Source organism: Tinamus guttatus, unplaced genomic scaffold (assembly GCF_059628265.1).
Source record: "Tinamus guttatus ecotype Peru unplaced genomic scaffold, ASM5962826v1 Tinamus_guttatus_pri_ptg000188l, whole genome shotgun sequence".
NCBI classification, from domain to species: domain Eukaryota; kingdom Metazoa; phylum Chordata; class Aves; order Tinamiformes; family Tinamidae; genus Tinamus; species Tinamus guttatus.
In genome coordinates, this window is record NW_028288722.1 from 944,012 (window position 1) to 1,081,115 (window position 137,104).

At 50.3% G+C, this 137,104-nt stretch overlaps 7 protein-coding genes and 2 long non-coding RNA genes across 13 annotated transcripts; 4 read left to right on the plus strand and 5 right to left on the minus strand.

Annotated features, from left to right (window-relative positions):
* Positions 1-6,226: 6,226 nt before the first annotated feature.
* LOC148594913 (uncharacterized) lies at positions 6,227-8,707 on the plus strand. Its single transcript, XR_015913293.1, has 3 exons — positions 6,227-6,273; positions 6,683-6,797; positions 8,278-8,707. It is a non-coding gene; the product is annotated as an uncharacterized LOC148594913 (long non-coding RNA).
* A 2,497-nt stretch (positions 8,708-11,204) lies between these two features.
* On the minus strand, positions 11,205-20,407 carry ST6GALNAC2 (ST6 N-acetylgalactosaminide alpha-2,6-sialyltransferase 2). The gene is made up of 10 exons (XM_088523469.1): positions 20,283-20,407; positions 15,358-15,450; positions 15,187-15,244; positions 14,483-14,657; positions 13,512-13,677; positions 13,102-13,240; positions 12,850-12,953; positions 12,304-12,387; positions 11,596-11,695; positions 11,205-11,381 (listed from the first exon to the last, which is right to left on the minus strand). The coding sequence occupies exons 1-10, from the start codon at positions 20,405-20,407 to the stop codon at positions 11,214-11,216; spliced, it is 1,212 nt and encodes a 403-aa protein (XP_088379595.1). The 3' UTR covers positions 11,205-11,213.
* Positions 20,408-26,812: 6,405 nt separating this feature from the next.
* On the minus strand, positions 26,813-33,196 carry ST6GALNAC1 (ST6 N-acetylgalactosaminide alpha-2,6-sialyltransferase 1). The gene is made up of 8 exons (XM_010225050.2): positions 32,468-33,196; positions 30,688-30,856; positions 30,325-30,496; positions 29,793-29,931; positions 29,320-29,423; positions 28,695-28,784; positions 27,440-27,539; positions 26,813-27,080 (listed from the first exon to the last, which is right to left on the minus strand). Exons 1-8 carry the CDS (start codon positions 33,194-33,196, stop codon positions 26,910-26,912), a joined length of 1,674 nt encoding a protein of 557 aa, XP_010223352.2. The 3' UTR covers positions 26,813-26,909.
* Positions 33,197-52,592: 19,396 nt separating this feature from the next.
* Positions 52,593-77,454, minus strand: MXRA7 (matrix remodeling associated 7). The gene is made up of 5 exons (XM_088523460.1): positions 77,163-77,454; positions 76,999-77,099; positions 72,085-72,145; positions 68,029-68,128; positions 52,593-52,970 (listed from the first exon to the last, which is right to left on the minus strand). The coding sequence occupies exons 1-5, from the start codon at positions 77,431-77,433 to the stop codon at positions 52,856-52,858; spliced, it is 648 nt and encodes a 215-aa protein (XP_088379586.1). The 5' UTR covers positions 77,434-77,454; the 3' UTR covers positions 52,593-52,855.
* Positions 77,455-84,942: 7,488 nt separating this feature from the next.
* JMJD6 (jumonji domain containing 6, arginine demethylase and lysine hydroxylase) lies at positions 84,943-93,902 on the minus strand. Its single transcript, XM_088523417.1, has 7 exons — positions 93,767-93,902; positions 92,588-92,976; positions 89,365-89,651; positions 87,820-87,955; positions 87,574-87,712; positions 86,737-86,864; positions 84,943-85,175 (listed from the first exon to the last, which is right to left on the minus strand). The coding sequence occupies exons 1-7, from the start codon at positions 93,893-93,895 to the stop codon at positions 85,139-85,141; spliced, it is 1,245 nt and encodes a 414-aa protein (XP_088379543.1). The 5' UTR covers positions 93,896-93,902; the 3' UTR covers positions 84,943-85,138.
* A 1,453-nt stretch (positions 93,903-95,355) lies between these two features.
* METTL23 (methyltransferase 23, arginine) lies at positions 95,356-96,781 on the plus strand. The gene is made up of 3 exons (XM_010225033.2): positions 95,356-95,589; positions 95,946-96,030; positions 96,425-96,781. Exons 1-3 carry the CDS (start codon positions 95,469-95,471, stop codon positions 96,591-96,593), a joined length of 375 nt encoding a protein of 124 aa, XP_010223335.2. The 5' UTR covers positions 95,356-95,468; the 3' UTR covers positions 96,594-96,781.
* An 801-nt stretch (positions 96,782-97,582) lies between these two features.
* On the minus strand, positions 97,583-100,916 carry SRSF2 (serine and arginine rich splicing factor 2). 5 transcript variants are annotated; one of them, XM_088523421.1, is made up of 6 exons: positions 100,908-100,916; positions 100,369-100,762; positions 99,744-100,054; positions 99,292-99,395; positions 98,530-98,638; positions 97,583-98,018 (listed from the first exon to the last, which is right to left on the minus strand). In XM_088523421.1, exons 2-3 carry the CDS (start codon positions 100,728-100,730, stop codon positions 99,751-99,753), a joined length of 666 nt encoding a protein of 221 aa, XP_088379547.1. In that variant the 5' UTR covers positions 100,731-100,762; positions 100,908-100,916; the 3' UTR covers positions 97,583-98,018; positions 98,530-98,638; positions 99,292-99,395; positions 99,744-99,750. The 5 variants fall into 5 exon arrangements, with proteins under 5 accessions (XP_088379547.1, XP_088379548.1, XP_088379546.1 ...); XM_088523422.1 differs by lacking the exon at positions 99,292-99,395; XM_088523420.1 differs by having other exon boundaries at positions 98,530-99,395.
* A 255-nt stretch (positions 100,917-101,171) lies between these two features.
* On the plus strand, positions 101,172-103,042 carry LOC148594914 (uncharacterized). Its single transcript, XR_015913296.1, has 2 exons — positions 101,172-101,298; positions 102,903-103,042. It is a non-coding gene; the product is annotated as an uncharacterized LOC148594914 (long non-coding RNA).
* Positions 103,043-103,274: 232 nt separating this feature from the next.
* Positions 103,275-116,589, plus strand: MFSD11 (major facilitator superfamily domain containing 11). The gene is made up of 13 exons (XM_010224994.2): positions 103,275-103,440; positions 105,500-105,555; positions 106,605-106,712; positions 107,155-107,234; positions 107,328-107,424; positions 108,351-108,409; positions 110,305-110,446; positions 111,268-111,308; positions 112,463-112,528; positions 113,613-113,738; positions 114,126-114,300; positions 115,073-115,208; positions 116,333-116,589. Exons 1-13 carry the CDS (start codon positions 103,345-103,347, stop codon positions 116,495-116,497), a joined length of 1,347 nt encoding a protein of 448 aa, XP_010223296.2. The 5' UTR covers positions 103,275-103,344; the 3' UTR covers positions 116,498-116,589.
* The last annotated feature ends 20,515 nt before the right edge of the window (positions 116,590-137,104 follow it).

Here is a 137,104-nt window from a genome sequence, read left to right on the forward strand (position 1 = left end):
GCATCCATCTGGTTTTTATCTCGATGTAGGTTCTGCACAGGAGTCAGCTGAAGCTGGATAGCCACTTTCCCTGGTGCTATTGGAGGCAGCAGCGACTGCCTCGCTGGCACTGGACTTCAGGGAGATGGGGCATCAACCAAGCAGGTCAAGGCCCTGAAATCACTGCCCAAGCTTTGGTGGAGGGAAGGATCAGGGCTCTTCCACATCACGAGCAGCCTCAGGAGCAACCAAGAGGTAGCAGGAGGAGGACTGTCCTGCTCAGGAGCTAAGCAGGCTCAGCTGAGCTCAGTCTTGCTGCCCCAAATCACGACACTCAGCAACAGCCACGACTGGCTGCCCAAGGACCCCCCTACATCTCCACTCACACGTGCACAGAGAGGTTCAGCAGCAACACAGGCCAGGAGCAGCGGGGTCAACTTCTCAAACTGTGCAGCAGGTGTTTGAGCTTCTCCAGAAACAGCATCCTCCAAGCTCAGCTAATCACTGCAAATAAACAGCGCAGCTGGAGCAGGAACAAAATCCTGCAGATTGTAGAGCAAATACAGCTGGTCAGAGCAGAGCTCTGCAACAATGCAGGTTGCTCAGAGGGGCAAAAACCTCTCCCACCAAGGGCTGCTGAGGTGAGATATATTCATATATAGAGATATAGATACTCACACGTCTTGCAATGTGGTGTAGTCTTAGCAGCATTGGGCTGGTGGGAGACGGTGGCAACCACAGGATTGGGCAGCAGGACAGATCCTTTCCCTGGAGTGGGAATGAGCAGAAAGGGGAGCCCTGACTGCAGCAGCCAGCTGAGACCCGACGAGGGCAGCTCAGGATCGCAGCCCCTGCTCCCCACCGAGAGCCTTTTGTCCCCCTGGGTCTCCTCCTCCCGGACCAAGGTCTTGAGCTTCCTGGCTCCTCCTGAGTTCTGACCAGCCTGAACCTCAGCTCTGGGACACAAAAGCAGCGCGGGGAGCACCAGCAGACACCGAGGCCAGCAGGGGTGCCCCCGCCGTGAACCGGGATCCTACGGTGCTGGCCAGACCCCGACATCAAAGGCAGCGCCCACGCCAAGCGACAGCCTCTTGGAGGAAGATGATAGAGAAGAGATCATTAATTTGGATCCTCCCAAAACGCGTTGGCAGCTGGATCCTCCAGATACATCAAACACTGCCAAAAAAGCAAGATCTGTTTTTGTGAAGCTGAAACTGCAAACTTGTTTGTCTTTCCTCTTCCCCTCCCAACCCTGTTGTTTTAAACATTTACCGAGAACTTTATACTGTTTAAATGCTGATTCCTTCCAGGGGGACGAGGGGGAGCTGCATTTACTTTTTTGCCAGCTCCTCCAAATCAGTAGCACTTTGCACACAGGGGCACTGGTAAATCCGTGGCTCCACACGTCACTCCCAGCCCCCTGCCTCAGTTTCCCTCCCTTGGGGCCGGTGCTGCTGCGGATTCGTGTCCCTGCGGTGCCAAGGGGAGCCGGGGGAGGACGGCGCGGCTGAGCTCTCCAGCTCTGCCATCTCCCGCCCACCTCCGAGCTGACAGCTCCAGGGAGAAGGGAGAGCGCTTGGAATGTGTGGGAGGATCCACGGCTGAGGACAGACCCACCTTTATGCAGCAGCAGGAGCATCGGGTCAACAGCAAAGCGGCAGCGCGTGTGTCCGTGGTTAAACTGGAAAGAAACGCGCCGGAATCTCTCCCTTGTGGGCAGGTCTCCAAGAATTTGGGGGTTGTGTTGGGCTGATTGATCTTTATTTGCACCTGGCAGGCCCAGGGAAAGGGAGCGAGGAAGGTTTTCTAGGAGAGCTAGAGGCTTTTCCAGGATGTTTGGATTGAGCGAAAGGGCAGAGAAGTGAGTATGAGACGCATTATGGAAGCAGGATGTGGGATGGAGAAAATGTTTATACAGCCAATTGTGGGCTAATCCATGAGATGCTTTAGAGATCATAAAAGCCATCTGTAAGTGGATTCATCACATTCTGTAGGAAACTGGTGGTTTAAAACAATGCAATCCACATTCTTTGATCCGTTTGGAAGAGCTCGGAGTTGGGAGGCCGACATGAGGAGGAGGATAAGTAGATCCGTGTGTTCTGCGGGGCACAAGGATGGGTGGGAAGGACCTCCCGCGGTCCTGTGCGGGACGGGAACCTGGGGCCAAACTAAACTAACAGGAGCCAGATGCAAGGCGACCAGAAGGAAAAGCTGGATTCTCTCAGAGCACGGGCTGCCCCGCGCACATCCTTGCCACCGGAATGGGCACAGGATCACAGGGAGGCTGGGAAAAGAAACGGGACCTCCGTTCAAGAGGGATCCACTCACAGAATCGACCCCTCGAACGGTTGAAGGTTGGGAGGGTGCTGGAAGAAACATACATGATCCCTCTGTTGTTGCTCTTTCCTAGGCACCTTTCTAGGCAGTTCTTGGAGATGGGACTTGCCTGGTGGATCTCAGGCTGCAGCAGCCTTACGGGGATCTAGGCCACAGATGAGGCATGAAACCAAAACAAGGGCTCAGATTTCCCCATCTGGCCACAACGGAGAAATTTCCTCCCCTCCATCCCACCCCAGCCCCTGCCTGGGCTCCCTCGGGGCTGTGACCTGGAGATGGCTCTCAAGAGCTCTGGTTACAGACAGCACAAGGGGAAAAACAACAGCCCTTAAGCAACCGTCCTCTGTAACCTAGTCAGACCTCGGTTTACCACTTGGGACTTCCGAAAATTAGGCATTTGGCCTCTTTCCCCGGTGTAAGGGCAAGAAAAATGACCCAGCAGAACCTGAAATAACGTGTCTTTTCATCATTTAAACATGCTCTTTCGCAACAAAACTAGCAGAGACACAGTTCTTAAAAGCACCTCAAGTACCTTGGTCTGGCATAAACGATGGGAGACACAAGAGGTGAGTCAGAAACACGGCATTTGCAGCTCTCCATTTGCAGTCCTCAGCTGGCAGAAACGCTGGCGATTTGTGTTGTTCTCTGCTACAACTGCTGGACCTCAGTGCAGCTTCTGCTAATTGCTTGCAGGAATACGCTTGTTTGCTCCGTGCGTGCCTGGCATATTTCTTGTATCTAAGCTTGATAGATGAAATATGGCTTATATGACAGCGCAGACGGGTTGAATGAATCAACGGCTGGTTGGCCAAGTAATCCAGGAAAACAGAAATACTGTTTGTGATAAAAAGAAGACCTGAGAAGTTCCTCGTTAATTCTGCCGAGCTATTTTTATACCAGTTCACTCCTTTTCTGCTTACCGTGCCTTTAATCTCTCACACTGACAGAAGATGGAGAGGATCCATCTCTTTGCCCAAAGCAAGGTCAGCTCTTCTTTCCTGACAGCTGCAAATATAGCCCAGCCTGAAAGACCTTTTGCAATGGAAATCTTGTTCCTGGCTTCATCAGCTTTCCGGCGTTGACGTTTTTCCTGGCATGTTTGTGTGGCTGTGCCCCTCTCCTGAATCCCTGGGTGTGCTCTGAAGGCAGGTACTTTAATTAACCACATTCATCCATGAAGAAGCTGCATTCCTACTCCTTCTGATCAACAAGTACATATGTCTGGCCCCGGTATTTATTTATTTATTTTATGCCTGAGCTGCAACTGGAACAAGTTGCTGTGTGTTCTGTGTTCCCTTCAGCTCCTCCAAAGACTGAACTGCACACGCAGGCAGGCTGGTTTTGGGGAGAGGGTCCCTTTGACGAGCTGGGACAGCAGAGCAGCAGCTTTGCAGGCAGCCAGTCACCTCCACTGCCCTGACGTGATTTCAGCTCAATTCCCCATCACACAAACTCTGTGGAGAGCAGGTGTTGTGGCACCGGGCCCAAAAAACAGTTAAGGGGAGGAGGAGGAAGAGGGAGAAACAACTGGGTGAAGCCTGGGGGAAACAGAGCCAGCTCCTGGGCTGAAGTTACCCCTTCTGCTGTTCAGCAGTGACAAGGAGGAGAGAGGGGAACCTTTTCCTTTGGTTTTCCTTTGCCTGGCTGCAAACACCTGCACGCTCCCAGGAAGGTCAGCCCTTGATTCCACAGCCATACTGCAAAGATAAAGTTCTTGTTAGTCAGCGAACACATTTCTGCCTTTAAACAAGTGTCGATTAAGCAGAGCATTTCTGAAGCTGCCCAAAATTCAGTTTAAGCACACAGGACACACTGAAGAGCCAGAGATTTAAGTATGTGTTTTATATTAAATGGAGGCTGAAGGGTTTCTCTACTGGTGGAAGGGAAGGAAGTGCTGTTTTCAGCGTGCCTGCTCCTGCGTGGGAAGTTGTCATTTCTGTCTGCTACTGAGCTCCAAGGGGCCTTTCTTGTATTGCCTGGGATTGCTTTGAAGCAGCAGACACTGCGATTTGGGACCTCACGGCAGGGCTTTCCTTAATGCTACAGATCTTCCCCTTGGAAGTCTGGCACCTAAAATACCAGCAAGAAAGGCACCGGGGGACCGTTGTTTGTGCCCTGCTGTGCGCGGCGGAGCAGTCGAGCACCAGTCTCGCTGCCCCCTGCATCTCGGCTTCTCCTGGTGCTTCGGGCACTCGAGCAGTGCAGGGGGCTGGTGCCTGCCAGGCCCGCAGGGCAGCGGGGGACCGGCTTTTCCATGCGCTCGCAGCCCCTGGCTGCTTTCCCCAGCCATATGTCGGAGCCGGTAGGCTCAGTGGGGCAGCTCTGATTCACAGGATGCTCTGCTGCTCCAGGGCCGCTGCAGGGCAGCGTTGGGACAGGCCGAGGGGACACGCGGGGAGATCAAGCAGCCCTCAGCGAGGACAGAGCTCCTCCACTGCGGAGACCTGCAGGAATCAGTGAGGGGAAAAGGGCAGGACACTGGAAGGAGGCCTTGTCCGTGCACTGAAGCACAGGATCAGGGCCCCACTGGTGTTGGTGGGCTTCTGTCATTGACTTGTGTTTGTTTTTCTGTCCTCCTTTCCCTTCTCTGCCATGTATTTCTGTCCCTTCTCAACCCTCATCAGAGGGTTGACAAATAATCTACAGCAGAGTTCAGACTTCTTTGCAGAAGGTAACAACTGTTGGTTTTTAGCAGATTGACAGGACAACTTTGAGAAATCAGAACGGTTTGGGAACAGCTTTGCACCTGCCTGAGCTCAGCCCAAAACACATCTCTCTTCACATCCCTAGGAAGGGTCTCCACGCGCTGCTGACCTCTGCTAGACACTGCCTTGCACTGCAGCTCCGGGCACAGCCCGCGTGCGGCACATTCCTGGGACACGAATGCCCTCTAAAGGAGGGCGACTTCTCCGCACCAAACCCAGGGTGCAGGAGCCGTGAAACAGGCTGCAACACGCGGCGTGTCCAGGAGACTCGCCAGGCCCCACGCGTGGGGATGAGGAGCCCGCAGAGAGCGTGGGCACGTGTGGGGCCAGCGCTCCGCACCCAGGGCGCTTGTTCTGCCTCTAAAAGGGGCTTGGAGATGCTCATCCATGTGCTGTGACCATAAATGCAGCCAAACCACGGAGCACTTGGCTCATCCCCATCTCCTGAGCTTTCAGCTTGGGAGCTGGTTGCAGAGGGTTACTCTAATGCCCGATGGGCTTCCACCCCCAAAACTGCCCCAGAGCAAAGCCCTCGCTTCATCCAAGGCTCCTCTTCCTGCAGGCGTGAGCTCCGCACAGGGGGAAGTTGTGTTGGCAGGTTCTATTCCGAACCTCACCCTTCCTCGGGGACCGCCTGGATCGCGGGGCCGAGGCCGTCGCGGTGACGGCTCTGTGACACCGGCCGCAGGAGGAGCCGAAGCTGCCGCTGTGCAAGGTCTCTGCAGCAGCCACCGCTGGGATCCCCCGACCTGCAGCACCTCTTGCCTGGCAATCCATGGCACTATTAAAAAAAAAAAAAAAAAGCTTTTTTTCTTTTTTTTTCCCCCCCTTCTTCTCTCCCCTCTCCTCTCTAGCAGTTTTCTGTATTAAGAACCAGCTGGGCTGCCCTAGAGAGCAAGGGGGGGCGCTCAGAGGAGGGTGCCATGGCACTCCCACCCGCACTCATCCCTCTCCCGCCGCCGGGTCTGCTCCCCACAGTGGGTCGAGGCAGGACGGGGGGCGGTTCGGGGCAGGACGGGGCGGTCCGGGGCCCGGCCGGCCCGGGGCGCTTCGGGCTCCTCTCCCTCTGTTCCGCCCCCCGCCGCCATTTGCGTTTCCCCACCAAGGCAACGCGAGTGGGGAGGGGTCGGGACTACGATTCCCAGGAGCCCCCGCGCCTCTCGCGAGAGCCGCGCCGAGACTGGGCGCGCGCAGGGCTCCCCCCCCCCCTTTCCCTTGGCGCCCGCCGCGGGACGGCATGGCGGCAGCGGCGGTGAGTGCGGGCGCGCTGCCATCCGCCGCCATCCGGGGCCACGGCGGCCCCGCGGGGCGCGGGCAGGGAACTCTTTCTCAGCATCACGACCACCTCTGGGGCAGCGGCGGCGCCTCGATGCTTCCCTGCGAGGAAGGAATGTAATCCCCCCCCAACCACCACCATGGAGGCCGCGGCGCTGCGCGGAGGGGCCCCGGGCTCAGCTTGGCCCGGGCTTTGTGGGTGCAGGTGGTGCTGGGGGCCCAGGCTGCAGCCGCACCACCAGCTGAGCGAGTGATGATATGTTATCCCTGTCCGAAACCAAACTTTCCCCTGTGGAAGCACGAATCTGAGGCTCAGCACTAAGCACTCCAAGGTAAAGAGAGCAGCTTGTGGCACGACTTAACTCCATCCCCTTCCTCTGTTTCAGAGCACAGCACGTGGCCAAGCAAGGCTGAAAAAGTTTCTGGCACTCGCCTTCCTGGGAACCTGAGCTGGGCCGATGACCTCACTGGACTAACATCAGCCTTGCCAGCTGCACAATGGTGAGAAACACCATAATCTGCTGGGCATCAGCCTTGTATTTGTCCCTGCTGCTGGACTTTGGGAGCAAAATTTGTTCCATTCTGTCAGATGATACCCTCCCAGTCCCTGGAGCTCCCGGGAGCAGATATAAAAGCCCAATGACTTGATTAATGTAATTAAGCCAATCAAGGCTGCAGCTTTGTTGCAGCTGCCACCTGGGTGTTTATCCTTTTGCTGTCACGAAGCCCAGGCTGAAAGGCAGCATAGAATGAATGGGAATTCTAATGTAGCTCTTGCCCAGTAGAGCACCTGGTTGTCAGCATGGTCAAAGATGAGAAAAAAGCAGAGGGGATTAGAGGGAGGAAGGATTGGATGACACCCCATTATGGAGATACTTGACACAGCTCATTTCAGAAGTGTTCTTGTCATGGAAATTGGCCTAATGAAAGAATAATTGGTCTGTGGGTTCACCTTGCTGGGGCAATTTTAAATTTGCATCAGGTTGCTGGAGCTGGGGGGGTGCAGCTTAAGTTCACCAAAAGGGGATCCTAGAGAGGACACCCTCCTTGAATGATATGTGTCTGTCTTAAGCCTGCTCAAATGCACTTCTCTAAGTAAATCTTAGCTACTTTACTCCCACACAAATGAATTATTCTTGGTTGTAGGGTGAGTTTTGCATTAAGATGCTGCTGAGTTATGATGCCAAGGGATGTCTGCTTGGAACAGCTAAAAAGGGTCTAAACCACCAAAGTCCCAAGGCTGGTGCTTTTTTCCCTAAGTGAAGATTGGAAGAGCATCCACATTCCTTTCTTTAATTCTTGCTTTGTGCCTCAGTGCTGTTTTTATCAGAGCAGGTGGGCAAACTCTACTTGAAGGACTGCTATAGTAGTATCTAATACAACTTACACCCAAGAGAGAAACATCCTTTAAATTCTCTGGCTTGTGTCTTCTCCCAAAGAGCAAGTAGCTGCTAAGATAACCTGCAAACTGATGAGGGAATTCTTGAGTATAGGGAGCTGCTCGCTCTGCGTCTGTCGTATGCCCGAGCTCTAGGCCTGACTCATCTGTTGCTCACCAGTACCTTATCTTTGGACATTTCTGGGGAAAAATCCTAATCACTGTCATATCTGTGTCTTGACTTTATTTAACTCTGTAAAACTTGAGGAGTTTAAGTGGCAGGAGAGAAACTGAGCCAGTGATGTGCTGTTATCCCTGTCTGACAGCTCAGCTGTGAGGGAGAAATAACTGTACTGAGGCTTCAGCAATTTCTTCCCCATACAGCAAGGCTCAGTGCAGAGAGTTCAATGTGTGGTTTTACTTCTAGGTCCTCAGAGATTTGTTTTTCGGTTGCTTGCCCAAACAGTTTGCACAGTGACACCTTGGAGGGCAGGTAGGAAATGCACCCCTGATTTATAGTTGCTGAACACACATTCAGGACGCAGTAGCTGCAGGTGGTGACATGCGGATTCCTCCACGGTCAACCCTTCTTTCGTTTTACAGGATTTTCATTTGTTTGCTGAACGCCAGTGACGTTTACTGATGACCTGAACTGCAGATCTGACAACAAGGGACCTTCTTGGGAAATCAAGGCTGGTGTGTAAAAGGGGAGGGGATGATTCTGAAGCACATGTGGTCATTGCTCTGTCAATATGGATTTGTTCCAAGTGAGACAAGTCAGCGGGAAGAGCCGGTTGGTGCTCCCTGGGCTTCCCGGGAGCAAGGGAGGGGGCACAGAAGTGAAGAAACACCATGGTGACAAAGAGGAAAGTAAAAGCTATGACCCCTGGTACTAGTGAGGCATAATGTGGGGAAGAGCAAACTCTTCATGTTCAATGTGAGATCTTCTGCTGGCTGGTCCCAACATCTCCTAAGCTTCTCAGTCTTCTGAGACCTCTTGATTAAATAATAAATAAGAGGAGGTGCTTTTTAACTGACTTGCCTTTGGTCTGACACTGTCTCTTCCACTAGGGCCTGGGCTACAGCTGCCTGGAGGAAAGAGCCGTTCCTATTCTCTTCTGTTCCAGAATAAAGTGAATTATTGAAACATGTTGGGAGTTGAAATTTCTTGTTAAGAACATCTGCCCAAACAGAAGTGGTTTGGAGCAGTCAGAAGCGATTTCAGTTTGAAATGGTTGCTGGAATTCAGGCGCCTGGAAGCTCGTCCTTCATCACGCAGCCTTCTCTGAGATGGCTGAAGAGCCTTCAAACCTCAGTGCCTCCGGAGGGGAATGGGCACAGGGCTATCAGCAGTTCATGGGAGCGCTGCAAGAAGGTGCCTTTACATTGACAAAAGAAGGTATGACTAAGCTTAGGGCTAATGAAAGTGCCTGCAAGCCCAGATAAGGAGAAAGTGGGAGGCAGGAGCCATCAGATTCCTTATCTGTTGATTAAAAATAGAGGTGCTTAACTCCTGTGCCAGACTGCTCCACTGGCTGGAAAGCCTCCCTGTTTTAAATAGGCAAGGTGGGTCTGGGAGTGGAAAAGCTTCCGATTCTGCAGCCCAGCCTCTCGGCAGGTGGACCTGGACGGGGTTCCTGGCAGGCCGCGGGGCAGTGACGACATCTACAAAAGCAGGGCTGTTTGTTGCGTATGTCAGGGTGCAGCTGACAAAACCACCCACGGGCTGCGCTGGCGTTTGGGGGAACTGCCTTGTGGTGCCGTCATGGTCAGGTGAAGTGAGAACCAGGCTCATTCTTGTGGAAGACACCATGGCTGCCGAGGTGCTGCTGTGCCAGAAAGGGCCTAACTGGCAGGCTTGATGCCACTGTAAAATGTCTCTGATGGGAACAAAGGTTAATTTGAGACTCACCCGAGATGGTCTCCCACTTAGGTATAACACCCAAAGGTCTTTTGGACACACTTTAAAAGTGGCTGAATTCAGCCTGCTGCCTGGAAGAGTGAAGCTTGAAGGGCTTTTTTTGGTTAATGGCCAGGCTCTCTTATCTGCTACCATCTCAGCAGTTACCTGCTTTGCCCCAGCTGCCAGCAGTTAGCATCCAGAATGAGAACTACGGTGCTGAAACCAGCCTGGGCGAGTTGTCACAGGGGTCCTCTGGCTTGGGACAGGCTCCTTTGTCAGCGGTGACAAAGGCCTGCTGGGTGCACGAGGCTGGGACGGGCTGCGGGTTTAGCCCTGCTCCCGTCCTACGGCTGCCCCCTCAGGGCTGCCACGCTCCTGGGCACTGCAGCCTTTCCACGGGGAGAAAGGTTGACCCCCCATTCACCAAAACAACCAACGCCGGCATAAAAGAAAGCAGTTGTTCAACATTTATGCAACTATACAAAGTGGGAAAACATTTCCAATGGCTGTGTGGTGCCACCCCCAGCCACCCACGGCTGAAGCAGCATCCTGGGCTTCCGCGCGACGCAGCACTGGCAGCAGATGCCTGAGGGTTTCTAGACCTTTTTCCCTAAGATAACTTTTTTTTTCCTTTTTTTGGGAGACTGATGACAGCTTAGACTTGCACTGTGAACTGTTGCTCCCCTAATCCATCTGCTACAGGGAGAGCTGCCTTCTTAAAGCATGTGGAGGGCCTTGCATGATCCCAGTGCAAAAACTGAGGGAGTACTAGGCTCATCCTCTTTTTTCTGAAGCTCCATTTGCAATAAACCTAGGCTTACCTCATGGATATTTTCTGTTTTTTAAAGACCCTTCATTGCCTTGACCAACACCAAAATATAAAAAGGGAAGAGAGCTGCAGAGCTACATTCTTATAACTGTCACAGGAGAGGGCAGCAAAACCTCTGCAGTCTTCTGGTGATGGAGGCAGAAAGATCCTTCTGGAAAGACACACACAACAATCCAGAGGTTTGTGGCAGCTCCATGCAGTCCAAGAGAGGTGTCCTCCCAACACAGCGCCGTTCTGGTTAGTTGGACAGTTTAAGGTTCGTGCCCATCATGATCTGGCTCTGGTGAGGAGCACATGGACTGATGGATCCTGGCGTGTGATAGAAAGGGAGAGGACCAGCAGGGGGTTCTCCACACTCGTAGAAAACAGGCAGTAAATCTCCAGGAAAGGCCCCAAAAAATTAAAAAATGGGACTGTCACACCCCTGCGTCTCCAGTGTCCTCTTCCACTGTCTTCCTGGCAGCCGAGCTCAGTTCTTCCCAGGGGCTGCTGCCACCTCCCAGAGGTGCTTGTGGCCCGGGAGGTCCTGGCCACACGCTGTGGTGCTGCTTGGGGCCACATTTCAGCTGCACTAAGCCACAAAACGAGTTCCTGCAGAGCCCCGAGGAAACGTTGCAGCATTTTCCTAACCCCGCTGGCTGGCCGCTCACCACCACCACTACACGCGGCAGTAGCGTAAGTGTAGAAGAGCTGCTCCTCAGCAGCTACCCTAGTGTCCTGGAGGGCCTCAGGAAGGAGAAGGGGGTCGTCAGGAAAGGGAAGAACCACGTCGTGGCACTACTAGAGTCCCGCGGCTGCTGCCCTGCCTCACCGCTGGTAAAGCGTCATGATCCCTGCTTGATGCAGGCGCTTCCACAGCTCTGCCTCCAGCATCATGTCATGGTTGGCGTAAAACAGCAGCGGTTTCTTCTCCGGCTCATAGTAGTGGTCTGAGAACTCCTCGTAGTTGTCAGTGATGAACCCGTAGGCACTGACCTGCGGGGAGGGTGATCAAACAGATGGGCAGGGGATGGCAGTAGAGACTGGGGGTGCTAAACATGTAGGACAGCACCCAGTGAGCTCCACCAGGACCTGCTCATCCCCATCAGAAGCCCCAGAAGGGCAGGGTAACCCTCACCAAGCTCTGCCCCAGGGCAGATGGGCCACCCCCCACCAGGTGCCGGGGGCAGGTAGCCCCACGGCCTCTTACCTGGTCACAGGTGTGGAGCGCAGTGAGGAGCATGAGCGCCCCGGTGCTGGGCATGTACAGGTAGCTGTACTGGGTGTTCATGATTTCGGACCTCAAGAACCTGGCACAAAGGCGGCAGGTTAGCGAGCCCTCCCCAGCTACCACAAGGTCCCCAAGCCCTACAGCCTCAAAGCCCTTGTCCTTCCAGGGTGCATCAGGCGCTTGGAGTCCCTGGTGTCTGATTAGGTAGGAGCAGCCGCAGAAATGCAGCCTCTCATGGCGTTCGTGGCTCGTGGATTCTCCAATGCCTGCTACTAGGGTTCAGCTCATCCTCTGCGGGGTGCTAGAAGGGCACCTCCCCACTGCTCTCAGTCACCCTGACCCAGGCACATATTTTCATGAAACACAGAAAAAGATGATCCTGTTGGTCCCTACCTTTGCCCCTGTTAGACTAGGCCAACTAATTTGGGGGCAGCAAAGGCAAGGGTTAGGAGGAAGCAGCGACGATGCAGAAATGCAGTGGCACGGAGGGAATCTCTTGGCTTTTGCCACAGAGAACAGGGCAGAGGCAGTTCCAGTTGCTAGGTTGGACTGGTGATGGGGAGCAGCACCACGATCACATAGAAAAGAGAAGGGCTGGGAATCGAGTGATTTGGGTGACAAGGGGCTGAGCGGGGAGCAGCCCCTGGCAGAGCCGAGTCAAGAGGAGCCTGCAGGCCTCACTTTTACCTTGTTGTTAGGTAATGCAGGAAATCTGGATGCAGCAGCTTGAACTTCTTTGCAGATGCCTCTGGTCCAAAATACTTCTGTGGCCTGTAGCAGGCAGATGGAAAAAAAAAAAAACACAGAATTCATGTCACAGAAATCCTGAGGCCACTTGGGATTTACCCCTCAAGGCCACCAAATGTGTCAGCTGAGGGAGCCAGGCAGCATGAGAGTACTGAATGTGACTCAACATGCTCCGCTCTGAGCTTCGGTTTGTGTTGCAAAGTCTCGGAAACACCAACAGTCTCTGAGAGGGAAAAAGAGGCAGAGAAGCAGCTTTGCCCTGAACTTGCTTCCAGGTTGACAAGTCCTTTCCGCATCCCAGCTTCCTGGGTGACGGCAGTTGAGTCACACTCTTGCAGTGCCCTAACGAAGGAGCAGGGCTAGGAGGAGCACCCCATCCTGCAGGTGATCCCCATGGATCCCCAAGGTGCACGGACAGCAGCAGTCCGGAGCCACACCAGCCTCAAGGCCCAAAGATGGGTGCAGAGACACCAGGGAGATACTCACTCGTCACCCTTGTCCAAGCCCTCGGGGACCGGGCTGCCCTCAATGGCCGACTTCAGCATGACATAGTCGCGCACGTCCGAGGGGATGAAGATGTATCTCAGGTCCTGCAGCAGGGACACGGGAGCAGACACGTGGTGCTTTGGTAGGGCTGAAGTGTCCCAAGACTTGGATAAGGTTTTTGGGAGCAGGTTGTAGCCTGGGCTCAGGGGACAGCTTGGGACAACCTGACAAACCTAGGTGGGGGCATCTCACCTTGGCCTGGGGTACCTGGGTGAAGCCATACTCCTCGTAGGCAATGAGGGAGTTCTTCATGGTGTTCACTGTGAAGCCATAGAAGGACGTCTTGGTGCCAACATCTGCCTCGAAGCCTTTGATCACGGCGCCGTTGAGCCTGTGGGAGGATCCCAGGTGTCCAGGCTGTGCCCGCACTGCCCCCGTGGGCAGGATGCTCCTGGATGACGGGAGCTCATCCTGGTTATGCCGTCGCGAGATGACAGGCTCAGGAATGACGAGAAGGTTCAGCAAGGACTAAATCAACACTTGGCCCCAGCAATGAGTCATTGCCCCGAGGCCGGGAGAAGATCGTCAATTTGGGGTTTGGGTTGCTCCCAGACCCATCCTGCCTGGCCGCAGGCCCCAACCAGCCGCCAGAGCTGCCCTACCTGAACACCAGGTCGTGAGCGTCGATGTCATGGCCCTGGCGTGAGCCATTGAGGATGCCCCCGTTGCCCACCACGGCGCAGCGCACGCAGCCCCCGCGGAAGGCGGCTCTGTCGAAGAGGCGCCTGTTGGAGGAGGTGTTGAGGAGCCGGAGGGCGCTGCCGACGGCTGGAACGAAGCGGGACGGAGCCATCAGCAGAGACACGAGCGGGGGAAAAGGGATCAGCACGGGAGAGGGGCAAGCGAGCTCATTGCACGGGCAACAGGCAGGTAGGCTGGCATGGGAGGACATCTGCGGGCTGCACACAAGAAGGTCCCGCTCCTCCTTGCGCAGGGGAGGGCACCCGCGAGGTAGGATGGACAGACACCAGCTCCAAAGTGCTTTGCAGCCCTCAGAAAGGCTGGATCCTCTCTCAACAGTCACTTGACAGACCCTCCTGTATCCTGGGCTTGCCCCTCATAGTCCCCCTTTCCAAGCAAGCTCCAGACTAGGCATCTGGAGCGCTCCTGGCCAGTCCTGCGGGTGTTTCAGCCTTTTCCCGTCCTAACAATGTCTCCTTACAGCCGCTGCTGCCCCCGGCTTCCTCCCACCGCTGCCCCGCGCTTCCCTCCAGCCCTCACAATCCAAGGATTGAAGCCGGCAGGCACTGGAGCAGCACGGAGTAGGTCTGGGGTAGGAAGGGAAACAATCTCCGTCCGTGACAATGGAGCGGGTTGTCCCAGGTCCTTGGGGCCCCAGTTCATAGTCGCGCGGACACTGAGCCTTTTATGCGGGGGAAATGTCACAAGACGCAGTGAGCGGCGCCTGCAGGGTCACCCTCTCCGTGCTGCTCCCTGGCAGGCGAGCGGGAGCAGAGCAAGGGCCCCGCTTTTCTCTCCAGGGTTTCTCCACCCTGTAGTTTTGGTCCCTTCCTCTGGGTTCCCCCATCCTCGTGGGGCTGCCACCCTGCGCTGTGGCCCCCAGGTCCTGTACCTGCAGGGGACAAGCCTTGCCAGCCGTAGGGGACGTGTCGCGCCTTCAGCCGCTCCCAGGTCCCCGCGCTGAAGTGCTGGTCCCACATCAGCACAGGGGTGTCAAAGCGGAAGAGCTCCCCAAACTTGGGATCCGCCTTCGCTCGGGCTGCCACGGAACGGGGACAAGTGCTGGGCTGGAAGGAAGAGAGGACCAGGAGACATGGAAACGTTCCTCATCCATCCCGCTGGCTGCTGGGTCACTCCCTCGTGCCTCAGTTTCCCCAGGTGCAAAACGCCCTTGGTGCCCCCTAGCAGTGCCAGGAGGCTCAGGGGTTATAAAACATTTGGAGAGCACAAGGCATTTGCACAAGGAAAAGAGTTAGCACCAGCTCCGGGGTCCTTTTCATGTAAGGGACCTCCAGACATGGTTAAGGACTCCAGCATTTCCTTGCCACCCCTAGGACCAAGGTTTTCCTTTGCTTTGCACTGGCTCACTCGTATTTTCCTTGGAGTGAGGCAAAGCAGCGAGGCTCAGCCAACTCGTTATCCTAGCGAAATCCGCCATGGAAAGCACCGCAGGAGCCGGCAGGGTCGGTCCCAGCTCTGCCGCGCGGTGCAGGCGAGCGCCGGGGCCGGCCTGGCAGCCACCCGGGCAGAGACCTTGAACCGAGCGAACCCAGCGAGGAGAAGGCCGGATACGAAGAGCATTTTGCTAATTATTACCTGGGCTTTGGTGCGCTTGGGCCTCAGCAGCTCAGGGGCAGGTTTCAAGGATTTCCCTCTAGAAGCGGGAGGAAAAACATACAATGGAGGTCAAAGCTGTCCCGCAGGAACGGGGCAGGTTGGACCCCCTGCTCCTGCGGGGACCCGTGCGGCACCTTGTCCCGCACTTACCTCTCCAGGCCGCCTTCCTGGATCCAGGTGCGGCTCCGTGCCCGGCTCGGTGCCTCCGCAGGAGCCAGGAGCAGTGGCTCCGGCTGCAGCAGGCTGGAACGAGAGGGTGGCAGGGACTGAGCCCTGGCGGTGACACCGAAGTGGAGCCGCACGTGTGCAGATCCCTCAGCTTGCAAGGGCTGGAAGCGCCCGCGGTGGCTCCAGACCCTTCCTAGGGATTCCCGCTTCCAGGGGCCACCAGCCACCGCACAGACCCTGATTGCTGCAAAGCTGCTGCCAGCCCGGGGGAAGCCCAACGAGAGCCAGAGGGCCGGTGCCACAGACATTGAGAAATTCTCATGCTATTCCCTAACCCAAATAGGGAGGCATGGCTGGAACAACCTGGGAAGTCCACGAGGCCACATTTAGTTGCCTTTTTTGGGGGAAAGCAGTTGGAAACCAAGAGCTTCTGGGGATTCTTCCAGGTGCACAGCACAAGGAAGTGTTGGAAACCCAGGCCCCAGGCTGTGACCAGACTGGTGACGCTGCCGCCGAGACCAGGTGAGGAGCCTAAGCTTCCATCACACTGGAAAGCTAGGGAATATTTTGTTTAATAGTGGAATGGGAAAAGAATAACTATAGGGTTTGTCCCAGAGAGCTTCAAGCATCTGCAAGCTTCATGAAATCTGTCCTGTCATCCAGGAGCACAAGATGATGAGTCCAAGATGGACACAGGGCACAGCCACCCGAGAGATGGAGACACACGGAGTCCTGCAGGGATGAGGCTGTCCTGCATCCCGGGGCTGCCTGGGACATGTCTGATGGCTCCCACTAGTGACTTCCCATCGCTCGAAGCCCTGGCACAGGCTGCCCAGAGAGGCTGTGGAGGCTCCTTCTCTGGTGATCTTCCAACCCGCCTGGATGCCGACCTGTGCGCCATGCTCTGGGTGTCCCTGCTGGAGCAGGGGGTTGGACTAGATGGTCTGTTGAGGTCCCCTCCATCCTCAACCATTCTGGGATTTTCCCATCAGCACGCGGGGACATGGAACCAGAACCTCCGAATGACTCAGTGCTGGAAAAGCCTCATTGCCCAAGGGAGCACCAGGGGCTTGGACAACCCTGGGGATTTTTCGGACCTCCCTCCCCAGTGGTGGGTGCTCCTGCAGCAATCCCAGCGCAGAGAGGGGCTTGCGGGGAGGGCAGGGAGGTTGGAGTTCCCACCGCGGGGCGGCCAGGCTGCCCTTCACTCATCCCCGCACAGAGGAGCCCTTGGAAGCGGCGGCCAGCACGGCGGATCCGCAGGTGCTCGCGCTGAAACGCCGCATTGTGCGGGAGACAAGGACCGCGTTGTGACGGGAGGGCAGCCAGGAGCCGGGCACAGGTAGGGCAGGTGGAGAGCGGCCAGGCTCCGCCGGCCCGGAATTCCCCTGCGGGTCCCGGGAAGGGGGCAATGCTCCGAGCACCGGTGCTCGTCTCCCGCAGCAGCCCCAGCCACGGCACCCGCATTGCTCGTCCTCACGGGCCTGTAGCACTGCTGATCTGCATCCTCGTGGGCTGCAATATGCCCCTGCGAGGGGATTTCCTTTCCCTCTCTTCCCATTTTTATGTCTTTTTTTTTTTTTTTTTTTCGTGCACGAGGCAAAAAAACATTCCAGAGCTGCGACTTTCTGCAAGGCATCTAAATAAACCCAGACCTGCAGGACTGGGGGTCTCCTGCAAGCTGCTCTTTTAGCCCATTCCCTCTGGTTACAGCAACTTACAGCAGCCTGAGCGAAGCTCCCCCCATAGCGAGTTGTAGGAGCCCCACAACAGCGCTTTGCCCACGGCCACAGCACCAAACAACGTCAACCCCAGCGAGCACCAAGCCACATTTGTCACTTGATCCATCCCGGGAGCCTCCTAGCTCCAAGGCAATGTGCCCCATTCGGCAGAACTGGGATCGGGATAACCCTCCCTGCTCCTACCCCAGAGCCAGGACCACCTCCTGCAAAGGGGCCATCCGAAGCAGCGCGACAACGTGTGAATTCCGAGCGCCGAGCGCCAGTTTGGGCATGCGGGAACCTCAAGCCCGAGCATCTCCCACACCCAGAGCTCTCACCCCGGCTCCTGCCTCCTTGGGAGCTGCCTTCCAAGCAGCCTCTTCAGCTCAGCCTCCACCTGGTACCATCGACCCGGCTGGGCTCCTCCACCTCAGCACCTCCCTGCTGCCCCAGGGTGGGTTTTATCCCGAGGCTGCGTCGGGCTGAGACTCGGGCGCGTGGCGCTCTTGGCTGCAAGGAGCCTTTTGGTGGAAAAACGCGGCTAAAAGTTGGACACTGGTAGCTAAACTACTCGCTGGGCTGTTTTCCCTCCCGATCCCCCTGTGAGGCTCATTTGGTGCGATGTGAAGCTGCATCACTGTGATGTGACAGGGGAGGCGAGAGGAAAACAAGCTGAGAGAGGGGCTGAGCCTGCAGAAAAGGCTTCTCGGCCCAGAGCAGCTCCACGAGTGCCCAGAAACATCTCATGCACCCGCTTCTCCCTAAGGATCTCATGCACCGGGAAGCAGCTGGGCCCAGGGCATCCGGAATGTGGGAAAAAGCTGCTTCCCACTTGGCTCCATGTGCAGAGATGGGCGCAGGTTGGGCTGCCGTTCGACGGGTGCCGCGGCCCAGCTCGGTGCCCGCCGCTTGCTCATAGTTTGCTCTGGCAGGCGCCCGGTGCAGGATTTCAGCCGGGCTGATAACACCCGGCCGCCTGGGCAGGGGCTCGCGGCCGCCGGCGCGATGTCCCCGTTGCACCGGGTGCCCCCGCCGGTGTCCCCGCAGCGCAGCGGGCGGCCGCGCCGTCCCCGCGCCAGCCACGGCGGAGCGTCAAGCGCCGCGGCCGCCGCGCTCGGAAGATGAGCGGCCTCCCCGCGGGAAGGAGCGGCCGCGGGCAGCGGCGCCGGCACACGAAAGCGCCGAGCCTGGGCGTGTTCCCCGCTCCGGGGAGGAATTAGCAGATGTGACGTCTCCAGCACGCGGCCACCCTCCGCTTCCTGAAGATAACAGTGTTTGAGAGCGCGCACTGCGGCGCTCTATCTTGGGCAAACACTCCCGGGCCCGGCAAGCTCAGCGGCGCAAACAGGGCCGCTCGCTCGGCCCGAGGGCGCCCGGCACCCGCTGCACGGCGCCCGGCGGTGCAGGGATGTTAAGCGGCCGCTTTGGCCTGGGCATCAGTGGGTACCCCCATTCCTGAGCCCTTCCTGGCCCCGCGGGTTGCCCCGTGCAGCCCTCCCAGCTGAGACCCAGCCCCGGCACCCGCCGTAGCTGCCCCTTGCTGAGAACAAGTGTCCGGAGCAGGAGCAGGAGCAGGTTTTATCTGCGGGAAACACTGAACACCCAAGCTGCCCTTGCAGATACAGCCCCTATCAGTGGCCAAGGCAGATACGAATTAATTACCAGCTTGGGGCACACAAGCAGAAACAACAGGTTGATGCATTTGCATGTGCGGGAAGGGAGAAAGAACAACTTAGGATTAAAGTTAGGGGAGACGCGTCCCAAAGGACTCGGTGCTCAGGCGAGCTCCCTGCCGCCCTGCTCCAGGATGGGGACCTCCTGTCCCCCTTTCCCGCCGCGGGTCTGCAGGGACCAGCATCCCCGTGGCTCGGGTAGAGCCGTGGTTCTGGTGCGGAGGTAGGAGCTGTGGTTTGGATATCCCCCAGCTCCGCTTTACCCCGAGCATCACACAGAGCTGGCAACGCTGCTGGGACCGCTGCAGCCCCAGCTGGGGTGGCCAGAATGGCCCTCAGTGCTGTCCTGGGTGAGAGACCGGGGGTCTCTGCACCGGGATGGAGCAGGCAGAGACTTCCCAAGTGGACAAAGGCAGCAGCTATTCCCTGCATCCCAGGTATCCCCAGCATGTCCCAGCACACATGGCCCTGCAGGACCTGCTCCAGTCCCAGCAGTGACCTGCAGCCCCTCTGCCAGGCGCACGGGGAGCCGGGCTCAGTGCCAGCTGCCAGGACCTGCTCCAGTGGCAGTGCAGGGGTGTGGAGCACAACGTGGGGACATGGGGCACAGCGTGGGGACATGGGGCACAGCGTGGGGACATGGGGCACAGCGTGGGGACATAGGGCACAGCATGGGGACATGGGGCACAACGTGGGGACATAGGGCACAACGTGGGGACATGGGGCACAACATGGGGACATGGGGCACAGCGTGGGGACATGGAGCACAGTGTGGGGTCATGGAGCACAGCGTGGGGACAGGGTGCTCACGGCCTCCCTTGCAGGAGAGAAGGATGGTGCTGCAGGCAACCCGGGCTCCCTTGCACCCGGGAAGAGGCGCAGGGAAGTGGCAGGGAAAGACGCAGGGAAGGCAGAGGAGGAGATGCCAAGCGCTGGAGCCGGGGACACCCTGAAGCCCCTCAGGTTTGGCAAGCACTGTGGGGGCAAAATCCCCAGGTCAGCGGAGAGGGCTGGGGACCAGCAGGCCCTGCCGTGCTGCTGCTGTAATCAGCGCTGCCGCACTGGGGCAAGGGGGGGTGTCACCCCCCTGGGGTAAATCAGCCCCCCCTGAATCCAGAACCAGCCCAGCAGGGACACGCTGCTCTTACCGAGTGTCCCGGCCATTGCTGTGGGAAGCGGGGGTCAATCCCGCTGGGTGCTGGGGGTCAGTGCCAGCCCTGCCTGTCTCAGAGATGCTCTTGGTGTGCGGGCTGAGCCCGTGCCAGGACCCTGCAGCCCCTGGTCCCGCTCGTGCTCCCCAGGGCACAGCTGGGGCTGTGGGGCAGCCCGGCAGCCCCCGGGTGTGGGGACACTTTCGGGGGGCAGCACCCGCTTCCATCGCACCCCTCCAACAGGGCAGGAGCCCGGGATAACCCGCAGGAAGGCACCAGCGAGGGGACCCCAGCCGCCCTCCCCGTGCCCGGGTGCGGTGTCACTTCCCCCACTGTCCCCTGCTCCCCACGTCCCCCCTTACCTGGCCAGGAGCCTCTGCCCGGCGGGGGCCTCCACCGTGGCGTAGTAGTGGCCGTAGAGGAGCAGGGAGGAGGTGAGAGCTGCCAGGAGCAGGAGGCAGGGGCGGCTCCGGCGAGGGGACCCCATGGTGGCACCGGAAGGTCCCTCCGCGGCTCCCGAGCGTCCCCGCCGCTCCCGCCTGCACCTCGGAGCCGCCCGGGATGTTCCCGCGGAGCGGCGGGAGGGAGGGAGGGCAGCGCCGGGGGAGGAGGCACCGGGCTGACTGGTTCAGGCTTGCGGAGAGAAAAAAAGCACTTTTGAGCGGCTTTTTTTTTTTTTTTTTTTTTTTTTGGCGCCGCGCTGGGTGTTAAACATTGACTCGGCGCCGCGGGGAAACGCACTTTTTGTTGTTTTATTTTCGGGTCGCCCGCGGTCCCCCCGTCCCCCCCCGCCGCTTTTCGGAACTTTCTCTTTGAAACCCGCACGTTCTCAGCCCGCAGCACCCGCTGCTCCCCCGGCCCCGCGCGGCGACGCGGGGACCCGCGGGGTTTGGTGGCACCGAGCGGCGGGGCCGGGCGGGAAGGGGGGCTGAGAGCCCGGGACGATGGCCCGGTCCCTGCCGAGCAGGTCGCAGCCTCTGCCGGGGCCACCGGATGGAGCAAAGCGGCTTTGAGGGTGCGGGGGGAGCCCCCGTGACCCCTTCCGACGACTCCGAAGTGGCAGCATTTTGGTTTCTTGCCTCAAAACGGTGCTTCGTGAGTGATTTAGTTGCAACTAATCTAGCGGAAAAGCAACCCGGGGAGCCGAAGGGAACATGCACCCAAAGGGACTTTACATCAGGGCAAAGGGAGCCCCAAAGCCCAGCTCCAAACGGCCCCCGGCTCCATCCCCAGGCCCTGGACACCCCCTTCCCCAGATCCGCAGCAAGAAGCAAGGGGGTGTTTGTGCCCCCCCAGACAAGAGGCTGCACACGGGGGGCCCAGGGTAACCCCAGATGCACTTCTTGGCCTTCCCTTCCCAACATGTCTCATCCCTCAGGATCCAAACACTCCTGCCAGGGCTTCAATCCCTACCTGCTCAGCTCAGTTTTCAATGATGCTGACAGTTTAAAGAAAGAAAGAAAAATGGGAGAGAAAAAAAGCAAATTTGGTGTCCATTTTGCAACATCTTTTTCCCCAAAAGCCCCTCTTAGCCAAAAGTCCCTCATTTCGCTTTCAGAATTAGTATCAGACCAATAAACAAGAAGAACTGGAAGTTCCTGCGGGCTCTCAGGGCTGCGATTCAACCCCCAGGGGACAGACAGACGTGGGGACATTCAATCTCCAGCAGCACCGGGGGCAGGGGCTGCTGGCGAAGGTCGGGCAGGGAGGAGGAGGAGGGCCCTGTTCCTGTGAAAGGGACTATTAGCCCCAGAGAACGTCCAAAGTGTCACCTTTGGTGACACTTTCATGGCCCGATGACGCAAACGCTGGTGAGAGGCAGCCTTGGTCCATTTGCCCAGAGGGATGGAGGAGCCGGTTTCTTGACGTCCTTCCCATCTCTGTGTTTCCACCATGTAAGTGTTTTTTTACTCATGTTTTACAAGCAAAACTGAGACACACAGTTCTGCATCTGCTTTACTTATTTTATGCTAGGATGCATTTTGGCCCATGCCTCAAAATTAAGCGGTACTTATTTAGGGAGTTAAGTAAGTGTGAAAAACTTCTAAAACAATAGTTGCCAAATAAAGATTAGGAAAAAAAGAACACACGAATTATAATGAAAACCAACAAGCATCATTTTTAGCCTGGACTTTTTATTCCCCTAATTCCTTCTTGGAAAAAAAATGCGAGATGTCCACAGTGCTAGAGACAGTGAGAAGAAAAGAAGAACATTTCACACCACTTGGCTCTCAGCCATGGATGGGTGAAGTCTCATGGGCTTCACCACGATGAACTGTCCTGCTGGGAGAAATCCCTTTCCGAAGATCTCCCTGAGGATTTATATAGCCCAGGTTGGCCAGCAGAAGTCAGAGGTGCATTGAAGGAATTGCCAAAAACCTGCTCAGAGGAAGCTTGCTGGAGAAACCAGAGTCTGCACTTACAGCGTGTTGCTCCAGGCGGGGGGAACGCGGGACCATATGGAGGCAAGGCCGTTGCATGATGAAAAACTCATTAGCAGATGTCCCGGGAGGGGGACGCGCAGCCCCTTCCCGACGGGACCTGGGAGAGCAGCAGGGAACGCGGCTCGGCCAGCGCGCCGTGGCCATGTCCCCGTCCCGAGCACCGCGGCTGGGGCTGTGCTGCAGCCCGTCCCCGCGACGGAGCCGTGGGACATTCCCAGGACTCGGCCCGCTGCTCCAGGACTCGCAGCGCAGCCCTGGGGCTGCAGCCCTGCAGCGCTTGGTCCCTGCTGTCCCACCAGGCTGAGCCGCCCGGGCCGGGGGCAGCCCCTCAGCACCACGTCCAGCGCGTGAAGGGCTTGGGCGGCACCAGCACTGGCCACGAGCAGCCCAGGAACGGAGCAGGTGACTGTTACCCTCAGGCTGCTTTGATGTTTTCTCTCCTGTTTCCTCCCACCCCAGGCACAGCCCTGATGTCCCCACGAGGGGCTCACTCCCTCTGTGTGAGTGTCCCCAGGCTCCAAAGCTGGAATCTGAGGTACTGCCGAACTCGCCCAGTCCCAGAGGAATCAGCTCCTGCCTCCAGCCCATCCAGGCGCAGGGCACAGCCGAGTAGTGTCCCAGGATGGGGTTCAGGCATCCTGCACGCTCCAGAACAGCAGCACCCAGAGTTGCACTGCGTGCCTGGGAGAGGGAAAGGAGGCCCCAGACACCACTGCACCCTGGGGAGCTGTTTGCTTGCAGGGACCTTCTCCCTCCTGTTCTCATCCCTTATCACCTTCTCCCTCCTGTTCTCAATAGTGTCTCTGCTCTGCCTGGATTGCTCTGCTGCCACAGTGAGAAAGGAGCCTAGAGCCACACCGTGGACGCAGGAGGGGACATTCCCCCAGCGCCTCTGCGTGTGAAGGGCCGGTCCCAACCTCTCTCGCCTCTGGAGCTGGAACCAGCAGCCACGGCTCCGGAGAGCACGAGTGCGGGGGTGCCTGGTGGCGATCCCAGCCCCGTCTTGGTCACCTTCCTGCTCTGCGCCTTGGTTTCCTGCCTGGGAAAGAGGAACCGCAGTGACAAGCTGGATCTGCCGCCCCCAGGGTGGCACGTGCTGTGCTTGGAGCCGGGCGCGTGGCACGTGCAGCAACCCCCTCCCAGCGCCCCACGGCACCCGGGCTCTGCGCTCGGGTTTTGCCACCACTAAGAGGTGCCCAGGGTCCCAGGACATGTCCCCAAGGGGCCTGCAGGGACGCTGGTAACAAGATGGGTCAGGAGCAGCCCCCAGGGCACTACATCCCTGCTCCTGAGCCCAGCTAGCCCTGGGCTCCTTCCTTCTCCGAGGAGCTACGTGCCTGAGCACACACAGCTGGACACGGTGCTGCCTCCGCCAGAGGCAGGGCAGCAATCCCGCCGTGGAGAAGGAAGAAGCAGAAACCAAACAGAAGAGTCGGAGCCCTGCCAAGACCTTGGGCCCTGCAAGACCTCCTGGGTGAACGGTGGATTTCTGTCTCCCAGCCCAGCAGGGAATTTTTAAGGGTAAATAATTCCTGGGGACACCAGGGAAGAATGGGGCAGAGCTGCAGTAATAGATAAGGGGTTCTCATCAGTACCTTCCCCAAAAAGGTAGAGATCTCACTGAAGCAGAGAGCAGCAGCCTCTGCAGATGCTCATGTAGAGATGAGAGGATCCCCGGATCAGAGGTTCAACATCCTGGCTTAAACCCAGCAGGTTCCTGGAGCTCCTGGCTGGCTGTGCAGAAAGACGCTGATGGTCCATATAGCACTGGGGAGACCTTGTCTCCACGGAGCTGCTGTGTCTCTGGGCCATCTCTTGGGGTGCCAGGACCGATCCTGCCGCATGTCCCTTCACCCGTGCTGCCCTGGCGCCGTGCAGGGTGGCACGGGATGGGGCTGTCCCTTGGCACTGTGCTGCTCCACCTGGTTGTTGCCATCCTTGCTTTGCTGTAGCAACCCGCGCCACAGTGTCCTGTGCCCCCAGCCCTGGAGCAGCTCTTGGGGACAGCAAGGGTGGCTCTCACAAGGACCAAACCTCTTCTGTGCAAGCCCCCTGCACCCCAAGGAGTTCCCAGCTCCTAAACGCATCCTGCTGCTACAAACAGTGCAGGGATGAGAGCCCAGCACCAGCCTCCAGCCCTTGGCCATGCACCTGGAGCTGTCAGGGAGCCGCTGGCACAGCCAGTGCCAGAGCTGGACGGACGGAGCCAGCGCCAGTGCCTGGAAGAGAGCTGCCACCTGGTGGCACCGGGACAAGGTTGCCAGGCCGGCTCCTTGGTCCCAGGGACCCGGCTGCGGGTGTTTGGGGTGGCCAGGGACCACGGCCCGGTCACTGTCCTCAGCGCGCCGTTTCCACTGAGGGTCGACACGGGCAGGGGATTCGCCCAAAATCTGCACCCCAGCTCTTGCCAAGGAGGCCGTTTCTAACTGTCCTCCGTCCGTGGCTCTGAACTGTGCCAGGGAGGCTGCGGAACTTTCTCTACAAAGCCTCTTCATTTAGCACCAAGAACTAAAAGGCACCAAACCCGCTGCTGCGTCCACTCCGTCCTGAGAGGGCAGCCCGGACGGGAAGGGGCTCCCAGGGAGGTTTCCTTCCCCAAGATCCCGGAAGCTTCGGCCATACAGAAGAGCGGGGGAAACCACGGGTCCCGGAGCACGAGCCCGTGCACCAGGCTGCTCTTCTGGCCACCACGTTCGCCCTGCACAGTGGGGCCCAGCACCGGCCCTGTCCCGCTTCCCTCGGGAGAAGGAGACAAAAGAGGAAGAGGGGGAAGGGAAGGAGCGAAGAGCAACTCCTTGCAACTTCTCAGGAAGAGAAAAGCCCCATTCAGCGGGGAAGAATACGTGTGCGGGGCCATCCCCTAGCAACCCGCAGCAATCCGGCCCGGCCGGGCTGGCGGGCAGGAACAAAAGCTCCAGCATCGCGCTGGGAAAGGCAGGGCCCGGGGGGCACAGGACAGCAGCAACACGCGGCAGCACCCAGAGCTCCGGCGGCACCGGGACGCGGTCCTGGGCCAGCTCTGGAGGTGCTGGTGGGTCCTTGGGGACGCTACCGCCACCAGACAACACCAGGACCGAGGAAACCCCTCGCAGCCAGTGCAGGTGCACTGGGCCCAGAGGGTTAAGGGGCGGTTTGGCCCCCGTCCAGAGCCTGCCAAACCCGAGGGAGGCGCTGGGCTCGCCTGGACACTGTGAGTGTCATGGGAAAAACATCCAGCCCTCGGGGCAGCCGCCTCCAGCATCTGACACACTCAGAAAGCAGCCACCGGGCCAAGGACAGGTGTGCTGGGTATTTACCCCCTTTCTCGGGGAGGTTTAGATCCGATCTCTGTCCTGCCCTAGCAAGGTGGACAACTCGAGACATCCCAGGTGCATCCACACAAGCTGCAGAGCACCAGGAGGCCTTTCCATTAACGCCATTTCATTCCTCTCCCTCCCTTTCTTGGCTCCATCCCCCTGTACAGCAGTGTCTGAGCAACTGTTTTGGGCACAGACTAAATAACCACATCCCACAGGGCTGCGGTGAAAATCAGCTCAGCCAAAGCAGTGACATTTATTTTGTTTGCAAAACCCCATTTGTAAGGAAACACATTGCAGCCTCGCTGGCTGCAACCAGGCCTCTCGTGCTCCGTGTGACAGGGACAGGCGCTCCGGCCCACAGCAAGCACAGAGCATCCATCCCTGGCCTTGGAGAGCTCGCGGATCTCCCAGGAAAACGGTGGATGCCGAGCAAGCCAAGGCCAAGCTAAGCACCGACTTGGCACCCCTGGACTGCACCCCGGCGCTGCCGAGTCCTGCAGCGCAGAGAGCCCGCAGCGCCGGATCAGCCTGAGGAGGTTTTGCACCACAGAGAGCATTTACCTTCCCTTTTACTGAGTCGGGCTCAGCACAGCGGATCAGACCCCGGCCATCACTGTGCTCCTTCTGTATCGTCATGAAAACAATTTGGTGAGAAGCAGAATAAGATTCATCCTGTTCTAACAGCCATCTGGAAGTGTCCAGATCCTTTTTAACGGAAGGTAGTAGAGCCAGAGGGGCATCTCAGCCAAGTCATCCCCTTGGGATCCTTAACACCCATCTCTGTCCACTGGCCGCAGAGGGAGGTCGCTTAGATGAGACATCCAGCCCTGAGATGGGCACTGCTAAGGGAGAGGAGAGGAACCCAGAGCAAACAGGTTAGTCCCAGACTGAGGAGAGGAGCATCCCATGGCAGAGAGAGTAAACTTGGATGAAGATGCAGGACACTGGACCAGCTGCTACTCAGATCCATTCTGGATTCCTCCATTCCAAAACCAGAGTCAAAAACCATCCACAATGGGCCTTGCGACATAGTCAGATGGGGATGTGCCTTTGCTGACCTGCTGCATTTGTTGTCTGTTCTCCTGACCAGTGGCACTTGTAGAAATATCACAAAACAGATATTCAAAGTAACTTGGTACAGATAAAACTGCCTTGTAGTCCAGAGCTAAGCCTGGCTCTAGAAATACTCCTCCTTTTCCCCTGAAGTGTTGCTGAGATATCCCATGCAATGGCACTTGAGACACAATCAGGATCTCTGGTAGAGTTTCATGATATTCTCATCGTGGAGCTTTTTCCACACCTCCTTTTCCAGGCTGAAGTCATGGTTGATGTAGAAGATCAGACGTTTCCAATCCTTATCATAGTAGTGATCCGAGTACTTCTGGTGACCCTCCGTGATGTAGCCATAGGCACTCACCTGGGAAGGACAGAGGCCTCAGTTTGGAGAGGTACAAAGGATGGAAGGTGTTTAGCATATTACAGAACATAGTGCCCAGATGGGGGGTCCCCATAGACCAGACTGCAAATGACAACTCCAGAGGGGTTTATCTCCCCTCAAATTACCTTGTTGGAGCAAAGGCAGCTCTGAAGCTGCAGGAGGCATCGTGAGTTTAATGTGATCCATTCTGGGGTCATTTCTCTTGCCCTCAGTTAACTCCTCTGAAGCTTGCAAGAACCCCTCTGTCCTCAAGGCAGATGGTGGCTGCCCATGCTCTACCCTATTATTCTATCCCCTCTTCTGGGCAGTGCTGAGCGCAGGAACCCTCGTGTCCTCACCTTGTCACAGAGATGGAGGGCAGTAAGCAGCAGGAAGGCCCCTGTCGTGGGTCTGTAGAGCCGCCAGTAGGACTTCTTCAGACTTTGGGATTTCAAAAACCTGCAGCGGGAGAAGAAAGTGTGGAGCAGCTGCTGGGTGTGATAGTCAGAACTCGCCCCGCTGCAGCCTGTGTCACCTCTGTCCCTGCAGCAGCCTGTGGCCATGCTGCGCACTGCAGACCTGCTATTGGCAGCACAGTCACTGCACAGTCTGGGGAGAGACGCAGCACTGCAGTCACATCCAGTGCACCGAGGACACTGTGACAAACATCCACGCACGCACGAGCGTGTGCACAGGGGAGCTGTTGCAGGCTCAGTAAAGCACGAGGCCACCAGCCACACTGTAACCTGCAAGTCTACACTGAGCTCAGCTCAGCCTAAGCTCTGTGAAAGTGCTAGGTCACCCAATGGTAGTGTAAAGACGTGGCGGATTAAAGGATCTATTGCATTAAAGCCTGTTCTCGCATCTCTCCTTTGCCTTGCAGTATAGGAATGCCTTTGGAGCCCTTTGGTATATCCTTATCACTATCCATTATGCAGGGAAACAAAAAAAAAAAGATAATGCAGGAAGGCACAGAGTAGGAGCCAAAAAAAAATTGTTAGGAGCTGTGATGTTTTGCACCAGTGGTTGTTAGAAAGGTAGGATTCCAAACTAGGAGAAAATAAATAAATAAAATAATAAAAAAGGAGCCCTCTTTGCCTGGGAAAGGACCAAAGCCAGAGAGGAGATGGCAGAACACCCAGGTAAGCACGAGCCATCTGGCACTGCATTTGTCTTCTCTCAGAGAAAAGCATAACTCAGCCCTCAAGGAGACTGAAGAGCAAATGCAGCCAAACCGTGGCACAACAGGAGCTCTTCTTGCTGCAGCTCAATCATCTGTGGCCCATGCTTGCCAGATTTTTCAGTGACAGTGTCTAGAAGGCTTGCAAAAAGGATTAGAAATGCAAAGAAGAGCAGTCAGAACAAGGGAGTGGGATACCAAAGACGTGGCTATTCTCATGCTTAAGGGCACAAACAGCTTGAGTCGAGGAATGTGAGAAGAGGGGGGTGTTACAGAGCCTTCCTCCAAGGTACTGAGCTATGGAAGGTATGGAAAGCACAAAGCAAGCTGAGAAGACAAAAGCCCAGAGACATAGAGAGAAGGTGCTAGCCAGAAAAAAAAAAAAAGAAGAAATAAATAAAAAACCCCCTTAGAGCAGATAACCCCTTGCTCACCTGTTTTTCATGTATCTGAGAAAATCAGGGTGAATCACCAGGTATTTGTCCAGCTTGAAATCTTCATCAAATCTCTCTCGGGGCCTTTTCCTAAGGACAGGAATGGGGACACTCAGGACAAGCTCCTATATCTTGTCATGGCTGGAAAGCATCAGCCCTGATTCACTTGGTGGTGAGAAAGGAAACACAAATGGTGTTAAGCTATTCTGCAGCATTTCCTAGGTGATGACAAAACCCTGTGTGCATTGCAGGGGAAGAGGTAAGGAAAGAGGGGGAAGAGCAGAGGAACATCACTCAGGAACATCAGAGTATGGGCATCAGGTACAGACACCAGACCAAACAGTAGCACATGTTCCTCCCAGAGGACCACAGAGATTTCTCCAAGCACAGACTGCTACCCACCACTGAAACCAGCTACTTCTGGGGAGGTGATGTGTTGGTGAAGGTGGTGCTCAGAGCTGGGGAGCAAATGCAGCATCAAAATAAATCTGCAAGTGAGGGAGGATTTAACCTTGCTTTACCCTGTCTTACATCTCAGCAAGGCTGGATACAACATTGCAGCTGGAAGAGAGGACAGGGGAATGCTGTGCAATCAAGGGCATGAGATGGGCCCTATTTGTTTTACCCGTAGTGATTCAGGACTCCCTTCTTGGTTTCTGTGTTGAGCAGAAGAGCCTTCAGCCACTCGTAGTCTCTGGCACCCTCCAGGAAGTGAATGTATCTGACGTGCTAGGAAAACAAGCAAGGGTTAATGAACAGTATAGAAGCAATACATCCTTAAAAAACAAAAAGCAAGCGGGTATCTATGCTCACCAAATGTCTTGGACACAGATACAGAGTCCATAGCTTTTAACTATTATATATAAGCAGAATGGAGCTAACATTTGGTATGTGACTACTTTATAGAACAAAGGGCTGGGGTAGGACTCGAGCCCATTTGCTCACTCTCAAGCTAAACTGATGGAGGTTCCTTCCTAACAGGTAACACCAAGGTGTTACATTGGCCCCACGGCTCTTCATCAAGGGAAATTCAGAACTGACCACCACAAACAGCATCCCATCAAAGCTGAGCACATGTACAACATGGACCTGACTTACTTTCCCCCTTGGAATCTTGTTGAAACCCCTATGATTCAAGACCAGGAGAGAGGACACCAGGGAGTAGGCTGTGAATCCATAGAAGGAGGTTTTTGTTCCTACATCTTTTTCGTAACCCTTGATTACGGCCCCGCTCACCCTGAGAGAGGAGATCAAACAGACGAGCAGAGTTAGCAGCTGACCAGGTTAAACCCTGATGTCTGCATTTATAAAAAGACAAGCTGGGAAAAAAAAAAAAAAAAAAGCAGATTAGACTCATTTTGAGCAACTATTCTTCAGCTGTGGAAGAGTTGCTTCCCTTTGCTTTGGGATGGCTTTCAGGGCTCATCTCCAAACCCCAATAGACTCTTCTTTCCTGTTCAAGTATCTCCCAATACCATTTTGGTTTGGCTTTTTCTGTCATTTTGCCTGCTCCTGTCGTTTCGACACTTGGGAGGCAATGCAATACTGGGAAAGACAAAGTCATTCAGGCACAGTTATCCTGCTAGCTGGGTATCTTGTAAGAGTGAAAATAGTAAAGGGTCTGTCTTACCGGAAGACATAATCATGGGAGTCAATCTCCTGGCCCATCCTGGAGTTATTCAGAATTCCCCCGTTCCCCACAACGGCACAGCTGATGCACCTTGTCAGGTTGCCGCTGCTGTTGGCCAGGAGAAGCTGCTGGTGGGGGTTTGGAGGCAGCAAGGACATGACCTCCTTCACCACTGCAAAGCAAACACAGTCAAGTGGCAGCATTAAGAGCCTGGAAATAGGCATGGGAAACTGCAGTTTCCACCATGGGATCCATTTAGGCCTCCACCTGTCGGGGGGAGATGCTGCAAATCTCCAGCTACTTGCCACAGGTTTGCTGCCAGGAGTCTGGTGGCCCCATCCAAATATGCCCTGAGGTACTCACAGGAATAATTCAGCTCCATGAAGCCATAGGGAGGTGCAAAATGCTCCAGGCGGTTCCACTCGCTATCATTGAAGTATCTCCTGTCTGTGAAGATCGTGATGTTGGGCAGGAAAAGATCTCGCAGCCAGGCAGATTTGGCAGCTTTGGCCCTCACTGAGTCAGAGCAGGTCTTGAAGAACAAAAGAAAATGATGAAGCCTGATTAGCAGTAGGCTGCCAAAATTGACCAAGTGTCAGTGCGCACCCATGTGTGAGGATACGGAAGCCAGAAACTCCAGTCGTGCATCTGCCATCCTCCTCAACATCACCATGAACATGAGGCACAAGCTCAGAATCACATCAACAAACAGCTGTGAGGAAACCTCCCATGAGGAAGCCAGGGCAATTCCAGGTCTCTAAGGAATTTCTTTTCCTAAGAGAACAGGCCTGAGACACTTGCACCAAATCACTTTTACTGGTTCTAGGCCTCATTATTTGCCACAGCTCAAAACTTGCGATCAGCCTCACCCAAACATACCACACGAGGCCAGTGTCCCCTGTCAGCAACGCACCTCACAAGGACCCGGCCTCAGAGAGCTGAGCACATGCAAAAACACAGCGAGGAATGTGTGGGATCAGATGACTATCATCATCATCTTTAAAGATAAGAAAAGGCATTCAAACAACTTGCTCAAGGATAAAGAGGAAACGGGGAGACGTGCAGCTGGGATGGGAATCCAAGCCTGTTTGCACTCAGCAACTAACGTGGCCTTAGCACAGCCAGCAAGTGCCAGCCTGCATGAGCAGATAGAGAGCAGACCACCCCCCTGTGCCAGACCTGCACGTGTCCTACTCAGACAGAGTCACTAGAACTAATATAACTAACTAGCAAGGAGGTTACCCAAGACACCTTTAAGCCATGGCTGTGCAAGTGTTACTGTTTTGACAGGTCTGACCATATCATTTGAAATTCCCATCTTCACCAATACCAAAATCCTTGTCCTGTGCTGAGCAAGTCTTCAGCTGCTCCTGTTTAACAAGCAGGAACAAAGAGTGATCTGTTATCTGAAAGATTTGCTCTGCTGATGGTTCAGGACATAGCAAGAAAATCCTTGATAGCAACCCAACAATCCAGGACCATCTTAATTCAGGGGAACTCCAGATGGGTCTGACTGCCCATTAGGAGTGTCTACACTTGGTGGAAAAGGTGATTCAGCAGCACCTGGGAGAGTCTCTCATGTTTCTGTTTACAATAAGCCACAAAAGCAGTAATAAAGATACTCTCTGGTGTATTAGCTGAACTCTTCCCTCATAAAGCACACCCACATGTACCTGAGTTTTAGCCAGTATTAACAGATCTTACATCTTACAGATGGGAACAGCTTCTAGCATGCCTCCAAAGCAGGCAGGCACACATCTATTGATCACCATCTAACCCCGTTCTTTGACATTGTTTTGACTGGGCACACCTAAGAGAACTGATATTTTCTCCAGCTCCTCGAGCATTTGAACTCCGGAAAGGGCAGGTCCAGCCAATGTTCAAAGAAAAAAAACCCGCAGAAACGTGCATAATTACAACCATTCCTCACACTGGAGCATGGCAGAAGGCTGGCCAGGCCAACTGAGCTCTACTGATACAACTCTCCCTCTCTGGGTCCCAGGAGCTTCGCTTATAATGCTGGATTGGCCCCTCAGCTTGGAGATGGCCCTCCATGGCAAGGGACACACCTGTGCTGTGGACAGCAGATAAGGGAACCCACAGGGAGGTGCCTGACAAAGACCCACACATGGCCAGCACTTACCGATGACGGAGATGAGCTGTCCAGAACGTACTGGTCCTCAAAATCCCACTGCGGCTCAGATTTGAAATCAGCAGCTTTCAGTCTTTTCTTTTCTGTCACTGCAGCAGCCCGAGTCACAGATCTTAAGCCACCGCTTTTTGTTGATGCAAGAGGCTCTTTTGGTTTTGCTTTGTCTTTGGATGTGCTGTTTTCATGAGCTCCCTCCATTCCAGAGGCTACTCTCGCCACTGACTTCTCCTTGCCCCCTTCTGCTTCAGAAGCTGGTCTCATGCTCATCGTCTTCTTAGCTTGCTCCACCCCAGAGCCCGGTCCTGCCATTGACTTGTTCTTGCCTCCTTCTGCTTCAGAAGCTGGTCTCATGCTCATCACCTTCTTAGCTTCCTCCACCCCAGAGCCCGGTCCTGCCATTGACTTGTTCTTGCCTCCTTCTGCTTCAGAAGCTGGTCTCATGCTCATCGTCTTCTTAGCTTGCTCCACCCCAGAGCCTGGTCCTGCCATTGACTTGTTCTTGCCTCCTTCTGCTTCAGAGGCTGGTCTCACCATTTGCTGCTCTTTGCCCCCCTCCACTCCAGAGGCTGGTCTTGCCATCATCTTCTCCTTAGCTTCCTCCACCTGAGGGGCTGGTTTTGCAATCATCTCTTTCTTGGCTCCCTCTATCCCCCCAGGGACTGGTTTCACTAGTTTCTTCTGCTCCTCTTCTGCTTCCCAGCTTGGTGTACCCTTAGCCATATCTTGTTCAAGCCTCGTGGCATCTTTTCTCAAGGACACCTTTACAAATTTCAAGTTTCCAGCAGCAGAATAGCCCCAAGCCTTTTCCTTGGGGGTGTCCAATTGTACAACACCTGGGACAGGCTGGACAAAGTTGAACTGCCTGAATGCAATCAAAGGAAAAGCAGACACATCACACACACTTTCCACCTAGCACTAAGCTCCCTCCAGCCCATTTTGAGTGCTCTCGAGTCCCTTTCTGTGCTTTGGAGCACAGCTGCACACAGCATCCACACACACAGGATTTGCTTTGCCAGCTGCTCCTGAGCTTCTGTAGGAAAGCAACCCAGTGCCTTGCTTGAAGGACACTGCCTGAATGGGATTTTGGTTACCATTTTGCCACCAAATGGCTTCAGCTTCCCATACTCTTCCGGCTGAATCTCCCCAGTAAGGAAATCCCAGAGATCCCGCACTCACCTCCGGATTTGGCTCTTGAAATATCCACACTGTCAGTAACCAGTGCAGAGCAGCCTCCCCCAACCCCAAGCAGGTAGGGCCCAGGACAACAGAGCACAGAAAAGGAGAGGACCTTGGCCCCATGGCACCTGCACCGTGTCCCCTTCAGAGGGCTCGCAAAGAGCTGGCAGCTGAGAGAGAGGCAGCTCCATCATCAGATCCGCGTTAGGAGATCCCTTCCCAAGGGAGGTCCTGGCCATCCTGCAAGAGCCCCAGCACCCAGAGCCCAGCACCAGCACAGATCCTGACCACGGATCTTATAGTCCTGCAGAGAGAAGAGAAAAGCTTTGATCTCCGACACAGAACAAGGCACAGCCAGACCGTGTGAGGCTCAATTTCATCACTCAAGTCTGGATTGGAACTGAGGGCCGAATCTAGCCATCCAGATCTTGAGTATCTGGGGCCCCAAGGCAGCCAGGTAATTCAAAAGCACTGACCAGGCACACACGCATAGGCACTTTAAAGCTATTAAAATGCACTTTTTAGCTGAAAAAGAGAGTAAAATGCCTGCATTTTCAGCAATTACCTCTAACATGACAGCTGCCTGACTTAGAGGTGCAGCCAGGTACATGAATCTCATAAGGGGATACAGCTTCAAACACCAGAAAAGCCACCTGCAAGAAGTAGGCCGGGCTGAAATCCAGCAAAGTATCAGGGCAAAAGCATTGATTTTTTCTCCTAAACCATTCAAGCTTATCTGCAAATGGTTGGAGGGTGAAGCAGAGAAAGGAAGTAGAAAAATTTCTGCAGCTGAGCCTTTATTTACAGGAGAGCTTTTCATGACAACCCGGTATAGCTGCAAAAGCCTAATTTCACACTCACGTTTGCCCATTTCATGACTGATTTGTTTTACAGAGCTATAGATTGCTTCTGATGTGACAAATGGGTAAAAGAAAACCACCTCTGTAGATTGCAGGCTGTAGATGGCAGCTCAAGTGCAACCGAAGCTTCAGAGAGTTTCCTCATTCATTAAACCAATTAGAAAATTATCACCATAGAAAGGCTTTTAAATTATCATTTGGTAACGGATGAATACCAGACCTTCCCAACACAGTTTCTAAGGAAAAGAGTTTTGAGTAAACAATTAACAGTTCTTCATCTACCTCACCTGATCATTAGCAGCTTTCAACCAAATGTGCAGTAGCTGCTTTCTATCATGTCATGTATAAATTTGTGTTGCTAGATACTGGCAAATAAAGGGAAAATTTTATATCGCTCTAAGAGAGCATCTTAGAGCTTAAATACCTGCATGATTTCCTGTTGTGCTGTTTAAAGGCATTTAAAGATTAAAAGGCACAGAACAGCAGTAGCAGGACAGCGTGACAAACCATGGTATACACCAGGTTTTTCCTGTGTCCTCTTTCATCAGGAACAGATTCTACCTCAGCCCTATAACATTTTAAACACCGAGCTGAACATACAGAGACCAACGCGTAAAACAAAGGGCCCTTCACACCCAAAACCCTCCTGCAGCCAGACCCACATGGGAGGTACTTGCACAGGGTCCTGCTCTCCTGATTCAAAGGCAGCCAATGTAGCTCATTCCCGATAGCTCTTCACCTTTCTTACAGCTTATCGCACCCACAACACGTACCCAGGACAGGCATTCCCAGCCTGGTCCCACAGCACCAGCCCATGCAAAGTGCAGGTGAAAACGAACCCTGCGCTGCGGTTCCCTCCACACTCACTCTTGCAGCTTAATCATTTATACCAAAAAGAGCGCCCATTGATTGCCTCTGCATGACATCAGCAACTAAGTTCACTGCAGTGCAATGCTACGAGTTTTCACACAGGTGTTAGAAATCAAACTCTGGGCTCTACAAACATCAATATATCCTACCAGGTTGTTTCCAGCAGTGCAGCCCAGACTAGGGCTGAATGAGGCCCTTCAGTGACCCACCAGGGAAAGAGGAATCTTTTGCTGCGACAAACTCGGAAAACTGGTAGTATTAGAAAAGGAAAAGCTGGTTTCTTAAAGAGCTGCACAAGGAAACACTATAGAGCAGCCGACAGAAGCGAGTCTGGGACTACAGCTACAGCCTTCCAGGAGTGTGCCGCAGTGCAGACTGGTCTGCTAAAGCACAGAGATCCTCTAACTCAGGTAAGAAGTTTGTGGATACAAGTTAGTGGGTAAAAAGAGAGGAAGAGAGCGTGACCAGGGACCAGCAGGGTATCTTCCAAGGAAGCGGGTCTCTTACCTGGAAAATATTCTGTTCGAAAAGCCAAACATGGAGCCAGAATTAGCAATCAAGAGAAGGAGGAGTGTTAAAACAAGGAGCCAAGAGATGATCCTGGGGACTTTAGGGAGTCTTCTCCTGTAAAACCACATGGCGAGATGCTAGGGAGAGCCAGCGGCTCTGCTCCTGCTGCCCGGAGGTGCGGGCTCTGCGCTGCTTCCCAAAGGTGTGTCAGGAGAGTGGGCTGGTCTTCCCGCTGCATTTCCCGGTACGGATGTACACACCCTCTCCTAACGCTCCCGGGTGCTCTGCGAACGGATCCAATTTCTGAGAAAAAGACAGAATTGGCCTAAGCTCACTGCAACACAGAGTGGGCAAAGAAACTCCTTTTCCTGCTAACCAGGGAGGTTTCCTTTATCATCTTCAATGGGGTCAGTCTGGTATATGAGGAAAAAAGCCCTTTACCTCTCAAATCTGTTGTAGGCATCACTGGGAACATCTGTGCGAACTATGGGAATAGCTGTCACCACAGTCAAATAAATCAATTTTCAGATCACAGTCTATCCCCAAAAATATTCTTATTTTCTTCTGCTTGTAGTAATTGCTCATAGCCCAAATCCCCAAACAATCCCTGCCCTCAAAAGCTGACGGCTGGATACACATCCATTCTACCTAGCGATTACTTAAGATTACTTAAAAAACAGACTAGGATTTGGGTGAGGCATTATAGAATGGGGCTTGCTGTCAGACACTCCCTTCCCTTTGTAGGAAAGCTGACCTGCCTTTGGGGCAGCTGGAAAACCTTCAACGCAGCGTTTTGCTTGCTTGGAAGATGCTAGTTCCTTGCAAGCTAACACAGCAGCGCGCGCTCTCCTCCTGCTCTTCCTTCTGCGCTCTCGGACGAGCTCCCCCAGTATCGAGCTAGAACTGCTCTTTCCGTTTTGGATTCTGAACTCCTGCCCCATCGCCGAGAGGCCAGGAAATAGCAGCGATGTTAATCTGCCACTGAAACGGAGCACGGACGGATTGGAGACTAGGGCTAATGGCAGAATTTGAGAGATCAGCATCATCTTGGTGACCCCTCACCGTGCTGCCACTTGAAATCCAGTTGGTTTCAAAGTACAGCTTTTTGTTTCAAAATAAAGTCCAGTCAAAGTAAGACTTTACTGTTGGGATGTGCACGGGGATTGCTCCAGCCATACTGAGCCCCTGCTGCAGCTCCAAAGGGTTCCCTCTGCATTTGAGGGGTGTCCACATTCAGGCAGGGACTACGTTGCCTCTTCCTTGATGCGCAGCCTGTGACAATCTCCTTGCCTGACCCTAGCTGCAAAACGTGCACCTCTCCCCTCCGTGATGATGACACAACCAAATTCATCCTTTGCAAAAACTAGCAGTCTGTCTGAGGATGGATATTCACCTCGTCACCAGCAGAGGGAATATTAAGAGAAACCAACACCACAGCTAGGGAAAGGCTCCAGCCTCCCAAGGATGCAGCTTCACATGCTCTAGCAAGGGGCTCATTCAACCCATGGCGAACAGTTAAATATTAACCCTGATAGCTCAAGAGCAGATGGCCAGGCCGTGGCTCACTAGAAAGGCTGATTTTACACAACTCTTATCAGCAATTAAGCTCAGATAGAAAAAGACTTTTGTGGTGAGCAGCACAAGCTCCGGGTGTTGAATACACAGATTTCAGGCTGCTGGCTTTGCCACAGGAAATGCGGCCACAGGTTTCACAGCCACTTTAAACTAACCCACACATCAGAGCAAAGCCAAACTGCAGGGATCCCCTGTGCCGGGCCTGCTGGCAGCTCCATTCCTGCATTGCCCAGGTATCCTACAAAGTTGCTGCCTCTGGATTTAAGTGTAAGACAGCAGGAATCAGAGGGACCAGAAGAAAATCCCACAGATAGGAAAAGTCCTTGAAGAAACCCCGGGGAAGGCTGTTAACCAGGAGATAACCCCGTTCCACTCTACACCTTACTCTTCTGCAGTAGATCAAGACCAGCTGGGCAACTGCAGGTACTTAGAGGGACCAGCCATGGTCCTGCTGGGCTCCTGCACAGCCCCCTCGAGCTCCAGGCAATGTTGGATTCATGGGCTACAGCTCTGGGTGTGCAGCAGGAAAGCAACACTTCTGTGCCCTGAAGTTCACCAACTTTTTCTTCCCTTACACAAGGATTATCTAAATTAGGATAATCTGGATAATACACAGAAATTATTTGGTATTGTACAAACCTCCAGCAAGCAACATTAGCTGAAAGCAAGCTTGCTACACAAAGCATGCAGTTCTCACCTTCGTGCACGGGTGTAAGGAAACAAAACCTAAGAGGACTAGATGATCTCTAGAGGCCCCTTCCAACCTCAACCATTCTGTGATTCTGTGAACTAGAAGCGCTACCTTTTGTTTCCTTGCTGGGTTTGCTCCCAGTTTCTCCCAGGCCATTGCTGAGAACAACGTAGCAGAGAGCTTGGCAGCCCAGCTGCTTTGCTTGGACACCAGGTTCAACCACGACGTGACTCTCCTGGGAAGCAGGACTGCACTGCCACGCTCTCAGCCAAAGCTAGGGGTGACCTTGGTGACAACTGAGGAAGAACAGCCCAAGAACGGCACTGCTCCCTTGTAAACCCCTTCTAGAGTATGATCCCCGGGACAGAGAACCCTCTCAGCCCAGAGAAAGTTATTTCCATTCACCTCTGCAGACAGTGAGGTAATAAGCAAAGGCTCAACCTTCCATAGGGACCAGCAATCCCTGACAGCCACAGGCCATAATCCAGCTTCCTTTCCACAGGAGAGACTTGGCATGCTTCTCAAGAAGTCCTGCTGGCAACTCCAGGAGATGCTGCTTCTCTTGTGGTGCAAGGCTCCTTGATCAGCACAAGCAGGACGTCCAACCACCGGCGTCAGTGCTCACATCAGAAACACTTCTGTTCTTTAGCACTCTGGAAACAAGAAGCTTGTAGGAAGTTCCACCTGGGAATATTCCAGGAAGGTGGTTATCTGCTAGCACTTATACCTTTCCAGTATTCTGATTTCAAAATCCACTTATCTAGATCCTTAGCTATAGCCTAGGCAGATAACATGCAAATATAATGCTCTAATTACTGACTAAACAAACCTTATCACCACTAGATCTTATACTGTGTGTGTTGTGGGTATGGCAGCAATTTATAGGTGCTCACATTCGTCAAAGGATTGTGCATCAAATGCTATTTACTCATATGTGCCCTGTGCTTTCCATCTCCCCAGCATGGCCCTGGAAGGAGAAATGCCAAGATGTGCTGCAAGAGCAGAACTGTCCTAGGAATTGAGTTTAGGACAAACTTGAGTGTCGGCAGTGTCCACATCAGGCCAGAACTAGTCACTGATTGGCCTGTGTTATTACACAGAAGCTGCTAAGGAAATGGGAGAGTCGATCTGTTGATAGCAATGCTTGATGACACAAGAACTAAGTTAAAACCGGGAGATAAAGGATCAACTCCAACACCTTGGGAAGAGAAGCACAAGGACCACAAACTCCCAAACCCTCCCCAAAGCCCAGCAGGAAATGCAGACACATTTCTTGTTTCGCAGCCTTTCACAACTGGCAGTGAAAAACAAACCCTGCACAGATGTCAAAATCTTCTTCCTAAAGGTCTCTCTCATCCCCTTCAAACTGAGTCAGCATCAAAGATCGCTCCTCTTGACATTTGGCAGGACAACTATGCCACCTGGCATCTTTTTGGGTGAAAAGTGCTCCAGATACGCGAGCTGGAAGCCTGTCTCTTCAGCGGTGTAAATCAGTGCCTCTCCGCCGTGTCTCGGCCTCACGCTCGGCTCACGGCACCTTTCCCTTGGTGCTCAGCCAGCAGCTTCATGGGAGAAGTGCAGCCACCGGCTCCTGTGAGCAGCAAGATGAATTTAGCATTAGAAATCACATGTGTCTCTTCCATCTCCCCTCTTTTACCTGCCTCTTCTCCCCAACAGCTCTTCTCAGTTATATTTGGACACCTAAAGGCTCCCATGTTAGTTGTCCCCATCCTCTTCCCATTTGCTCGGCAGAGGCTTTTGCCATTCCCATTTATCGCCCTGGTTACACAACACCCATCCGTCTCCTATGGAGAAAATCCCCGGCAAAGTAATTGCTGGGCAGGCGAGCAGCACGCTGTGCTATTGTAGTGGAAAAGCGGGATCCGCATGGTCGGGAATCGCACGCCATCCTCTGCCGGCTCCCTGGGAGCTTCTTAGCATCCACTCAGCTGGGATTGTTCCGGGAGCCTTAGATCTCTGGGACTCGTCCCACAGGGTCTCAGCAAGGGCCTGTTTCTGATAATAACGCTGTGCAATGACACTGTGCATCCGGCGTCAGTGACATCCGACCATCCCTGCGGCTCCAAGCAGATGCTTGGCTGCGCCTGTTCTGTGCTGAAAATTCCCTTCTCTTCCTGGGCAATCCACACTGCTTCCCATTTCACAATGGATTCCCGTTTCACTGACTCACTTGCCCGACACCCTCCTTGTTCCACGTAACCCTTCCATTTGGACAGGGTTTGGATTCACATTTATCTCACGGTATTGTAACTTTGGGTAAACACCAGGCCAGTTAGCTTAAAAAAAACGAAACCCCATCAAGTAAATACACAAAATAATCAAGACCAAGAGGACACTTAAACTCCTTAGGAAAACAAGGGCTTGGGAAAATAACAATGATGTCCTTTTAACTAGCTGTGCTACTCTCTAACTGTATGCTAAAGCTCCCTGACATTCCAAGCACACAGAATAACAATTTTACCTTTATGTAATTGACCCTAAAGCACTTGCAAGTTACCTTATTTAATTTCCTTCGTTTAACACTGAAACACAATCATGGGAGGAAGAGGAATACTATTAGCTAGGTTAAAGCACCAGATAGCCTGTTCTAGGCAAAAAGACCTCTGAAATCAACAGAAGGAACAGAATAAACAGAAAAGATCAGTTAAGAAAAAATGCAATGCTTCAGCAGCTTTTGTATCCCAGCTGCGTCGTTTTGCTACTGCCAAAGTGCAAAGTGTTTCGCTGATGTTTACATTTGGGTATGACAATTCGCCACAAATACATTAAGTGCGGGGTTGCTACGCTGTTCCATGGATTAATGTTTAGGTCCTGTCCAAAATATGATTTGATTTCAGAATTAGTTTTTCTCACTGGTAACTTGCATGTGAGAAAACATGTACCATCTTTCAGTCAAACTCTTCTTTCTCTTTAAATACCTATGTACAGAACTTTATTGCTGGAATTTCATACTATTTGCTATCTAATCAATTCAGGAAAAAGCATTCCCTGCCTTGTCACAGGGTTATTCTTTGGACTCTATGCTGTCTTAAAACTATTTGTGGCCTAGGCCAATAAATTCAGATGAATCATGAGGTAGTTTTCCTTGGAGGCCACTTCCTTCCCCAAGTCACTGTTCTCTGATGTAGGCTGCATTCAGCCACCATCAGTGCATGACAAGGTCTGCCCTTAAGGCTTTAAGAAAACCTGAAGACTCCAGCTCCATTTCTGCATGAAGAAACAGGGCATGCCTTATTCAAAAAGACCTTCCACTATACGTATCTGAGGTCCAAGTTTATCTCCTGCAAATTTTCAAGTTGCACCAGAGGTCTGGAAAGTCAATAAAAATGGTATCTCAGGGCTGCCATGGACTCCAGGCCAGATAGAATAATTATGTGTGACTGAATGTATCTACCAGCTCTGCTAACCTCACCTGAAATGGCAGCATCACGCCAGGCTTGGCAATCACCAACATAAACGAGCCCTTCCTTCTGGCCAAGTGGAGCTGCAGCGATGCCAGCAATCCCCCTTTGCAATAGCAACTTGGGCTCGGTTAACCTGGGTCAATTCAGAGCAGATTCTTGGGTAAGAAGCAAACGGATCCCTTCCTCCGTGCGCTGACACATGACCTGGAGGAACGTACCTGTCACTACTGCAGGCGAGGGGATCTCAGGAGCGTGCCTTCAGTTCCAGCTGTGTCACCTCTTCCTCTAGTCTAAAAACATGAAAGTCTGTGCAAGCCCATGGGTATTTTGCAATTCTCACAAAGACAGAAACACTCCAAGGACATGAGAGAGAGATATAATACACAGCACCCACACGTCTGCTAGATTTGTTTGGAGTCAGATGGGAAAAAAAGGGCCTTGGGTCACAGCTCTGCTATCCAGCCACACGCTGGGGACAGCACTTTGCCTTAGGGTCAGTCTTGAGCACTCAGATCCTAACCCAAGTGTTTGTACACGCAGGTCCCTGTAGACATTGAAACTGTCACTTCTGCTCGCATGGGGACAAGCAGTGGATGGCTATAGCTGCAGAGGGTAGGATAAAGCCCAGCCTATTTTGACACAATTAGCAAGAAGGTTTTGTCCCAGCAGAAAGCTAAACAAGACATCAGCACCACCTAAATATGCTTTTCAGCACACACGCAAAAAACTCTGTCATTTACAAGACAGATCATTGCAGAACATCCCTGGGCAAATAGGGACCTGCCCTTTGCTAAGAAATCATTTGCCACAGAAGGCTGTAGAAAAAGGGTGCTGGAGCCGGCAGCAGAGAGCGAGTGACACTCCCACTGCTCCCCAGGATCCAACCCAGACGGGCAGCATGGAGCACAGCTCCAAAAAACCTTTGCCATGATGGAGCCTGGGATCAGTAGGCTTCCTAAGGATATGCTTTGCTGCAAAACCATTAATAAGGTGCCAGGTGCTGGTGTATCATCTTCTCTGCCCGTGCATCTCATGGCGATCCAGGGCCCCTGCTAAAAGAAGCAAAGTACAAGTTGTTGGAGACCGCCCTGAACTGTGTCTACACACAGTCTTCAAAACAGGAAATCACCTGCTAATACCACAGTTAGCAGGATCTTAGCAGTATGTGACAGTATTGTGTCCCATGCAAGGTGCAAAGTGCAGGCTCAAGAGTCAACTTTATTTTTTTAATTTCCCTGACTTCATATCACACAAATTCCTCTATGTCAACATTAGTTAGGTTCTCAGCTTGTGTACGTTCACATTTCCTTGTCTGGATTACTCTCGGAGGTGGATGCTCACCTATGAGGATGGATATAGGGGAGAAAAGAAACTGGGGTCCCTCAAAGCAGCCCTAGAGGCAGCACTAAGGTCTGCCTGAATGAGGCAGAACTGACTACAGACCTACTATTTTCATCTAGGACTAGTTGTAATAGAAGCCTTTTTGTTCATGCCAGATGTCAAAGTTCACCACTAAAATGATGATTAAAGTGCGGGCAAGGATTTCATCATTATCAGTATGGAGAAAAACTGGGTTTTATACTTCACCCTCTGATTTCCACCTGTCTTTCCATTGCCAATACACAATGTAACACCCTGTGCAATTTCCCCAACAGCTCCGTATTAAAGCAGTCCAAACAAAGTCCATAAAAGACCAGCAGCCGACAACTCCACCTGATCAAAAGGCAAGTGCATAAACATGCAGGGAGATTATTTAAGCAAAAAGAACAGAGAGAAAGTTCAGAGGTTTTCCAGAGTCTTCCTTCTGGCCATTCTGACCCCACAAAGACTACCTTTTAGAAATAACCAGAAACTCTTAACTATCCCCATTTTGCAAAGATATAGGTGCAATCTGTAGGGCAGGAGTCAAATCTGGGGACAAATCTAGGCAGTTGCTCATTCCACCTCCCTGCAAATCTGTTTCCCAGCAGTGCTGTTTTATCTATCAGTCACATTTTCAGCATGTCCTTATCCCCTCCTAAGGTCTGGTCATCCCCATTAGCTGCTGGGCTATTTCTCCTCCCAAATGAAAAAGCTCCATTTCCAAATGGTCCTTGCTGATGTTAACGGACACATTCTGCACAAAGGCAGGTCAGCTGCATGGAATTCATAGAATCATAGAATCATAGAATGCTTAGGGTTGGAAGGGACCTCTAGAGATCATCTAGTCCAACCCCCCTGCATACGCAGGGACACCTAAAGCACGTGGCACAGGACTGCATCCAAGCGGGTTTTGAAGATCTCCAGAGAAGGAGACTCCACAACCTCTCTGGGCAGCCTGTTCCAGTGCTCCGTCACCCTCACTGTTAAGAAATTTTTCCTTAAGTTCCTATGGAATTTTTGATGTTTCAGTTTCCGGCCATTTCCTCTAGTCCTATCAGTGGCCACCACTGAAAAGAGACCATCCCCGTCCTCTGCACTCCCTCCCTTGAGGTATTTATATACACTGATTAGATCCCCTCTCAGCCTTCTCTTCTCCAGGCTGAACAGGCCCAGCTCCCTCAGCCTCTCCTCATAGGGCAGATGTTCCAGGGCCCTGATCATCCTTGTAGCCCTGCGCTGGACTCTCTCCAGCAGCTCCACATCCCTCTTGTACTGTGGAGCCCAGAACTGGACACAGTACTCCAGATGCGGCCTCACCAGGGCTGAGTAGAGGGGCAGGATCACCTCCCTCGACCTGCTGGAGACGCTCTTCTTAATGCAGCCCAGGATCCCATTGGCCTTCTTGGCCACGAGGGCACACTGCTGCCTCATGGTCAACTTGTCGTCCACCATGACACCCAGGTCTTTCTCTGCAGAGCTGCTCTCCACAAGCTCGGTCCCCAGCCTGTACTGGTGTCTGGGGTTATTCCTCCCCAGGTGCAGGACCTTGCACTTGGCCTTGTTGAATTGCATGAGGTTTTTCACCGCCCAGTTGTCCAGTCTGTCCAGGTCCCTCTGGATGGCAGCACAGCCCTCTGGGGTATCGGCTACTCCTCCCAGTTTGGTATCATCAGCAAACTTGCTGAGGGAGCACTCTGTGCCTTCATCCAGGTCATTGATGAATAAATTGAACAGGACTGGACCAAGGACTGACCCCTGGGGGACCCCACTAGCCACAGGCCTCCAACTAGACTCTGCACCGCTGATCACCACTCTCTGGGCCCTGCCATCCAGCCAGTTCCTAATCCATCTCACTGTCCACTCATCTATCCCACACTTCCGGAGCTTGCCCAGGAGGATGTTATGAGGGACGGTGTCAAAAGCCTTGGTGAAGTCGAGATAGACGACATCCACCGCTCTCCCCTCGTCTATCCAGCCGGTCATTTCATCATAGAAGGCTATCAGGTTAGTCAGGCAAGATTTTCCCTTGGTGAATCCATGCTGACTACTCTTGAGCACCTTCTTGTCCTCCATGTGCTTGGAGACAACGGCCAGTATGAGCCGTTCCATCACTTTTCCGGGGACGGAGGTGAGGCTGACTGGCCTGTAGTTGCCTGGGTCCTCCTTCTTGCCTTTTTTGAAGACTGGTGTGACATTGGCCTTCTTCCAGTCTTCCGGCACCTCCCCCGTTCTCCAGGATCTTTCAAAGATGATGGAGAGCGGCTTAGCTATGGCATCTGCCAGCTCCCGCAGCACTCTGGGGTGCATCCCATCAGGGCCCATGGATTTGTGGGTATCGAGGTTCCTTAGGTGCTCTCTGACCCAATCTTCCTCTACCCAGGGCAAGTCTTCCTCTCCACCAGCTTCTTCTCTTGCCTCTAGGGCCTGGGGCTCTAAAGGGCTGCCCTTGGTAAACACCGAAGCAAAGAAGGCATTGAGCAACTCTGCTTTTTCTGTGTTATTTGTAACCAAGGTGCCCATCCCGTCCTCCAGCGGACCCACGTTTTCCCTGATCTTCCTTTTGCTGTTAATGTATTTGAAGAATTTTTTTTTGTTATTTTTAACGTCCCTTGCCAGCTTGCCTTCCAGACGTGCCTTAGCTTTCCTTGTCGCATCTCTGCACTCCCTGACTACGTTCCTGTATTTCTCCCAGGGGGCCTGTCCTTTTTTCCACATTCTGTATACCGCTGCCTTCTGCTTGAGCATTGCCACAAGCTCCCGGCTCATCCACGCAGGTCGCCTGCCCCCTCTGCCTCCCTTCCTACACACAGGGATGCACTGTTGCTGGACGTGGAGAAAGTGCCGCTTGAAAACTAACCAGCTCTCTTGGGCCCCCCTGCCTTCTAGAGCACTAGCCCATGGGATTCTACCGAGGAGGTCTCTGAAGAGGCTAAAGTTGGCCCTCCTGAAGTCCATCGTCGCAAGGCTACTTACAGCCCTTCCTCCTCCTCGTTGAATCCTGAATTCAGGAAGATAAATTCCTGAATTCAGGAAGATAAAAGGGATTTGAAAGAGATATTGTGGTTTAACAGGGAACTCCTGCCCTGAGCCCAAATAGCTCACAAGGTGAAAAACTGAGGGATAAATCTGAGGTTGTTATTCACCTTAAGTCACTCATGTCCTCCAAGTGAGACACCCTCTGCGCAGACTTCTTCCCACGCTGGCAGCAGCCAGGGGTCCCAGTGCAGGTTAGCTGCAAACCTGCACCCGTCCAGGCCGTCCCGATTAGCTCGGACAACGGCTGCGAGGAGGAGCGCGGGGACCCGTGAAAGCCCCGGCAGCTGCTCCGCGCTCAATCCCTGCCATCCCCCGGCGCTTCCCAGCCCGCGCTCCGCGTGTCCGCGGGACCTTCGGAGCACACCTGCTGCCGGGACGCTGAAGGTCTTCCTTGCTACTGGATGCCGAGGGATCTGGAAACGGGAAGAAGCTGGGAGCCACTGCTGTTGTGTGATCCTGGAAGACACCAGCAATTCGAAGTGTATTAGAAACAGGTATTGAATTGAAGAACTTCATTTGCTACAAACCACATGCTTCCGCCACTTCCTTCCCCACCCTTCCTTTCCCTTAAATCCAGCCTCTTGAGTAATTCCATCAATTATCAGCAGCCGAATAGCAATGTTCAGCCATGGGCAGAGCTTGCAAAGGACTTCGAGTCTGTGGTTCTTTTCCAGCACAAGGTTCTCACACTGCTGGCAAGCTAAAGGTTCTGCAGAGAGGCAGTGATCCAGACCTCAGCCTCGAGGCTTTCTCCATTATAAGGACTGCAATGGGTTCGAGACTTAAGAAAACAATGTAAGAGCAAGATACTATAGTAGAAAAACGTCAAATAAATTCCAAGTGTCTCCTTCCCATCTTACCTGGTGCTATGGTAGGCAAAAAAAAGCCAAACTCAAGTTCTGCCCTCTGGAAAGATGGGCTTTTTGAGGAATGCATCCTCCCTCCCTCCATGATGAAGTAAAACCACAGATTTTAAAACAAGCTTTTCTCCTAGGGACTCTTAGCTAACTTGCAGCACCTTATAGAGCCAACAGTCACTCCACAAATGAAGGAAAACTTACTCTTGGGGGACACTGGGGGAGGTTTTAAATGAGAAAAATCTGATTCTGAGCAGAAAACCTCTCAGAGATGAAAGAGACGAGGCTGAAGCTGATAAAAGCGAGAGTTTTCCCATCTGCAGTAACCACCTAAGCCTAGCCAGCCTCAGGAACGCTGGCTAATAGGCAGATCACAAGATATAGGATTCGTGACAAATCGGCTAAGGAAAAAAAGGCTGTGCACATCCCTCTTAATCCTCTCTGAGGCTGAAGAGCGTGTGAGGCGCCGGGCTGCAGCCGCAGGACCTCCCTGCTGCTCGTGCAGGACAGCAGCACCATCCAGAGGGCTCGGCGTGCAGCGCCGGGGTGACTCCCTGGCTGTGACAGCGCTGGGACAGGACAGGTCACACAGCCGTGGAACGAGACATTCCACCGCCACGTGCCGGAATGAGGCACATCTGCAGCAGCTGTCCAGATCCCGGGGGGAAAAGCTCTAACGCAGCCACCCACAAAGGCTGCTGCAAGCTGCTGTCTGTACTTGGGTGTTTAAACTTGGGAAGTTTAATTCCCATCTGTTTCTCCCTGTTACCCTCTCATTTCTCACAGCACTGCTTCAAATGTCAAAATTCCACTTTAAAATCACTTGTCTTGCCAGCCACAGGTCTCATTAAACTAGCAGCACCAGCCCAGTTGTGAACTGAATGCAAGTTAACAGGCAATGCTGCATGAGCAGAATTCCAAGCAGTACATACTAGAGATTTGGATATACAATCCAGCAAAAATAACCTCTTCCTCTCCCATCATCTCACACTTAGTTACACCCACCTACCAAAAAAAAAAAAAAAAAGAAAGAAAGAAAAAAAGAAAAAAAGAAAAAAAAAAGTTGCGGGATATAATTTTTCTCCGAGTCGAGGACAACCTCAGGGTTGCTTTTACATTACATTTGAGTAAGAAAAGGTGAGAGGTTTCAGAAGACAGGTAGGAAACAGCTCCGGTTCCTATCACCAGCTTTGGAGATGTGTGGAGGCCGCCTCAGATTCCCAGGACAGATGCTTGTTGACCATTTCTCCTCATTCTGTAGCAGCATCTCTCGGGATTTGCCTTAACACGAACAAACAGCCACGATCCCAAGTCAGCATGAAGCTACTCTCTTCATTAGGTGCCTTCTTTAAGGTAAATAAAGATAAAACAAACCATGCAGTGCTTAATCTTGGTTATTTATTGGTCTTCATACAATTTAGGAGTTAACAAGTGTGAGCGCTATACAGCATTCTCAACAGCTGAGGCTGCACCGTGACTCACTTCACACAAATATCCGTGGCCACATTCCTGACCTACTTTGGGAATTAGAGAGCACTGAAGACAGGAGCTTGTTTCCTTTAGCAAAGGAGAGCCCCGTGGAGTTTTTGGCTGGAATCTACCAATTGCATGGATTTGAGACGAAGTATATATATTGAAAGCTTAAAAAAAAATAAAGAGAGAGAAGAGAGAGAGAGATTTCCAGGTTTTGCTCTGTTCCTGTCCAAATAGGGGCCAAATTCAAATACAGGATGCCAGGGCTCCATATTTTACACTATGAGCTTACCTTGAGGAATTCTTCCCATCCGCTGCTGCTCCACAGCCCACGGTCTGGACATGCACTCCCAGATCAGTATCTTGGCTATTTCATTTGACATTCAGAGAGAACTCAGGAAAAGAAAGTTAGCATTCCTGGGACACATCAAAAGGCCTCTAAAGTCTTAGGTTTATGAGAAAAGCTTTACTCACATTATGCAAGATGACAATAAAACACAGTACTATCCACACACCATAAACACAGGGTGGTACACACCACTGCACACTTCCCACCACCTACAAATTTTGTTTTTCCCACAACTCTTTCAGAAATACAGGAAGAAAAAGCTGCAAAATTAAGGGGCTTATATAGATATTGTCCTCCTGTCATAGCAGTCTGTGATTCAAGAGCAAAAGCAGAGGGGTAAGAAAGGCAAAGCTGCCTTCTTAGAACTGGCAACGCTCCTGCCACACATTCACTCATAGCTTGGTTCTAGAAAGGCTCCCTAGAGCCACCCGTTATTGCAAGGGTCAGAAATGGCTATTTCCCTCTTCACAGATAATGATATTCTCTGAAGTGGTATTATCTGCAAAATGATTTTTGAACTTTGTACCCACCATACTTCTGGGAATAAAATCAGCCTATGGTTAAGTTCATACAGACTGGGGATTTAATTCCCTGTCAGAGCATGAGGAAATGACTATTTTTAGTACTAAGATAACGGCAAAGCTGGTCTGGAAACTCCCCCTTGTTCTCCCCTGGTGGATATTAATGAGAACTTTTACCTTGGATTCATTCTGAGAAATGTCCCAGAGGATTTTATTCAAAATATTTGAAATAGTTTGCAAAGACCACAGAACTACTCTGCATAGCACAAAAGGCAAAAAGGCAGAAAATAACAAGGCAGGAGCCAGAAAGGAGGGTTTATGGGGGGCACAGACAGCAGAAACTGCCCACGTTCTTCCTATCTGTAACTGCTCCAAACTCCTTTGAAGGACATGATGGGGAAACCCATCTCTTTGCTAGCAGATACATTTAACAAGTTCACTAGCACAATTACCCATGTGGTTGGCACAGACTACTTGACTAGCAGCAGGTCAAGCCAAATTGCAGGTAACCTAAACACTTATTTTGCATTCTATTTAAATACGTTCTATGTAATTAAGCCATCACATGGCTTCTCAATTTTACAGGCAATCTCGGAGATCAAAGTTAATTTAAAACACCTGTAGAAAAAAGTCTCCAAACCTGAAATCCCTACCAAAGCCACCCAGAGCAGCGCAGCAGGGGAACTGGGCCTTCTCCTCTCTCTATCTTCACCCTCTCTTCCAACAAAGTTCTTTCACTACTATTTTTCAGTACGATCTCTATTTTGCACTCAGGGACTGCCTGAGTTTGTACGAGGGCAGAAAACCACATTTGAGGAGAATGAATTCAAGAAGACACCCAACAAAATGGTCTTGCTCTCCGGTCCATTCAAGCCTGGAGCAGCACAGCCCAATCTATTCCCTACCTGCAGCTCAAGTACCTTAACGTTAGTTTACATGGATGAGCCCTTGTTGGGATGGGAGGAATGTGTGAAAATCAGGTGTTAGAAAAAAAAAAAAAAACACCAACATAGAGGAGCCTTCGTGCACGGCCCTTCCGAGGGCACCAGATCCCCGGCCCCGGAGGGCAGCGCGGGAAGCCCCAGCGCACCCACGGACACTCGTTCATCACGGAGCAGCTCGGCCCGCGGCCACCCCGTCTCGTGGCGACGCTCCCGCGGGGTGCGCGGGGGCCCCGCACACGCCGGGATCCCCCCCCCCCGGAGCCGCCCGCAGCGGCCCCGGTCCCGGTCCCTCGCCCGGCGCCGCGCTGGGGCCACGCGCATGCGCGCCCCACCTCGGAGGGCACCCTGCGAGCCGCGTCCCTGCCGGCGCATGCGCACTTCCTCAGCGAAGCCAGCCGCTTGCCCGGCTGCCCGGCGTACGAGGGCCAGCTAGGGACAATCCCAGCCAAGTGCGCATCTCCGTACGGGTGCTGGGCGGGGACAGGTTTTCCCGTTGCCGTGGCAGCGCCCCCCTCCCCGGTTGCGGCCTGCCGCGCCGGGCGCCACGTCCACGCGTGGCCCGAGCTCCCCCTCCCCTCCCCTCCCCTCCCCTCCTATTTCTGTCGCGGAGCAGGAACGTTTCCCCAAACCCCATTCCTGAGCCTCAGGTCTCATCCCTCCGCGTCACCCCAGCATCGCCGTGGGGCTGCGTTTGTGCCACCAGCATCCGAAGAGGAGCCGTCAGTGTCATAGAGAGGACAGGCCCCAGGAGGGGGGTTGCTGCTGTGGCAACTGCTGAAATTTCCCGTATAAATATTGATGAGCCCAGAGGGGAGAGGAAATGAGAAGCCAGCCGGCCAAGATGTCGTGTCCCCTTGCCCGCCTTTGCTACCTAGCATCATTTCTTCCTTAAATTCAGGCCCTGTAAATGAAGAGGTCACTTGCCATCCATCAGCAGCGTCTCCAGAGCAGGAGATGGAAAGGAGAGGGTTAATGCCAGCTACACTCCCATATCCTGCAGTTATCACTGCTGACATTGGCCTTCGGGTGGGAGGGAGAGGAATTCCTTCAGAAACAGCCTCTTCAGCAGAGGCCGCAGTATCAAAGAAGTAACAAACACTTTGAAAACAACCTGTAAAGTCGGCAAGACACGGGGTAAAACTCAACCACAAATAACCTTGCCCGTGCTTGCTCTCAAGGACTTTGGAAAAGAGCCTGCTCTCAGGTTCGAAGCAGGGAGAACTCCCACCCACGTATTTCCTACATGTTTTCCTCTTGCACAAATAGTTTGACAAAGAAAATTGTTGCCTGTGTACCAGCAAGCTGTTGGTCTGATGTTTTTTTTCATATCAAGAAACTCCTTTCCTCACTAAATTCCTTCATGGTAAATAGGAAGAGGTAATTTTCAGGCATTAAATGTAGATTGACTCATGATCTGGCAGTAAAGCCTGCTTCATCGCTTAATAATTATGTCTTCATTCATGTGAAAATGATTAGAAGATAAATGATATTTTAAAAGTCAAACAGCACAGTGTTTCCAATTATACTGTAATGGGAAATTGTGACCATATAATGAGATATTTGGTTTCTCAAACTCAGAAGAACTACACAACATAAAGAAAACCTAATCTTTTAAGAGATCATTCCCTGAATTTGGGTCAGAAAACTTTGCCTTCCTTTGTCAGCAGTGATATAAACCAAGAAAATCCTTCACGATACTAAAGCATTTAACAGGATTTCATAAGAGAGAGAAGTGCACCAGAAGACATTCAATGAAAATTAGGAATTCTTACTGATTTACTGTACCAAGCTGCCAAGAGAATGTCAAAACAGTTCACAATACTTGGTAAATTCACAGAGCTTTCTCAAGTACATAGTTTACTGCAGAAATGTGATGTTAGGAGAACAGGCTCCGCGTTGGACATAATCATCCTTGTAAACAGGTCAACCATGTTTTTCTGGTGTTTTTAGCAGTGTCAAAAGGCAAAGTGATGCTTCTGTTTCCAGGCTGGAGTTACCTCCTGTTTCCCCAGGATGAGCTCAGCGGGGTCAGCTGGAACTGCCTTGGATTTGTTTCAAAAAGCCCATTTGAAGCAGGGTGAAGAATCCCTTTCAAGGACATGAGAATTGCAGCTCACCTCTAATCTGAGCACTAGTGCATTGGCTTCGGCTCTTCATTTTCTCACTGCAGGACTGGCAGCTCCTCTGCCCAGAGGGTTGGGCAGCTCCATCCTTGAAGGTTTTCGAGACCCGATGGGATAAAGTCCTGAGTCGCTTGGTCTGATCTCACAGCTGACCCTGCTTGAGCATAAGGTTGGCTAGAGACCTTCTTAGGGCCCTGCTGACCAAACTACTCCGTGACTCTCTTATTTCATCCATTTTACATCTGCTGCTTTATCGGTCTTTGGTTTTCTTTAGATATCAAATTGATGAATGACTAAGGTTAGAAAGTTTATTTTTTACAAAGCATGTTGAGGGGGAAAAAAAAAAAAGCAACTTTGTATGACTGAGACATATGGCCCAGCCAGAACGAGGTAAAAATCTCTTCATGAGATGAAAGTAACTCTTCAAGGAAAACTGATAGAAAAGGAGAGAAATTATGAATCTTTAGAAACATATATCAAGGACATCATATGCATCTGCAAAACACCCTGGAATAGCAAAATAACTAATGAAATACATTTGTAACACTACACTCTCCTGCAAAATGGCCAGGATGACTTCTGGGCATAGCCAGCACTGGCTGCGAGCTTATATATCATAGAGCCTAAGCTGTTCCTTCATGTCCCCTTCAGACATCTCTCCAAATGTGTCACTTTTTTCCTTCATGAGCCTGAAGATGGCAGCCAGCTGCTCTCTCTGAACCCTGTCAAGAAGAAAAGGAGAGTAGGAATAGCCAGTCCCCACAAGCACTGGGAGCAAGAACACTGTGGTCAAATGAAACCCGCAGCCAAACAGCGTCATTTTACAAGCCCTGTCGACTGCAGGAAATCTGCTCATGTGAGAGGAGAAAAAGGGAACCTCAGGTTCTACATCTACCCCCTTCTATCTATCCAATCATCCTTGTGCTTGTCTCCACATCTCTTCTAATATGGAGATAAACTGACTGCTTTAACACCAGCTTTACAGTTCCATAGGGCTTGTCTGTGCTCGGAGTTTCAGGATAACTCCACATGTGGAATTTTTAAAGACCAACACATCCAAATTTAGCAGACTCTATAGCACAACTATATTAAGGTGGATCAGCACAGTATATTTTCATTCTGGAATAAGACTGTATGGATGCAGAGTGATTCAGGAACAGCTTTTGAATTTTAAAAGTATACCCTACCTGAAAACTAGAGGCTAGACTTCCTTCCAGTATAGATGTGCCTTTAAATCAGCCACTGGAAGATAAAATCATGTAGAGAAAACTGCTTTGATTCAAGGATTCATCTGCCAATGTCAAATATTGGCAGCCAGACAAGCAATGGGGTGATTGATGTGTGGGCCACTTTGTCCAATGGACCTTCTAATTCAGATTTTTAGCCTTTACCTGGTGATTAACCTTTCTTTTCTCCCCATAATATATGCCCAACCAATGCATTTCTTTTCCTGAACATGAAGCAGTTAATCATTTTTGTATGCCCTGCAGCACAAAGTACCTGTCACAAAGCTTTATTGGAGAGGTTATATCATTCATAGGCCAACTGATCACCGCGCAGGGATGCAGAAGGGTGGGCAGCACAGGAATGTCCTTCATTCTGAAGCACTGACTCGTCCTTAGCTCATGAAACGATGCAGCTATTTTGAGGTTAAGTGAAGGTGCACTTTGGTTTCAGTCAGGGCCGGAAGGTTTTCACTACAGGGCACCCGTATGATTGAGAATATATTGCAGCAGTTCCTACCACACTTCATAATCAACTGTCCTGTGTGAGATGAAAAGAATTAACGAGGTTGTGGTGCTCTTTGGCTATAATAAGGGAGGGAGAGTTTCTGTTACTTCAACGGCTCTCTTTTTGAGGGTTCAGCAACCCAAAACACAGATCTGAGGCAGTTCTGGCTCCTTCTGATTCTTTAGCATCTCTGGCCTCGGGATGATTCTTCCCTGGGCTGAAAATTCAGGCTCTGGCTTTTACTTCTGCATTCAGCCAAGAATCCCTCTCTCCATCACAGCCAACTTCCTGCATAGGGCTTTAATACACTGTAATTAATCCATTTAAAAGCACATCAAGAGTTAACTTAGAGCAGCATCCCTGTGAGTTCTACGTGGACAAGCTATTAGCTGTTGAAGTAACAGGGAACAGTAGAAATACCCTTAGATCAGCAAAACCAGAGCCTAATCTTTGTTTGAAAGAAGGGAGCGCTGCATCAATACATCAGAATGAACCGCACCAAGAAAATCAGGGAAGGAGAGAGTCCGGAATGAGCGGAGGAGCCTTCATGTGCTGAGCTCCAGACAAGAGGGGCTTTGCATTTTCCCCTCTCCTGGGCTCAGCCCTAGCAGGAACGATTTGTATTTTCAGCCCCATCGCAGCAAGTAAGCAGCTGTGGGGGAAAGCAAGCAAATTCCGATGGAAGAAAGCTGATTGCCAATTATTTTTTATTACAGTTAAATGCAGTTGTCATAAGGCCAAGCATATACTGCAAAAACCCTGCAGATCCTGTGAAAGCTCTGGCCACAGGCTGTCAGCTGCCTGGATTTCTCTCTTCTATGCTTCTTATTTTCACACATCAGCCTGCCCTTTCCAGACCAGAGGAAGGGAAGCACAGTCATTATCAATCAATATTTTATTTTGAACCGTCACTGGGCACCAGAGGGCACATTTCTTGTCTGGTGTGGAGAAATTCAATACACATCTTTGCTTCACACATCTGAAATCCTTCCCAGCTGGGAATGCTCCACACGGCTCCGCATCCCTCCCTCGTTATTTCACAGACATTGGCACTTCAGAAATCTCCAGTGCTTCCTTCACACCCCACCTCCAAAATCAAGATCACAGGCAGTATTGACTCTGATTTTCCTTCAAGCCAACATCAGTGCAATTTGGCTGGCCCTTGACAGAAATGACATTAAATATCATGACTGAGGTTAAAAAAAGAAATAGAAAAGAGTTGCTGCTGGTGTTAAGTATTTCTCTGTACTACACAATCTACAAGAGGGAGAGAGGAAAACAAAGATAAATGGAGAAATGAGCCTGGGAAGTAAGAGTAGGATATCAAAAACATGACACTGATTTCAAAAAGGAGCTTCTGCTATCAAAGGTGACCTTGTAAAACAACTCTGGTACTCGGAGTTTCCTTTTCCTAATGGTTTCAGATCAAACCTACCCCATTCACAAGTAAAAAATCACGCTCTCTTCCCCTAAGTGCTGCTCCGAAAATAACTTGGATTCAGGATGTCAAATAGGATTTTCCTTATTGCTGACAAAATAGATTAATTGGGGATTTTAAAAGCAGCCTAATTCTTGTTGATAGACAATGGCACTTGTCTACTTAACTCCCTTAGGCTTCTTTAGACGTTTCAGCTCAAAACTTCTACAATTACCTGACGGTTTGGGGCGGTTAGTCATAGGTAGATTAAAGATCTGCATTTCAGGAACTGCTGAACGTCCACATTCTCAGCAGCTAAAATCCTCGGCAGAGGCTCCACATTTGGGTATTTTTCTGACTTTCCCACTGTCAAACAAGACCAGGGTCCTGCTGCAATAGCGCATTGCTGCAGTTAAGGGAAAAACAACCCAGCCCATAAAAGCTGACTTTCACTGAGGGCCTGACTCTCCTCTTCAGGATGTGAAACTGCTTGTAGGGTAAAGGGGAATGAGAGCAGAATGTACCTCTAACCTAGACTCCAGATTGTCAGCACAAATCTCCCGGGGAAGAAATTACAAGCTGCTAAGGGAAGGGAGAACAAGCACAGACCGAATAAACTATTCAAAGGTTTATTGGACCAAACAAAGGCAATTTTTACAGATTCAAGCCACTAGAATTACAGTCCTTTGTATAAGAGCCACCATCAGATACAAAACAAACAAAACAAACAAAAGTAAAAAATACCCAGACAGCCATTTGGGTTGAAGAAATAGTTTGACTCGCTGCCACTAGCAGAAAATCCGGACTCAGCTATAGGCTTTGCTTGATGTACATATTGCCATGTAACTTAAACGCAATGTATATAAGGCATTCTTTGCATAGTTGGGTGCTTGGGACACAGAGTCAGCCACCAAGAAGAGACTGAGCGGCTGAACCAGTGAGGAAGATGAAGCAGAGGGTCCTGATGTGTCTAAATTCATCTGCAAACCACTGCACGGGCTAGCGGCTGTTGGCCGGGACAGCCCAGCCTCTCCTAAAGCTGAAGCCTCCTGCTGTTCTTTAGACGAGCCCTTTTTGTCACTAGTTAGCCAAGCTCAGGGGCTGGAAGGGACAACCAAGTGCAAGGTTTCAAGTATTGTCTGCATAGGAATTAAGAAGGAAAAAAAAAGTGTGGGGGGAAAAAGCAGCCTGCTGGGTTTCTGATATGTTTGAAGCTTTAGCCAAGAGGCAGTTGTCCTGCAGGGAGAGCAAGAAGCTCTGAGGGACACATCTCCACCCAGCCTGGGGTTGCTACAGTAGCGCTAAGAGGACCTCGACTCCTCTTGCCATGGGGATCCATCCTGCAGAGCAGCTGGCCCGGTCTGAAACCTGCTCTCCCTGAAGCAGGGCTGTGCCCAGCCACAGTCATCTCCCGATGCGACGGAGTTGAGGAGAGTCGCTGAGCTCTGCCTCCAGCGGACTAACCACAGGGCTAGCAAAAGAAGAGGGCTGTGGAGCAGCAAGGAGCACAGGAAGGGCTAGGGTGTCTCTTCCAGGACCCCCCCAGTCTCATCCTGAGCCACAGGGAGCCCGCGATACTGTTGCTACCTCCTCAGGTTTCTCCCACTGGGAGATGGACCATGGAAAAGTATGAATCCAGATATGAACAGTGGCCAAAATGCGGTCTCCAAAACCTCCACCACAGGCAGAACAGCTAAACTATCAGCCTCATCCACTTCTGAAGTCTTCCCTCTACCTAAAGGATCATTTATCTGCTAAAACAGCTACAGAAGCAAGGTTAGAGTCATTCCAGCTGCTATCTGCCCCCTCATGTTGATCCCACTTTGTCGCTCCACCCCTCAGAATACAACAGCGCCAGACAACGTTTGAAATCGTAGGCAGTTCCCACCCAACAATAAAGAGGAGTTTGGCCCTGGGAAGAAATGGGTTGATCATTTGGTATAAGGTTCAGGTAGGTCTGAGAGAACAGCCGTGATCACCCACCCTGCTAAAGAAACACAGATTTTGCAGCAGGGCTGTACATGGTGATGGATACAACTAATAGACTTGCTGCATATTTGGGTGTCAAATTTGGGCTCTGCTTGGGGGAAGGAGAAGGTTTGTCTCCAGTCCCCCCCCAAACACAATTCAAGTCACTGCTTGGAACCAGCCCCAGTCCGTGGAGGCACAACAGGATCTCCTCGAACTCAATACCACAGGAGTTTTGCAGAACTCAACTTCAGACCAAGAGGGGGGGGTCCCAAGTTTTGAGGGTTTATGGATTTCTCTTATGGGTGTGTTTGGTTGGTTTTGGTATTTCTCTCAAGCCTTTAAAGATGCCAAGGGATGCCTTTAGGAGGAGGCTAGGGACAACTTCATATAGTCTTCAGTTCTGCAAAGAGAAACAGGGAGAGAAGAAGAAAAATCATTTCAGTCATTTCACCCCTCAGGTTTGGTTCATTATTATTCACATAAATGAGCAGAGGAAAACTCATTGTGAGAGGGGAAGACAAGGCAGCTTCCCACATCGGGGCAGAACAAGCCACCGTTTGCCAACCTCATGCCTCTGAGGAGAACTTTTGCTTCATCAACTGCAGCAAGATAGTCTGAACCCAGACAAAGAGGTGTAAATCCTCTCACCTGGCACCAAACTGAAGTCACAGCCCCTCTGCCCCAGCAAGGAGAGCTGGGGAGACCCAGCTAATTGGCAGCCTTCAGGAGCTCCAGAGGCGGCTGCCTCTGCCCAAGAGCCTCCTTGGGCTTCCAGCCTACCTGTCTGGAGCAGTCTCCACCTCCCACCTGCGGGCAGCCAAGCCAGGACCAAGCACGGATTTCACTGCACAGTGAACCTGAACCGGCTGACCTTTCCAAATCTTCCTGCAGATATGTCTGTTCCTGTCTTTTTGCCTACTTCCCTATCTTTGGGGCTTCAATGATAAGCTCTCCCAATGTCCCAGAAAAGGAGGGTGACATGATTAAACCTATTTGATGGATGGGCACATCTAGGTGCTCCCCGAGGTTTCGCAGCATATTATTAGCACTGCCAGGGCTAAAAAAACTGCCCATCTGTTCTCAGCTTGCACGTTTCAGATGGTCTGGCTGCTCCAGCACCTTTCGTGGCCATCCAGAATCCTGCCAACAGGTAGGGCAGCTTCCTAAGGATACAGAGACCTGCATTAATGCAGAGGGAAGCCATAATACACATCACCTGAGCACTGAAAAACACATGCAGATGCACTCGGGAAGCATAATTCCCCTTGACTGCAACAGGATTCGTGGTCCCTAATACCGGAGCCCCCGTTGAAAGACACCTGCTCACGACCGGAGTCAAAGCAGACAACACAGGCACTGGGCACTGCCAGCCCTGGCGGGTTTGGGAACCTGCAATGGCCATAGCACGACGTCACGTTATGGCCTTGCTCCTTGGTTGCCACTCTGCAAAGGATCCCCCTTTCCAAGTATTCGGATCCCGGATGGGAGCCGCAAGGTGAAGCGTCACGCGGGACGGGCTTACTCGAGCAACGCCGAGGAGGCTCCGTGGCCGGCCGGTTAGGACAAAGAAAAGAAATTCTCTGGAGTGGATAATCGCTCTGCGGGATTCACGGAGCTGAGGACCGGATCATCCCGCTCAAGCCGCGCAGCCGTAATCAGATTTCATGCGTGAGAGCATAAGCTCGTTGCCACGGGGGCCCAGAAGGAGAGCTCCGCTCCAGGAGGCCGCCGCCGGAGCGGGAGGGATGCAGGATGGCAGGGAGCACACATGGGGCTCAGTTGCAGCTTGCAGCCCCTCTGTGGGGACACTCACCTCCAGGGCAAGGCCAGGAGAGCAGAGGTGACACATCTTAAACCAAGCATGAACCCCCTGGACGCCTGTCAGAGAAATAAATTCCCCATCTGCGCAACAGGGTCACTCCCCTTCTGCTCCTGGACGATGCTGTGAGGGGGATTAGACTAAAGAGCACAAGGCAGTCAATCACTAGGGACTTTGGGGCCATATAAACACCCCCAGGCTGAGAAACTCCAGCAGTGGCAAGGACACATGCTACCAGGAAGCCTGGAAGCCCTAATTATCTCAGGATGGAGGCAGAGAGCTGCAAGGCCCTGCTATCCTTGGCTTGTTCCTCCCTTCCTTCACCTTGGACTGTGAAATCAGCCTGGGCAGAGTGCTTTCTCCCTGCGGCACATGAATCAAATCAGTTCAGAATCTTCTTTGCTGGAGACCCACATCCTCTTTAGCAATGTAGAGTATACAAATATCTCTGCTCTGGCTCCAGCTGAGGCCCAAATCAGTAGCTAACATAAAATGATGTCCAGCTGACAAAACAAATGAGGAAGAGCCAGAGAACAACAACACCTGCCTTTCCTTGGAGTTACAAAGGAGACTCAGGCACTGAAGGTCTTGGAAGACCATGTTTCATCCTGGGCTATGAAGGACTGGAAAGCCAACATCTCTGTCAGAGGACTGAGAGGCAGCTGGGGGCCATAAAAGTACCTTCAGGCCCCTTTCCACTCCTAACTCAGTACCCTGAGACACCATGTCTAGGCCCTTGGATGTCATCTCTCAACTGGCAGCTGAAGACTGAGCTCCACGGAAACCTCCTTCCTGAGGATACAGCAGCACGGCGAGAAGGTGAGGACCACTGATCCGAGAAGCATGAAGGAACCGGCCTTGCAAGAACAGTCATTCAGATTGCAGTTCCTCCATCCTCTGTTTGACAGCAGTCCCTCCAGTGTGGACAGAAATGGGATGTCCCTCTGATGGCCTCAGAAGCCACCTCCTCACTCTGACTTCGCAATGGCATCGGCAGAAGGGCAGGAGCTTCCTGCCTTTGAAAGCAAAGGTGTCCCAGCAGTGACAAGTAGGACAGGCAAGTAGAATTCCCACATGTATTTGTCCCTCGCACGTGCACAATCCGTAGCAGGACATCAGGAAATCCTGTAGCTCATCCATGGACCATAGTTTTCCACAGAACTGGCACCCTCCCAGAAGATCCCAGAGTATCTTGCTCTATGGTTATGCCCTTTCAGAAACTCTTTCTTTTGGGAAGCTGATTTTCAGAAGTGCAGAGCATTCCCAACGCCCCGCCTGGCACAGGGAGCTTCTTGGGAACATCAGTTCTTGGGTCAGAAATCCAGGCAAAGATGGCAGATAGTAACTTAACTGCGGACTCTCCTCATTCCAGACAGGCTAGGATTGATCCTTGCGGATCAAGAACAGTGAGGAAAGGCTCTGGGAGCTGGGCGGACTCAGCAGAGTTGCTGAGCTGTCCTCAGGCAGCTCCCGTCCATCTCATTTCTTGCCCTTTCTTTACCCTTGGGATAGCTGCCATCTCTTCTTTGGTAGTGACCGTAATGCAGTCCTGCCCAGGATCTGTGCATTGCAGGAAGAATTTGGCAAAGGACATATTAACACTAAATTTTCCCTGTGGTCCCAAAAGTGTGGGCCATTGGCTTCAGCCCATAAGTAAAATACAGAGAGAGGACTTAAATGTAGAGGAGGAAAAGACAGAGCTTAAGAAAGAGAAGAGCAAGGACAGTGAAAGTGCCAAAGGGAGCTTTTATCAACACAAATCGAAAGTTCCTCCTGTGAGACAGGAAAGTCAAAAGGTACCTATGATTTTGGGGATATACCTATTGCTGCTCAGGAGAACTAGGAAAGTAGCCAAGATTACTAGAAGCTACATGACTTAGGAGCACAAGCCCCAACACCTTTGGTGCCTGCACCAGGATTGTGGTCCCTGAGGTCCACCCGGGCTGGGGACTGTGCCAGCCACCCGCCGAGCTGGACTTTCCCCCATGGCTTCAAAGGGGAGCGTGGCAAAAGCCCCCCACGTTTCCCAGCCATGGCAGCTACACCCACAAAAGTCACAGCACAGCCAGGAAAGTGGTTCAAGCTTTCTGCAGGCTCCACCGAGTTGAGAAGCTGCGATTTTCCCCTTCCATCCTGTGTCTGTCCCCTCAGGACACTCCTGAACATCCCCCAAACCAGACAGTGCCACGGTGGGAAGCTGTGGAGAGGCCAACGTGCACTTTTTCCTGTCCCTTGGTGCTTGCGGTCCAGCTCGCTCGCTGCCATCCACACAGAGCCTGGTGCTCTGCCCAGATTCCCTGCAGCCCCCGATGTCTCCTGGCCATGGGGAAAGGGCGAGGGAGCCAGTCCCAGGCTCCGGGAGAGGAGCACACAGAGAACGGCAAGCTGCCCACGCCGCACAGCATCAAGCAGAAGCAGATGAAGACAAAGTGCAAGCACTGGGTGAGGGAGACATAGAGAAGCAGCCACAAGCTGGGACAATTCAGGACCTGAGCCAAAAGTGAAAAACTGGGAGCTCGAAGTGGATTTGTCAGAGATTCACACCCCGCAAAGGCTACTGGGGAGCTGCAAACATTTCCCCTCTGGGAGGGCAGAGTTGCTTCCAGAGAAGGAATGGGAAGGGGCTTCCTGGCCACCCTTCCCTTGCATCTCCAAAGCAGGTATCCTTATTGCTCCGAGATTAAAGCTGCTGGGGACTCATGACTATCAGACACTCTGTAAACAGGGCCAAAGCTCAACTCCACCGACATCCCATGGGTCAGAGGACATTTTCCCTGGGGACATGGTGGAGGCCAGGCCAACGGGAAAGTCGCTCCTCACACGAGCAGGGCTTAGCACCTACGTGAGGGCAAGGAGAGCTCAGTGGGGACCCAGACACAACAGCGGCCACCAGACACTGCTCCTCCACATCCCTCCTCTGAGGGACGGGCGGTGGATGGAGCTGGTGGCAGCACTGCGTGTGGTTGGTGCTGTCCCCGCGGCTGGTGGCCGCAGTGAAGCGGTGGCCAGCCTGACCTGGAGAACCCCACGGTCCTGGTCTTTGGAGTCCTTGCTGCTACTCCTCCTCCCTTGGTCCAGGACAACTATCGTGCTGCAGAAGATGAAAAGCAAACGAATAAAAAAAAGCCCAAAGAAAGCCTAAACTTACCAGCTTCCCTCATCCAAAAGAAGCACCATGCTGGACAGGACAGGACAGGACAGCAAAGCTGCTGGGTTGTGGGTGAGCAGCAGGGAAAGAAGGAGAAAGAGACCCAGAGCCCATGCTACACACAGGGGAGAGCAAGCAAGCGAGCAAGGGGCATGTGATGACGATGCAGGGGGTGGATGAGGACAGATGCCAGTGAAGAGCTCTCCCAAAATGCAACCACCCCCAGCCCAATCCGTCCAGTTATTTTTAGAGTGCCAGCGGTGGAAGTGTTTGCAATAGGTCAAAGTCTGCCAGTGTGGTCACTAAACCCCTGCAGCTGTTTCCTGCCCTCGTGTGCTCCGGAGTCCTCAGTTCAAGCATTTTCTAGTTCAAAGCAGGATTCTCCCTGAAGTACAGCTGTGTCCCCAGTCTGAGTCGGAACGTCTGGCAGCGCAGGGAAAGGTCTCCTCTCTCTGCTTTTCCCTGGAGCCAGCTCTGGGGCACCCTGCCTTGCTGAAAATCCAGGATCAGGCCTGGGTTTATCCACATGCCTTGTAACCAAGACGCTCTTGTGAACCCAGCTGGGGAGAAACCATTTCTAAACTACAGCCAAGAAAAGAACTCGGCAGAGATCTACACACAGCCGTTTCCTTGCACAAATTCCAGTTTGCACTTGAGCCCTAGGCTTAAGTCTAACCTAGATTTAAGCAGTGTTTCCTAAGCTCATGCAAGGCTGACCAGCAGAAGAGAGGAGAGGATTGGGAGTCAGGAAGAGAATTTGCTTCCGAACTGGATCAACGGACTGTGGGAACCAAGCCCATTAGTGCAGGGATCTCTCTTCTCCCTCCGTCTCACAGAAGCTGGACTGTGGTCTGGGGTATCACCTCGTCCCTTAGTCCACTGGCTCCATCCCATGAAGGGGCCTGCAAACAGCAGAGCATCTCCAGACAATTTGATGCCATTTGCTGGACCCTGAACGGGTCTGGGAGGGCGATGGGGACCTCAGCATTGCCAGCTGCTGGGCAGGATTTTGTTCAGCTCTGGAGACAGCAGGGATTTGTTCCTCTCACAGTCACCCCACGCGGGCTCAGCAGCTTTCCTGACCTTTTCCCCTGGCTCATCCTTTCCACTCCGCTCCCAGCGCCAGTCAGGGTGTGCGAAGCCACCAGCTTTACACCCAAGCGTGCATGCAGCAAACATTACCCCCTGCCTAGTGCTGCAGCCCACGCAGGAACGAGAAGCATCTTGGCAGCTTCGTGGTGCCCAGGGAAGGTGAACGTCCAAGAAACACAGCGGAGGGCCCTTCTCTCGCTGCAGAGACTCACCCCCATCTCCTGCCCACAGGGCTCCTCCTGGCTTTCCGCCCCTACCTCTTCCTGAACCACAGAAATGAGAGAGGACAGAGAGGAGAGACCTTTCCAGAGGCTGTCACACAGCATCATCTCTCCTTTCTGCTGCCAACACACCCTGGGGAACGTGGCGAGCACAGACCGCAGGCAGCTCGACCCCTTGGCACCACCAGGGCCGAGCAAGACTCGGCCAGGACCCACTCTGCTCCACGGAAAGAAAGATCTGAAAGCAAAGGCCCGAGGGAATCACTTCTCAGTTGCTTTCTCGTTAGTAAAAGTGCAGCCTTGTTGCAGTTGCCTTGACTCGAGAAAGTCCTAATCCTTTCCCCTCCTAATTAAAACAAACAAACCACCGACCACTTTCAGATCTCGAGGGAGGCTTGAAAAGCAGCTGGCAGAGGCCGCCTCAACCCCTCCGCGCGAGCCAGGTCCTGCAGCCCCTGCAGCTCGTCCGCCCAGGCAGCGCCGCGTCGCGCGGGGCCCAGCCGCTACCGACTGCGCCCCGCGTCCGCCCACCTCCTCCGGGGCAGCCAGGACGAGCTGTGGGGCTCCCCGTCACGCTGGCCAGCCCCAGGTGCTGCTCTGCAGCTGGCAATGGATGGCCAAAAGCCCCCGGTGCCGAGCACGGGATTTGGGAGAGCTGCCGTGCTGGCTTGGCTAAAGGCTGCATCCTTCCCCTGCACTCTTCCCCTTCCTGCCCAGGCTATTTTTCTCCCCCAAGGGAGCAAACACTACGTGGTCTGTTCTAAAACTACTAGTGATCTACCAGGTGTGATCAGCTTAGCCACCACCCAAGCTGATACACTGGCCAGATACAGTTCCTGCCCTTCTCCCTGCCTGAAAGTCCCTCTATTTTTTAAGACTCAAATAACCAGAGGCAGGAAGTTGCATCACTCGGTGAAGGTCACATTCCTCCCCCTTTTAAGCCAGATTTAGCACCAGTTGGAAGCCACAAACTCTCAACAACTGGTAGCCAAGACAACCACAACGTTTGTAGTGATGTGGATTAGAGCTGAATGTCATCCTCCTGCCTGCCCACTCCTGTCTCAAGTCCTATCGACCTTCCCGGAAAAAGCAAGTAAATCAATCAGTAGCACTTCCAAAATCAGTAGTCTCCAGATTAAGAGCCACAGACTAGTGATGACAAGCACGATCAGAGGGAGCCTCCAGAGGAGCTGGAGGGCTCCCTTGAATGTTTGGGGATGTTGTTTCCAACAACTACCAACTGCTGATCCAAGGGAACACTGGAGGGCTGACAGTGCCAGGCCAGGAGCAAACACAAAGCCTGTCTCTGGGCTTAGGCTACTCCTGTCAGGAGGACTCACTCCTATCAGCTCACTCCATGGCCCCAGTTTTCCAAATCAGGGAATCGAAACGGTCTTGGCAATGTCTAACTTCAGGCAGGGGTGAGCATACAAACGTGCGAGCCCCTGTCCCCCCCGGCCTTTCGGAGTGCTCGTGGAAGGGGAGATGGAGGGGAGCAGATTCATTAATCTGTTATGAGGAGGGAGGGAGGTTGTGAAGGAGATGGGACAGGTGGGCAACGGCAGCTCAGAAACAAGCCCTCCCCCAGGAAAAGAAACCAGAAAGCAAAAGACACATTAGCAGGTGTTATCGGTGGTACCACTACTTCTAAGAAACGCCATGTCCTTACCAAAAAGATTTGCAAGAATGTTTGTGGCCGAGGACCTAAGGTACTTGCTACAGAGATGTGAGATCAGAGGTCAGCTCAATCCTGCAACATAAAGGTGGCAAACCTGGGTCACAGCAGAACGGCAACGCGGGCGGCTTGCAGGAGAGCGTGGAGATGGGGAGAGGAAGAGGAGCGCGGAGGGAGGAAGGTGCAGGACCGAGCTCAGCTCGCCCGCCGAGCATCTTACCTGGCAGCAGCCCTGCCACCTCCCACCACCTCTCCGGCCTGCAAGGAAAAGGTGCTGATGCCGTAGGAAGGGCTTAGGGAAGGGGGAATAAGGCAGCAACAAAGCGAGTCCAAAAAAAAAAAAAAATCCACAAAGCCATCTTAAAGAAACAAACAACACGAATATGGAACAGACAAGAAAATAAGGGGATAGTAGGGAAAAAAAAAAAAAAAAAGTCTGCCAATGGCCCCTAGCCATGGAAGGTTGCTGAACAGTTCAGAAGGGACCCCAAGGTCAGAGGAATCCACCTGAGGCCCTGCAGCACTCCTGGCCTGGCAGAAGCCACTGGGTAAAAGACTTAGTCTGATCCCGATCCAGGTAGATTTTTGTATCGGTGCTTAACAGGATCCAAACCCAGCAATCCCCATTGAGCCCTGCGGGTTTCTTTCCCATTTGCTCAGTTCACTGCACTGCCACCTTCCTTGAGTGAAAACACAACGAAGCTAACAGACGGGCTCAGTGTTTTCCAGCTTAGAGACTTCAGGTACAATAAAGATATAACCAAAGGCAGACAGCAAACTGGTGCTAGCAGTGAAGAATCAGCTTAGCAGCAACCGGATCCCCTCTCAGCTGCTGACCCCAGAGCTCACGGCCCTTGCAAAGCTTTGCTCCTGGCCGTGTTACAGGCAGATGAAGCCCAAGACCCCAGGTAGTTGGGAGCCTGGAAGCCGCTGCTTGACATGAAAATCATATGGGAGAAATGCCATGGGCTGCAGGACACCTCTGCTAACAGGGCAGGACATAGCAGGGCTTTTGCAGCAAGGACAGGACAGTCTGGAAGCTACCAGAGGGTGACAGGCTCATTTTCAGCTTCTTCATTCCTTCCGGATGGAGACCCTGTCCTGAAATTACTGCCTCCTTCCAAAAGGATTAGTTCAGAGGGGGAAAAGCCATGGTGAAAGTCTTCCCTCCTCAGCCTTAGCAACTGCTCCACTAGGAAGAAAATCTGTCCTGGACTCATGCATTAGTGCTGTACAACCCCTTTGGGTGAGTTCAGGATGGGCTGAAGGGGAAAGGGACTTCCTGTGCTCTGAGAAGCTCTCTTTTGGCAAGCTCTATCCTGTCCAAAATCTGCTGGTTAACAGCCACATCTCCCATGCTTTGTGCTCACAGGAATTCAGCCTCCTCCCGAGCTGCCCTTGCACGCAGCGAGCGCCGCTAGCCCAGCCTGCAACACCCGATAGCCCCGCGTGCAGCGGCCTTGGAGCAAGGCTCGCCTAGCAGGACAGCACCTGATCCAGGGGCGCGATACAATCCCTCTGCCCTCGCCCTCACCCTGCTCCACTCGAATTTCCATTCCGACTGTGGGAGACCTTGAGATCATGCGGGTTGCCGTGGTATCGCAGGCCACAAATTTCCTCAAATCACGCCAGAAGGTGGTCACCCTTGGGGACAGCATCAGGTCCCTCAGCCCTTCTGAACGGACAGCGAGGGAGGGAACAGCCCTTGCTTGCAGTTGCCCTGAGAAGCAAAGTTGTCTCTGAAGCAGGGGAGCTGGAGGCACCTCCTAGACTTGCCTTGAGTCTCTGCTGGAAAATCAGCTCCTGCAGCTCTCCCAAAAGAAAAGAGGTAGGAGCTACCCATATCTTCTAGGCAACAGCCTGGCAGAAGCCCATTTGCAGGGCAAAACCCTCCTCCATGGGGGCTGATGTCTGCGGTTCAGCATGGTTGCACGGGCTGAAGGACCTTCTGTGCACACAGCACAGGCTGCCAGGGGAAGGGGGCCCTGCACACCACAGCACTGACCACCTTTGCAGCTCATGGTGCAAGGCTAGAGTTGATTTTCCTTACATAGGCTGGGCAGTGGGAATTCCCCAGTTAGAAAGCTGGTCTTTGGTCACTGGGCAGGCACTTCCCGCAGGCAGGGTTCAAGCTCTGCAGTAAACTGCAGAGATTTCTCAGCAAATAAGTGGAAATGGATAATTTTCTTTCTTTGTCAGGTAAACGCCACAGCGCAACCTCACCATCAGCTGTGTCTGAGAAGCCAGCCCTGGGTACAGACTTCCCCATCCTTCCTGAATCGCAGGGAACTCTAAAGCTCTGCAGTCAGTCACTTTGTTTTGGTACTGCTGACCTATACATTCGTCCTTAGTTTGGAGGCCATCCACGATGTAAAGGGAGAGGAAGAGCTAAGAGGTCCTCAAAAGATGTGCTATGAGATTGAGGGAACTACATCAGCTAGGAAACTTGGTCTAAGTGTCAGAGAAGGATTTTGGACAGCTCCAGAGGAATCTAGAGCCAACATGTCTCCACCTCCTAAATTAGCATTTCTTCTATTCATTCTCACGTCTTCCTCGGTAGGAGGGGACTGGACTCAACGTGTGATGAGTTACTGAGCCAAGTCTCCAACGTAATTTATGGGGAGAGAGGTCTGAATCCCCCCAGCTGCTTCAAGAGGAGGCCAGCACGATGGTGTTGGGCAAGAAGCAACAGGAAACTCAACCTACCTTTGTTCTTCCTCGAGTTCTTCTTTGGTCATCATTGACTTGTACTGGTTTCCCCTCAGCTTTCCAGGACTGTACTTAAAGGGGAACGTCTCATTTGCAGCTGGAGAGGGAGAAAGAAAGGGAGGGGCAGAGAGGAGCAGGAGATGTGAGCCAGAGAGCACTGCAGAGCAATGGCAAACAGCAATGGACTTGCTCCCCTGAGCCCTGCTCCCGAGCACGCAGCCAGGTGCTATGTTGTCCCAGCAGCCCCAGTCCCATTTGGCTGCAGAGCCTCCTGGACCCCGAGGCCGTTGCTGGCTGGAGAGGACAGCAGGAGCCCTGGCTGCAGCTCGCACTGAAACCCCCGAGGCTGCAGAATTTTTACCGCTGTGCTGGTTGCAATGCGTGACCAGCTCTGTTTGGACACAGATACAAGTAAATCCCAAAGCACAGGAAGCATATGCTATTGCTCTGCCTGCATTCAGAGCCCTGCAGGTCCATCTTGGCTTATCAAGACATGCTAATCCTGCCCTGATTAGCTTGAAGCATTTACCGCTTTTTTCCCTGCTCCAGACCTGCGTTCCTGCTGCCTCCCCTCCTCATCCAGGGGCCCCTTCCCATGCTTTGGGCTCACAGATGGTGCTACAAGCAGAGCTGCCACGAGCTGCGCAGCCGCTGCCGGCTCCATCAGCTCTCCCTGACCTTTCCAGTCGCAGCCTTTGTCAACGCTGGTGCAGAAAGGAGGTGGCCACGCTGCAGATCCCAAGGCTGCAAACAGAGCTGAGCCAAGGCCACCTCGACAGCACCAACCACAGCTGTGCCCAAACCTCCCTCTCTGCCACCAGCTGACAGATGTTGAGAGGAATGGGTCCCTTCTCCCAGCCCGAGTGCTCTGCTCCATGTTCCCAGCCACCCCACACTTCTCAGTCTCCATCTTGTGCTAATTAGAGTGCTGAAGCTCACGGACTGAGCCAAAGCCGATCCTTTTCCAATCGGATTTTGTTTCAGCACTATTTGCTTTTAAAAATCTCTCCTCTGGTTTATCTTCCTGCAAACGGGCAGGACACAACAGGAGTGGAGGTCAACCCAAAAGGCAGCCCAGGAAGAGCGGATGCTTTGAGTCGCTGCCTTTACTGGTTATCTGTGAGCTCTTTATCTGTGCACCTTTATCTCCCAAGGACTGCAGGACTGGCTGCCTCACAACCAGCCGTCTCACATTGCTGTTTCCACATCCACACGGAAACATCTGCTGTTTCCACAGTCCCTGGGGCTGAGGACCCCAGCGGCTACTTCTGAGGTGTCCACCAAAGGCGAGCGGTACCCTGCTATCTGCATGTACCCACAAAGGAAATGCTTGAGGTGATACCTCCAGGCCCCAGCAAGACCCCAAGGGTGGGTTTTGTGTCAGAAGGGAAAGCCCCAGCTTGTATACAACCTATGGAGCCATCCTCTGTCTCAAACCACCCAAGAAGTTGCTTCTAACCCACACCACAGCTGCTGGAGGCCCACACTCACGGATGTCTTTCCTGCCTCGGTGGCACAGGCACTTAGGTGGCGGTCATGGAGAGGTGACAGGTCTTCCCTAAGGAAGACACACCACAGCCTCTGTCATTCTCCCTTTCTCACACCCAGACAGACTCAGCACCAGTTACTTCCCTTTATCATAGAATCACAGAATGCTCAAGGTTGGAAGGGACCTCTAGAGGTCACCTAGTCCAATCCCCTGCACACTCGGGGTCACCTAGAGCACCAACACACCAACAGAGGCTCCTCGCACTAGAAAATGCGGGACTCCCATCTTACCTCCATCAGATTTTCCTCCCCACACTGTCCTTAAGGGTTTCATCCCCACCCTCAATGGTCAACTGCCCCATCTGGGGGCTTCTCCAGTCCCCAGCTTCTCCAGCTCACTCATGTAGAGCTGCAGCCAAAACTTTGCAGACCTGGGGCACTCCCATGCAATCGGCACGTTGGAGCCTCATGTTGCAGACAGGGAAACCCAAGATCTGGAGGACGAGTCGCAAAGGCTGCCCGGGCAGGTCGGGGACCAGGCGTCCCTGCACTGCCAGGTCACTGCTGGAGCCGGGGGGAGTGAGTCAAGGCACAGACTGTGACCGGTGTCCAGCACGACACGATGCCCACGGGTTGCGAGCTGCTAAGCCTGGAGGTTTCACAGAAACCTGCAGATAACAACATTTCCTCCCTCCTTCTTTACATCTCCCATACTTTGCTGCTCCCGGAGAGCTTTCCTGCAAAGTCCGAATGGATCAGCCCTGACCCAAAGCATTTCTCTAATCTGAAAACATCGTCTGGCCTCCTGAGGGAAATGCGAGGCTAATCCTTCCCCCAGCACCTTTCCAAGCATCCGAACACAAGCCCTGAACACGCTGCCCGGCCATATCCCGCTTCCCTCGGTGGAAAACCCCTGTATGGGGACCCACCAACAAGTCTGGCCAGCTGGAAACAAGCAGCCACATTGCAGCTTATCAGCCCCTCGGCTGACCATAGAAATGCACTGAAAGAAAATCCAGCTGGCTGCTGCTTCAGGAGATTTTTAGAGGGGAAAAAATAAGAAAAAAGAGGGTGTAGCATCCTGTTTCTTACCCTGATGCAGACCAGGAGCTATTTTATTACCTCTGTATAGCTTTCCTGATTTTCAAGGACAATTAAGCTTGTTTCTCTGCCATGGTTTTCTGCCAAGTCAATGGAGGTTTGGGATTTGGCCTGCCCAAAGAAGGGCAGGGTAATTGCCACCCCACCAGAAAAGACTGAAGGGAGGAGGGCGGCGAGGAGGCGGCCACCTCGCTGCCCCGGCTGCGGTTAGCAGGGAGCCAGCGTGCGGCTTCCAAAACCTCTGGCTGTTGATGGAGCTCAGGAACTTTCCTCGTGGCCTGAAAACAAACGGAAAACGGGAGGCGGGATTTTCACGCGGGCCACAGAAGCACTGCAGAAGTATGAGGTGACCTACTTACCGCGAGCACCGGCGAGCCGATATTAAATAAAACATTTGTCTTTCGCCTTCCTGCCTCGCATTGCAAGTGCCTGAGCCCAGGCTCGTGAGGTAACGTGGCGCAGGCAGCGGCTGGCGGTGGGGAGCCCTTCGGGGCCCGGTTCTGCCCAGCGCTCGCTCCCGGGAACACTGCAAATACCCGTCACCTCCCCACGACTGCTGCATGAGCCTCCGTGCCACCGAGGCGGGGACGCCCACACTGAGCGTTTTATCCCACGGGAACACCTAAGAAACGCTCTAAAGAACCTGGCAGAGGAGTCAGACGGCAGCAGATGCCCTGGAGGCCCCGGCCGGGCCGTGCCCGCCGCCAAGGCCGTCTCCTCACGCGGCCACACGGAGTGGCGGGCGCGGGACTCGCCGGTGCCGCCGGCGGCTCCTCCCGAGCGCCCCCTGCCCCTCGCTGGCGGCTCCGGAGCGCTCGCGGGCCCGCGGGCCGCACCGGGATTAAGGTTGGCTGCGGGGCAGCATTAGGCCTAATCCTCCTGAGCCAGGGATTGCCGCGGGCGCCCTAGGAAGGGAGGGCGGAAAGTGGGGCAAGGAAGGGGGATCGTGCCCACCTGTCCCCCATGGGTGTCCCCGCGTCCCCGAGGCCGCTTGGGATGAAGAAGCCCCTGCGGCCACGTTCTCGCTCATCACCATCTGTGTCGTTCCCTGACAGGCCCACTTGTCACCCCAATTAGTCAATTAATCATTTTCCAATCAAGTAATTGACTAATCAGTTAAACAGGGCTCTGGCTAAAGCCCCTGGAGATCCGCCTGGATGCCAGCAAGGAGCTTTTTGGGCGGCTTCTCCATGACACCGAGCCAAAAGCCATCCCTGCGGCCCAGGGACATGTGTGCAATGTGGAGGGGAGCACAAGGGGCTGCCTGTGGCAAGAGGGACAATTAAAACAGGAGTTTTGCCCCCCGTTCCCCTTCCGCTGGGCTCTGCTTGCGAGGGTCCCAGGGGGTGCATTTTCTCGTAATTCCCTTTCGTTTTGGGACCTCGATCCCCTCCTCTGCATCTCCAAGCACTCGGAGGCTTTAACCTGGCTGCATCCTTCCCGCAAGCCTTGCCCACCACTCACCATCCTCATCCTCTGGCTCCTTCACCTCCGGCTTCTCGTTTTCCGAATCTGGATCTTCCTCCTGGAGGGGGTTGAAAACAGGGCAGGGGTGAGGAAAAGGGCAAACAGGGCCCGGGGCAGCCAGAACGGAGCATCCCAGGGCACGGAGCGCCTTCCCTGCCCCTTCCAGGGACGGGGCAGATGGAGCATCCCAGGGCATGGAGCGCCTTCCCTGCCCCTTCCAGGGACGGGGCAGATGGCTGTGGGCAGCCTGCCAGGGGCCTAAACCGGCTTCATCCTTGGGGACTTCTCTGGGGGGCACCCGTGTCTCCATAGCCTCTGTGAACTGCAAGGGATCTCCCCATCCTAACGGGAAGTTAGAGGTTTTGAGGCGCACCCAGCTGCGTTAGGGCTGTGAGGGCAGCCGGAGGGAGCCGACTGCACAGCCCCATGTCCGCACACGGCGCCTGGGCCGGCACACGTTGCTGGAGAGACCATTCATGGAAAACAGGGAGGCCAAAGCTCCCAGTAAGGGCAAATCTTGTCCCTAGCCCCAGCTCTCCTGCTCCTCTGGCACTGCCCGGTGTCCCCCAGCACCCCGACCAGCCACCCGGCCCAGGCAGCAGAGCCCCTGTGTCACCAAAGTGCCTCAGCTCCTGTGCCCTGGCAGGGTCTGGAGCCATTTCCTCCAGCTGGGATAGACGACCTGGCGGGAAGGGAATTCATCGAGGACACAGACAAGCTCTTGCCTCCATCCCCCTGTCCCTTCCTCTGCACCTTGGCCACCACCTCTGCCACAGCAGAATTGGCAATTAAACACCACCCTTTAAGGAAAAAAAAAAAAAAAGGCAAAATAAGCTAGGAAACGGCTGGCATGGCCTCCCAGAAGCTGCAAGAAGCCTTAGCAGGCCCATGCTGGAGCCGCAGAGCAGAGCACAAGACACGGTGAGGAAAAGGCAGCACCAGACGGCTCTGCTGCTCCGAGGATGCCGTGCGGCCCCTTCCCAGTGCGGCGCGTCCCTCCGGACACCCCCTCGCTTGTGGTGCTGGGTGACCAGTGCCCAGGCGGCCGCTTTGTCACTGCAGTGCCAAGCAAAGGGAGTCAGGGACACGGGGAGGGGATGCCCTGCCAGGCACGTGGAGGGACACAGCAGGACATCGCATGGGGGAGCAGCTTCCAGACGCGGGCAGTTCCCTGGGCACAGCCAGGCCGGTGCCCGTGCAGGAGGATACGTGGGCAGGGCCCGGGGACATCGTGTCTGCCTGGAACAGCAGCGGAGCGGAGCAGCCTCACAGCTCACCCGCAAAAACAGCCGGCGGGGACAAAACACACCCAAAACCCAGAGCCCACGGCGCCTGCGCTCCTGCCAGCACCACGGCTCCCCCGGGACCCTGCCCCACATTTCGGGGCTACGGCGCGCGAGCGGAAAGCGCCGCGGGCCGGCGGGAAGGAGGCAGCCGTGTGATTATCTGGGAGCATCTGGAGGAGCCCGGCCGTGCCGCCCGGGCCAGCTGCCGCCGCAAACAGAGCGCCCTTTGCCGCGGGCTTCGCAGGGGGACGCGGAGGGAGCAGCTGTCCGGCCCCAAGGACACGCGGCCTCGTGGCTGCGTTCCCAGCCTTGCGGCTTGGTGGCCCCGGCTCGCTTGGCAGCAGCTCCCATGCCAGGGATGCTCCCGTGGGAATAGCGCCCGGGCTCTAGGCTGAGCGTCCTCAAAGTCCAGCATGGCCACATCGAGCACCTGAGAACTGGACAACTCGCCCCGCACCAAAGTCAGTCAGGAACAAGCTTGGAAGAACCGAGCTCCTCAGGTGGCCCTGAGAAGCACCATGAGCGCCAGCACCCCGGCCCTCCTTCCAAAACCAGCACCCGCCACCGCCGGGTCCGGAGCCAGCAACCCGGAATGCTAGCGCAGCATCTGCCTTATCCTCTTGGCTTTGGAGCTTCAGCATTTGCCAGATCATCAGAAATGTGTTTTTTGCCCTTTGGTTTCCATGGCCCGCAACCGAGATGCCTTCATGCTCATCCGTCTGCAGCCGCCGGGGCCCAGATGAGCAGGAGGCAGGACAGGACAACCTGGGAAATCCCGGCATGGGCGACGCTGGCCACAGGGGACTTCATTGGGCACTGATGTCCCCGGGGTGGCTCAGACACGTAAGCTCCTTCCTGGCCCTCCAAAAACCCCAACTCCTAAGTTTGCTGCTATTGGGCAACAAAGTCCCGGGGCTTCATTGCCAACCTCAGGAAGGATCTGGGGAGCACGTCAGGCCGGCGTCCTCCCCTTTTTCCGCCGGTCAAAGGGACTGTCCTGGTGTCTCCGGACAGGATGGGGAAAAAACAACAGCCCCGCTGCAGCACAGGGAACTGCAAAGGTGACGGGGAGAGAAAACTGTCTTGGAATAAACTCTCAGGCCCAGCGCGTTGCCATTTATGGCTGCACTTTCTCATCCAAGCCTGATGCAAGACTTTGCAAGACAGGGAGGCTACGGGGAAGGCAGACAGACAAAGGGCGAGCCAGAAAAAGAAAAGACGGGAGGAAAAGGGGAAGGAAGGAGCTTTTTTAAGGCAGAGTTTAGCAGAGTGAGGCAGCTGCTGGGCAGGCAGGTCCCTTTCACCCCGACTGTGGGTCTCGCCGTCCTCCCTGCAGCCAAAGCAGCAGCTGCTCTAAAACAAGGGCTGCTTTTCTGTGCGGAGATGGCCCTCCCGGCCCGGGGCGATGCCCGGGACGGCTCTGGCAGGGCCGAAATGGAAGTCGCAGCGGTGCCGCGGCCCAGCACCTGCTCCAGCCCGGGGCAGCGCAGGAGCAGCCGGCCCCGCTCCGGGGCGGCAGCGCTTGCCAGCAGCCTAATTAGGCACCTAACAGCAGCCTAGTTAGGCACCCTCCCACCTCCAGGGCCAGCCAAGGGAGGCAGGAGGTATTTGAGGGTGGAGGCGCCCGTGTCCTCATGCGAACGGCCCCAGCTGGGGCACCTGGGCATTAACCACCCCGGCTGGGCCGAGCTGGGCACCAGCAGAAGCCACCCCGGTGGCATCGCCTGCCTGTGTCACCCCCTCTCTCTGCCCGCTCCATCTCGGGCTCCATCCTCACCCGCCTTCATTTCCTTCCTTGCTGGCACTGGAAGGGGCCATCCCTCCATGCCACCCCTCCCTGGCACGAGGATCGGGATCCCTCCTGGAGACGGGATGCGCGGGCTTCTTTTCCCTGCTCTGCCCCTGGCTCCTTGCAAGGGCCTGTTTTCCGGCTGCGAAGGGAGGCTGCAGAAGCCTTGGAACATTCCCTGCCTGCCGCAGCGCGGAGCACCCAGGGATGCCGGGGGGCAGCGCGGATGCCCCCATTAGCATCTGGCTCCCTGTTTAATGGCTGCAGTGAATCCCTGACCCAGCCCGGCTCATTCCGAGCTGGGCAGACAAGGAGAAGGAAAAATAATTATAGGAATTAGAGATCCATGCTGGACACAGCCCCCTCTGCTCCCCGATGGACCCCGCCAGAGCAGCTCCATGGAACCTCTGTGCTGAGTCATGCCAAGGACCGCAGCTCACGACGGAGCCAAGAGGAGCTCCGCGGGACACATTTCCCAGGGATGTGCCCAGGAAAAGGGGGCTGGAGGGGAAGCGACGTGGCAGCCCCTGCTCCTTCATCCCCATGCCTTCCTGGGGGGCAGCAGGATAACGTCCCGCGAAGCTGCGGAGCTGCCGTGAGCACGGCGCGGGCAGGGAGCAGGTGGGAGCGCGGCCGGGACCGACGGGAGCAGAGGAGAAACGGGTTGGGATGAGAGGAGAAACCTGCTCACAAGGAGCTCGTGACGGCGAGGCGGAGCGGCCCGGCGCCCCGCAGCGCTGTGGGAGCTCCTCGCTCCCGGCGCCCCTGGGAGCGCAGGGATGGAGCGATAAATGACACTGCAAAGGGATGGAGGTGGCCAGGACGCTGCAGGGAGTGGGGCTGCTCTCGGGAACTCCCAGCAAAGGGCTTGCCAGGACCAGGAACAAACTGAAGCTCAGGTCCTGGAGATGCAGAAGAGCCCAGGTACCAGCCCGTGAAGGCAGAGCCACATCCCCACGCTCTGGATCAGGCTCAGAGCCCGCTCGGACTCGTTACGGAGCATTGGGACGCAGACGAGGGCTTGCCCGCCGAGCCGTGGGGATGCTCTCCGAGCCCGAGGCCGGCTGCCGGGATGCAGATTACGAACGCGGCTAATTATAGCCGCAGGCTGCCTGGCCGCGGGCTCCGACGCACTGTCTGGACCTGCTGAGGACGTGTCCCTCTCGAGCCACCTCCCCTTAGTCATGTCCCCCCACCCAGGCCAAGGGCGGCCCTGGGCACAGCCACACGTGCAACGAGTTTGCGCTTCTCAGGATGTTCCCGAGCGTGGGCACAAGTGGTCGGTGGATCCCACAGGAGCACAGAGGGCTCTTCCCAAGGACCCTGGCTCAGCCTTTTATTTTTAAACAAGATCCGGTGCTGGAGGAGGATTTACCAGGTGCTTATGGGCAGCCCGGCCCCCCCAGCCCTCCCGGGGGCTGAGCTGGGGATGAGGATCCTGCTGCAGCGCCAGCACAGGGGGAACCGGGACCCTCTGCCCAGGGTGGGCCTAGAACCGGGCTCAGGCGGTGCCGGCGAGGGGACAGTGCCACATCCCCCAGGAAAGGGGCACGGAGAACACCCTCCCTTGCACCTGGAGAAGGCACAACCCCCCCGCCCCAGCTGGATTTCCAAGCACGGGAGACTCCCGCGTGCACCATTCCCTTAAATCCTCCCCAGAAGAGGAGGAATCCTCCCCATAAACCCGCCCCGTTGGGTTCGCACGATGTAGGCAGGGGAGAAGCCCCGTTCCTGCCACCCCCCCGCCCCGGGGCCCTTCCACGGCACCGGCGGGAGGCTGAGGAGGGTGGCAGGAGATGGGGGGACACCCGGCACTGGGGGGGACACCGGCCTTACCTGGCCGCGCGCATCCTCCTGGCGCCGGGGCTCGGCGGGGGGCGCCTCCAGCTCCGCTTCTGGCTCCCGTTCCGGCTCCGGCTCCGGTTCTGGCTTCGGTTCTGGCTCCGGCTCCCGCGGCGGCGCGGGGGGGCCCGGCTCGGCCGCCGCCTCCCGCTGCTCGCCGGCCGCCGCCTTCCCCTCGCCGCCCGCACCCACCTCCTCCACGGGCACCCGGCCGCCCTCGTCCTCCTCCTCCTCCTCCTCCCGCTCCTTCCCGGCGGGAGCGCCCTCCGGGAGCGGCACCGGCGCCGCCCGCGCGCCCGGCTCGGGGGCCGCCGCCGCCGCGCGCTGCCCCTGGGCGCCCCGCAGCCGCACGAAGAGCGAGGCGAGCACGAGCGCGAGCAGGGTGCAGAGCAGCGGCACGGCCAGCGGCAGCTCCCCGGGCACCTCCATGCTGCGGCCGCGGGCTGCGCCGCTCCGCGCTCCCCGCCTCCCGCGCCCGGGCCCGCCCCCCGGGACGCGCTTGGATCCGCCCCCCCCACCCCGGGATGCGCTTGGATCCGCCCCCTCCCCCCCGGGATGCACTTGGATCCCCATCCTGGGATGTCCATGGATCCCCCCACCCCGGAGTGCACATGGACCACCCCCCGGCCAGGGCGCACATGGATCCCAATCCCGGGGCGCACCTGGGGTGCACATGGATCCCCATCCTGGGATACACATGGATCCCCCCCCCGGGGTGCACATGGATCCTTCCCCGGGATGCACATGGATCCGCCCCCCCCGGGATGTACATGGATATCCCCCATCCCGGGGTGTACATGGATCCCCATCCCGGGGTGCACATGGATCCCCATCCTGGGATGCACATGGATCCCCCCGCCCCACACGCACCCCGGCTCGCTCAGGGCCTGGCGCAGCGCGAGGACTCCCCGTTCGGGGCAGTGCGCTCTGCAGACGCGCAGCCCGGACAGGGCCATCCGTGATTCGGTGCCCACTGAGTTTTGCAGAGCCTGAAGCATCCAGACTGTGCAACGTGCTCACGTCACCCCCCGGCTGTCCCTCCGTGCAGGTCCGGGTGGCACTGGGACGCTGAGTGACTCCTTTGCACCTTATTAGTCCTTGGCCAGGCTGTGCTGAAGCTGGTACCGTGCAAAGGAAGCCTTGTCTTGGCAAAGAGCGATCCTGCACCCAGCGCGTTCCTCCCCTGCCCCTGGGAGCTGCGGTGACAGCGCTGGCACAGGGGTGACCGGCCACAATGGGCCCACTGCTCGGGGCCCTGCAGAACCTGCTCTTGCGCTGCGTAAACGGGCGCCAGGGACATTTCGTGGCAAAAGAAGCTCCCCTGCGTTGCTGCTCGCGGGGTTAAAAAAGGGATGGCCAAAGGCCTTGAGCAGACAGCGAGGAGCCAAACCCAGTTGTCATTGCGCCCATACAGAGCCCATCCCCTGTGGACTCAATCCTTGAGTCACCACTAGCCACCACTTTACAACACGCTCTGATATGAGAAGGTCGGAGCTGCTCTCGCTTCCCTTTCCCCCATCCCTGCGCAGGGGCCGGATGGGGGAATATGCCCAAAGCTGCCCACGGGCAAACGGCCTTGGGGGCAGCTCTGCGCACGGAGCTTTCCATCGACCGACTAAAAACAAAGCACAAAGCCAGGATTAAATCCCGCAGGGCGGAGGAAGGAAGTGCAGCCATGATCCTCGCTGCGGTTTGTCGTTATTGGTAATCCTATCAAGCAGCCCATCGTTAGCGTATGGATCATTGTATTCTTAGTAACAAGTGGCCGTGGGGCTTAACTTCCCTTCTCCCGAGTAATTCTGCATTTCCCGAGCCCCTGTTATTGGAACTGCTCCAGAACTGAGTCCCAAGAAGGCAGAGACTCTTTAACAGAGTTTGCTGCAATGTTACGCTTAAATGAGGTATTTTTCGTCCCTTTTCTTCCTTTCCAGTCCAAAAACCATTCTTCAGTTCAGCAAAGCTACCAGCTTCCAAAAGTTTGACTCACTAGATGAAAGCAATGGAAAAGCATGATGCATGCAACAGTCAGGAACGCTCCGGGATATAAATAGGTCTGGAATACATTGAGACTGGAATTCTGCATCAAGCCATTTCTGGAAGTCGCTTGCAGAGGGCACAAAGCTGCGTCCGCAGGCTGCCCGGCCAGGATGGTCTCGTCTCCCAGGATGGGATGATCTTTGATTAGAAGCTGGCACAGGCTCCACAGCGCTCGGGAGGCGGATGGAGAGGTGGCAGCTAATCGGATTTGTGTGAATTCCTTCTGTTTTTAAGTAACCTTGGAGTTCAGGTGACCACTTGAAGCCATGAAGACACCCTCCCTCCTCCACAACATCGCTTGGCTCTAGCATCTCCTTCTAGGGACTGGGGGCCCCCCTCTAACCCAGGCTTTGCCATCTCCAGTGGTCCCAGTGAGCCAACCCAGCCCCATTAGCGGGGCCAGATGAGTTTTTTCGGGCTAACAGCAATACTTAACCTTGTTGTAGTCATTAACCCATCATTAACTGCGTGCAGAGGCTGAGCACCTCCATGTGCACCTTCCCAAGCAGGATTTGTCACCTCCCTACACCATACGCAGCACCAATCCACAAAGCCACTTCTGACACAAGGTTCACTGAAGGGAAACCGAACAGGAGCTGCGGCCGGAGACCATCACTAGGAGCGTCTGACTTTGGACGTGCAGTCATTCGCTATTGGGTTGCTGCAACCTATCGCCCTCCTAGAAGTCACGAGAGCTGCAGGGCTCAGACATCTCTGAAAAACACCCGTAGTCTAAAGAGCAACACGCAGGAGTGTCAAGGACAGTTTTGCAAGAACATGAACATCTGGTCCGAGTCAGTGACTCGGTGGCAGAATGAGCAACAAAGCTCTGCTCCCTGCCCCCAGACCTGGGCTAGCAGGAGGGGCAGAACGTGCCTTAGGCTCAGCAGGTGCCCTGGGGTCCCTTCCTGTCCCCTCTGTGGTCCTCAGGTGGCAAACAGGTGGATTGAAGAAGCCCAGGAGCAGCAGGGTGTCCGCGGGAAGGATGGATTCCCACACAGTTCCTGCCATCGGCTGGCTCACTGGGACATGCCGCTGCCCCGGCGGCCCCGGATCCGCAGTGGGACGAGCGCCGGGGCAGCTCCCTCTCGCCCCGCGGGGAGGCTGCAGCCCCCTGGGGCTCCGCACAGCGACCTTGGGGCTGGGGAAAGAGGGGCCAAGAGGCGGCAGAGACCCCTCTTTGCCCCCGTCCTGGCGCGGGCTGAGGCTGGATGCCGGGACGCTGCTGGGCGCGCGACGCCAAGGACAGAGCTGCCCTCTCTTGGGAGAGGAGCCGCTCTGCAGCGGCCACCGAGGAGCCCGGCCAAGGGCTGCTCGTGCCCGGCCGGACGCAGCCAAGGAGGGCTCAAGGGAGCGGCAGAGCCCGCGGCTCCGGAGCGCTGCCCGTGGCTCCCGAGCGCTCCTTGGCTGGCTTTATGGGCCGTCCCCTGCGCTGCGCTCACCACAGGGCACAGCTCCCTCTCTCCCGGGTCCATTGCGCTCTGGATCCTGCAGAGCTTTTTGCAGTCACAAAGAATAAACCCAATGGAGCAGGTCCCCCTCTTCTCCTTCCCCAGACCAGCCCACAAAACCCAGCAAGGCAGCGTCGCATGGGAACAGTGGTCCTGAGCTGTGCGGATTAGACCTCCACGTGTGACTCCTATGGGCGCTTCCCAAACTGGAAGGGAGAGGGAACATCTTTTTTTAAATGCATTTCTGGGCAGCTCTGTGTCCTGCATTTACTTCTCCTGAAGCAGGCGGTGTGCACGCGGGCTGGGGGGATCTTTCCATGCCTTGACCAGGGCGAGATGCCGCAAGCACGTCAGCTTAAGCCCAAACCAGTCTCCAAAGCCATGCGGTTGCTTCGTACCAGAGCAGGAATGCAGCATTGTTCTCTCTGCAATTTGCTTTCTAAAGGGCAAGAAAGAAGCAGCAGTTATTTGTTTTTACATTGAGCTAGAGGAAAGAACCAGCGAGGGTGCTGCAAAGGCCACCCCAGCTCCACGTCCCCTCTCACGTAACCTCGTCCTCTCCGCTCTCTGCTGGCGGCTACAGCCCGGCCGCCCTCCTACTGCAAGGGGCTGTTGTGCCCCCATTGTCGCCAAAGGGAACACGGGTTAATAAACTGGGAGAACAAGTCACGTCCAGATAGCAAGGCCGCACTGTCACCAAAGTGACCAACATTTCCTGCAAATTAGGGAAAATGAGAGGATTACCTTAAAGCTGTAACCACATAAAATCATCTCCCGGGAATGGAAAGCAGGAGACACTTTACAAAAACATTTCTACAAGGGCTCCGGGTTGCTTTTTGGCCACCACAATTCATGTTTTGGCCACCACAATTCATGTTTTCTGGCACTCAGTCTGGCTAATGTTCCCGCAGAGCAGCAGTTCATCTGCAAGTCGTTGCCGCCTGCTGGGCTCTGTCCCTCGAAACCTTAGGACAGGCAGGAACAGGGGACCAAAGACCAGCCCTGCCCGGGGCCAGGTTTCCACAGCTCTTACCCACAGCTTGAGCTGACCCCGGTACGTGACACGGGGACACGGGTCCCCTCTCGCCAGGATTAGGTACCGGGAAAGCAGCAGCCCGAGGCTGCTTGGGATGTAAGCGGGGGGACAGAAAGAAGGGGCACAGCGGTGTCACCCCAAAGCCCCTGGGCAACCCCCACTCCCTCAGACAAGCCCAGCAACCTCCGATCACAGTGTGTGATCAGCGACTACGGGGGAGAAAAGAACCGCAGCACTCGGTGCATCTCTGCAGCCGTTACCGCTTACTGCACGGCAATCGGGTATACTACAGTTTTACACTCAGTATAATGGGGGGAAAAAACACTAACAAGCAGGATAATGTAAAATAATTGATTTTATTTAAAATAAAAAGCAAAAACACAATCATCCAAACAAGACAATTAACAGTATCCCAGCTCTGCTGGATGGGGTGATAAAAGCATCTAATGGCAGGGGCAGGGCGAGGGCTGACAGTGTGACTGTCACCAGGACCAGGGAGCTTCCCTTCCCTCCCGCTCTGAGGGGAAGGGCAAAAACTCACCCCAGGAGCAGCCCAGGGCGCTGGGGGCTCAGATCAACCCGCAGTGCTGCCTCCTGCCCTACGGCGCGGGGGGTTCGGGAGGAAAAGGGTCTAGGTGAATTCGGGGGGTTGCTGCTATCTAAGCGTTCGGGGAGGCTTAGTGTGATGGAGAGGACAACCTGGAGAGGCCACAACGCGAGTGGGGGCCGAGGAGCCCCGGGGACCCTCCGGCCACCTCCATCCAAGCGCTCCAGGGCTCTGCGGGGGACGGGGACAGACCCAAGGCCTCGCATGGGGAAGAGCCAGCGCTGGGCCCCTGTCCCCAGCACGGAGCTGGGCACAGCGCTGGATTATTATTATTTCTTCAAATCCCTGCACAGGCCTGGTTTGCAACAAGAGCCTCTGAGAGATTATAGGGACCTTCCTATAAGGCCAGGGAGGCCAACTCCCTTACAGGGGCTAACTCGCCTGGCCCACTTGAGAAAAACCCTGATGGAGGAGGACGTCCTCTTTAGGTCAGGCCACAAAATGCCACAGTTAAGCTCTGGTGAAAACAAAGAGTTTCCTTTAGACACAGTTTGCACCCTACGTGCCGCTTTGAAGGGGCTGCTATGGAACCAAGTGCCCAGAAGCACGTCCCAATAGAAGCTAATGCCAGTTCAGAAAGTCACAGCTTGCCTCGCATTTCTGGTGCACTTGCTGCAGGAGGAGCACTTCAAAGCAACTTACACAGTAATTACATTTCAGCCTCACAACATCCCTGCGAGGTAGGTATTTTTCCACCTAATAAAACAGACATAAGCCCACCAGGGCAGCAGAGGGAACAGCCTGTGAGCAGAAGAACCAGAGATCCCAGGTGTCCCAATTTCCAGGACTTGGGAATACCTTGTTTCAGGTGAGAAAGTGCCTCGTGGATACGTCGTACGGTGTTGCTGGGACTCCAAGGCCTGCCGCTCCTTTCAGACCCACCGCCTCTCGGGAAGTGATGTCAAACCAACACAGGCTTCGGTTCCAAACGGTTTTATTTCGCACTACCGAAGAGTTCATAGGCACAGAGGAACATTCTGCAGTCTGGATCTTCCCCCGTGCTCCCGACGGAACAGGCATGGCTTTCCTGGCACCGCATGGTGACGGTGGGACAAAGTTGCAACCCTGCAGGCCCCAAGCAACGTGAGGCCACCGCAGAAGCCACCTTACCTTAGCCAAACTGCCAGGACACCGAGGATGAGGCGGCCTTGCTCAAACCGCAGCCGGTTGCTGAACAGAGCTCCCCTCACCACGACAGTGGCAGAAACATCTGAGCCTTTCCCAATCCAACCCTATTCTCTTCCAAGAAGCAGCAGTTGTAGCTCGCTCTACCTGACGAGGACTATGTGCTTTGTACAGGCTCCTGGGCTGTTGAACCGGGCAGAAAAGAAGGCAACCTCGGCCAGAAGTCTGGAAGTTTCCTTCAGGCAGAAGGCTCGTTCACACCTGGCTATCCCCAAGACACTCAAGAGTCCGGACAACTAAGAAGAAGACCAATAAACCTTCCCTCCTTCCAGCTTTTCCACCATTACGCTGCTTCTACGTGAAGTGATTAGCACAGAATACTCAGCAACAAATCCTGACAAATATAAATAGGGTTCCTTTGTAAAACATCCTATGGCCTGGTCTCCAAAAAGGGAGAGGGGTTTAAATAGGACAAAAAACAAGGTTAAAAAAGTTAAAATGGAAAGACCCAAACAAGCAACATTGTGGGTTGTATCCGATCCAACGTGTGAGAGTCACGCTCAAGGCTGCCCGCAGCAGCTGGGCACTCCTGCACGTTTGCTAGACAGACACACGTCCCCGGCCAGGCTTCCCTTGCAAACAGCAACGCGGCGCTCTCGCGTCCTCTCCTCGGGCAGGAGGGCTCGCAGGGAAGCGCCCCAGCACAGGATAGGGAACCATCTTCTAGCAGGGCAGCTGCAGCAAGACCAAGCTCTGCTGACACCACCACAGCCCCTGCTTCAAAACTTCCAGCACATCCCTTAGGGACAAGGGCTTCACCTGGCACAAATTCATCTACACAGACATAAAAATCACTTTTTTTTTTTTTTTTTTTAAAAGGATCATACAATATGTCCCCCTCCCAGACCTTTAAAATTGGCACCACTAATTCTGGAAATTTCTGAAGTCACAACCTCAAAGAACCATTTGTGTGTGAACTGCACTAGCCTGAAGAAGCCCATGGCACTGTAACTGCTAGGTATGTAAAGCCCAGCAACGGCTGCTACTATGTAAGAGTCAACCTGCCAGTTATTGACTATCAATGAACATGACCCCAGCACCCTAAGGCTGTAACTACTGGCAACTGCTGACTGTTTTGCTGTGCAAGAAACCCCAAAATTCTCCTGTTCCCTCAGGCTTTCAGTAGCAAGGTGCTAGTGCATCTTTTGTTACTACTCACCAACACAGGGCAAAAGTAAAAGGGCTGTTGCTGGTTAAGGTGTTGCACCTTATCAACTACTCAGGCTAGTCGAGATGCATGCACGTAGATTAAGACCACAAGAGATGCTTCAGATAGGTGGTCACCTCCACTGAAGCTACCTCAGTGTTTGAAGTATTCCTACCACCTTCCCGTCCTGAAATTTCGGTATGAGATCCGTCGGACATTCAGACAGGCCAGGAGGGCTGGTGTTCCTTTCCTCAAGTGTACAGGACAACATGTAAACATATGACAGTGTCAAAGCAAGGCAGGTTTCTAGATCTACCTGCTGTTTTTTTTTTTTTTTAAAAGAGTTCTTTAAAAACTGACCGTTGTCTTCCTTGCCAGTTATGTGAGCCAGTAAATACTTGGCGTGTCCTTACCCGAGGCTGGGCAATTAGTGCACTCACTTGGGGCGCGGAGGGGACAAAGCATTGCACAATAACGTAGAATCGGGGCATTCCCCTGCAAGTTAGCGAGGAGCCAACCTTCCACAGTACGTAACGAAGACAGATGTTTGGATCGAAGTGATAAAAACTTAAGGACCATGAGAAACAGGAGCAGAAGGGGGTAGAACAGAGCTGGCTGGCTGCTAACGGAGCTTCGAACGGCAGCTGCCTCTAGACGGGTGTTCTTATCGCTCAGGGGTAAGTGCGGCCTCCACAAGATTCCCTAATCCTGTCAAAAAAAGTACAACTGCCTGTCAACAACTATAGCATTACCCTTCATACCGTGACACAAGATCGCAGCATGCAGGTTAATCTTAATATTTTTTTCGTCTCCTCTAGAATTTGCACAAGTTATGATTTCATATTTGGAACTGTTTCTATTAACTAATCCATCATATAGCTGGAGCAGAAATCCCACCCATCTCCAAGACATACAGGAAGAACAACCATCAAAAATAATGGGGGAAAAATGATGAAATCTGAAAAGGAAAGGTTCTAGACAAGATGCTAATATTTAAAGCATTCTATATTCATTTCACTGTCTAAAGTGCAAAGACCTTAAAATACTTAGGCCTTTCAGAAGGGCACAACTGTATATGTGGTCTGCAATTTAAATATACTGAAACAAAAACCAGGGTCTGCATTAATCTTCACTAGCTCCTGCGGCTGCTTCCCGGCCTGGAGTTGCAACCAGCTGCTGAAAAATGAGTTGGTAACATAGCAGTAAGTTGTTAAGACCTCTACACAAGATGAGCAGTCAATACAGGTCCCACCAACTGTCTCAGGGTGCTCTGTACTTCTAATTTGATTGTATTCAGTTATGAGCAACTCCTGAAAGTGAGAGAACACTATATAGCAGCAACATAAATGCTCAAAATAGGAGCAAACGGGGCTGTTGGCAGCGCCCCGCACCGGGATGTCAGGCCTGCTCTTGGCAGCCTGGGCTTTCTCAAGTACCCGCTCGGTCACAATATTTATTTGTGGACGTTTTAAGTCTGAAGCAACCAGCAGACCAAGAGCCTGACAACACCCTGCAGAAGACAGGCAGCTAATACAGCAGCATCTGTTAGCCATGCTGAGAGGAGCAAACTCGAAAGCTTAAGCAAGGCTCTTCTATACGAGAGAAATGCTTAATTTTAGCAAAGAACTGCTAAGTTTCTCCCACGGAGTACACTGGCAAATACCTAGTTTTTAACCTGGCCAGTTCAGGGAATATTTTTCTTCAATAATTTTATTCCAAACAACTACCTCATTTCAGTTCTTCAGCCCCAGATGACTAAAAAAATCTTTTTATTTTCAAATAGCTACATGCTGGGGAGGTTGGATAAATTTTGTCTTTAATGCATAGAGCAGTGGACCAAATTGAAATTATCCAGGCAACAAGAAAATAAGAGAAACTGTACTGCTATTTGAAGTGTCCAAAGCCAAGTCTGATCATTCCTCATGTTTAGCTATTTACTATTCTCTTGTACTCTGAAGGGCACAGTCAAAACCTTGCATCTCTCCCATAAAAAAAGATAAACTCTCTATTAAAAGAGACAACTAAGAAAAGTAATAAAACCGTTTATTAAATAAGGTAAAAGCTCATTTAAAAAAATACCAAAATCTTAAAGTTTTCTGTTTGGAGCAATTAAAATAATTCCTGGGAGGTTATCACCAACAGTTTCACATTTTGTACGGGACTCTTGCTCTCCAGCTCTCTATCCTGATGAATCCCCCTATCTCACTGCTCCCAGCTCTGCCTTGTATCGTCTTTTGTTCGTTAAAAATAAGAGTTGCCATCAGGTCACCTGGAGGAGCTGCGCTCTTTGCTCACACAGTCATCCTGGGACGTTGTATCACCGTTCCCCACCATGCTACACGTCCGCCTCTTTTTCCTCCGATGCATCATTCCCTCTGTCTCAGAGCCAGAGTCACACTGAAGCATGAAGAGAAAAACAAATAAAAACAAAATTAGAATTAAGTGAAATTAGAGAAGCTTAGTAAATTGTGTTTGTGCTACAAAAATAATCGTAAGAGCTATCACAATAGTGCTGAATAACCAGAAGTTCAAAGAACATCAGGTATTTTAGATGTGACTCTAGGATATCAATTTAAAATTAAGGAATCTAAAGCGTAGAGCCATCCAGGCTCTTGAACATAGTCAAGTTTCACTGCCTACAGCAAATTCTGGATAACCTGTGCATTCACTTTGCCTGCTTTAAGGACCTCAATTTATGGATGCAGACTTGGTAGTTTGAGAGGCCTGTAATGATTTAAGCATTTCGAAGGGCCACCTAGAGAAGTCCAGTGTCACAAGTGACATTGTCTCCCTCCTCATTTGCAAAACAGCAGTTTTGCAGTCAGTTCAGATAAGACAGCATAGCTAAATTAGTGATTGATTCACGTTATGTGTGTATACATAGATCAAACAAGACAAATTTATTTAGCAATAAAAGATAGCCTTTAGGAAGCAGAACTTGCTGAGAACAGAATCCTCCACTAGGCACTCCCTTTATTTGCTTTTTAGTCATTTCCTCCATGATATGTGAACATTAGGACATGGATCTTTATTAGAGTTGATTCCCATGCTAGCACAAATAAAACAATAAAATTGTAGAATACAGACCAGGTAGTAAAAATCTTACCTCTGAATCGGAGTCTGAGGAGCTAGAACTTGAAGAACTGGAAGAATCACTGGAACTATCAGAAGCAATACCAGTAGATTCCTGTAAATCAACTGAATCGGCCAATGCTGCCAAGTCAGGATGTTCCTGCTTTAAGATCCTAAATAAAATTGAAATTTTGGGGTTAGCCTTCGAGCAGTAATGCCGCACAAAAACCAACAACAACGTTTATGAAGAACACGGGAAGGAAGTTACCAAATCACTCACCTGTACCATTTCCGTGATAATTTGGGCCTCCCTCTTACCGTCTTGTGCCACACGACAGGGAAGTTGGTACAGCTGGCAAAGTTTTGCGTGATGGCAATGGTTGTGTCGAGATTGAGGACTACATGCCACCAGCCACCTGCAAATACAACACCAGTGACCATCCCAGCTATAGAGCAGGGATTATGTTTAAAAACAGCCACAAATACTTCTCCCACCTGTTACAAAACCCTCTGTTCAGCTCTCCCCTGTGCTATAGCCAAACTATAATGTTACTGCATTCTCACAAATTAGAACACAGTCCAAGTTGCCCACAGCAGAGGTGGAAATTGGACCTCATCTCCCAAACAGACAGGTCTATTGCTAAATCTTCCTTCTTCAGTTACGTTATGGAATCCACTGTTAAAGAGGGCTGCTCAATGCTCTGACCAATTCTCCAGCTCACACAGCACACTACAGACCTGATGTGACAGCAGCACATTGGCTACTGACAGTTTATTTAATAGCAAGTGCCACTGGAACGCAATCTGCGCAGAGATCCTCGGTTAAGCTGGACAGCACTCTCCATGCTGATTTAGTAAGGTTTTTATGGTTAGAGACTAACTTTTCATTTAAAAACAAATACGAACTGTTTCCCCACACGAGATTGAGGAGGAAAAAAAAAAAAAAGTCATGCCATGTTCTTACAACTCACTTTTAACCCCAAAGAAAAGACTAAAGAAACAGTTTAATGGAAGCAGACAGTTAAAAAATCTTAACAGAAGGTACAGTGAAGAGTCACTAATAAGTGCCAAGATGATCACAAGGCGCTTTTCAAACATGAAGTCATCTGTATCTGGGAGACAAGCAATGTGGAAAGCGGCGATATGCCGTGCTGCACAAAAACGATGCGGGATTTAGAGGACAGGCACCGAGTTCACCCACTTTATCCACTAGCCACCCCACCTCCCAGTAATAACAGGCACATAGGATCTGGTAAGGCTACTATTCTCTTAGGTTTCTCCTTTCAACTGCAAGATTAGGCCTAGTCTCAGGAAGTGGGTGAAAGGTGTCACTGCCTTCAAGGAGGTCTTTCCCCACACTCCAGGAAAAAAAAAAATATATATATATATATAGGCAGTCAGGCTACTAAGTATAAAATCCACTCATGAATTTGCTATTCTGTATGCAGCCTGAGAAACTTGTGCAAGAGCTGCTAGAAATCAAACACTTTCATTCTTTTATGCCTCAGTGTTCTCCTACTATCATAATTTTGTTTATGATCACACTTTAGGACATAGTTTATTGCAGCTTAAGTTTTCTCTGACATCTCTACCATGCACAGTTCTATGTTACTGGTTGCTTATGTTTCAGGGTGATCAGAAAGTAACTGAACAATCTCAGAGAGGGCCTCATAACTTGCAACCCTTTTTAAGTAGCTCGAATGAGAGTTTTTTGCCTAAGATGAGCCATAACAGCAAGCTGCAGTCTTGCCTTCATCTCTGCTACATGCATGTAAAAATACGCTTTTCTCTTCCAGATTTCCTTCCTGGAGAGAGCTGTACATACCTGGCACAAAGACTGTCTCGCCTGGTTTCTGTAAGATCTCCAGGGGTTTGAACTCAGGGGGCCAGGTGGAGAGCTGTGTCCTAGGATAGATGACATTGAACCAGGTGATGGCTTCATCCTGCTGGTTCCCTCCCTCTTCTCGGGTCACTTTGATCAGCTCTCGGGGAGTGCTGGTGGGGAAGAGGCACCAACGCTTATGGCCCTGGACTAAGGCATTCCAAGCACTAGTTCCCAAGGGATCAATGTGGATTCCTGTTCCAGAACGAGGTGGGCCCATCACAAACCATCTGCAAACAAGGGGAAAACAAACAAACAAAAACACCTTCAGTCACCTTCGCTAATCATTTTCTTTCACATTAGTCACATATTTGCAGCTGTTAATTTGAAATAGTCAGAAACCAAGAGAAATAATATAGCTAAGGTATCTTCATTTGCATTCTTGAAACAGTCAGTGGCAAAACTACATCAAAATAGATTGTTATATTAAAACTACAACAAAAGATACAACTGTTTTAAGCTAAAAAACAACAAAAATCGTGACAGGAGTCACTCTGGGTCAAGAAACTGGAGATGACTTTTAGAACAAAGTACAGCTATGAAGTGTAAGTAGTTCTCCAATAAAACATACACGATTTCAAGATTTAGTAGGAATCTTCATGAAGGTGATTAAGTCATAATTGTCTGCAGTAGGAGTCTTATGAGGTGGGAGGTTCTTCTTTATCCTATATTTTTTTCAAATTTGTTGCTCCTAAGTGGAACAAAAACTGCAGAACGAGCAACAAGAGGCGACAAATAAGAAATACAACGAAGTTGCACAAGTCCTGCCACCCTCTGTGCCTTCTGTTCATTTACAGCAGCCTTTTCACTGCAACTGTTAGCTAGTAAGGGCTTATATTCCAATGAGCAGACAGGATTTGCTCTTTATCTTTTCATTCCCTACTTAAAAACGCTATTTCTCCCTATACAGTACTTAAGCTGCTATAGGCATTTAAAAGTAACAGCACCTCTGACTGCTCATTCTCTTTGAAATAAAAGAGTTAAGATCTACCATACTAGATAAATGGGGATAATTGAGGCGATGTCTTACCATACATTAAGAGGGAAAAAAAGGGAAATAATTCTTAAGTGGGCAGCTAAGAAGATAGAAACTAAAGCACCACAAATTTGAGTCTTCTTCCAAACAGATCCTTCCACTGTGTGGCAGACAGTCAGAAAGTCAAACGCTCTCCACTCCTCTCCTCCTATACAGGGGTAAGTAAAGTAATTTGCAAGCTCTGATTATAGCACTGTAATTTGGCTTTCAAGCTGTGCTCTTGCTACTTCACAAAAGTCATAAAAACGCGAGCAAGCAGGTGCTTGTCTCCTCTATTGTCAGTTCAATCCTTGATCCATATTAGCTTTGGGAAACAAATTAAGTAAGAGCAAGACAAGAGTTTTTATTAATAAAATTACAGGAAGTTGAACATGTTCAGGCCTGTCTCGTGAAGGAAGAGATGAACTGTTCAAAACTCATTTTCTGACTACAAACTCAATCTACACACACAGGCATTTAGCAATACTGTAATTTACCACTATCTTTCCTCACGTGTTTACAATAATAAGCCAATGCAATCCAAGTCCTCAGATTTACTGTTAGAAACCTCTCACATTAAAAATAAAACAAACAAAAAAACAATGACCTGCCCCACACACACACAACTTGGTCATTTCCGTATAAGACAGTAAGTTTTAGAAGATGTTATTTGAAAATGCAAGATGATTTAAGTATCCTGAATTCCCGTTTTAAAATCTCTACACCACATCTCGCAGCCCTTATAGTGTCTGGCCTGATCATACGGCTAGACTTTTTGTTAAGTTCCCAGTTATGCTGCTAACTGCCAAATATTCATCTGTTTCTTACCTTGACCAAGCCCATAACCCAAAGAGGCATCAATGTCCTTTCCTGCATCACTCCTCCCTCAGAAACAGGGGCAGCCTCAAACAAATATTTTCAAATAAATAAAACAAAATAATTTTGTGGATACCACGATCACAAGCAAGGAACTCAATGCGCATGTGGGTGGGGAGGGGGAAAAAATATCCATGAGAGTCCTAACTAGGAAAACTAGATAGTCTGGAACTTTGGTAAGTGAACATCCACTTCCCAGATGGGACAAATTTCTAACAGACTGTGCTTTAGTGTTTGCCCAGAGCACTGTATGCTCTTTCTTAGAGGTGAATGATGAACACGTTCCTGTTACAGCTCTGTAAAAACACCAGTTTCAGTGGTTTTGAGAAAGTTTCCACACTTTATTCCCAAAAAACTTACAGCTGGACTATAGACACATGACGTGACAGACTGCAGGGAGGAGGCAAAGCAGAATATCATGTTGATAACTCATTCTATTTGATTAGAACAGAACATCACCAGGGCAACAGAAAACCTCCTAGCCCCGTGTCATTCAAAGGGCAAGCCATTCTCTGGCAATTATAACACTCTATGGAAAGACTTTAATTACTTGGGAAGCAGTTAGTGCTTATACTGTTATGAAGAATAATATTAACATAGATAAATATCGGTTTTGTATCTAGCAGGCTGAATCCCAGGTAATTACATTTGACTGTAGGAAGAAAGTGTCATTTCAACTAGAGGTTTCCTGGGTTCAACTAGATGCTGAAAATGGATGGAAAAGATTATGTAAATGCAAAATAAATACTGTTCTCTGTCAACACCATCTGCAGGGGAGCTAACTACTCATCTCCACACTTCATACATAATTTTAAGATCTTTACCTTAAAAGGGCTGACTCATAATTAAACAAAATCCCACACTATACATAAGTCATAGGAGCAAAACTCTCATGAGTTTGACTTGAGGTACTTAGGAACTTCAAAACCATAAGGCACGTCATACTCATCGAGAAATTAACCTGCACAATTTTCAGTAATGACTCAATTATTTTAAACCACGTAGTGTGGCTAATGGTCTTGGCTTCAGGAGAAGAAAAAAAAAAAAAGTGACACAGGGAACTTGTAGTTTTTTGTGTCACAGTTTTGGGTTCTGCTACCAATGGTGCTACATCTCTCTCCTTCTAGTTACTGATGTAGGCTCATCTTACAATAACAGATCTAAAGCAATTGCTCTATTTTATAGAAATCGTGTCCATCCAGAAATAATCAACAAGATGGAAAAAAAAAAGAAAAAAAAAAAAACTAGTTTTATCTTGTTCTGGCTATACTATACCTGTAAGGTGGCCTTCGCTTTTCTCCTGCATACTGAAAGAGATCATCAGTGAAGAATCTGGGCACTTTGTAGTCCTCCAGGAGTTTCCTACGCTTGGGATGCTCTCCGTAACTGCTGTCAAAGATGTAGAGCGGGCTGTCATCACGCGTGGTCTCCATGTACTCTATGTAGTATTTCATCTTCATCTTCACAGAATAGCCATCATTGTCCTCCCCACATTTGAACTTCTGGTTCCTATACTTGCGTTTGAGGCGTTCCAGAGTCCACTTCTCCCGGGCAGACCAGCCTGCCTGAGCATTCAGTAACACTACAGGCTTGTACGGTTTCTCGTAGCGCTCAACAAATTCTTCCACCGTTAACTGGAGTGCATCTGCCCTTTCCACGTTATCCTGTGGAGGCAAGAGAAAAAATAGAGAACTATCAGGACCGACGAACATCCCGGTGCTGCTCTCCCTAAATAAGCACCTCTTGCTCATACCTTGTGCCAAGGACTATGAGGGTTTTAAGCTGCCTGTGTGTTATTTTAAGCTCCCCCCGGCCTGCTGTGCTGCTTCTCCTGCTCTTTACACCCCTCAGCAACCGGGGCGGCTGCCGGTGCTTGGCGCTCCTCCTGCTGGGGTCATTCCCAGGCACCTCTGCCCTTTCAGCAGACACTTTCCCTGCCCGCTGCCTTTCCTCCTCCGCCAGGACCGCTGGCTGCTCCCCCAGTGCCTGCTCTCCAGAGAGCCCAAGCTGGGCGCCTGGGGGCTGTTCGGGAGTTACATAGGGCTCCCAAAAGCAACTCTGGGGCAAAATCCACCTCAAGATCGGGGTGCTGCCCTCACTCCCGGCAGCTCCAGCCCTCCCAGGCTCTACGCATCCCCTCCACATAGGATCTCCCTGCTCTGCCCAGGCTCCCCATTTCACACAACCCCCATTATGCCCCCAGCTCCTGTTCCCTTCACCCTCCTCGTTCCCCATAGCCGCCTGCATTCCCCATGGCCCCCCCACAAGACACCCGCCACCCCCGCTTCCCACACTCACATAGCATCCCCTGAGCCTCCCCAGCCCTTCCAGCTCCCCCGTTCTCCCCACCGTTCCGCTCAGCCCTGTTGCCCACAGGGCCCCTTTCCCCTCTCCGACTCCCCATTTCCCTCAGGCCCTCCGTTCCCCCCAGCTGCTCCCCGCCACGCCACGCACCTTGCACGCGCCGGGGCTCAGCGGGAAGGTCTCGCAGTAGTTGTGGCGAGTCCAGTCCAGCGAGTCCTTCAGCTCGGGCCGGGCGCTGCGCTTCGCCTCGCGGATCCGCTTCTTGCTCTTGTGGTTCATGGCGGCGGCAGCGCAGGGGCAGCGCGCACGCGCTCGCCCCCCAGGCCCCGTCCGGTCCCGGTGCCGCCGCCGCGCGCGCGCCCCGGCCCAGCTCGGCGCGGCCGCGGCACCTTCCAGAAATTTCACCCCCCTTGCCGCCGCTGTCGCCGCAGCCCCGCCTCCACCGCGCTCCCATTGGCTGCCGCGCTGCCCTCTTCCGCCACGCTTGCTCGCTGATTGGCCCGCGCGCTGCGGCGGCACAGTCGCGTCGCCATGTTGGGAAGGGCGGCTGCGTGAGGGCGGAAGCGCGAGGCGGGAGGGCGGCGCCGGATGCCCTTGGCCGGGCGGCCGGTAGCGCCGCCCGCCCACTGGCAGCACTTGCAGCTCCCGCCGCCCGCCCGGGTTCGGTTACAGCCCTCGGAAAGCGCTCCGAATCGACCAGTCACGCCATGACCACCCAGCCCGCTCCAGCCCGGCCCTCCGCGGAGCCCGCGGCGGGGGCGGGCGCTGCGCCGTGACGCCACGCCAGTAGAAGGCGGCGATTGGCCGGCGCCGCGTGGCGAGGGACGTGGCCGCCTGCTATTGGCCCGCCGCGCGCCATGGCGGCGGCACGGCGGCGCGGCGCGCGCCGCTACCGCTTCGCGGATGAGGCGGCGGGCGGCGCGCGGGCGGCGCTGGCGCTGCGCGTGCCCGAGGTGCGCGGGGGGTGGTGCTGGCGCCGCGCGTGCCCGAGGCGCGCGGGGACCGGGGGGGGCGGCACTGGCGCTGCGCGGGCCCGAGGCGCGCGGGGACCGGGGGGGGCGGGGGGGGGCGGTGCTGGCGCCGCGCGTGCCCGAGGCGCGCGGGGGGCCGGGGGGCGGCGGGGAGCGAGGCCGCCGCCGCGCGCGCCCCGTCACGGCCGCTCTGCCGCAGGTGCCGCAGCCGCTGCACGGGCTCTACGCGTGGCCCGGCGCCGTGGTGCTCGCCCAGTACCTGTGGTTCCACCGCGCCGCGCTGCCCGGCACGAGAGTGCTGGAGGTAACGTGCAGCCGCGCACAGCCCTGCGGCTCGTTACTCGCGTTCCTCATCGTTCACTTTTCCCCCTAGTTTAAGCCCAGGCGAGGCCGACTGCTCCGTATTAACAGTCCTCTCCCCCACCGTCGGTTACTTTGCCTAATTGCAGGAACAGGAAAGCTTCTCACACGAGTACCCGGTTTGGTACAAAACCACGCAGAAAGCCCCGTGGGAGGGAGCCACCCTCTTCCCCCTCACCTCGCAGCACATCGCAGCACTCCACTATTTGCAACCAGCCCCTTCTGGGGAACTTCTTCCACCTTGAGGCTACAGTTCAAGCCCAGCATGAGTTTTCCCTCCTTCCCCCCAGCTTCAGCCAAGCTGTTGCAAGCACACGGGTGCACTAACCCTTTGGTCTGCATAAAAATTGCCCTTTTTAACCTTTTCATCTGCATAAAATTGCCTTTTTTTTTTGTCCTTTCAGATCGGGGCAGGCGTTGGCCTCCCTGGTTTAGTAGCTGCCAAGTGCGGTGCTGAAGTTACCCTTTCCGACAGCGAAGAGCTCCCCCAGTGCTTGGAGAACTGTCGGAGGAGCTGCCTGATGAACAACCTGCCTCATGTACCTGTCCTAGGCCTCACGTGGGGACGGCTATCTCCAGAGCTGCTCTCTCTTGCTCCTGTAGACATTATTTTAGGGTCCGATGTCTTTTTTGACCCCAAAGGTACATTAATTCTCTCAGGTAACTTCAACTCGATAAAAAGAGCAAAGCCTTACTACATTTTCAATGAGTCCATAGTTACTAGTATTAGGAACTACATCAAGATGAGATGGCAGATTTTCTGGTAGTAAAACTATGTTATCATTGAGCTGCTTCTTGGGGTAATTCTAGTATTAAGCTATCCCATAACCACCACAGGAAAACAAGTGAACAGGAAATGGGATGTTCCTCAGGTCTACTACCCAGCTGAAGGCCTATTTAACCATGTCTAGAATATGGAGACTTATTAAAGTCTATTAAGGAGTATTAAAATACAGTTTTAAGTTTCCATATTCTCTTTATCTTCCTTATCTATGCAGATTTTGAAAATATTTTAACTACTGTTTACTACTTAATGGAAAAGAATCCACATGCTCAGTTCTGGACTACCTACCAAGTCCGAAGGTAAACACTTTTGCCTATTTTTGTTAAAATCACCCAATTTCATTAGCATCACAGCTCCCCTTACTAACTGCAAGCAGCAAAAAAGCATGACCCAGCTTGACTAAGTTCAGTTCTGTCCCCAAAACATGCAGCCATTTCTCAGCTTCTTTCCTGTTCATTAAACACTGCTAACTTTCCAGAGGTACCTTCATGGCACTAATTCCAAAGGAGAGATTCTCACTTAGGCTGGTATGAGCCAATAAAATACTGGAAATATCAGACAAAAGCTGCTAAATTAAATATTAAGAACAAATTAACTCTGCTACCAACTTTGCTGACAGCGCATCTCGTTATTACTGCAAAATTTATTAACTTAATTACATTTTTCCCCCCATCTGCCATTTCTTCCCTTCAGTGCTGACTGGTCTATTGAAGCCCTGCTCTGCAAATGGAAGCTGAAGAACATCCATGTCCCACTACAATCATTTAATGCAGACAAAGAGCACTTGGCCGGCTCCTCCTTACCAGGAAGGCATACGATTGAAATGATGATCATCTCACTAGCAAATTCAGATGGTACTTAAGTTTATTCCACTTGTTGGTTCCAATACAAGATGATACTGTAGCATGGATCTGCAGGAAACAGTCTGATTTGCAGCAAACCTCATGCATACTTCTTGGAAAGCAGGTAATACCTTTAGCAGTATTTTATTTAAAAAACAAAAAACAAAAACATGCGCTGTAAAAAATAAAGCTGTTCTAGTCTTAGCTATGGCTTTTGAGAAATTTGTCCTTCCTAAATACAACTCAAGACTCAATTCCAGCATGGGAGCTACTGAACACTTAGCTTAACAGTTTTACAATCCACTAGGTCCCACTTACCCTTTTCTCCACAGTTTAGTTGTGCATTTTAACTGCATTCATTCAGGATAAAAAGTAACCCTTTAAAATCTGATTGCCAGGGCTGAAACTCTTCCCTGAAGACTCATATTCAAAAGCCAACCCTTTCCCTTGCCCTTTTTTCATGGGGGATCTACACTGACTGCTGCCAGTCATGCAGTCCTGGAACATACAAACTCCTCAGCTTGTAGAAAAGTACTTTTAATCCTCAATCAAGCCAGAGTTCAAATATTCAGATGTTTTCCATTTAACATACATGCATAAAGTTAGCAAGGCATTACAATAACCCTTGACAAAGGATGGTTGAGATTACAATCCATTTAGCATCCAACTCAAAAAAAACCTCATCACTAGAAGATTTGGCTACCATCAAGCAGCAGCCTGTTGAGGCAGAGCAAGCACACAGCAAATGCAATTAGTACTGCTCAGTGTGTATCTTCCACAACAACATCTAGCAGATCTGCCTGATTTTAGTCTGCTGTGCAATACTCATCTTACAGTGTTTTGGTTAGTCACAACACTATTAAGTTTTCCTTAGTAATTTCAAAGCAATCCCAGTGGATAATATTTAGAAGCAGTAGTATGCATTCAGTTACTATACAGAAGTTAAACATTGACAGTATCATTGCAGAAATCTTTTCAAGCTAAAAATAAGCTGACTCAAGACATTAAGTTGAGAAAAGTTAACACAGAAAAATGTTTAATATTAAACTACAGAGACAGTGGGTATAGTACAGAATGTCTTTACGCAAAAGATACACCAATCAGTACTTACAAAGGAATGAACCATTTCTTTGTTAACATTACATTTCTCATATGTAAGTTCGTATATGCATGTTGGTGAGATTTACCATTCTGGAAAAAATAGGGTGTGTATATCATCAGCTAGATGTGCTCACTGTATGCTCCATTATTTTTATGCAAGGCCCGGGTGACTGGAAGTGCAGTTGTCAGGCATTTTAATTAACTGGACAGCCATTTGTTTCTGCACGACAAGGCATCGTTACACTGGAGCAATCAGGAGAAAACAGGAAACAGCCAAGCACTCTGCACTGCAACACGCCACCTTAACAGCTAACCAGCATTACTCAACTGCTACACAACTGCGCCTAGTGCACAAAAATACATAAGAGAAGAGATTAGAATTGAGTCTGATAAAACATTCCTTTCAAAAAATATAATAATCAACTGTCACCTGAAAAGATTTCTACCAATTTAAGATATTATTTAAATTCTAAGTTTAAAAAAAAAAAAAGCATTTACAGTAAATTTCAAATTGAAGTCTTGCAGAATTTTATTCAAGGAATGAAGACAAAATTGAGAATACTTTTTTTTTTTTTTGACAGTTAGCTACTCAGTGTATAATGGCTGCATGTCTCCTCAGTATGAAACTTGAGGCAGCAAGTTACCAGTTTAATTTCAAATAAAAGTCAGCACTATATAAACAAAATGAAGTTTTACCTCAAATATCCAAGCCAATAATGAAATCGGTAGTCGTTCACTTCACTAAATTACAAGAAATTTGAATAACAGCAACAAAATGGCACATAAAATGTAAAATCTGCCACTTGAGGCGCAACTTAAACAAGTAAAAAGTTAGACAAAATGTTACAAAATAACCTTTTCATCAGCTGGTTGCTCGTGCCAGGGGTCTCTCCAATGGACTGAAGACTCAAGCGATCTTTTCCCCCCAAAGGCGTCCTTTATGTAGATTCTCTATCTGTTGCATCTAGGTTTGAAGAAAGAAAAGTTCAGCTACGTTTCTACCATGTCTCTGCTGTTCTGTGGATGACTTCAGGTATTTTCTAGGTGTGTTTCAACTGGCTTTCCCCTAATATTGTTAAGCTTTAAGATTTACACAGTGCTCCACCTCCCCCCCCAGTGTTGCTTTAATACTGAGGCCAAATGTGAGATTTTGTAAAAGTATTTAATTACAAGGAAGAATAAACATCAGGCTGTAGATCAAACCACCATTAACTTGAATTCAGCCTGTTCCTTAATAAACTACAAAAGTTATATTAAAGTTACGTAAAACTAGTTCTTCTCGATAAGAGACTTAACTAAACTTTAATTAGCTCTCAAAAGCAAAGTGTCACGAGTTTTGCTACAGTTATCTAACTTCAGAGCTAACTTAGGCCCTCTCCTTTTAAAAATAGGACCAAACAGTTTGAGGGGTTAAAGACACACTATCCTTTCCCCACCCAGTGTTATCCTCAGAAGCCTCTTCAAGATCTTGACTTGAGGAAAAACTAGTTTCCATCTTTTTCTCGTTGCAGTGAATTTGCCACTTTTCTAGAACAGTTACCTCCAGTCAGTATAATGGTCACTGAAGCGATGTTCCATTATAAAAGGATAGTGCATCTTTAACATTTAAAGACAAACCTGCTCCAACACACGCCCACAGAAACTGGTCCCTGGAGGATCAGCCAAATCAGTTAAAATCTGCAATACTGGCCAATATTCTTTTAGCAAACAGGAGACCGCAGCTTTAAAGGGGAAAATGCAGATGTTGGATAAATACAGTAAGAAATAGTCATTTTCATAATAGGTTGCGTCTCATACATTATTTTATAAAAGTCAAGCCATTAATCTCAACAAAACAAGAAAATGTCCTCTGCAGAAAGCCCTTTGGTATTAATTTCCCTAATCAATAACCAAACAGCACTGTTTAAAGAAAAAAAAAAGAAACAAAAAAAAAAAGAAAAGAAAAGAACAGCTAGTAACGTGCCCCACTACGATTCACTTGGTTCAGGCTATTAATACTTTGCCCAACACCCCACTGAAGTGCTACAATAAAGTAACATGCAACGTTTGCTGTTCCCAAGGTACATTACCATTTTCCTAAGAGGATACGGCTCCTTCTTCCTCTGGAGACTTGGGAGGGCTCTTTGACCTGGATCTGGAGTTAGATTCCCTCTTTGAGGCAGGTGGAGGGCTTCTAGACCTGGACCGAGATCTTGACCTGGACCGTGATCTGGAGACAGATGAGGACTTTGACTTGGACCTCCGGGCAGATCTGGACTTCGAGGTGGAACGAGACCGAGAGCGTGTGCGAGACCGGGACTTGGACCGACTGTAGCGGGACCGACTGCGGGATCTAGAGCGACTCCTGCTTCTAGATCGACTGCGACGGCGTCTTCTGGGGCTGAAAGGCAAGAGAGAGGGGAAGAGGCGGGTTAAGAGTTGAGCTGTGCAACAGACTTCCCCCGACTTCAGGGCAAGGAGGGCGGAACAGGGCCCACGTGGGCGAGAAAATGCGTGGTAGGAAGGCGCCATTGTTCAGAGAGAGTGGCCGGGGGCTAAACCCTCCACAGGGCCCAGCCCTCCAGCTCCACAGAAACTCCACGTGCTTTTACAACCAAAACTATCCCCCACAGCCACTTCCCTATAAAAAAATAGCCGCGAACCCCCCTCCAAATTCGGGGCAGCCCGAAGCGCAGCCCCTGCCCCGGCTCTCACCTGCGGCTGCGGCGGCCGTAGCCGCTGCTGCTGTAGCGGCGCGGGGGCGGCCCGCGGCGGCTGTGGTGCGAGTCGGGCGGGCGGCCGTAACGGGCCATCTGCACGCGCAGCTCGCGCCCGTCCAGCACGGCGCCGTCCATGGCGTCCATGGCGTCCTCGGCGTCGCGCTTGTCGTGGAAGCGCACGAAGGCGAAGCCGCGGCTCTCCTTGGTGTAGCGGTCGCGCGGGATGTAGACGTCGCCCACGCGGCCGTACTTCTCGAAGACGCGGCGCAGCGTGTCCGGCGAGGTCCGGTACGTCAGGTTGTCCACCTTGAGGGACGTCATGCCCTCCACGTCCGGGGGCGGCCGCCCGTAGCTCATGGCGCCCAAGAGCCCCCGAGGGGCGGCTGCGGCTGAGGAGAAGAAACCCGAGGGGAAAAGGAGGCGAGTGAGGAGGCGAAGCGCCAAGACGCGGCCGAGCGCGGGCAAACGGGAAGCAGAAGGGCACAGGGGGTAGCGCGGCGGGAGGGAAGGGAGAAGGAAGCAGCAGGCACCCACCTCCGGGCTCCGCGGGGAAGGGGGCCTGAGATCGGAGCGCAAACGGAGCAACCACCCAGGCAGCAGCCGCGAGGAAATGAGCGGGGCGCCGCCCGCGCGCTCCTTCTTAACGCCACAAAATGGCCGCTCGCCACCCGGAAGGGAACGCGCCGCGCGGCGGCCCCCCGTGCCCTGGAGCGCGGCCCCCGCGCGCGCCGGGTCCCGCAGGCGGCGGGTTTTGTTCGTTGCTTTTTTTTTTTTAACGCGAGGGTAGCGGTTGCTAAGGGCGGCCTCGAAGGGCAAGAGGTAAATCACACTCTAAATTAATAACTACTCTGTTTTTAAAAGTGACCGTTAAGAGTGCTTCGGTATGACCCGGAAGGAATCGGTGGAGGCGGGGAAAATTTAAACGGTAAGTTTTTTTTTTTTTAAGTAATAAATAACTAAATAAAATAAGGTGAGGCAGATTTTGTCAGGAGGTAGGAGAAAGGGGGGAAAGGCTCTGCGCCGTGAGGAGGAGAAAAAAACAGTAGCCACAAGCCTCTGCGGGGGTGGGGGAAGGTGACAGTTTAAAATGGCGGACGCTGAGGCGAGGGGAGGCGGCGCGGGGCAGGGCCGGGGAAGGGTTTGTGGCTGCGGTGCCGCCGCGGGGCCCATGTCCCTCCCGCGGTGCCGCCGCGGCTCTGCCCGCTCCGCCGGGCGCGGATGGGGAGCTCCGGGGCAGCGATGCGAGCCCGGGCAGCTCGCAGTGCCCTGCCCTGAGGTACCGGGGCCGGCGGGTGAGCGGCCCTTGTCGGGGAGGGCCCCGCGTGCCCTCCCCAGCCCTAATAGGCAGCCCGGCCCAGCGCTGCTGAATGTCTTCAGGCACTGACGAAAATTGCCCAACGTTGAGATATATATATATAAACAATGATACCTAGGTCCCACCTTACCACGGGGATCAGTATTTGTGCCTGAAATTAAAAATGCTCTTTTGTCAAATATATATATATATATATAATGCAGTTGCAATATTGATGCAAGGAAAAAATGGAAGTTTTGAACTGAAAAATGGAAGTACTGAACTGAAAGTGATTGCTAAAGGCGACCTTGAAGGGCAGGAGATAAATCACACTTTAATAGCTACTTTGTGTGAAAGTTCAGTACTAGGGTTTAAGTCCTTGTTCTTACTCTCAATCTGTTTTTTTTAATGCGTAATATGGCATAAAATAAATACCTAAAATAATAAGGAACATCAGCTACTAACTAAACCAATATACTTGGTCTTGATTTCTATATTTTTTTACTCCAGAGTGGTTTAATTGAAGATACTCTCATTCACCTGCTGAAATCCTCTCCCTAAGGATTTTTTTTTCCTTTAGATAGAAAACGCTGTTGCTTTAAGGGAATCAATGTCCCTTAGTCTTCTTACAGCTACTTTAAATCATCACTTCTGTAGCCTTTGCTACAGACTTGCTCCTGCACTTGTTTGCCTCCCTGTCAGGCTTTGTGTGAGCACAGGGAATTTCTGGAGCTGTGCTGGGACTTGACCCGGGGAACTGATCAATGGTAACACCTTGGGATCCTTTGCTAGAATAATTTCAATCTGTACCAGTTACACAGCTGATGTCTGTGCTTGCATAAAGGGAAAGGCAGATGTTAGTGGGGTACGGTGGCTAAAGGGGAATTTGCACTTTTTTTTTTTCATTTTTTTTAATGGAGAGGCCAGTTTAAGATTACTGTAAAAATAGAATCATAAAGATCTGCAGATGAATAATTTAGGAAGAGGAGAGATTTGCTTGAATTAAAAAGTAAGGCTTATACGAGTGACTAGTACGAATCTTATTTTAGGGATTAGGGGCGTGCTGCCCTTTACAGCAGAAGGAGGAGTATATTTTAATAAGACTGCATTTCCCAGAGTGCATGAGGGCTCTCTTGCCTGGGTCAGCTGATCTATATTGTGAAATTTTCCTTATTTCCTGCCGAACATGAATGGAATGACTTGTGTGTCTGAGTGTCTCATTTTTCCTTCGTCAGGTGATTTAATGGCTTTTGACCAGGATCCTGGTTCAGAACAATGGCAAAAAAAAAGAACCCTGTGATAATTAACTAGTTCAGTATACGGAAAACTGCTTCTTTTGGTGAGAAGAGATGACATGAAGAAGTAATACGCTGCAGGCTGCAATATTAACTTCATGTGAAAAGGTAGAGAGTATCTTTATCCTTTCGTGCTGAACCGTCATTTTTATTTTTTCACTTACGGATTTTGCTGTGCCTTATTTAAGGTAGCCATAAGATTTTTGATTTGTCGGTAATTACATCCTAATAATTAACAAGCAACTCCAAACATATTTTAAAGCTTTATACTTTGTTTAATTCTTTTTGTTTGTTTGTTTTCACCACAGTTTAAGAGGAAGCTTCTAAGGAGAAATACTGTTTTTCCAGGCTGAGTTGACAAGCTTCCCAAGAAAACACAAAAATGTCTCCAGATTCAAAAAATTTTTTCAACATACTTATTTTGGGAGTCTCATTTATGTTTATATTTACTGCTTTCCAAACATGTGGAAATATTGCGGTGAGTGTGAATTTCAAAACCTGTCACATTTGTATCAGTTACACTTTTTTTCTTGTCTTCTGCCTCCTCTAATGCTAATCATTTCTTCACTTGGAATATTTATTTTGCAAGACACGTTAACAGTTTATTTCCTTTCTTTTGACTCAGTGTTTAAATTTATGTTCAGGCAATTCACTTTAAGATACCCTACTTAGTATGTAACTGTCTGCTTAGAAAGTAGAAAATTATTGAATTCTATCAAATATTTGTAGATTAAAATAGTGTCTGCATTGACATCTCCAATATTTAACAATTGAATTAAATTAGACCTTTCATATTTCTGATTTTTCTATAGAGTAGCTATATATATATCTATTTGACTAAGAGGTAGTTATTAACCATACCTCCCAGTTTCTCCTAGAGTGGCTTTCCTAGTCTGTCGTGTTTTCTATTTTGGCAAATTAGCCATTGAGGGTGTGTGAGAATAACAGCTGACAAGCAGCCAGACTTTCACAATTGCTAGAACTGCCAAGTTAACCTTCCATCCAAATAAATTTACTACTTAGATATCTTGTATTGCTTTGCATGCTGAAGCAAAACTGTGAATAAAAGCAGACTGCATTTTTACTAATTGAATTGTCACAGTCCTGATGCTAACATACCTAACCCAGATTCTCCAACTTAGATATTGATGTCACTTTGAACATTAATTATATGCCAGAAGAAGAGTTAAAAGTCTAAATATATCTTGAACACACAGGCCTTCCAGCTTCCCTTTTTCTGCATGCAAGAAGAATCCTTTCTGGGGTCATAGGGATAAATGTCCTTCATTGCATTGCAGAAATGATTACTCAGAGCTTTTTTTTTTTTTTTTTTGGTAAAAATCATAGAATACAGCATGATCAGTGATCTTAGATGTTCTGTTTCTAATTTTTCAGACTTTGCAGATGCTGATCAATTTTTGAAATTAATGGGACTAAGTAGTATGAAATTGCACCCTAAAACACAGACTCCAGCCAGAAGAAGCAGTTCTATTTTAACTTTCTTCCCTCCCTTTAAGCAGTGAATTCTCAGCACCTCACTGAATTTGACTTGAATGAAGTGATGAAACAGTTATGCTAAATATTGTATCACCTAATCTATTAAAATGACTTTAATTCAGATCTGCCTCCCTATCCAACTAACTAAATGGTCTCATGATCACTAAAGCTGATTCAAGGAGGGGAAAAAAAAAAGGGGAATCGGAGTTAACGGGAAGAGGAAGAGAACGGAAACTCTTAGCAGAAGCTGAGAGATCGTATTAAGAGTATTGTGAAACTTCAGCTTTTGTTTCTACTTTTTTTTTTAGATGAGACAAGTTATACATACGTATCTGAGAAGTAATTTGTGAAACAAGTTTTTTGCAATGTCTTAACACTTCTGTTAAAATCATGATAAAGTCCCAAAATGATAATTACTGCTTCAAACATACCTTTTTCACTGTCAAATATCTCATCAGCTTCTGCTTTCATAAATAAGCCTTTAGTACCATTCCTCACCTGAAGCCAGAGTCAGATCTTAGTTTCATGGCTTCATCTGTTGTTGCTCCAATCATAAACAAGGTCCAGTGAAGCAAAGGTAAACACAGGGTGATAGACCACCCGTGCACTTTATTCCATCTATGTATAGAAGAGAGAGGCACCTACCTAAAATGGTTTATTTTGCAGTTAGGAATCTGAATCCCCTGTCTAGAAATACTTATTTCTTAATTAGGAGGGAGAGAACATAAGGTGACAGTGCCCCCAAATTAGGCCTCTTAAGTTAGATTTTCTAAAGAGGCCAGGTGAATCTAGACCAAACTTTGCTGGAGTCTGTCTCCAGGAGAATTTCTCATACTGGTAAATGGGTAGCTCAGTAATACTTACCTTTATAGCACAACTGTTGAATTGTAATTAATATTTTGATTATTTTGAGTACTATTAAGAATCTACTAATGACAAATTCTAATTTTTAATTGTGACTTTACTGCAGATTTTTTAAAGCCAAAAGAGGCTCTTTAACATGTTAATACATGTGCTTTTTTTTTTTTTTTTCCTCACAGCAAACGGTTATCACAAATTTAAACAGCACAGAGTTTCATGGCAGTGGCTATACAAGGTAATTTATAAAGATCTCGTTGCTTTGCTTTTTGCAGGGTCAAGCTGGTTATAATTATACCTGTTTATTCTTTTAAGAGATTGTAATGTTTTGCTTATTTCACAATTTAATAACATTTTAGAAGTTTTAAGCATGTTTTCATTTTAAAACTGTCTAGTTTTACTCTATTTTCTAATTGAATTGTATACCTGCTCTGTGTATTTTCTTTGTAGGCAGAAAAAGCACTCTATAATCATGACATTCTCTGCTTTTTATCATAGGAGATGAAGAATGTGGATTTTTTTTGTTTAAAAAAAAAAAAACTGCTAACTTAGGACTTGATTTTTTGTCCTTTGTGCCCTGTGTGTATGATAGGTTGTGTGGATCAGCTTTCAGGAAAGATTGCAACAAAGGTCAAAGGTGTGATTCACAAAGTTGAATGGAGTGGTTGGAAAGAGAAGATGAACAAGGTTCAAAGCTGTGAAAAAGCATAGCCAGCCTCACTTTTGGAATATTTGTTTTCTGTTTCAAGTATGAACAGTGACATTTTGTATGCCAAACTGATCCGTCATTAGAAAAATGTTGCTGCTTTGAAGGCTTTACAGTCTTATTTTAAACTGAAAATATACAGCTAACGTAAGGCAGTGTCATAAAATTGCTGTGGTACCTCTGTCATGAATTGAAAACTTCACTAATAGGATGAATGAGGGTCTGGAATAGTCGCCCTTAGAACTACTGGGCACAAATTCCATACCTCTTGTTAAGTCTTGATTCGGCAGATTCCAGTCATAAATTATAAGATGTAGTTGCGGGCAGTAGTTTGGGTCTAGATTCAGTGATCCAGGAAATCTTGTGTGCTCCTGTATTCCTATGTCAAGATAAAGTGCAATAGATGAAGGTAATTAACAACAGAAAGGATGGAAATGTTTGAATATGGAAGTTATGCAGATACTTAACTATATATGCATTTGACTTGATACTTTGGCTGTTTTTGAACAGTCTTATTAAATCAGCTATGCTTGAATCCTACTTTTTAAGTATTTAATCATCTTTCTTGTTTATTTATGTAGCATGTCAATTATTTATGGAGTTTTCTCTGCATCAAATCTTATTTCACCTTCAATAGTTGCAGTAGTAGGACCTCAACTCTCCATGGTGATTAGTGGTGTATTTTATAGGTGAGTGCTATTCCTGGATCTTTTGTCTGCCTTCTTTGAAGTCTCCCTTTTTCGAAGTCTCCCTTTTTCATACTTAAGGCTATGATGCTTTACATGAAATTGTATAGGGCTAATTAAGGCATCTTACACAAATACTCAGATATCTGTATCACTAGGTACAACTGTAGCTTCAGGATACTCCAACCTAAAGAAAACGGAACATATTTTTTTCCATAGCATTTCCAGGTTTGGCTAACTGTGGAGTTCCGTTTGTTGTCTTAGGTTAATGCCTACATTAAAAAAAATTATTAAATGTTTAGCGGAGTAAAAAGGTCACCTTTTTTAATATACGACTTGAGATATTTTCCCAGGTCACTTACAGGAAGCTATTAATATATATAATTGTTAAAGAGTATTGTCTATTTTAAATCTGTATTTCATAAACGGTTCTGTTCTATTTTAGCTTATACATTGCAGTCTTTATCCAGCCTTCTACATGGGCTTTCTACACTGTTTCAGTTTTTATTGGCATTGCAGCTGCTGGTAAGCATTTTTCTTACCTTACTCACAAATTTCTGCATTTGTATATACATCTATAAAATGATTTTTTCTTTCTTTTTTTTTCCCCTGTTACAGTATTGTGGACAGCACAGGGAAATTGTTTGACTGTAAATTCTGATGAAAACTCCATAGGAAGGAACAGTGGAATATTTTGGGCGCTCTTACAGTCTAGGTAAGCTTTATTTGTTAAATGCATATGACAAAGAGATGTTTTATTTTTTACACTTTTTGATAAGTGTGGGAGACTGTTTTAAAATACTAGAACTTCAGTAAGTGAAGTGGAAGGGGAGAAGTGGAAGCAACATTTCTATGATGTAGTATAGAGTAACGAATAAAAATTATTTTGCAGGCCTCTGCTCACAATGCACTAAAAAGATCCATCTGTTTTAGTAGAGCATTTGATGTCTCTCAGCTCTGACAAAAGTCCTGCTGATCATGGAGGGCCGTGTTAATGTGTCAGTGTCCCTCAGTGCTAATGAGCTTTAATTGAACTGACTAACCTCACCTGGGGCCTCCACAGCATGGGGCCTTCAGTTCTTCTAGAACTGGATGAGCACTGGTTTCTAGCTGAGCTTTACGCATGCCTGGACTTGGCAGCTCTCCTGACCCACTGCAAATTCCCAAATGCCATATTTTAGGGAGCTATAGGTTAATATAGAATTTCCCTTAAGCTGTTAACAAACAAATTAACCTTGCTGGGACAATACTTCAGGTAAGACCAAAGATTCTTTTAAGGAATCATTACAAAATCATCTCTGTAAATAAAAGTCAGCTTTATGAACTACTAAGTTTCAAAATCCAGTGACAGGTGATTTAGAAGCTGATTTTTTTTTTTTTTATTTTTGCTGCCTCCAAATGTCTTGATTTCCTGCTCAAAATGAATAGCTAGCTCCATTTGAAAGAACCCTCTACTGTATTTAAATGTGTTGAGTAAATATGTAAATGTATAGGTTTACATGGAGTGTATGAATAATTTTTGTATTTCTTTCACAGTTGCACATTATTTTTGTGTAGCATAGTGTTCTTGTGATAACTGCAACTTAAGTCTTACCATAGAAAGTGCTGTTCACCTGTGTTTTCATTTCTTTATATTTTCAGTCTGTTTTTTGGAAACCTCTATATATACTTTGCTTGGCAAGGAAAAACTCACATATCAGGTGAGTGTTACTTGTTTGTGAAAGGCAATCAATGAAATAAAAAAAAATACCCCCCCAATTTGCTTCAAGATTGCATCAGCTATTGTGCTGTGACAAAGCAGTAGGAGGACAGATGTTGAGATGTCTGGTGGGACTGAGAGTGCTTTAAACAGAATTTCTGGAAAAGTGTGTAAGAAACTGTAGCTTAAAGTCTTCATTTCTTGGCATGGTTTATCAAGACTAACTTCCTAATGGGCTTATAATACTGTAATTTTCTATGTTTGACATTGCATTAGACTGCTAAAGGGCAGGAATTAGAGCAGCATGTGCTTAGTCATATTCTTCAGCTGATTAGTGGTTGAAACTCATAGGTCTTAACATGGAGATTGTTGGCAGCTGTTGCTGTAAGCAAGCAAGACAAGGTGAGTGGGTGGTATCAGCTAAGAAATTGGCTAGCAGTGGTGAAACTGAGCCAAAATTAAATTTAATTACACAACATGATTATGGTAGGGGAAAAATAACATTTTGTGAGTTAATGGGGTTGATTGTCCTCTTTTATTATGGTTATGAGGGTTTTTTTTTTTTTTGAAGTCTAAAAAATACAGTATCTACTAAATTGGTCAGTGCTTCTAACATTCAAAACAGAAAGCTATTTCTGTAATCAGTTAAGAATTAAATGGTGACTTTTAAAATATAATTACCTAGAAATGTTATCAGTGCAGAAATATTGCCATATTGAGGAAAATAGCCCACTTCGTAACTCTGTTTCACGTTCTTTGCACACACAGTTTGGGTAGCACCTCACAGGTCAATTTTTAAAGGTTAACTTCCACATTCTTCCTAAACACAAAGGCTTAAACACTCTTGAAAATACTAGAGGTGCCCTGAATCTGGGTCTGAAATTATTTGCTTTCTAAATCGCATTGCTCTGGTTAATAGAAGAACGCAGCACTTGAGTGAAGGAGTTCCACTGTTACCTTAGTCTTGTCTTTAAATGGAAAACACTTGACATGTCCTGAGTGTCCTCTTAAATAAAAGCTAGATGCTCGTATCACAAGATTTAAGAGAATTTAAAAATTAATTCCTTCTCCCTTTTCCTATATATATTGAAAGCATAACAGGCATTTCAAGAAGCACATGGTCTTTCTGGTGTATAACCAAATGGAGGTTATTCTAATTGACTTGGAAACGTTTTTTCTTTGCTTTTAAGCTAGAAGGGAAAAAATGCAAGTGCATAGGCAATGTCTTTAGGCTTGAACGCTGGTCCTAGCATCAGTCAGTCTGTTTCTCCATCACAGCTATTAGCTATTTCATAGCATTTTTGTCTCCAACTATCTGTAAATTGGAACGTCTGCTGTATGGCAGACTTCTCTGCTAAACAGGAACAGCACTGCTGCTGCATAGGGCAGCAATTAGTGTCCTTCAGATATTCATCATATGCTTCGTCAGTTAACTGAGAGTTCAGTGGTTTTAAGGCTTTAGTAGTTCACAAGTCTTAGAGTTTATCATGTTATATACTGCTTCTATTTGTTGTGTTGAGAAAGAAGAGCTTTTTTGGGTAGTTTTGTATAATTCAAAGCGAATATAGAAAGTCTTGAAAGATGTGCTTTCTGCTAGTAAACACTTTCTATGTTTTCAGTGTTAATAAGGAAAAAAATTACTCAGTCTTGCATGACAAAAAAAAAAAAAGTGACACATTTAATACGCCAGTATTTATTAGCATCATAAAGTGAGTTAAGAACTTGCCAGCTACTGAGTAATTTTTCCTCCACATATGCTGCAAGATAGCAAACACAACAGCTTTTGATATGTATTTTAAGCACTCTTGCATAGGATACCTGTGTTAATTCTTTGAAGGTAGTTGACTAAAATGGTTTTTGCACATCTAATTATGTTTGGTTTTTGTTTTTCTGTAGAGAGTGATCGTAGAACTGTTTTCATTGCCCTGACGGTTATCAGTCTTGTGGGCACAGTTCTGTTCTTTCTGATTAGAAAACAAGAGGACACAAAAACACCAGGGGAGGAAGATTCTACTAATGAACTCCAGGGGGACAACTCGTAAGTGCTTATAGTAATAATGTATTGCCACATACACAGGTTTATGTGCTCCTGTGCCCATAAATCCGAGCACTTTCCCCTCAGAGCTGAAAACATGAAAGTTATGAACAACCTGTAGAATTACAGATTTAGTAAAGTGTCTGTATCTTAAGTGAGAATTAAACAATTAGGGTTTTTCCTGAGATTTCAGGGTTTTCCCTTAAGGTTGTTCCATTAATGAATGTCTTTTGAAAGAGCATTTACCTCTCTTCTTTACTGATTATGAACTGTTTAGCTATCTTTCCTTTTTTTTTTTTTTTTTCTCTTCCTTTCACTAGTTTGATTTAAAGGTTGGAAGGAGTAGAGATTATTCCTTTCCTTTATATAGTTTTTCTTTCATGTATTAAAACATGTATATGCTGCAACTTATCCTAGTCTTTTTGCAGGTTCATGAATGCCACCATGTTTAATAAATTAGAAATGCATAGGTAGACACATTGGGTGCAGTCTTGTTTGAGCTATTATTGTAGATATATTTGTTTTATTAATAGAAAAATGAAAATATTAGAAAAACCCAAGCAAGTAAAAGAGTGGAAAAAAATGTTCAATGTTACTTAACAGAAACACTCTGTTAAGGCTAGTATAGCATATATTTGACCAGAAAGCAAATAAATTTTTGAGGTTAGTAGTTTAGATTCTCAGACACTTTTAATAATATATTAGCATACATGATGCTGGGCTAGAACCTTATTGAAAATTTGAAAAATAAATGAATCCACTTTCTTCCATAGTGATTACTCTGGTTATTTTTCTATTCTGACTGAAGTTATTTGTTTACACAGGTCTTCCCAAAGCAAAATGACAAGAGCAGTGGCTGCCTTTAGTAAGTACTGTTTCACATTAGAATTGCATAAAACAAACAAGAAGTATTCTCTTCAGCTCTCCAGGATTCTGCTGATTTGCAGTCATGTAAAAGTTGCTTAGAACAAACATTTGCAGAGAGTTATAGTTTTATGATCACATTTCAATTCTTCTACACCAAATTCAGACCTTGAGGGCTGGCCTGTTTGAGGAAATGACTGCCAAACAGCAGTGGTTTTCAGGCCAGATATTACTGTTTTTGTAGGGGCACAGGATTAATGAGCTGGGGCCCTGGTAGAAATTCAGTTGGCCCATATGAGTATTTGTGATTTTGACCCTGACAGAAACAGAGCTTAGAACTAGAAAAGCTTGGGAACCACTGAACTAACATGTGGACAAACTACTGTTGCTGTGCAGTTGGTGTGAGGTGACCAGCTCAAAAGAGTTCCTTTCACATGCAAACAGTGGCTGATTCCAAGTAAAGAAAGAGTAGCAAACTTCTAGTAGCATAACTAGCTACTCTAGTAGAGTAGAAAAACTCTAGCATCTATTCCATGCTAGATTTGTCGAGGAGGGGTTTGGAGAAGTGCTGCTGTGATGCAGTATCAGATTTCAGCTACATACAGAGCTTGCATATATAGATAATGTCAGAGCTGTCATCAGCTGGGAAAGCCACCATGTGAAAGTTTTTCACTTAACAAGCTAAAGGAGATGTTGCATGTTGTTTTATTTTGTTGTCAAATGATGTCACTTCAGAACAACCATTTTAAGCTGTAAGTGTCTGCACTTCCACTGAGGTTTGATGCAGCCTTCCTGTGACTGTTGGTTTGTTTTGGAAACACGAAGGTTCCCTTGATAATTTATTCGTTCTTTAAAGATACAATCACTGTGAAGTAAGAGAGTACAAAAATGCAATGAGTGAAAAATTGTCTAATTAAAACCCACTTAACTCTTGGCCTCCTTCCATTTCTTGCAAAAAAAAAAAATTCATTTCGCCTAATTTCTTTTAGACTGCAAGTTGGGCTCTGACTGTTTAGCACCATATTTTTACTATAATAAAATAATACTTTGTAATTTTAACTTATTCTTGCTTTAAGCATAAATCAAAAGAAAGTGTAGATTCTTTTCATGATGTTATTGAAGGTTATATTAATTACTCTTGGTATTTCTTTACAGGGAAAGCTGTTAAGCTGAGCTTTACCAAAGAGATTCTTCTTCTCAGTGTTACAACTGCCTATACAGGTAAAAAGCAAATAATATGTATGAGTGTGTAGCAGTATGAGGGCATTTTAACTGAGCGCATTGGACCAGGATTGTTTTTATCTATCTTTGTAAATATTACTTAAATATTTGGATAATCTTTGAGTGAGTTACCACTTTATGACATTTTTATGTCCTAAATCAGTCTGGTTTGGAAAAATTCGATGCTGCCCTCTAGTGGATAATGGTCATGATTGCCACTTTATTTTGGAATATACAAATCTCCATAAGGCCAAAGAACGTGTTTGTTTCCAAACATTATTCTGATTTTTTAAGACTGCTCAAAATTCATCATTTTTAGAGGTGCTGCAGTTTTCATGCTGCATTAGGTAGCCTGCTCCTGCTAGACGATTGTGGAGCACCATATTGTTTGTGGTGGTGAAGAGCAGAGGAGATGAAATAAATCAGTTTAGGAATTAAATCGTCTATTTCTGTAAGCATAACAGGATTATTTTAGAATATGCTTCCTATTAAGTGATGTTTGTAGACTACAAATCTTGGAGTCATACTACCTAGACTCAACTCTGTTCCCTTTCCTCATAGTAATGGCAGTAGAAAGTATTTCAAAAGTTATTCTTACATATATAATGAGATAGAGCTGCACATAGACTACTACCTTTGTATATTAAGAATCTTGCTTGTGGCTTGAGGATGCAGGTCTTCCTCAGGAATGCTATAATTTGGAAAACATTTTCTTACACTGAAATGGGTTTTATTTCCTTTAATTATTGTGAAGTGTTTTGTTGTGTGGCACTTTTTATGACTTTTGGGAAAGCATCCAAATGTGACTGCATCAGTAGAGCCAGTGCTGAGTTTTAGTGCATACGTGACACTAATAATTGTGGCACATAGTATTTTTCTAATATTTTTTAATATCAACTGACACAGGAGTGTTTCATAATTAATAACTTATATATGTCACACATCTCAGTTAAATATGAATTTCCAAGATACTGTAGGGATAAACAATTTTTTTTAATAACTGTTTCTCAGGTAGTATTTAGTAGTTTTTATATATATATGTGTGTGTATATATATATATGTATATTCTTGTCTTCCTTCAAAGGTTTGGAGTTAACTTTCTTTACTGGAGTATACGGAACATGCATTGGTGCTGTGAATAGGTTTGGTAATGAAGAGAAGAGCCTTATTGGTCTCTCTGGTATTTTTATTGGTGTTGGAGAAGTCTTAGGTGAGTTTAAATTTACTAACTTTTAGAGAAGGAAAAAAAAAGATTAAGATGCTGCAGTTATTCAAAATGCTGCTATATTTAATTGTATCTTACTGATCTTAAGTTAGTGTCTTTCAAGCTTCCAACAATAGTTACAGGAAAAAAACAAAGACAAATATGCTTAAAAAGTCGATTACTAAAGTAATTACACTGCTAAATTTCAGTATGTAAGTATCTTTTTCGGTATCTAATACAGACAATTTCATAATCTGCTTTCAGCATTTGTTGCAGTATTTTAAGTTTGGTTCTTTTCTTTAGATCTTCCAGTTCTGATATGAAGGGAAGTAACTAAACTCTCATATCTGTTTTCCTAAGTAACAATTATCCAATCTTTTTCCGCTCCTACAGGTGGAGGAATCTTTGGTTTAGTGAGCAAGAAGAATCGCTTTGGTAGGAACCCTGTTGTGCTGCTGGGCATCATTGTGCATTTCATAGCCTTTTATTTAATTTTTTTCAACATGCCAAATGATGCTCCTATTGCTCCTATGGAAGGAACAGATGATATTGCTTATATGATTCCAAGGTATGCAAGGTTTTTCCTTTGTCATTGGAAAAAAAAAATGCTGTTTTCTTCTAAAATAGCATTGGGCTCAGTCAGTTTAACTGCAGTGTAGAGCCCCAGCCTTACCCTGCCCTGGTTTCCAACGCATTTCAATGTTTATTATCAAAGTCTGCTTGATCTACCTGGAGCCAGACTCTCTCACACAGCTTATTGTTAGGAAAGAAATTTAGGGAGCTTCCTTAGCTCATCCTTGCAGCCTTCTGTTGGGGTGTATTTTTTTGCCAGTTTGTGTGTAAACATAGTGGTGTCAGCTTGTTCAGACATAACTGCTAATTGCTCAAAACTGCTAGTTTAATGTGTATGTGACTCTGCAGATGACTGTTTTCCAAACTGTAATATTCGCAGTGTATACAGTTTGCTGCAATGTGAATGGGTCTGTCTTTCTCTTCAATTTTTATGAACTCACGGTGCAAGTCTCAGCTTTGCTTTGCTGCCTTTAAGCACCAGGATTTCTTTTAGCAGCTCTAATTCGGTATAGAGTTGACTACAGGTACCATTAGCAGAAGTCTTAACCTTCAAGGATTTTAAACCTAATTAAACTATTCTTCCTAACAGACAAATGTTCACAGTTGCATTGAAATTTAAGGTATAATTAAAGTATAATGACTGTTTTCTCTGTTCCTAAACAAGTCTGACAACAACAGTTTGTGGGGGTAGAGCATTACTTCAATCAATAGCTGTGTAGGCTGTTTGAAAAAATGACTTATAAATTTAACTCTCCTTTCTTCCTCAGCAAGGAGGTGGCCATTTTGTGCAGCTTTCTGTTGGGCTTGGGAGACAGCTGCTTTAACACACAACTCCTCAGTATTTTGGGATTCCTTTATTCAGAAGACAGCGCTCCTGCCTTTGCCATCTTTAAGTTTGTTCAGGTATTTATATCACACATCTTTTTGAATGTATGCTTGCTGGCGTAGTATTGAAATAGTACTTTTGTAATGAGTTCAGGAAAAATAATTCTCTTGTTCCTGCAAAGGATACCAACCTGTCTTTTAATTACTCTGATTCTTAGGAGGAAAAGAAGTTTTCAGGTAGCATCAGCTGAGTTCTGCAGTTTGGTGTAAATGATTCATGAGTGAGAGCTGATTAGTGTGTTTTGAGGAAGCTTAGAGATGGTGATTGTTCTGGTTTAAAGTCAAAAGGCAAGTACAGATGAGCACATTTTTTGGCAATGTTTACTAAATTTGTATTCCAAAGGAAGACTTTGACAGAGAAGTAAGTCAGAAGGAAAAGAAGTTCTTAAATAGTGGTTGAAGACCTTGCAGATTTTGTGCTGTGTTACAGGGAGTTGCCAGTATGTAGACATAAGAATTTGTAATTTCTCTTTTTTTAAGTTATCTTAATCCTCAAATGTGTTTCTGTTAATTGGGGAGCAGAGTTCAGGGTTTGTCTAGTTTAATAGATGACAGCTGCTTCCTTAATTATTTCCACTGATATTTATGCAGTGCTCTATTTTATTTCCTGATATTTAGCAAGTTAAGAGATTGATACTGAATATAAAAATTATTTATGCTATGTGAGGGCTGATGAATATTTTATCTTTAAAAAGGATTGATTGCAAGTAAGCAATGATGTGTGTCAGAGCTCCCAACTATTTTGATATAGAATTGTTTGTAGTATTATAAAACTGATAAAAGGTTTTCTGCATTTTTGTCTTAAATTCCACTCATACTTTGGCTGTGTTGTTTCCAGACTGTTTTTTAAATACCAGGACAATTCTTGCATTTGTGATGTGATAAGTGCTTCTGAGTGTAGGCGTTCATTTTCTACAGTGAATGTTATTTAAATAACAAGTGAAAAATAAATCTGTTACGTGTGATGTCAAGACACCTGTTAGAATATGAAAAAAAGGTTTTAAAATGGTACATTTACTGAAGAAATGTGCTTTCAAGATGTCTCTAAATTACGTGTATGTCAGTGGTAATCCTGTCTACTAATGCCAGACAGTATAATTCCAGTGCTCATTTTTTGCTTTTATTTTCTTCTTCCCTCTCAGTCCATCTGTGCTGCAGTCGCATTTTTCTACAGCAACTACTTCCTCCTGCAGTGGCAACTCCTGATCATGGTGGTTGTGGGGTTCTTTGGGACTGTTACCTTCTTTGTGGTGGAGTGGGAAGCAGAAGCCTTCGTTGCCCGGGGCTCTGACTACAGCAGCATTTGATGCCGTCACCAGCCTGGTGCAAGGGAGAAAATGGGCACATTAACTGTGAACTGATGTGACAAGGTGAAAAGATGGAGTTGCTGAGGCTAAGATGAAGGAATCCACTGCTAAATCACCGTCAGTCTAGCTGATGGGAACTGTGGTAACGAAACATGGGGGAAAAATGCCAAAAATTGAAAGTGTTGTGTTTTTTTTTTTTTTTTTTTTTTTTTTTTTCTTGCTTTAATCATCTGGTGTGAGGTGCAGGTTCGCAAAAATCAGATGTTGGAAATGGGAGGAAATAGTGAACTGTGCATTGAAGAACTTTGTTTTGAGATCCCTTTTGAATGGATAATTGCCTAATTTCACTCTGTCCTGCACTACAGAAATTGCAGCTTTGTTTCACTTGAATTATTTTATCTGAGTTTTAGTTCTACAGACACTTAAATTCTAGTATGGAATGAGTGACGTTTTAAGGTATATTGTTTTGTGTGTCTGCATGACTAGCAATTCGTGCTATTGACTTTTTCAACAATTAGATACACCAAAGTGTTTCTGTAGAAAATAATGTTGCCTTATTTGGTATTGTTACTCAGTTCCTTGATTTCCGAGCCCTTATTTTTTGTTAATCTGTTTCATAATTTTAAAATAATGATCAGATGCATTTTTAAGAGAATCTTCTGTAGTATGATATAATAATTTTTTTTTACAAGGATATGAGTAAATACCCCTCTGTTTGTCCTTTTTAAGGACATAGTCCTGAGACCTGCAGAGCATTGACAGTTGACAAGGATATGTATCTCCTGGAGTAGTATTCACCATTTCTCAAAATCAAGCTGTTTCGGGATGGGTGCTGTGTCTTTCTTCACATAATACTATATGAAGGACCATGAGACGTGGTTTCCTTCCCAAAATCCCTTATGCTCACAGAGATTCTGAGTTCACTGAAATTCTCATCTGCTTTTGTAGCTTAGTGGCAGAGTGCTGACAGCTTCTGTTAGATTCACCTGTTATTAAAATTATTCTGTGATGGCAGCATTTTCTACGATACCTTCCTAGACTATGAATAAGAATATGAATTGGGAAAATAATCTTGCAGTATTTATCCTCTGCATAGTCTAAAAATACCTGAAAAGGTTGACATAGGTTGTTTTATTCCTGTATGTTGCATATTTTGGGAAGATGTGCTGCAAGCTTATTCTGCCAAATGCAAAAACAAGTCTAATGCCATAGCAACTAAGGTTTTAAATCAAAGCTGTTATAGATGATCGTAACATAGGCAACAAATGCAACCCACTTTCATAATTATTTATCTGCTTGACTTTTTAGCAGTTGCAGTTATGTTTCTGTCTTGTTGACAAACAAGATGCAACTGAGAGTAGATCTGGAACAGTGAGAACTTTTATATTAAGACATGCCATGTGGCTATTTTTAGACAAGTACTGTCTGTTGACCTCCTTAAGCACAAGCAGAATGTTCATTTCTTATTTTTTGAAGACAGGTCAGAAAGTTGACTCGGAGAACATGTCCATAGCTCCTACATGTCACAAGTACACGGATGTAGCAAAGGTTAAACTTGAAAAGGTCGTATGGGATCTCCTGTGGCTTCTGCTGTCAGTTTTGCTCTCGCAGGGCAAGTACCACAACTCTCTTGAGGCAAATCCCTGTCTTGAGGCACCCTGTCTGTGCACGGTAAAACAGCAGCAAAGTGTTGTTTTGGGGGCAGATAAAGAATTTTGAGTTCACTCCAGGTTTTTGCTGTGAGGCCAGTGTGGTATTAATTGGAAAATGAGTGGGCGCTTGAACAGTTGGCTAGCAAAGAAATTAGTGGAGTCTGGAAAGCCTCTCTGCATTCCAGGTGATTAAATAAGTGATGGAAAAAGAGGAGGAGTTGGAGGAAGACACAAAAGAGCAGAGTTACTGTAGCCATCCTAACTTGCCAGGCAAAGTGAAAAAGTGGTTATGGAATTCAGTCAATATATGGGGTTAATGTGGCTGGCTGCACTTTAATGTCTCTTAAAGAGCTTCTCTCCTGTAATTTGAAATATACTATTTTTATATATTGTATGCTGCAAGAGGTATAGGTGACAGGATGCTTTCGGTGATTAGATTTCTCTTGTTGGATACTTACAAGTGCTTTCTCTAAAGTACCAAAAGGGATAAAGAGCTTATCTCAAGAAAAGGAATTATTGACTTCAGTCCTCAAACTATCCTTGGGATCTCTTCTCTCATTGATATGTAGGGGAGAACACAGACTGCAAGTCCACAAGGGACAATTTTGACTTATAATATGTGGAAGACAAAATGATTCTCAGGTCTTATGGCAATGAGCAACTTATAGGTGCATTTAATATAATGCAGTTTAATTTTAGCTAGGCAATGGTTCTCATGAGTTTGCTTTAAAAACTGATCCCTTTTAATGAACTTCCGTGTTGTTCATCTGGGATATGAGAATTATAGAGACTATTTTTAATAAAAGTTTTAAAAAATCTTCTCTAAATGTGCCTGCTTTCAGCAAGACTTTTGAACTGACTTTCAGGGGTGCTGATGAAGTAGGCCTTGTATGTGTGCAGCACCTCTGAGTCAGATGTTTTGGTTTTATCTTCCTTCTCTCCTCTCTGTTCTGCTTGGTCTGACTCAATATCAGGCAGTGAAAAAGGCCATTCATAACTATTTATTGGGTCATTAAAGAGAACTATTCCTGCTTTGTGACAAGTTTTACAAGAAATCCACATTTTCTTCAAACCTGCATTGTGGATGGCCATTTTTTAAGCTATTAACTGTATAAGTATTATTTCTAACATTTGAACTTTAGCGACATAGAAAGTCCCAATTATTCAAGCATTCCATGACATGTGATTACCTTTAACTTGGTCATATTTCTTTGGTATGTCAGGGGGTGAAAAATTGATCTAGCTGCAGACAGCAGCCCCATGTGTCAGGTTTGCTGCAGCAGCATGGAGTGATAACAGTGACAGCCACTTATGATTCTATCTTGTCATCTTTTTATCAGCATATGCAGGCCTGGTGACTGCCCCATTCATCTCGCCTCCCTTGGCATTTCACCTATTTCACATTCATCTGAGCTAGAAGCTTTTTTTATTAGTTTTCAGTAGGAGTTGGAAAAGGCTTTTGCTATATTTGTTTTATTGTGGCTTTGGTTAAACTCTCAATGTAAACATTATGAGCAAAATTGCACATTATGTTGCTTTGTTTAATTAAAAGTAAATCTGTCTTTCATTTGTTTTCACTCCCTTATCCTTTTATGTTGTTAGTAAGGTTTCATATCCCAAGGTTTTTTACACAAGTGCTGAAGAGGAAATGAAAACTGATATTCCTGACATTTAAGTGCTGAAGAAGCTGTTACAAACGAGTCTTTCGTGCATGTCATAAGCATATGATCTTACCTACATCCAGCTTGGCAGTTGGTTTTCTTTCTGAGATAACGTCAAAATGTATGCAAAGAGAAAATGCCAGAATTCCTGTACACTTTGATCATAATTCTTTTATTTTTGTTGTTAGTTTTATTAAGTACTGTCTATGTTAGGAAGTTGAGATTAGGAATAGAACAGTTTAGAAAATACTGCTCATCTTGTAATTTTTTTTCCTCTCCTGGAATTCTTGTAGTTTCACTCAAGTAATTGTGTATGAACACTACTTAATACCATGTTTCCCATGTTCTACATTAGGCTTTCTAACATGCTGGCAGAAACGCAAAAAAAAAAAGGCAGAATTTAAAGGTGAAGATGGAGTCAAAGTTCCCCACTTAAGATCCTTGACATTGTGCTGTGACCGCGTTGGTGAGAAGTGGGGCTGAGCCTCTGTGCTGTTGTGGTTTCCATGGATAAATTGAGAAGGATGTTTGATCAGTTCGGCTGCAGATATGGTGTTAGTGCCACAGCCAATGCACTAGTGAGCAGAGGGTGGAAGAAACGTCCTGGGAGAGCAATACAGCAATTTGGAACCGGACGACTGCAGGCAGGTGAAGGGAGCTGAGCTTAGGCATGAGCTGCTGCTGGTGTTGACTCAATTTCTATTTGCTTCATATTTTCTCTGCTGTCTTTGTAATTGTTTCAGCTGCTGACAAGCCCTCTGCCAAGCTATCGGTGCTCTTTTATTTACAACTTGATATTGTGCAAAGTCTAGTTGAAACTGCTTTAAACCTCTTTTTTAATGTTAATAAAAGGTATATTTGGATTAGAAGTGGGGATATGTTAATTGAAAGCTGCTTCACAAAATTATTATCCTAACGAAAACATTGATTTTGAGTGAATGTACAGAGTGAAAATACTCTCTGCTATATTTCTTTCTATTGTCACAGCCATGCAAATAAAAGTGAATCACAGCCAGTGTCTTTGCTAATACGCTTGTTAAGTTGTCAAATTGCTCTTGTCACTGTTTTAAACTGTCCTCGCGCCAGGGGCTTTGCAGAAAGGAGAACAAATAGTCTTGCCTGATGGGTCTTTAAGGGCTTTGTGTCACCTCTAAGCGCCTGCTTAGGAAAATGAGTGTGTTTTGTTTAGCAATAAACAGTCCTTTTGAGCCCCTTAATTCTAGTCATGGCCTAGACCAGTGAGATGCCTCAAGGACATCAGTGGTGAGTTTGTCTTGTCCCTTGCTCCACTGGAGAGCTCATCTTACAAAAACTCGCCCTGCTATAGAAGGACCTGAACCGTTTTTTAGTGTGTGGGCCCATCTTCCAGTATCCTGACAAGTTCATGTCTTTTCTTTCCAGTTGACTTCATGTGCTGCATGTCTGATGGTCCCTTGTAAAAGTGATTAGACTTAGATGTTATAGATTGTTACTTTGGATTCTATTTATCTCAAACTAAATGTAGGTGAGGAGGGCTGCTGTTCAATCAGAAACTAGGTAAGTAAAATACATCAGTAAAATGCAGGTCCTATTTTGTTCTTGCAGCTGGAGGACCTGCAAGGAGCAGAGGGTTTTATGAGAAAGGACAGGACTGCAGAGATGAAGATCCTAAAGGTGTGAAGTGCTCCATGGCAGGAGGGCAGCACAAGGATCTTGGCCTGCTGGGTTTTTCCCTGAAGATCCTGTAACCTGCAGAATCTTTGGAAACTTGTTCTAGTTCCACAAGTGTGAAGATGGAACAGCCTTAGTATTCTGGTTTCCAAGGTACAGAATCTATGCTCAATAGCTGATTTTAAAAATTTTTATATGAAGGGATGTAAAAGAGCTTCCTAGGTTGGTTTTCTCTACACAAAGCTCTTTGAGTCTTGGGATAAAAGGGCAGTTTGGAGTTTGCATTTCAAAGTTATGTCATGAAGGGAGGAAAATGGAAAGGAGGTTTGTGCCTCAAATGTAAAATCGTTCTGTCATATTAAAGGGAAACTGCTGTTTGTTAAGGTCACTTACAGAAATTAGCTTCAGTTAAGCACCCTCGCTAAAAGCAATGGCCAATGCCACTCATCTTGTGCTAAGGTTTGACCTGCAGACTTTGTTACGAATATTAATCTTTGTAGAAGAGCAATTACACAGATAATAACCTGGTTAAAAGAGCCATGCTATCATACATTATTATTTGGTTCATGCTAGCTGAAGTTTAAGGCTGATAGAGAGTCTTTCTTTAAGTGCTGAGCGATTGTACTGGTGAAATTAAAACATATATTTCCTCTGCAGCGGTGCAAGCAGGGCGCTGTAACACAGATCATTCAAGTAGTCTTGAGTCTGAATTAGTGGGACCTACCCATTTTCTGGAAGGCTGCTAATTTACTGATTTTACTCCTCATAAAAAATATGGTTTTAAGAGCAAATCTAATAGTTGGGCCTGTGTTCTGCAGTCAGTGTTTTGCTTTTGTGCTAAGCATTTCTGCTTCAGCATTCAAGGACTCATTTCTTAGAAGTGGCCAAAGTGCTTATTCTAATTTGCAATAGGTCGCAGCAGCGGAGATTGCTTGGATGAAGCATTTGGTGATTTGGGTGTGGATGTTAGAGGCAGAGCTCAAGCCTAGGCTTTTCTCTGTGTTTTGGCCAGGAAAGTGGAGATAGACAGGTAAAGAAACATGCAGTTTATTTCTGTAGCAAGCTGGGCTCCATATAAACTGGGTGTGACTCATTTGCCAAAGCTTTAGAAATGTGGTGGGTGCTTCTTTTATCACTCCTTTAAAAACCCTGAGGATGCCCAGGGCTGTGTGCTCTCCCATAGGATATCTATATCCAATAGGAATGAACACAGTCTTGGCTCAGCTTGACGCCAGCTAGGGAAAAAGCCCATCCATCTGCTGGTGCTTCCATTAGGGTGTTTTCTCCTGGGTGTTGGTTAGGGTGTTGGTGACCCAGCCTCGCAGCCGGTTTGAACTAGGTGCCATTGGAGGCTGCAAAGCGAGTGATGCTTTTTGCTTAGGTTGCTTGGTGGTTTAGATGCCCACACTGCTGCGGTGACCACTTACAGCTTGCAAGTCCTAAAGGAAAATACTGCAGGAGCGAGATGAGAATAACAGGGAAGCATTTCAATGTTCACGTTTACATGTCGTCCTTTCAGCGTGAAATGGAGCACCAATCGCAGGTTGATCTCAATGACATTTGTGAATAATTATAGTAATTATGCTTCCTAAGAGCCTAATCCTGCAGGTTCTCTGCTGCAGCAGTGGGATGGGAAGGGGTATCCTGGCCCGGCCGGTGGTCGAGGACAGAGCTCCGTGTTCCCGCGGGTGCTCCCGTGAGCGGCTGCGGAGCGCTGCTGTTGGGCTTCGTGCTGGGGTTTGATACCTGCCTGGGAGGGGAGGGCAGCGTGCACACACGGAAAGCAATGGGATTTAGGCTTGCCAGCTAATACGGGCACTTTATGTTTTATATTCTCCAGCAAACAAACAAAGCAGCGGTGCCAGGGAGCGGGCGGATGCCCTGCCGTAGCACTGGAAGCCTTGTGTTCGGAACGTGCCCCTCAGATGAGGTACCTCTGTAGCGAGGGGGCTGGGGCTGTTGGTTAGTGCAGGCTCCTGCCAGGCTTTGCTGCGGAGAAGCCACCGTGGCTGCCCCCGAGATGCTCAGAGAGACTTTTCTCCCCACTGCCCACACGAGTCCCCGTGCCCATTGCCATGACTCCAGCATTCCTGCTGACTCGCTGGCTTGATCTTGCACCCTGTGAGCTTGTCTGTTCCTTGCTTGGCTCTGGTTGACCCAGGCTACCTGGGTGGACCTGTCCTGCTGGCTTGTTTGGGTGCTGGGGACCTGCACCCATGTCACTGAGGGCACCGCTCGCCTTGCGGAGCCTCCACGGTGGCTACTGCTCTCCGGTGCTGAGCAGCTCAGCCACAGCCTTGTAACCACGTGCGCTTGCTAAATCCCTCGGAGTTTCCACAGAACGGCTCCACCTCCATAGCCACATTCCTGTGGCTCCTGCAAAGCGTTGGATAATCACACCTTGTTTCTTAGCCAGCAGGAGCAAATTTCTACCAGGCAATTGAGATTTCCCTTGATTTTTCAAGTCCAAGCTGGAAAAGGGGTTCCTGGGGTCCTGCTTCTGCTTAGGCAGTTTTACACACCCCAGTGTGAATTATTGAAAAAACCTGCCTGATTCTGATCTCCAGCTGCAGTTTGCCTCTGCTGCTGGTCTGGATGCACTGCGGGATCAAAGGACAAGATTTGGATTCATGAGGGAGCAGAGCCTTGGCTACACATGGTGGAGCATGGTCATTAACAAGCCAGGAGAAGCATAGAGGTGCCAGAGCAAGGGCATGGTGAACAAGAGAAATCAGAAGCAAAGCACAGCAGTGGTGGTGGCTTTATTTTTCTTTTTTGTTGTTTTTTTTATAATAATGCACTAGTGCGTTACGAAATGATGCGTTACATGGAGTAGTAATGATATGACATGAGCAGAGCTCCTTGTCCATGGAGATCAGCCCGGCCTTCAGTAAGGACAGTCACACTCGTACCCCGGGGCAGAAAGAGCCCCGTGTCTGTGCGTTGGCTTTTGAACAGCGCACGATGACACGGATCATTTTTACACTTTGCATGTGTGTGCACATGTCACTTTATTTGGGAGTGAAGGGTAACGCTGCGCCACTTAAATCTTTTTGGATGTTGACAAGGTCTTATAGCATTGGGGCATTTGGCTAAGCAGAAAAATCTTGGAGTTCCCTGGGAAATTATAAACGACTGAAAATACAGCGTGGTGGTCAGGAATGCTGCATTCTGCTGTGTTTAGTGAGGAGGGCTCTCTTCTTGGGTCATTAACTGAAACTCCAAATTAACTTGTTTTTTTCTCTGGTTGATTAAAAGGCTTGAAATATCAATAGCACTTAGATGTAGAGACAGCTCAGCGTTTTCTGCTGTGAAGTACTGCAGTGCAAGGCTTTGTTTGTGTTTCCTCTGCTAACAAATTCCTCTCCCCACGAACTTCCACAGGGGATAAACACCGCAAAACAGGACAACTTTGAGACAAGGTGAAATGATTGGCCCAGGGCTGCCTGGGATTAGCCTTCATGTTGCTCTCAGCTGATCCAGTGTGTAAACCTTCAGACAGCCCAGCTATCCCAGAAGGGTAAAGCTATAAATAGCTTTTACCCTGGGCTACAAATGCTTTCCTAAAATCAGCACAAGCCACCTTGTCCGCGGGACACGGGCGGCCGGTGTTTTGGCTTCACAGGAGGGTGCTGGTGAGCGGGTCTGCTCTGAGCACCGCGTAGCAGGCGCCACAGCGGCTGCCTCGCCGTCACCATGCAGGGCCTAGGGACGATGGAAGGGACGTGTTTGGAGCAGGGAGAAATGCACCATGCCTGTCCCGCAGCTCTGCAGATAAACACCTTGAAAACAGACTTCCGAGGGTTGCAAGGGCAGCTCTGGGGGCTGGTGCCTTGGCACAGCTCTCTCAATGCTCTGCTTGTACAGCAGCAGTGCGGTTGCTGTCAGGCGTTTCACTCGCAGAAGCCTCTGTGCGTGCTGATCACCAAGGACGAAGGAGGCAGAATCCCACCGAATGGCAGCCCAGAAACGTGGGAGTTCCAACTCCCCGAATCTCCGGATGAAGGCGCAGCCCCCGCAGCACCGCCGGGGCTCTGCTGGCGCAGCCACCTCGCCGCACAGCTGCCCACAGCTGCCTCGGTTAAACCCAGCACAGGTCAGCTCCTGAGAGGCAGCTTCCCTTGTAACCCAAGGAGGTTACCAGCCAGCACAGTCTCAAAATGCACCTTTAATAAAAATAAAAAATAGGAAGTGTGGGGGTAGGAGTGAATGTAATTTCATTTCTTTCCTCTCCTATTTCCCTCCTTTCTCTGTAGCAGCTTCTTCCGCCGAGCTGTGGGCTTGGATGAGAGGTGAGGGGCGCTGAGAAGGGCTAAGGGGTGCGTAATTTTAATTAGCCGTTGTACGTGCAGCCCTTCAAGCGTGTAGAGCCCTGAGAGAACAAGTTGTTATAATCAGTGACTACAGAAACAGCAGAAGGGCTCTCAGGCTTGATGGTGGGGGATTGTAGTCCAATTCTGAGCTAGCAGAAATCAGTGACGAGTTTCAGGGAGGGCAGGTAGTGCCATGTGTTTGCAGAGGGTGTCCCACATCCTCCTGGAGCAGTTAGAACATGATGCTCTTGGGAGCAGGGGTGAAGCTGCTAAACCTGAGCCCTTCTAGTGCTGTCCCTGTGTTCATCTGTTGTGGCAATAATTGTAATGGCCCCAGTTAAAGAGCTTGGTGCTGCATGGCAGAGGTGGAAAGTGGCTCGTGTTTGTACCTGCTGCTTTTGGTGTGTTCAAGGTGCCTCTGGTTATCCATCTCCTTTGCAAAGCGCCTCTAGATGAGTGTGTGGAAACGAGCAGACGTTGGAGGTGCTCGGGAAGGGGAGGGAGCCTGTTCTAGCTGGCTACAGCTGGCGATAACCTCACGAATGTGGCAGCATCTTGTCCTTAAATGTCACCATTCCCCAGAATGACCTGTTGTGACAGTGCTGCAGCAGCCCCCGGGGGACTGGCTGCCTCCTGCAAGGGCTCGCGTGTGTAGCAGCGTTTGCTAGTGGGGTTTGTTGCTCTGTCGGGCACATCCAGCTGCTGACCTGCATTAGGCTTCCCTGTTATCTAGTGGAGAGAGACAACTCCAGCCTCTCTAATTAATGAGCCTCCCCTGCCAGGGTCTTGGGTGAAGCATCAGCACGGGAAATTGGCCAGGCCAAGTGGTGTCTGCGCCTGCATCCCGGCTCTAAAGGCAGGACTTAGTCAGCAGAGATGAATTGCGGCTCCGCAGCCGAATTCATTTTTCATTCTCAGATCTGCAGCAGGCACTAGAACACCCTCCTGTGCAGCTGGAGCTGCCCGTTTTCCGTGGCTTCCCTCTGCCTAGGGCCTTGTTAGCTGCCAGTATCCCCCGTGCTGCTGTGGGAAGCAGAATAAGGCTCATTGATCTGTGTCCACGGGCTAGCTTATGCTTTAGGCTTGTAATGGCATTCATGAACCAGGCAATCCGACACCTTTCCCTGCTCCCCCATCCTCCCTCAGGGAGGGAAGGTAACAAGACCAGTGATTAATTCTTGGAGAGCAAACGGGCTGTTCGCAGGCAACACGACAGCTCTGATTTGACCTGGGCTCTTGCTAATGCGAATGGATCGCACTGGACACACGCTCTGAGCTGCCATCAGCTCCAAGCTGCCTGGCACAGTGACAGTGTTTAAGAGCAGAGCCAATTTATTTAGCTTGTAGTGAAGCATAAGATTAAATATGCAGCAGGCTGTTTATTGTTTTAGAGCTGTGTCTTTCCTCCTTACTGCTCTGAGCTGCTGAGCAAACTCTTTTCTCTCCAAAAACCTGATGGTGACAAGTGCTGAGCGTGGCTTTCCAGAGCAGGAGATCCGGGCAGCTCCTGGGATCCACAGGGGCAGCGCTAGCGTGTCCGGATCTGCGAGCAGGAGATGAGCATGAGTCCTTCCCCAGGCAGGTGAGACCCTGAACCCAAAGCGGGGAGATGTGAGAGCGAGGAGGGGCAGACCCAGATGTGCAGGGGAAACTGAGTCAGGAGGTGTGAGGAAAAGCTCGGCAGAAGGCTCTGCACTTGAGCCAAGACTTCTCCAGGCTCCCCCTGCTCACATATACTGGTCCTATGGAGTCTGCAGCCTGGCCTAGAAGGACCCGAAGCATCAGAAGGGTGAGTGTGCTGAGTGGGTCGGAGCTCAGCCAGAGGCGCCTGCCCCCAGGGAGGACGGTCCCCGGGGGTGGAGGGACCCAGCTGCAGAGGAAACATTCGCTTGCAAACCGTGAGTGGCATCAAACTTGTCATTCAGCGCTGCTCCCCGCAGGTACCAAAACTCAATTATTGCATCCTGTGTACAAACCCAGAGGCCAGCCAATTCCTAATTGCTATCATTGAAGTTAATTGCGAAACCTTTTTCTGAGGCTGGCCGCTGTTGTGTAGCGTGGATGTATCACAGGAGCAGCACGAGTGCCCCATAAATGACTGCTTAGTTCAATTCCAAATTCATTGGAACGGGGTCTGTAGAGCTGCCTGTGCAACCTGGGCCCAGGGCTGGGACTTTTCGAGAGCTATTGCAATACAAATAATTACGCTAATGCAAGATGGCAAGTCCTGATGTGCAGAGCTGTGCCGTGGAGCAGGGGGTGGTTTTGTTTTGGGAAATAACCGTGCTTTGGCTTTGCATCATGTGGACGGGATCGGTTGCTGGACGGACTGGGAGTTATGCCCTGCCAAATAGCAAAGGGGCTTGTAGATAGCAGCAAAATCTAAAAGCACAGAGAAATCCCAGCTGATGATAACTGCTGGCAGAGAAGGAGGAGGAAGCTGCCTAGCTGGGGTATCTGCTTTATTTTCTCTTGCAGTGTTTGCTTTGGAAGGGAGTAGAGGAAACTGCATTAGCTGGCTGGCCAGGACAGCGTTGCCCACAGGCTGGGAGCTGGCCCAAGTGTTACTAGATACCCTGAGACACCCCCTCTGCGCTGTGGGCAGAGGAGATGAGCGCCTGGCGCTGCCTGCCAGGTCCCACGGCTGCTCCGCGAGGTGCTCCCGGACATTCTGACCATAGGGAGAGTGCTTTGGGGCTGCCTTTCCCTCTTTAATGCTTTAATCACATCTCCCGGGATGTGATCCGAGGCAGAGCAGGCCGAGCTGGCAGCACCCGTCCTGTGAGGCCGCTCCGCGCTGCTTGAGAACGAAATTGGTGCAATTGCACAGGGCAATTTTGTTCCCTAGCAGCAAAAAGCAGCAGCAAAGATTGGTGCGTGTAAAGAAAGCAAAAGGGCCCGCCTAGACCTGCGGATTCAGTGATAAAAGCACGAGTTACCTCCCTGCTCTCTTCTCATTCCTTTACTTCCCCTGCTTCTCGCCTGCCTCCCCCATCACTGATCTGTCTTTTTCCTTGCTCCTCCTCTATTTCACTTATAGCTACTGCTTTGGTAGGTACTTGTAGTGACATCTGTCTCAATAAAAGCTAGCAGTGTCACAGTATAGACACAGAGTAGTACTCTGAGCTGTGAGGTCCAAATTCCTAATCCTGTGACTTCTGCAGGCTCGGCAAAGTGACTTTGGCAGAGCAGTTTCCCTACCTGAAAGAAGGCAACATTGCTAAAACAGTCCACTTTAAAGGGTAGCATGAAGGCTGCTTGGTGGATTCACGTACCAGCTTTGAGGAAAAACATTTTTAAAATGAATAATAATTTAAATATGCTGGCAAGCAAGTTGCAGTGTCAGTAACTGGCTGCGCTTTGGGCTGTGAGGGTAGTTGGGGAGCACTCGGCCTCTCTCCAGCAGCTGAACAGGGAGATTGGCCTTTCGGTCAAACCCTTAGGCACTGCAAAAAGACAGTTTTATCATGGCCTTCCTGGAGACTCTGCCTTCTGCAGAACTGTGAAAACAACGGGGAGCAGCTGCATTCCCAGGCCCAGTTGCAAAAGCAAGTTAGAGAAGTTTAGTGCTTAGAACAGGCTTTATCACTGAATCACAGCACTGAAATAACACGGGACACAGGCTCCTCTATCGCTCCCTCCTTACAGTTTCTTCTGCCCTGGATGCCTAGCTCCGAAGGTACTTGTATTTGCTGTTGTTGACATCTCTGTCTTAGTTGTTTTGGGGTTGAGAGGCCTGAAGCAACTTCTGATGGCATCTGTGCAGCTCTGCCAATGGGCAGAGAGGGAAGGAGCAGTTTCCGAGTCCCCTGAGGAGCGAGATGCTGCCTTTATTCAGACAGGGAGAGCTTTGAGCCTGTTCATGCACGAGAAGGAAAGCGCGTTTTGCAGAAGTAGCTTTTCCTGGCGTTGCAGTTCATCTTGTTAATAAATCTCTTGTAACACCTCCCCGCAGAGCCCCTCAGGAAATCAGCTAACCAGGAGAAAGTCGAGACCAGAGCTAAGCCTCCTAATCCATTATCAGCAAATGCAATCAGCCTCTCCATCTGCTATCAAAGGCCCCTGCGATCTGACAGCTTGGGCGCACTTCAGAGCCAGCAATCAGCCGGCTGTGCACACAGATGCTTGGCCACCACCGCACTCATCCCTGCCCTTCTCTGTTCAGACCTGCGTCCTCTTAGAGGCAAATCCTGCACCAGGTGAGGCGTTTGCGTGCTGCTGTTGCGTGGGAGGTTTCCTTCCAGCCCTCCCAGTTTGAGATGGATCCCCATGGAGCGGCGAGCATCCTGCAACATCGTGGCTGTGCGTGGGCAGCCTCTGGCCTGCGTGACCCCTGCATGGGTCTGTGTCCTTGAAGAGAAATGTCACATTGTCACCCCATGTTCCTGCGGCTCATCCTCTCTGCCACGTTTAGGAGCCCAGCTGGGAGCTGGTGTTTTGGGAGGAAGGATGAGGGTTCCTCTCCCCTGTGCCTGGCAGGGGCTGCTGTTCTTCTTGGTTGAATCAGGCTGATGAAGAATGATACCGGCTCTGTCATGGCTGGAGAGGAAAGATGTTTATAGCAGCCCTGCTTGCAGAAGGAGGCAAGGCAGAGACCTGCATCCAGGCCCGTTTCGTGGGCCTTCTTTCTTAGAGGGTACCCTGTGAGAAGGAGTCCAAACACATCGCGCTTCTCCCTCCAGCAGCGTATCAGGGCTTTTTTTCTGTGCTGTAGAAACCATCTCTTCATTCCAGCAAGAAAAACAGACTTCTCCCAAAATGAAAAAGTGGGAGGAAGACGCAGAGAAAGGCAACGCTCTGGGAAAGAGCTAGAAATAAAGTATTGCACTTGAGCAAAGCCTAAACACTTTGGTAGGTGCCAGGACTTTATTTTGACTCCCCTTGGGGTTGCTCTCCTGTTGAGGTGAGTTAACACAGGCCCATCACTGTCTTCACCCTCTTGAAGCCATCGTGCCGTGCTGTGAACAGCTTTTCAGAACAACGTTGGTTTGTGTTAGCCCTTCATGTTCCTGTTTCATCTGACCACTGTGAAGCTGCCTTGTCCAACTGGGGTGAGATCAAATATTCTGGCATTTAAAAGTTATTATTGAAATACTGCCATACTTGGTTCTTGCTTCCTTGGTATCTTCCTGCAGACACTGCACCGGGGTAATTATAGTTCCACGTTTCTGCTCTGGAGGATGAATGCTGCCATGAGCAGAGTCCTTCAGGGCCTGCAGCTGCCTTGGCGAAGGCTGTTTTGGATATGGGACAGTGGTGGTTGTCCACACACACGAGTTGGGAAGGTGCAAAGAGGGGAAGCACTGGAAAACGGAGCATTGCTCCTGACTCTGCTGTGGCCGTAGCTACGGGTGGGAAGGGCAGCAAATGCCCCTGGATGTGCAGATGCTGCTGCAAACAGGCCAAGGTGACCTCAGGACACTGCTGCCGGGAGCCAGCAGAGATGTCACCATCAACCCTTTGACAGCAGCCTTGGTGCCCAGCCTTCCTTGCGGAGCTGTCTGGGAGGAGGTGTGTGGTCCAGGGAATGCATGGGTGCAGACCCCGCAGGTGAGGTGCTGCCCCGACCCTTGGGCAAGGGCCCCTTTTGAAGGGGAGCAAAGCCAGGTGGCTCTTCCCCCCAGCTGGGTTGTGCCACGGCCGATGGGGGCCCCCTCTTCAGGCTCTGCTATTCCCCCTTCGTCACCTGGCAAATGCTGAGACCCTTTCAGCTTGGTGACAGCTGTCCTGACCCCAGCCAGCCCCAAGAGTCACCCATAGCTGTACACCCTGTGTGCAAACAACAACCTTTGCCTCGTAACTCCGCTGATGTTGCTGACAGCCTCTCCCTGCTGATGCAGCCGCAGTAGCTACAGCCGCACAGCTTGCAGCTGCTACAGGCAGCCGCTCTCCTCATAAATCACCGGTGCTGCGTTAACGGCTCTGTGTGTGAGGCCCCAGGGAAGCACAGCTCTGGGCAAATCCCTGTTTCCTTCCTGGCCTGGGGACACGCAGAGTGCTCCTTCCCACCCGGAACGCCCCCCTGCCGCAGGGGCCGAGCTTGGGGTGAGCCCCAGTCTGTGCCAGGACGCTGCTCACTCGGTGCTGGGGCAGACACAGGCCCATCGGGGTCACCTGGATCTTTCCAGCTGTGTCCTCACGGGCTGGGTCCTGCATCCCTGGAGGCCACTTACGGGACGGGCACCACGGCTGGTCCCAGTGAGCCGTCCCCATCTGCCCGGGCAGGACGCGGCAGCCTCGGTATCTTCAGTGCCACGGGCACCTAAAACATCCCATGGTTTTGGTTTAGTGTCACCAAGCCAGGGGTGCTCAACCTCCTGCTCCTGGGAAGTCTCTCTGGAGCTGTGTCCTCCTCCAGCGTAGTCTCCCCACATCCCCTCTTGGTGTTTCCTCATCTCATTTTCCCCAGATCCACCTTCCCTCTCACCTTTTTTCCTCCATCCCATCCACCCCCTGCCCCTTTGCTCCTCCTGCCGCAGCCACCGTGTGTCCAGTTGCCCTCGGGCCTCCCTGCTGAGGGAAGGGCCCGGAGCAGACGGCAACGTGGAGCAACGACATGGAAATGGCTCCCTGCAGGGAGCTGGGGGGACATGAAGGGACCAGGCTGAGGGCTGAAGGCCTCTGCTCCATGTGCAGCCGTTTCCCTTCCTCTTCCAGAGGGAAATGATTCCCCGTCCTTCCTTCCTCCCGCCTGCTAGCGCGGGGCTGTGGTTTCCAAGGAGACAGCAGCTCCCGCCTGGAGCAGCAGCAGGCCAGGCCCGCGGGTGGCTTGGCAAGGCGCTAATGGCGCTAAAAGCCTTGGCGATGGCCCAGCAAGCGGCTCCGGAGCTGGCGGCTCCACGCCCGTGCCAGGAATGGCAGAGGAATCCGGGAGGAGGCCGCACCTGGGCTGGTGCCGTGCCAAATCTGCCACTGTCCTGTCCCCGGCCCCGGAGGAGCACAGGCTGCTTCCTTTTCCATCAGAGGCCTTTGTGCAGGGATGGATGCTGGGATGAGGAGGGAAAACCAGCCCGTGCAAAGGGGCTGCAACCTGCACCCACCAGCACCCTGCCCCAACAGGCTCCTCTGGGAAGGGCGCAAGGTTGGGAGTAACTCGGATCAGGGCTTCTCAGGACTGCCATGAAATCTGAGTTTGGTAACAACCACGTGAATTATTCAGAGTAATCAGCAGGGGGGATATTTCCCCTGCAATTAGATGTGGGCTCCTGGGGCTTGATTTTCCCACCTGCTGGGTGCAAGGGGCTCCCCAGCAGCAGCAAAGGAAGGTCCTGAGCTCTCCAGGTCTCCCAGCTCCTCCCCTTGTTCTCCTTAGATTGCAAGTTGTTTTCCCTGCTGCCTTTTTATGCATTCCCCCCGGTTCCCAGCACTATTAACACCTCTAATTAAAGCTGCCTATTGCTGCACTGCTGTTTGTGTAAGTGCAGCTGATCAAGGCACGAAGCCACCGAACACAAGTGGACGGCACCTCCAGGCATCGCAGTGCAGCCTCCCCACGAAGCCGGGTCCTCCTTAGTCCTGAGCCACCGAGAAAAGAAACATCTAAAAAAATATAGGAAAACAGGTGCACTTCTGATTAGGTATTAAAGAAACCCAAGACCTCGCTCCATCCAGCGGGTGCCTTCAGGCATCGGCATCTTCCAGCAGCACCCAAGTAACTCCCAGTTCCCATCCGTGACGGCTGATGCCAGGCAAAGCAGCCCATTCCGCACAGGATGCTGGCACGGAGATGCCAGGGTGTCCTCGTTTCTCATCGTGTCTCCTCCCCGCTGCCAAGGACCTAGGTGGTTGGGTTAAAAAACAGAAGTTTGAACAGACTAAAGCATTGAATCTTGAAGCGCTTCCTCTGTGTCACCGGGACACCTGCGCCAGCAGGCCATGCAGCTGCCAGTGATGCCCCAAGCAGCGTGGCAGCCCCTGGCATCCCTGGAATTCTCACATTCCAGGGAAAACGTAACGTGCTCCAGATGGAGCAAGTCCCTGCCCCGTCGCGGTCAGCTTTTATTAATCCCCAAATCAGTGACGTCTCCATTAATAACGGTGCTGAGGTCTGGCTGGTGAGCTGGGTAATGAGATTTTCTGTCTGCTGTTCCTGCTCTGCTGTGATTATGTTTGGAGGACAAATTTTGGTGTGGATTAATTAAACTGAAAAGCAAAAAGTGGAGCTTGTTTGAATTATCTGCTGGTTTTGGGGAGAAAAAGTGGTAATTGCAAGTGTGTTGTTGCAGGTTTGTAGAGGGGGATATGCTCTCTCCCCTGAGCAAGAGAAGTCGGGTTATTTACTTATGTTGGGGGTGATTTATGAATCTTCACAAATGCTGCACACAGCCCCCATCGCACCTCTATTTGCTGACTCTGGTTCTCGCTTGGATTTGGAAATGCAGAAAATAAGAGCTCCTGAGCAAATGTGGGAACACATGCTCTGCCAGGAGCTTGTTCTTCCTAAAATAAATAAATGTAAAGTGGAAAAAAAGGAAAACCATCAGTCCAGAGAACCTGCCTGGTCCCAGGTGGCCTTTGCACCATAGCCAAGAGGATTTTAGTTTCAAATGGGAACAGGACTGGCTTTAAAGGGAGTTTGCCTTCTCCCCGTGACACAGCAGCTCGTGACCTCGGCTCCGGCTCTTGCTGCAGCTCCCTTTCACAGGCTTCTCTATAGAGAAAGCACAACAGAAAGAGAAAAAATAAAGATGCCAAAAAATCATTTAATAATGCACAGTGTGATCAATGTTAATCTGTCTCCGTATTCCAATTGTGAAGCCCACTGAGGAGAAACAAGTGGAACTGCCTCGGTGGAGGGGAGAAATTAATCTTTAAAGCCAATAAAGATGTAGGGCAGGGTAATTGCTTCAAGATTTAATGCTTTAGACTATTCAAACTTTTGGTTTTTAACAACCACCTAGGTCCTTGGCAGCGGGGACAAGACACGATGAGAAGCGAGGATACTCTGATGACTCCGTGCCAGCATCCTGCAAGGAATGGGGACTTTGCCTGGCACCAGCCGTCACGGATGGGAATCGGGAGGTACCCGGATGCCGCTAGAAGATGCTGATGCCCAAAGGCACTGGCTGTCCAGAGTGAGGTTTCAGGTTTCTTTTATACCCAACCAGAAAATAATATTTTTCTGAAGACTGGACGTGAGAGTGGCTCCCATCACTGGGGACACCCATCAGAACCCCTGAATTAAGAGTTTTCCATCCTTTCAACCTTGTCCCCTAGGGGGGGGGTACCAGGTGTCATCCTGTTCTTCTCTGCTTTGCAATATTTATATGGGAAGGATGCATGTTTGCAATGAGGTTGATCATGATGTGCTTATATTAGCAAAAGTAAAGCAAAGTCACTTTTAATTCTTAATTCCATCACTGTCTGACACATTTCTCTGACTCTGTGAATTTTCTATTCATCCATGTTTTTTCCTGGGCCTGCACTAATAGAAATCACTTTGTTGTTAAACTCAATTTCACTCTTGACTGGACTGAAATATGCTTATTCCCTCCTAAAATAATAACAATAAAAATCTAAAATGATTTCCACTCATTGTACATGAAAAGCGAACATTTTTCTTTATACAGACTATCAGGTTTAAATGTCTGAGGGTTTCAGAGGTTTATTTTTGTAATGGTCTAATTGCACAAACTCAGCCCATAGCCAGGGGCTTTCAGACTGTTGCTTCGTGCATCTGAATAAGTTGGGATGATAGGAGCACCATCCAGGAGCATCGCACTCATTTGCTCTACATCATTCTCTTTAATTTTTAATTGCTGCTCTGGTTTCCTCTGTGCGTCTCCTTGCAGCAGGGCAGCCAGGAATCCTTTCTACCAAACATGTGGGTCTGCCTTTCTTCTCCCTTTCTACCTTTTGCCCTTCTTTTCCATGTGAAGGCAGGGCCATCGCTGTTTTTAATTAACATTAGAAGAAAAATGCACCCATTTCTCTCTTCCTTTCATCCCGAAAGAAAAAATGGAAGATTCAGCATCTCTTCCGCCCCTGAAATGTGTAATCCTACCGGGAACTGGATCCTCACCTCTATTGTTTTCCGCTGCCACAAGTGAATCAGCAGCTCAGGGAAGCGAAGGGTTCGCGGTGCTCACAGGCTTGGAAAGGCCGGAACTTGCTCAAGTGTCACCTCCTGTGCAGCTCCCGGCCTTCCCGCAGCCCCTCGGAGCCCCAAATACCCCTGGGCTCGGGGTATTTGGCTCCTGCGCTCCCCGTGGGCTGGGATATAAAGGTGCCTTTAGGATGTTGTCACGTTCTCCTTCTCTTTGCTTGCTGCCCACTTTGGATGCTGATGAGTGAGCAAATTTGGGGCTGTTTTGTTGCTTCCTGGCAGGCTGGGGACAGGCGGGGTCCTCGGCATGGGCAGGTCGGTACCGGCCTCGGAGCCTTCGCACCTTGTTGCGATGGGGTTGGATAGAGGCAGAATGGCAGGAATTGGGGCTGAGCCAGGGATCAAGCAAGGATTTTTCCCATCAAAAGGAGGCCCTTGTATCCGGCAAGGGCAGCACGATGTCGCTTGAGGGAGACAGAGAAGTTCCTGTGACTAAGTGGTCTGATGCCCAGAGCTCTTGGGCACTGCAGCTCCTGCAATCAAATTATATTTCCTATCTCAAGGGCAATGTTGTGCACGGGGAGAATTTGGGAAAGGAGCTTGTCGTGGCACATTGCAGCATGGTTCCTTGCTGTGGTTCTCCTCTGCTGAGGTTATTATTTTTCCATGAAGACCCAGTAAGTAGCTCTAGGCTTGAGTGCAGACACCGAGACATGGGCAGCATCCTGGCCCTGAGCAGACACTGAGGATGCGTCCTGGGCTGGCACGGGGCTTTTGGAAGATGCTCCTTCCCTTGGAGCATCCCTAGGTTGGGCAGGAGCTTGAACTTGGGAGGAAAATTGGCTTCTTTTGTACCCGCAGCTATTGGGTCCACCCGTGCCAGCTCTGCCTGCCCGGGCGGCATCCCCAGCGTGTGCAAAGGGCGCTGGGCACGCGGCTCATCCCCCCTTACCCAGAGCAGGGGGACACTGTTTTGTGTTCCCGGCAGGGCATGAGGCTCCCAGAGGGTGACCAAGGTCATGCGGAGCAGCCTCTACCTGTCCCCTTGTCATGGTGGGGACCCAGTCCGGACTTAATTACTGCCTCTCGCTACGGATTTCACAGTGTTCTGGGAGGCAAAACCCTTGGCAGGGCAGGGAGGATGCTGCCGGAGCGGCTCCTTCCTGCGTGGGCTCGGAGGGGAGCGCTGCATCCGCCACTTCCCTCGGAGCGCCGGCTGCACGCTCCCGCGGGACGTGCCCTTCCTCCTCCTCCTCCTCCCTAAGAAGGCTAATCACTGCCTTTAT

What these genes read in the sequence shown, in the direction of transcription:
- MXRA7 (XM_088523460.1), bottom strand. Translation starts at nt 77,433, where the DNA reads ATGGAGGTGCCCGGGGAGCTGCCGCTGGCCGTGCCGCTGCTCTGCACC. An exon ending in CGAGGGGAAGGCGGCGGCCG is followed by an intron (nt 77,100 to 77,162) that starts GCGAGCAGCGGG and finishes AGCCGGAGCCAG; the next exon opens with AACCGAAGCCAGAACCGGAG. An exon ending in GAACTCGAGGAAGAACAAAG is followed by an intron (nt 52,971 to 68,028) that starts GTAGGTTGAGTT and finishes TCTTCTTGACAG; the next exon opens with GGTTCAGAGAGAGCAGCTGG.
- METTL23 (XM_010225033.2), top strand. Translation starts at nt 95,469, where the DNA reads ATGAACAACCTGCCTCATGTACCTGTCCTAGGCCTCACGTGGGGACGG. An exon ending in TGTCTTTTTTGACCCCAAAG is followed by an intron (nt 95,590 to 95,945) that starts GTACATTAATTC and finishes TTATCTATGCAG; the next exon opens with ATTTTGAAAATATTTTAACT. An exon ending in ACTACCTACCAAGTCCGAAG is followed by an intron (nt 96,031 to 96,424) that starts GTAAACACTTTT and finishes TCTTCCCTTCAG; the next exon opens with TGCTGACTGGTCTATTGAAG.
- ST6GALNAC2 (XM_088523469.1), bottom strand. Translation starts at nt 20,407, where the DNA reads ATGGGGTCCCCTCGCCGGAGCCGCCCCTGCCTCCTGCTCCTGGCAGCT. An exon ending in GCTCACGACCTGGTGTTCAG is followed by an intron (nt 13,241 to 13,511) that starts GTAGGGCAGCTC and finishes ATCCTCCCACAG; the next exon opens with GCTCAACGGCGCCGTGATCA. An exon ending in GGCTTGGACAAGGGTGACGA is followed by an intron (nt 12,388 to 12,849) that starts GTGAGTATCTCC and finishes TGCCTGCTACAG; the next exon opens with GCCACAGAAGTATTTTGGAC.
- ST6GALNAC1 (XM_010225050.2), bottom strand. Translation starts at nt 33,196, where the DNA reads ATGGCTAAGGGTACACCAAGCTGGGAAGCAGAAGAGGAGCAGAAGAAA. An exon ending in CATGGAGCTGAATTATTCCT is followed by an intron (nt 30,497 to 30,687) that starts GTGAGTACCTCA and finishes TTTGCTTTGCAG; the next exon opens with TGGTGAAGGAGGTCATGTCC. An exon ending in ACAAGATTCCAAGGGGGAAA is followed by an intron (nt 29,424 to 29,792) that starts GTAAGTCAGGTC and finishes TTGTTTTCCTAG; the next exon opens with CACGTCAGATACATTCACTT.
- JMJD6 (XM_088523417.1), bottom strand. Translation starts at nt 93,895, where the DNA reads ATGAACCACAAGAGCAAGAAGCGGATCCGCGAGGCGAAGCGCAGCGCC. An exon ending in AAGCGAAGGCCACCTTACAG is followed by an intron (nt 89,652 to 92,587) that starts GTATAGTATAGC and finishes CCTTGTTTGCAG; the next exon opens with ATGGTTTGTGATGGGCCCAC. An exon ending in CCTCAGACTCCGATTCAGAG is followed by an intron (nt 86,865 to 87,573) that starts GTAAGATTTTTA and finishes TTCATGCTTCAG; the next exon opens with TGTGACTCTGGCTCTGAGAC.
- MFSD11 (XM_010224994.2), top strand. Translation starts at nt 103,345, where the DNA reads ATGTCTCCAGATTCAAAAAATTTTTTCAACATACTTATTTTGGGAGTC. An exon ending in AGGAAAAACTCACATATCAG is followed by an intron (nt 108,410 to 110,304) that starts GTGAGTGTTACT and finishes GTTTTTCTGTAG; the next exon opens with AGAGTGATCGTAGAACTGTT. An exon ending in CCATCTTTAAGTTTGTTCAG is followed by an intron (nt 115,209 to 116,332) that starts GTATTTATATCA and finishes CTTCCCTCTCAG; the next exon opens with TCCATCTGTGCTGCAGTCGC.
- SRSF2 (XM_088523422.1), bottom strand. Translation starts at nt 100,730, where the DNA reads ATGAGCTACGGGCGGCCGCCCCCGGACGTGGAGGGCATGACGTCCCTC. An exon ending in TACGGCCGCCGCAGCCGCAG is followed by an intron (nt 100,055 to 100,368) that starts GTGAGAGCCGGG and finishes CTTGCCTTTCAG; the next exon opens with CCCCAGAAGACGCCGTCGCA.